Here is a 144179-nt window from a genome sequence, read left to right as displayed (position 1 = left end):
GTCCCAAAATTCCTGCCATGATTCGAGGAGATTCCCGAGTTGTCCCTCGCAACTAGGCAGGAGTCCTGACGTCGCTGAACAAACACATATGTGGAAGCGCCATCCCCGTCGTAACTCGAGAATATACCCCAGGTTCCCGCCGTAACTCGAGAAAAACCATGAGACTTCCTCCTCGCCGTGAGATGAGGCCCGATTCACCTGCACCGGGTGCACAGTAATTCCGTGTTGCACATCACACATGAAAGGAGCCTTGATTTCCTTGATGGCACTCCAGAGAAACCCCAAGAACACTGTTTCAAGGCTAGAGGGATCCTGAGGTCACTGCAGCAACACGAAAGAGTTCCGTGGACCAAAAATCAACTCGAGATGAGAGGTTAGTCCCTGGCTTCGACTCCAGAGGAATACCACCTTACCACAAGCACCTCAAGAGGAGGCTTCTCTCAGCTCTAGCTATGTGAGAGGGAACCTGAATTTGCAGCCTCACCTGGAAAGGACACCGCGATGCCCTGACTCGAAATAAGGCCGGATATCCCTGCAGTGACTTGAATGCAGGCTCGTCTTGCATCTCCCAAGACGAAAGGATGTCTGAATCCCCTGTGCAGACCACACAGGAAGACATAGTTTTCCACCTCATGGCGACCGTAGGCCTCACATCCTTTGAAAACTCCAGAGGTAAGCGGAGATCAGTGCCTTCAAAGTAGCCGATGCCTGACTCCTCGTGAAACTTGATAGGAGTCCCAGGATTCCTGTGGCAAGTGGAAAGGGACCCTTGGTCTCCCGCCTCAGCTGGAGAGGCGTCCCAATTGCCCTGCCAAGCCTCGAGGAGAATCCCGAGTTGTCCCTCGCAACTAGGCAGGAGTCTGACGTCGCTGAACAAACACGTGGGTGGAAGGGCCATCCCCGTCGTAACTCGAGAATATACCCCAGGTTCCCATCGCAACTCGAGAAAAACCATGAGACTTCCCCCTCGCCGCAAAATGAAGCCCGATACCCTGCGCTGCGTACAGAGCAATTCCGTGTTGCACATCACACATGAAAGGAGCCTTGATTTCCTTGATGGCACTCCAGAGAAACCCCAAGAACACTGTTTCAAGGCTAGAGGAATCCTGAGGTCACTGTAGCAACACGAAAGAGCTCCGTGGACCAAAAATCAACTTGAGATGAGAGGTTAGTCCCTGGCTTCGACTCCAGAGGAATACCACCTTACCACAAGCACCTCAAGAGGAGGCTTCTCTCAGCTCTAGGTATGTGAGAGGGACCCTGATTTTGCGGCCTCAAGTGGAAAGGACTGTGCGATGCCCTGACGCGAAATAAGGCCGGATATCCCTGCAGTGACTTGAATGCAGGCTCGTCTTGCATCTCCCAAGACGAAAGGTTGTCTGAATCCCCTGTGGAGACCACACAGAAAGCCCAACATCCCCACCTCATCGCGACCAGAGGCCTCACATCCTTTGAGAACTCCAGAGGTACTCTGAGATCAGTGCCTCCAAAGGAGACGATGCCTGACTCCTCGTGAAACTTGATAGGAGTCCCAGGATTACTGTGGCACGTAGAAAGGGACCCTTGGTCTCCCGCCTCAGCTGGAGAGGCGTTCCAATTTCCCTGCCAAGCCTCGAGGAGAATCCCGAGTTGTCCCTCGCAACTAGGCAGGAGTCCTGACGTCGCTGAATAAACACGTGGGTGGAAGGGCCATCCCCGTCGTAAATCGAGAATATACCCCAGGTTCCCGCCGCAACTCGAGAAAAACCATGAGACTTGCCCCTCGCCGCGAGGTGAGACCCGATTCCCCTGCAGTACATGCAGAGCAATTCCGTGTTGCACATCAAACATGAAAGGAGCCTTGATTTCCTTGATGGCACTCCAGAGAAACCCCAAGAACACTGTTTCAAGGCTAGAGGGATCCTCAGGTCACTGTAGCAACACGAAAGAGCTCCGTGGACCAAAAATCAACTCGAGATGAGGGGTTAGACCCTGGCTTCGACTCCAGAGGAATACCACCTTACCACAAGCACCTCAAGAGGAGGCTTCTCTCAGCTCTAGGTATGTGAGAGGGACCCTGAGTTTGCTGCCTCAAGTGGAATGGACACCGCGATGCCCTGATTCGGAATACGGCCGGATATCCCTGCAGTGACTTGAATGCAGGCTCGTCTTGCATCTCCCAAGACGAAAGGATGTCTGAATCCCCTGTGGAGACTACAGAGAAAGACCTAGTTCCCCACCTCATCGCGACTGGAGGCCTCAAATCCTTGAAAACACCAGAGGTACGCGGAGATCAGTGCCTCCAAAGGAGACGATGCCTGACTCCTCGTGAAAATTGATAGGAGTCCCAGGATCCTGTGAAACATGGAAAGGGACCATTGGTCTCCCGCCTCAGCTGGAGAGGCGTCCCAATTGCCCTGCCAAGCCTCGAGGAGAATCCTGAGTTGTCCCTCGCAACAGGGCAGGAGTCCTGACATCGCTGAACAAACACGTGTGTGGAAGGGCCATCCCCGTCGTAACTCGAGAATATAGCCCCGGTTCCCACCGCAACTCGAGAAAAACCATGAGACTTCCCCCTCGCAGCAAAATGTGGCCCGATACCCTGCACTGCGTGCAGAGCAATTCCGTGTTGCACATCACACATGAAAGGAGCCTTGAATTCCTGGATGGCACTCCAGAGAAACCCCAAGAACACTGTTTCAAGGCTAGAGGGAACCTGAGGTCACTGTAGCAACACGAAAGAGCTCTGTGGACCAAAAATCAACTCGAGATGAGAGGTTAGTCCCTGGCTTCGACTCCAGAGGAATACCACCTTACCACAAGCACCTCAAGAGGAGGCTTCTCTCAGCTATAGGTATGTGAGAGGGGCCCTGAGTTTGCGGCCTCAAGTGGAATGGACACCGCGATGCCCTGACTCGAAATAAGGCCGGATATCCCTGCAGTGACTTGAATGCAGGCTCGTCTTGCATTTCCCATGACGAAAGGATGTCTGAATCCCCTGTGGAGACCACAGAGAAAGACCTAGTTCCCCACCTCATCGCGACCGGAGGCCTCACATCCTTTGAAAACTCCAGAGGTACCCGGAGATCAGTGCCTCCAAAGGAGACGATGCCTGACTCCTCGTGAAACTTGATAGGAGTCCCAGGATTCCTGTGGCACGTGGAAAGGGACCCTTGGTCTCCCGCCTCAGCTGAAGAAGCGTCCCAATTGCCCTGCCGAGCCTTGAGGAGAATCCCGAGTTGTCCCTCGCAACTTGGCAGGAGTCCTGACGTCGCTGAACAAACACGTGGGTGGAAGGGCCATCCCCGTTGTAACTCGAGAATATACCCCAGGTTCCCGCCGCAACTCGAGAAAAACCATGAGACTTCCCCCTCGCCGCGAGATGAGGCCCGATTCCCCTGCACTGCATGCAGAGCAATTCCGTGTTGCACATCAAACATGAAAGGAGCCTTGATTTCCTTGATGGCACTCCAGAGAAACCCCAAGAACACTGTTTCAAGGCTAGAGGGATCCTGAAGTCACTGTAGCAACACCAAAGAGCTCCGTGGACAAAGAATCAACTCGAAATGAGAGGTTAGTCCCTGGCTTTGACTCCAGAGGAATACCACCTTACCACAAGCACTTCAAGAGGAGGCTTCTCTCAGCTCTAGGTATGTGAGAGGGACCCTGATTTTGCGGCCTCAAGTGGAATGGGCGCTGCGATGCCCTGACTCGAAATAAGGCCGGATATCCCTGCAGTGACTTGAATGCAGGCTCGTCTTGCATCTCCCAAGATGAAAGGATGTCTGAATCCCCTGTGGAGACCGCAGAGAAAGACATAGTTTTCCACCTCATGGCGACCGTAGGCCTCACATCCTTTGAAAACTCCAGAGGTAAGCGTAGATCAGTGCCTTCAAAGGAGACGATGCCTGACTCCTCGTGAAAATTGATAGGAGTCCCAGGATTCCTGTGGCACGTGGAAAGGGACCCTTGGTCACCCGCCTCAGCTGGAGAGGCGTCCCAATTGCCCTGCCAAGCCTCGAGGAGAATCCCGAGTTGTCCCTCGCAACTAGGCAGGAGTCTGACGTCGCTGAACAAACACGTGGGTGGAAGGGCCATCCACGTCGTAACTCGAGAATATACCCCAGGTTCCGGCCGCAACTCGAGAAAAACCATGAGACTTCCCCCTCGCCGCAAAATGAAGCCCGATACCCTGCGCTGCGTACAGAGCAATTCCGTGTTGCACATCACACATGAAAGGAGCCTTGATTTCCTTGATGGCACTCCAAAGAAACCCCAAGAACAGTGTTTCAAGGCTAGAGGAATCCTGAGGTCACTGTAGCAACACGAAAGAGCTCCGTGGACCAAAAATCAACTTGAGATGAGAGGTTAGTCCCTGGCTTCGACTCCAGAGGAATACCACCTTACCACAAGCACCTCAAGAGGAGGCTTCTCTCAGCTCTAGGTATGTGAGAGGGACCCTGAGTTTGCGGCCTCAAGTGGAATGGACACCGCGATGCCCTGACTCGAAATAAGGTCGGATACATATGCAGTGACTGGAATGCAGGCTCGTCTTGCATCTCCCAAGACGAAAGGATGTCTGAATCCCCTGTAGAGACCACAGAGAAAAACCTAGTTCCCCACGTCATCGCGACCGGAAGCCTCACATCCTTTGAAAACTCCAGAGGTACGCGGAGATCAGTGCCTCCAAAGGAGACGATGCCTGACTCCTCGTGAAACTTGATAGGAGTCCCAGGATTCCTGTGGCACGTGGAAAGGGACCCTTGGTCTCCCTCCTCAGCTGGAGAGGCATCCCAATTGCCCTGCCAAGCCTCAAGGAGAATCCCGAGTTGGCCCTTGCAACTAGGCAGGAGTCCTGACATCGCTGAACAAACACGTGTGAGGAAGGACCATCCCCGTCGTAACTCGAGAATATACCCCAGGTTCCCGCCGCAACTCGAGAAAAACCATGAGACTTCCCCCTCGCCGCAAAATGAGGCCCGATTCCCCTGCACTGCGTGCACAGTAATTCCGTGTTGCACATCACACATGAAAGGAGCCTTGATTTGTTTGATGGCACTCCAGAGAAACCCCAAGAACACTCTTTCAAGTCTAGAGGGATCCTGAGGTCACTGTAGCAACACGAAAGAGCTCCGTGGACCAAAAATCAACCCGAGATGAGGGGTTAGTCCCTGGCTTCGACTCCAGAGGAATACCACCTTACCACAAGCACCTCAAGAGGAGGCTTCTCTCAGCTCTAGGTATGTGAGAGGGACACTGAGTATGCAGCCTCCAGTGGAATGCGCACCGCGATGCCCTGACTCGAAATAAGGCCGGATATCCCTACAGTGACTTGAATGCAGGCTCGTTTTGCATCTCCCAAGATGAAAGGATGTCTGAATCCCCTGTGGAGACCACAGAGAAAGACCTAGTTCCCCACCTCATCGCGACCGGAGGCCTCACATCCTTTGAAAACTCCAGAGGTACGCGGAGATCAGTGCCTCCAAAGGAGACGATGCCTGACTCCTCGTGAAACTTGATAGGAGTCCCAGGATTCCTGTGGCACGTGGAAAGGGACCCTTGGTCTCCCGCCTCAGCTGGAGAGGCGTCCCAACTGCCCTGCCAATCCTCGAGGAGAATCCCGAGTTGTCCCTCACAACTAGGCAGGAGTCCTGACGTCGTTGAACAAACACGTGGGTGGAAGGGCCATTCCCATCGTAACTGGAGAATATACCCCAGGTTCCCGCCGCAACTCGCGAAAAACCATGAGACTTCCCCCTCGCCGCGAGATGAGGCCCTATTCCCCTGTACTGCGTGCAGAGCCATTCCGTGTTGCACATCACACATGAAAGGAGCCTTGATTTCCTTGATGGCACTCCAGAGAAACCCCAAGAACACTGTTTCAAGGCTAGAGGGATCCTGAGGTCACTGTAGCAACACGAAAGAGCTCCGTGGACCAAAAATCAACTCGAGATGAGAGGTTAGTCCCTGGCTTCGATTCCAGAGGAATACCACCTTACCACAAGCACCTCAAGAGAAGGCTTCTCTCAGCTCTAGGTATGTGAGAGGGGCCCTGAGTTTGCGGCCTCAAGTGGAATGGACACCGCGATGCCCTGACTCGAAATAAGGCCGGATATCCCTGCAGTGACTTGAATGCAGTCTCGTCTTGCATCTCCCAAGACGAAAGGATGTCTGAATCCCCTGTGGAGACCACAGAGAAAGACCTAGTTCCCCACCTCATCGCGACCGGAAGCCTCACATCCTTTGAAAACTCCAGAGGTACGCGGAGATCAGTGCCTCCAAAGGAGACGATGCCTGACTCCTTCTGAAACTTGATAGGAGTCCCAGGATTCCTGTGGCACGTGGAAAGGGACCCTTGGTCTCCCGCCTCAGTTGGAGAGGCGTCCCAAATGTCCTGCCATGACTCGAGGAGAATCCTGAGTTGTCCCTCGCAACAGGGCAGGAGTCCTGACATCGCTGAACAAACACGTGTGTGGAAGGGCCATCCCCGTCGTAACTCGAGAATATAGCCCAGGTTCCCACCGCAACTCGAGAAAAACCATGAGACTTCCCCCTCGCCGCAAAATGAGGCCCGATACCCTGCACTGCGTGCAGAGCAATTCCGTGTTGCACATCACACATGAAAGGAGCCTTGAATTCCATGATGGCACTCCAGAGAAAGCCCAAGAACACTGTTTCAAGGCTAGAGGGAACCTGAGGTCACTGTAGCAACACGAAAGAGCTCTGTGGACCAAAAATCAACTCGAGATTAGAGGTTAGTCCCTGGCTTCGACTCCAGAGGAATACCACCTTACCACAGGCACCTCAAGAGGAGGCTTCTCTCAGCTATAGGTATGTGAGAGGGGCCCTGAGTTTGCGGCCTCAAGTGGAATGGACACCGCGAAGCCCTGACTCGAAATAAGGCCGGATATCCCTGCAGTGACTTGAATGCAGGCTCGTCTTGCATTTCCCATGAGGAAAGGATGTCTGAATCCCCTGTGGAGACCACAGAGAAAGACCTAGTTCCCCACCTCATCGTGACCGGAGGCCTCACATCCTTTGAAAACTCCAGAGGTACCCGGAGATCAGTGCCTCCAAAGGAGACGATGCCTGACTCCTCGTGAAACTTGATAGGAGTTCCAGGATTCCTGTGGCACGTGGAAAGGGACCCTTGGTCTCCCGCCTCAGCTGGAGAAGCGTCCCAATTGCCCTGCCGAGAATTGAGGAGAATCCCGAGTTGTCCCTCGTAACTAGGCAAGAGTCCTGACGTCGCTGCACAAACACGTGGGTGGAAGGGCCATCCCCGTCGGAACTCGGGAATATACCCCAGGTTCCCGCCGCAACTCGAGAAAAACCATGAGACTTCCCCTTAGCCGCTTGATGAGGCCAGATTCCCCAGCACTGCATGCAGAGCAATTCCGTGTTGCACATCACACATGAAAGGAGCCTTGAATTCCATGATGGCACTCCAGAGAAACCCCAAGAACACTGCTTCAAGGCTAGAGGGATCCTGAGGTCACTGTAGTCACACGAAAGAGCTCCGTGGACCAAAAATCAACTCGAGATGAGGGGTTAGTCCCTGGCTTCGACTCCAGAGGAATACCACCTTACCACAAGCACCTCAAGAGGAGGCTTCTCTCAGCTCTAGGTATGTGAGAGGGACCCTGAGTTTGCTGCCTCAAGTGAAATGGACACCGGGATGCCCTGATTCGGAATACGGCCGGATATCCCTGCAGTGACTTGAATGCAGGCTCGTCTTGCATCTCCCAAGACGAAAGGATGTCTGAATCCCCTGTGGAGACCACAGAGAAAGACCTAGTTCCCCACCTCATCGCGACCGGAGGCCTCACATCCTTTGAAAACACCAGAGGTACGCGGAGATCAGTGCCTCCAAAGGAGACGATGCCTGACTCCTCGTGAAACTTGATAGGAGTCCCAGGATTCCTGTGGCACGTGGAAAGGGACCCTTGGTCTCCCGCCTCAGCGGGAGAGTCGTCCCAATTGCCCTGCCAAGCCTCGAGGAGAATCCCGAGTTGCCCCTCCCATCTAGGCAGGAGTCCTGACGTCGCTGAACAAACACGTGGGTGGAAGGGCCATCCCCGTTGTAACTCGAGAATATACCCCAGGTTCCCGCCGCAACTCGAGAAAAACCATGAGACTTCCCCCTCGCCGTGAGATGAGGCCCGATTCCCCTGCACTGCGTGCAGAGCAATTCCGTGTTGCACATCAAACATGAAAGGAGCCTTGATTTCCTTGATGGCACTCCAGAGAAACCCCAAGAACACTGTTTCAAGGCTAGAGGGATCCTGAGGTCACTGTAGCAACACGAAAGAGCTCCGTGGACCAAAAATCAACTCGAAATGAGAGGTTAGTCCCTGGCTTCGACTCCAGAGGAATACCACCTTACCACAAGCACCTCAAGAGGAGGCTTCTCTCAGCTCTAGGTATGTGAGAGGGACCCTGAGTTTGCGGCCGCAAGTGGAATGGACACTGTGATGCCCTGACGCGAAATAAGGCCGGATATCCCTGCAGTGACTTGAATGCAGGCTCGTCTTGCATCTCCCAAGATGAAAGGATGTCTGAATCCCCTGTGGAGACCACAGAAAAAGACCTAGTTCCCCACCTCATCGCGACCAGAAGCCTCACATCCTTTGAAAACTCCAGAGGTACGGGCAGATCAGTGCCTCCAAAGGAGACGATGCCTGACTCCTCGTGAAACTTGATAGGAGTCCCAGGATTCCTGTGGCACCTGGAAAGGGACCCTTGGTCTCCCGCCTCAGCTGGAGAGGCGTCCCAATTGCCCTGCCAAGCCTCGAGGAGAATCCCGAGTTGTCCCTCGCAACTAGGCAGGAGTCTGACGTCGCTGAACAAACACGTGGGTGGAAGGGCCATCCACGTCGTAACTCGAGAATATACCCCAGGTTCCGGCCGCAACTCGAGAAAAACCATGAGACTTCCCCCTCGCCGCAAAATGAAGCCCGATACCCTGCGCTGCGTACAGAGCAATTCCGTGTTGCACATCACACATGAAAGGAGCCTTGATTTCCTTGATGGCACTCCAGAGAAACCCCAAGAACAGTGTTTCAAGGCTAGAGGAATCCTGAGGTCACTGTAGCAACACGAAAGAGCTCCGTGGACCAAAAATCAACTTGAGATGAGAGGTTAGTCCCTGGCTTCGACTCCAGAGGAATACCACCTTACCACAAGCACCTCAAGAGGAGGCTTCTCTCAGCTCTAGGTATGTGAGAGGGACCCTGAGTTTGCGGCCGCAAGTGGAATGGACACCGCGATGCCCTGACTCGAAATAAGGTCGGATACATATGCAGTGACTGGAATGCAGGCTCGTCTTGCATCTCCCAAGACGAAGGATGTCTGAATCCCCTGTAGAGACCACAGAGAAAAACCTAGTTCCCCACGTCATCGCGACCGGAAGCCTCACATCCTTTGAAAACTCCAGAGGTACGCGGAGATCAGTGCCTCCAAAGGAGACGATGCCTGACTCCTCGTGAAACTTGATAGGAGTCCCAGGATTCCTGTGGCACGTGGAAAGGGACCCTTGGTCTCCCTCCTCAGCTGGAGAGGCATCCCAATTGCCCTGCCAAGCCTCAAGGAGAATCCCGAGTTGGCCCTTGCAACTAGGCAGGAGTCCTGACATCGCTGAACAAACACGTGTGAGGAAGGACCATCCCCGTCGTAACTCGAGAATATACCCCAGGTTCCCGCCGCAACTCGAGAAAAACCATGAGACTTCCCCCTCGCCGCAAAATGAGGCCCGATTCCCCTGCACTGCGTGCACAGTAATTCCGTGTTGCACATCACACATGAAAGGAGCCTTGATTTGTTTGATGGCACTCCAGAGAAACCCCAATAACACTCTTTCAAGTCTAGAGGGATCCTGAGGTCACTGTAGCAACACGAAAGAGCTCCGTGGACCAAAAATCAACCCGAGATGAGGGGTTAGTCCCTGGCTTCGACTCCAGAGGAATACCACCTTACCACAAGCACCTCAAGAGGAGGCTTCTCTCAGCTCTAGGTATGTGAGAGGGACACTGAGTATGCAGCCTCCAGTGGAATGCGCACCGCGATGCCCTGACTCGAAATAAGGCCGGATATCCCTACAGTGACTTGAATGCAGGCTCGTTTTGCATCTCCCAAGATGAAAGGATGTCTGAATCCCCTGTGGAGACCACAGAGAAAGACCTAGTTCCCCACCTCATCGCGACCGGAGGCCTCACATCCTTTGAAAACTCCAGAGGTACGCGGAGATCAGTGCCTCCAAAGGAGACGATGCCTGACTCCTCGTGAAACTTGATAGGAGTCCCAGGATTCCTGTGGCACGTGGAAAGGGACCCTTGGTCTCCCGCCTCAGCTGGAGAGGCGTCCCAACTGCCCTGCCAATCCTCGAGGAGAATCCCGAGTTGTCCCTCACAACTAGGCAGGAGTCCTGACGTCGTTGAACAAACACGTGGGTGGAAGGGCCATTCCCATCGTAACTGGAGAATATACCCCAGGTTCCCGCCGCAACTCGCGAAAAACCATGAGACTTCCCCCTCGCCGCGAGATGAGGCCCTATTCCCCTGTACTGCGTGCAGAGCCATTCCGTGTTGCACATCACACATGAAAGGAGCCTTGATTTCCTTGATGGCACTCCAGAGAAACCCCAAGAACACTGTTTCAAGGCTAGAGGGATCCTGAGGTCACTGTAGCCACACGAAAGAGCTCCGTGGACCAAAAATCAACTCGAGATGAGAGGTTAGTCCCTGGCTTCGATTCCAGAGGAATACCACCTTACCACAAGCACCTCAAGAGAAGGCTTCTCTCAGCTCTAGGTATGTGAGAGGGGCCCTGAGTTTGCGGCCTCAAGTGGAATGGACACCGCGATGCCCTGACTCGAAATAAGGCCGGATATCCCTGCAGTGACTTGAATGCAGTCTCGTCTTGCATCTCCCAAGACGAAAGGATGTCTGAATCCCCTGTGGAGACCACAGAGAAAGACCTAGTTCCCCACCTCATCGCGACCGGAATCCTCACATCCTTTGAAAACTCCAGAGGTACGCGGAGATCAGTGCCTCCAAAGGAGACGATGCCTGACTCCTTCTGAAACTTGATAGGAGTCCCAGGATTCCTGTGGCACGTGGAAAGGGACCCTTGGTCTCCCGCCTCAGTTGGAGAGGCGTCCCAAATGTCCTGCCATGACTCGAGGAGAATCCTGAGTTGTCCCTCGCAACAGGGCAGGAGTCCTGACATCGCTGAACAAACACGTGGGTGGAAGGGCCATCCCCGTCGTAACTCGAGAATATAGCCCAGGTTCCCACCGCAACTCGAGAAAAACCATGAGACTTCCCCCTCGCCGCAAAATGAGGCCCGATACCCTGCACTGCGTGCAGAGCAATTCCGTGTTGCACATCACACATGAAAGGAGCCTTGAATTCCATGATGGCACTCCAGAGAAAGCCCAAGAACACTGTTTCAAGGCTAGAGGGAACCTGAGGTCACTGTAGCAACACGAAAGAGCTCTGTGGACCAAAAATCAACTCGAGATTAGAGGTTAGTCCCTGGCTTCGACTCCAGAGGAATACCACCTTACCACAGGCACCTCAAGAGGAGGCTTCTCTCAGCTATAGGTATGTGAGAGGGGCCCTGAGTTTGCGGCCTCAAGTGGAATGGACACCGCGATGCCCTGACTCGAAATAAGGCCGGATATCCCTGCAGTGACTTGAATGCAGGCTCGTCTTGCATTTCCCATGAGGAAAGGATGTCTGAATCCCCTGTGGAGACCACAGAGAAAGACCTAGTTCCCCACCTCATCGTGACCGGAGGCCTCACATCCTTTGAAAACTCCAGAGGTACCCGGAGATCAGTGCCTCCAAAGGAGACGATGCCTGACTCCTCGTGAAACTTGATAGGAGTTCCAGGATTCCTGTGGCACGTGGAAAGGGACCCTTGGTCTCCCGCCTCAGCTGGAGAAGCGTCCCAATTGCCCTGCCGAGAATTGAGGAGAATCCCGAGTTGTCCCTCGTAACTAGGCAAGAGTCCTGACGTCGCTGCACAAACACGTGGGTGGAAGGGCCATCCCCGTCGTAACTCGGGAATATACCCCAGGTTCCCGCCGCAACTCGAGAAAAACCATGAGACTTCCCCTTAGCCGCTTGATGAGGCCAGATTCCCCAGCACTGCATGCAGAGCAATTCCGTGTTGCACATCACACATGAAAGGAGCCTTGAATTCCATGATGGCACTCCAGAGAAACCCCAAGAACACTGCTTCAAGGCTAGAGGGATCCTGAGGTCACTGTAGTCACACGAAAGAGCTCCGTGGACCAAAAATCAACTCGAGATGAGGGGTTAGTCCCTGGCTTCGACTCCAGAGGAATACCACCTTACCACAAGCACCTCAAGAGGAGGCTTCTCTCAGCTCTAGGTATGTGAGAGGGACCCTGAGTTTGCTGCCTCAAGTGAAATGGACACCGCGATGCCCTGATTCGGAATACGGCCGGATATCCCTGCAGTGACTTGAATGCAGGCTCGTCTTGCATCTCCCAAGACGAAAGGATGTCTGAATCCCCTGTGGAGACCACAGAGAAAGACCTAGTTCCCCACCTCATCGCGACCGGAGGCCTCACATCCTTTGAAAACACCAGAGGTACGCGGAGATCAGTGCCTCCAAAGGAGACGATGCCTGACTCCTCGTGAAACTTGATAGGAGTCCCAGGATTCCTGTGGCACGTGGAAAGGGACCCTTGGTCTCCCGCCTCAGCGGGAGAGTCGTCCCAATTGCCCTGCCAAGCCTCGAGGAGAATCCCGAGTTGTCCCTCCCATCTAGGCAGGAGTCCTGACGTCGCTGAACAAACACGTGGGTGGAAGGGCCATCCCCGTTGTAACTCGAGAATATACCCCAGGTTCCCGCCGCAACTCGAGAAAAACCATGAGACTTCCCCCTCGCCGTGAGATGAGGCCCGATTCCCCTGCACTGCGTGCAGAGCAATTCCGTGTTGCACATCAAACATGAAAGGAGCCTTGATTTCCTTGATGGCACTCCAGAGAAACCCCAAGAACACTGTTTCAAGGCTAGAGGGATCCTGAGGTCACTGTAGCAACACGAAAGAGCTCCGTGGACCAAAAATCAACTCGAAATGAGAGGTTAGTCCCTGGCTTCGACTCCAGAGGAATACCACCTTACCACAAGCACCTCAAGAGGAGGCTTCTCTCAGCTCTAGGTATGTGAGAGGGACCCTGAGTTTGCGGCCGCAAGTGGAATGGACACTGTGATGCCCTGACGCGAAATAAGGCCGGATATCCCTGCAGTGACTTGAATGCAGGCTCGTCTTGCATCTCCCAAGATGAAAGGATGTCTGAATCCCCTGTGGAGACCACAGAAAAAGACCTAGTTCCCCACCTCATCGCGACCAGAAGCCTCACATCCTTTGAAAACTCCAGAGGTACGGGCAGATCAGTGCCTCCAAAGGAGACGATGCCTGACTCCTCGTGAAACTTGATAGGAGTCCCAGGATTCCTGTGGCACCTGGAAAGGGACCCTTGGTCTCCCGCCTCAGCTGGAGAGGCGTCCCAATTGCCCTGCCAAGCCTCGAGGAGAATCCCGAGTTGTCCCTCGCAACTAGGCAGGAGTCCTGACGTCGCTGAATAAACACGTGGGTGGAAGGGCCATCCCCGTCGTAACTCGAGAATATACCCCAGGTTCCCGCCGTAACTCGAGAAAAACCATGAGACCTCCCCCTCGCCGCGAGATGAGGCCCGATTCCCCTGTACTGCGTGCAGAGCCATTCCGTGTTGCACATCACACATGAAAGGAGCCTTGATTTCCTTGATGGCACTCCAGAGAATCCCCAAGAACACTGTTTCAAGGCTAGAGGGATCCTGAGGTCACTGTAGCAACACGAAAGAGCTCCGTGGACCAAAAATCAACTCGAGATGAGAGGTTAGTCCCTGACTTCGATTCCAGAGGAATACCACCTTACCACAAGCACCTTAAGAGAAGGCTTCTCTCAGCTCTAAGTATGTGAGAGGGGCCCTGAGTTTGCGGCCTCAAGTGGAATGGACACCGCGATGCCCTGACTCGAAATAAGGCCGGATATCCCTGCAGTGACTTGAATGCAGTCTCGTCTTGCATCTCCCAAGACGAAAGGATGTCTGAATCCCCTGTGGAGACCACAGAGAAAGACCTAGTTCCCCACCTCATCGCGACCGGAGGCCTCACATCCTTTGAAAACTCCAGAGGTACGCGGAGATCAGTGCCTCTAAAGGAGACGATGCCTGACTCCTTCTGAAACTTGATAGGAGTCCCAGGATTCCTGTGGCACGTGGAAAGGGACCCTTGGTCTCCCGCCTCAGCTGGAGAGGCGTCCCAAATTTCCTGCCATGACTCGAGGAGATTCCCGAGTTGTCCCTCGCAACTAGGCAGGAGTCCTGACGTCGCTGAACTAACAGGTATGTGGATGCGCCATCCCCGTCGTAACTCGAGAATTTACCCCAGGTTCCCACCGTAACTCGAGAAAAACCATGAGACTTCCCCCTCGCCGTGAGATGAGGCCCGATTCACCTGCACCGCGTGCACAGTAATTCCGTGTTGCACATCACACATGAAAGGAGCCTTGATTTCCTTGATGGCACTCCAGAGAAACCCCAAGAACACTGTTTCAAGGCTAGAGGGATCCTGAGGTCACTGCAGCAACACGAAAGAGTTCCGTGGACAAAAATCAACTCGAGATGAGAGGTTAGTCCCTGGCTTCGACTCCAGAGGAATACCACCTTACCACAAGCACCTAAAGAGGAGGTTTCTCTCAGCTCTAGCTATGTGAGAGGGAACCTGAATTTGCAGCCTCACCTGGAATGGACACCGCGATGCCCTGACTCGAAATAAGGCCGGATATCCCTGCAGTGACTTGAATGCAGGCTCGTCTTGCATCTCCCAAGACGAAAGGATGTCTGAATCCCCTGTGCAGACCACAGAGAAAGACCTAGTTCCCCACCTCATCGCGACCGGAGTCCTCACATTCTTTGAAAACTCCAGAAGTACGTGGAGATCAGTGCCTCTAAAGGAGACGATGCCTGACTCCTCCTGAAACTTGATAGGAGTCCCAGAATTCCTGTGGCACGTGGAAAGGGACCCTTGGTCTCCCGCCTCAGCTGGAGAGGCGTCCCAATTGCCCTGCCAAGCCTCGAGGAGAATCCCGAGTTGTCCCTCGCAACTAGGCAGGAGTCTGACGTCGCTGAACAAACACGTGGGTGGAAGGGCCATCCCCGTCGTAACTCGAGAATATACCCCAGGTTCCGGCCGCAACTCGAGAAAAACCATGAGACTTCCCCCTCGCCGCAAAATGAAGCCCGATACCCTGCGCTGCGTACAGAGCAATTCCGTGTTGCACATCACACATGAAAGGAGCCTTGATTTCCTTGATGGCACTCCAGAGAAACCCCAAGAACAGTGTTTCAAGGCTAGAGGAATCCTGAGGTCACTGTAGCAACAAGAAAGAGCTCCGTGGACCAAAAATCAACTTGAGATGAGAGGTTAGTCCCTGGCTTCGACTCCAGAGGAATACCACCTTACCACAAGCACCTCAAGAGGAGGCTTCTCTCAGCTCTAGGTATGTGAGAGGGACCCTGAGTTTGCGGCCTCAAGTGGAATGGACTGTGCGATGCCCTGACTCGAAATAAGGTCGGATACATATGCAGTGACTGGAATGCAGGCTCGTCTTGCATCTCCCAAGACGAAAGGATGTCTGAATCCCCTGTAGAGACCACAGAGAAAAACCTAGTTCCCCACGTCATCGCGACCGGAAGCCTCACATCCTTTGAAAACTCCAGAGGTACGCGGAGATCAGTGCCTCCAAAGGAGACGATGCCTGACTCCTCGTGAATCTTGATAGGAGTCCCAGGATTCCTGTGGCACGTGGAAAGGGACCCTTGGTCTCCCTCCTCAGCTGGAGAGGCATCCCAATTGCCCTGCCAAGCCTCAAGGAGAATCCCGAGTTGGCCCTTGCAACTAGGCAGGAGTCCTGACATCGCTGAACAAACACGTGTGAGGAAGGACCATCCCCGTCGAAACTCGAGTATATACCCCAGGTTCCCGCCGCAACTTGAGAAAAACCATGAGACTTCCCCCTCGCCGCAAAATGAGGCCCGATTCCCCTGCACTGCGTGCACAGTAATTCCGTGTTGCACATCACACATGAAAGGAGCCTTGATTTGTTTGATGGCACTCCAGAGAAACCCCAAGAACACTCTTTCAAGCCTAGAGGGATCCTGAGGTCACTGTAGCAAGACGAAAGAGCTCCGTGGACCAAAAATCAACCCGAGATGAGGGGTTAGTCCCTGGCTTCGACTCCAGAGGAATACCACCTTACCACAAGCACCTCAAGAGGAGGCTTCTCTCAGCTCTAGGTATGTGAGAGGGACACTGACTATGCAGCCTCCAGTGGAATGCGCACCGCGATGCCCTGACTCGAAATAAGGCCGGATATCCCTACAGTGACTTGAATGCAGGCTCGTTTTGCATCTCCCAAGATGAAAGGATGTCTGAATCCCCTGTGGAGACCACAGAGAAAGACCTAGTTCCCCACCTCATCGCGACCGGAGGCCTCACATCCTTTGAAAACTCCAGAGGTACGCGGAGATCAGTGCCTCCAAAGGAGACGATGCCTGACTCCTCGGGAAACTTGATAGGAGTCCCAGGATTCCTGTGGCACGTGGAAAGGGACCCTTGGTCTCCCGCCTCAGCTGGAGAGGCGTCCCAACTGCCCTGCCAATCCTCGAGGAGAATCCCGAGTTGTCCCTCGCAACTAGGCAGGAGTCCTGACGTCGTTGAACAAACACGTGGGTGGAAGGGCCATTCCCATCGTAACTGGAGAATATACCCCAGGTTCCCGCCGCAACTCGCGAAAAACCATGAGACTTCCCCCTCGCCGCGAGATGAGGCCCGATTCCCCTGTACTGCGTGCAGAGCCATTCCGTGTTGCACATCACACATGAAAGGAGCCTTGATTTCCTTGATGGCACTCCAGAGAAACCCCAAGAACACTGTTTCAAGGCTAGAGGGATCCTGAGGTCACTGTAGCAACACGAAAGAGCTCCGTGGACCAAAAATCAACTCGAGATGAGAGGTTAGTCCCTGGCTTCGATTCCAGAGGAATACCACCTTACCACAAGCACCTCAAGAGAAGGCTTCTCTCAGCTCTAGGTATGTAAGAGGGGCCCTGATTTTGCGGCCTCAAGTGGAATGGACACCGCGATGCCCTGACTCGAAATAAGGCCGGATATCCCTGCAGTGACTTGAATGCAGTCTCGTCTTGCATCTCCCAAGACGAAAGGATGTCTGAATCCCCTGTGGAGACCACAGAGAAAGACCTAGTTCCCCACCTCATCGCGACCGGAAGCCTCACATCCTTTGAAAACTCCAGAGGTACGCGGAGATCAGTGCCTCCAAAGGAGACGATGCCTGACTCCTTCTGAAACTTGATAGGAGTCCCAGGATTCCTGTGGCACGTGGAAAGGGACCCTTGGTCTCCCGCCTCAGCTGGAGAGGCGTCCCAAATTTCCTGCCATGACTCGAGGAGATTCCCGAGTTGTCCCTCGCAACTAGGCAGGAGTCCTGACGTCGCTGAACTAACAGGTATGTGGATGCGCCATCCCCGTCGTAACTCGAGAATTTACCCCAGGTTCCCACCGTAACTCGAGAAAAACCATGAGACTTCCCCCTCGCCGTGAGATGAGGCCCGATTCACCTGCACCGCGTGCACAGTAATTCCGTGTTGCACATCACACATGAAAGGAGCCTTGATTTCCTTGATGGCACTCCAGAGAAACCCCAAGAACACTGTTTCAAGGCTAGAGGGATCCTGAGGTCACTGCAGCAACACGAAAGAGTTCCGTGGACAAAAATCAACTCGAGATGAGAGGTTAGTCCCTGGCTTCGACTCCAGAGGAATACCACCTTACCACAAGCACCTAAAGAGGAGGTTTCTCTCAGCTCTAGCTATGTGAGAGGGAACCTGAATTTGCAGCCTCACCTGGAATGGACACCGCGATGCCCTGACTCGAAATAAGGCCGGATATCCCTGCAGTGACTTGAATGCAGGCTCGTCTTGCATCTCCCAAGACGAAAGGATGTCTGAATCCCCTGTGCAGACCACAGAGAAAGACCTAGTTCCCCACCTCATCGCGACAGGAGTCCTCACATTCTTTGAAAACTCCAGAAGTACGTGGAGATCAGTGCCTCTAAAGGAGACGATGCCTGACTCCTCCTGAAACTTGATAGGAGTCCCAGAATTCCTGTGGCACGTGGAAAGGGACCCTTGGTCTCCCGCCTCAGCTGGAGAGGCGTCCCAATTGCCCTGCCAAGCCTCGAGGAGAATCCCGAGTTGTCCCTCGCAAATAGGCAGGAGTCTGACGTCGCTGAACAAACACGTGGGTGGAAGGGCCATCCCCGTCGTAACTCGAGAATATACCCCAGGTTCCGGCCGCAACTCGAGAAAAACCATGAGACTTCCCCCTCGCCGCAAAATGAAGCCCGATACCCTGCGCTGCGTACAGAGCAATTCCGTGTTGCACATCACACATGAAAGGAGCCTTGATTTCCTTGATGGCACTCCAGAGAAACCCCAAGAACAGTGTTTCAAGGCTAGAGGAATCCTGAGGTCACTGTAGCAACAAGAAAGAGCTCCGTGGACCAAAAATCAACTTGAGATGAGAGGTTAGTCCCTGGCTTCGACTCCAGAGGAATACCACCTTACCACAAGCACCTCAAGAGGAGGCTTCTCTCAGCTCTAGGTATGTGAGAGGGACCCTGAGTTTGCGGCCTCAAGTGGAATGGACACCGCGATGCCCTGACTCGAAATAAGGTCGGATACATATGCAGTGACTGGAATGCAGGCTCGTCTTGCATCTCCCAAGACGAAAGGATGTCTGAATCCCCTGTAGAGACCACAGAGAAAAACCTAGTTCCCCACGTCATCGCGACCGGAAGCCTCACATCCTTTGAAAACTCCAGAGGTACGCGGAGATCAGTGCCTCCAAAGGAGACGATGCCTGACTCCTCGTGAAACTTGATAGGAGTCCCAGGATTCCTGTGGCACGTGGAAAGGGACCCTTGGTCTCCCTCCTCAGCTGGAGAGGCATCCCAATTGCCCTGCCAAGCCTCAAGGAGAATCCCGAGTTGGCCCTTGCAACTAGGCAGGAGTCCTGACATCGCTGAACAAACACGTGTGAGGAAGGACCATCCCCGTCGAAACTCGAGTATATACCCCAGGTTCCCGCCGCAACTTGAGAAAAACCATGAGACTTCCCCCTCGCCGCAAAATGAGGCCCGATTCCCCTGCACTGCGTGCACAGTAATTCCGTGTTGCACATCACACATGAAAGGAGCCTTGATTTGTTTGATGGCACTCCAGAGAAACCCCAAGAACACTCTTTCAAGCCTAGAGGGATCCTGAGGTCACTGTAGCAACACGAAAGAGCTCCGTGGACCAAAAATCAACCCGAGATGAGGGGTTAGTCCCTGGCTTCGACTCCAGAGGAATACCACCTTACCACAAGCACCTCAAGAGGAGGCTTCTCTCAGCTCTAGGTATGTGAGAGGGACACTGAGTATGCAGCCTCCAGTGGAATGCGCACCGCGATGCCCTGACTCGAAATAAGGCCGGATATCCCTACAGTGACTTGAATGCAGGCTCGTTTTGCATCTCCCAAGATGAAAGGATGTCTGAATCCCCTGTGGAGACCACAGAGAAAGACCTAGTTCCCCACCTCATCGCGACCTGAGGCCTCACATCCTTTGAAAACTCCAGAGGTACGCGGAGATCAGTGCCTCCAAAGGAGACGATGCCTGACTCCTCGTGAAACTTGATAGGAGTCCCAGGATTCCTGTGGCACGTGGAAAGGGACCCTTGGTCTCCCGCCTCAGCTGGAGAGGCGTCCCAACTGCCCTGCCAATCCTCGAGGAGAATCCCGAGTTGTCCCTCGCAACTAGGCAGGAGTCCTGACGTCGTTGAACAAACACGTGGGTGGAAGGGCCATTCCCATCGTAACTGGAGAATATACCCCAGGTTCCCGCCGCAACTCGCGAAAAACCATGAGACTTCCCCCTCGCCGCGAGATGAGGCCCGATTCCCCTGTACTGCGTGCAGAGCCATTCCGTGTTGCACATCACACATGAAAGGAGCCTTGATTTCCTTGATGGCACTCCAGAGAAACCCCAAGAACACTGTTTCAAGGCTAGAGGGATCCTGAGGTCACTGTAGCAACACGAAAGAGCTCCGTGGACCAAAAATCAACTCGAGATGAGAGGTTAGTCCCTGGCTTCGATTCCAGAGGAATACCACCTTACCACAAGCACCTCAAGAGAAGGCTTCTCTCAGCTCTAGGTATGTAAGAGGGGCCCTGAGTTTGCGGCCTCAAGTGGAATGGACACCGCGATGCCCTGACTCGAAATAAGGCCGGATATCCCTGCAGTGACTTGAATGCAGTCTCGTCTTGCATCTCCCAAGACGAAAGGATGTCTGAATCCCCTGTGGAGACCACAGAGAAAGACCTAGTTCCCCACCTCATCGCGACCGGAAGCCTCACATCCTTTGAAAACTCCAGAGGTACGCGGAGATCAGTGCCTCCAAAGGAGACGATGCCTGACTCCTTCTGAAACTTGATAGGAGTCCCAGGATTCCTGTGGCACGTGGAAAGGGACCCTTGGTCTCCCGCCTCAGCTGGAGAGGCGTCCCAAATGTCCTGCCATGACTCGAGGAGATTCCCGAGTTGTCCCTCGCAACTAGGCAGGAGTCCTGACGTCGCTGAACAAACACGTATGTGGAAGCGCCATCCCCGTCGTAACTCGAGAATATACCCCAGGTTCCCGCCGTAACTCGAGGAAAACCATGAGACTTCGCCCTCGCCGTGAGATGAGGCCCGATTCACCTGCACCGCGTGCACAGTAATTCCGTGTTGCACATCACACATGAAAGGAGCCTTGATTTCCTTGATGGCACTCCAGAGAAACCCCAAGAACACTGTTTCAAGGCTAGAGGGATCCTGAGGTCACTGCAGCAACACGAAAGAGTTCCGTGGACCAAAAATTAACTCGAGATGAGAGGTTAGTCCCTGGCTTCGACTCCAGAGGAATACCACCTTACCACAAGCACCTCAAGAGGAGGCTTCTCTCAGCTCTAGCTATGTGAGAGGGAACCTGAATTTGCAGCCTCACCTGGAATGGACACCGCGATGCCCTGACTCGAAATAAGGCCGGATATCCCTGCAGTGACTTGAATGCAGGCTCGTCTTGCATCTCCCAAGACGAAAGGATGTCTGAATCCCCTGTGCAGACTTCAGAGGAAGACCTAGTTCCCCACCTCATCGCGACCGGAGGCCTCACATCCTTTGAAAACACCAGAGGTACCCGGAGATCAGTGCCTCCAAAGGAGACGATGCCTGACTCCTCGTGAAACTTGATAGGAGTCCCAGGATTCCTGTGACACATGGAAAGGGACCCTTAGTCTCCCGCCTCAGCTGGAAGGCGTCCCAATTGCCCTGCCAAGCCTCGAGGAGAATCCTGAGTTGTCCCTCGCAACAGGGCAGGAGTCCTGACATCGCTGAACAAACACGTGTGTGGAAGGGCCATCCCCGTCTTAACTCGAGAATATAGCCCAGGTTCCCACCGCAACTCGAGAAAAACCATGAGACTTCCCCCTCGCCGCAAAATGAGGCCCGATACCCTGCACTGCGTGCAGAGCAATTCCGTGTTGCACATCACACATGAAAGGAGCCTTGAATTCCATGATGGCACTCCAGAGAAAGCCCAAGAACACTGTTTCAAGGCTAGAGGGAACCTGAGGTCACTGTAGCAACACGAAAGAGCTCTGTGGACCAAAAATCAACTCGAGATTAGAGGTTAGTCCCTGGCTTTGACTCCAGAGGAATACCACCTTACCACAAGCACCTCAAGAGGAGGCTTCTCTCAGCTCTAGGTATGTGAGAGGGGCCCTGAGTTTGCGGCCTCAAGTGGAATGGACACCGCGATGCCCTGACTCGAAATAAGGCCGGATATCCCTGCAGTGACTTGAATGCAGGCTCGTCTTGCATTTCCCATGAGGAAAGGATGTCTTAATCCCCTGTGGAGACCACAGAGAAAGACCTAGTTCCCCACCTCATCGTGACCGGAGGCCTCACATCCTTTGAAAACTCCAGAGGTACCCGGAGATCAGTGCCTCCAAAGGAGACGATGCCTGACTCCTCGTGAAACTTGATAGGAGTTCCAGGATTCCTGTGGCACGTGGAAAGGGACCCTTGGTCTCCCGCCTCAGCTGGAGAAGCGTCCCAATTGCCCCGCCGAGAATTGAGGAGAATCCCGAGTTGTCCCTCGTAACTAGGCAAGAGTCCTGACGTCGCTGCACAAACACGTGGGTGGAAGGGCCATCCCCGTCGTAACTCGGGAATATACCCCAGGTTCCCGCCGCAACTCGACAAAAACCATGAGACTTCCCCTTAGCCGCTTGATGAGGCCAGATTCCCCAGCACTGCATGCAGAGCAATTCCGTGTTGCACATCACACATGAAAGGAGCCTTGAATTCCATGATGGCACTCCAGAGAAACCCCAAGAACACTGTTTCAAGGCTAGAGGGATCCTTAGGTCACTGTAGCAACACGAAAGAGTTCCGTGGACCAAAAATCAACTCGAGATGAGGGGTTAGTCCCTGGCTTCGAATCCAGAGGAATACCACCTTACCACAAGCACCTCAAGAGGAGGCTTCTCTCAGCTCTAGGTATGTGAGAGGGACCCTGAGTTTGCTGCCTCAAGTGGAATGGACACCGCGATGCCCTGATTCGAAATACGGCCGGATTTCCCTGCAGTGACTTGAATGCAGGCTCGTCTTGCATCTCCCAAGACGAAAGGATGTCTGAATCCCCTGTGGAGACCACAGAGAAAGACCTAGTTCCCCACCTCATCGCGACCGGAGGCCTCACATCCTTTGAAAACACCAGAGGTACCCGGAGATCAGTGCCTCCAAAGGAGACGATGCCTGACTCCTCGTGAAAATTGATAGGAGTCCCAGGATCCTGTGAAACATGGAAAGGGACCCTTGGTCTCCCGCCTCAGCTGGAGAGGCGTCCCAATTTCCCTGCCAAGCCTCGAAGAGAATCCTGAGTTGTTCCTCGCAACAGGGCAGGAGTCCTGACATCGCTGAACAAACACGTGTGTGGAAGGGCCATCCCCGTCGTAACTCGAGAATATAGCCCCGGTTCCCACCGCAACTCGAGAAAAACCATGAGACTTCACCCTCGCCGCAAAATGAGGCCCGATACCCTGCACTGCGTGCAGAGCAATTCCGTGTTGCACATCACACATGAAAGGAGCCTTGAATTCCTTGATGGCACTCCAGAGAAAGCCCAAGAACACTGTTTCAAGGCTAGAGGGAACCTGAGGTCACTGTAGCAACACGAAAGAGCTCTGCGGACCAAAAATCAACTCGAGATGAGAGGTTAGTCCCTGGCTTCGACTCCAGAGGAATACCACCTTACCGCAAGCACCTCAAGAGGAGGCTTCTCTCAGCTCTAGGTATGTGAGAGGGGCCCTGAGTTTGCGGCCTCAAGTGGAATGGACACCGCGATGCCCTGACTCGAAATAAGGCCGGATATCCCTGCAGTGACTTGAATGCAGGCTCGTCTTGCATTTCCCATGACGAAAGGATGTCTGAATCCCCTGTGGAGACCACAGAGAAAGACCTAGTTCCCCACCTCATCGCGACCGGAGGCCTCACATCCTTTGAAAACTCCAGAGGTACCCGGAGATCAGTGCCTCCAAAGGAGACGATGCCTGACTCCTCGTGAAACTTGATAGGAGTCCCAGGATTCCTGTGGCACGTGGAAAGGGACCCTTGGTCTCCCGCCTCAGCTGAAGAAGCGTCCCAATTGCCCTGCCGAGCCTTGAGGAGAATCCCGAGTTGTCCCTCGCAACTAGGCAGGAGTCCTGACGTCGCTGAACAAACACGTGGGTGGAAGGGCCATCCCCGTTGTAACTCGAGAATATACCCCAGGTTCCCGCCGCAACTCGAGAAAAACCATGAGACTTCCCCCTCGCCGTGAGATGAGGCCCGATTCCCCTGCACTGCATGCAGAGCAATTCCGTGTTGCACATCAAACATGAAAGGAGCCTTGATTTCCTTGATGGCACTCCAGAGAAACCCCAAGAACACTGTTTCAAGGCTAGAGGGATCCTGAGGTCACTGTAGCAACACCAAAGAGCTCCGTGGACAAAGAATCAACTCGAAATGAGAGGTTAGTCCCTGGCTTCGACTCCAGAGGAATACCACCTTACCACAAGCACCTCAAGAGGAGGCTTCTCTCAGCTCTAGGTATGTGAGAGGGACCCTGATTTTGCGGCCTCAAGTGGAATGGACGCTGCGATGCCCTGACGCGAAATAAGGCCGGATATCCCTGCAGTGACTTGAATGCAGGCTCGTCTTGCATCTCCCAAGATGAAAGGATGTCTGAATCCCCTGTGAAGACCGCAGAGAAAGACATAGTTTTCCACCTCATGGCGACCGTAGGCCTCACATCCTTTGAAAACTCCAGAGGTAAGCGTAGATCAGTGCCTTCAAAGGAGACGATGCCTGACTCCTCGTGAAACTTGATAGGAGTCCCAGGATTCCTGTGGCACGTGGAAAGGGACCCTTGGTCTCCCGCCTCAGCTGGAGAGGCGTCCCAATTGCCCTGCCAAGCCTCGAGGAGAATCCCGAGTTGTCCCTCGCAACTAGGCAGGAGTCTGACGTCGCTGAACAAACACGTGGGTGGAAGGGCCATCCCCGTCGTAACTCGAGAATATACCCCAGGTTCCCATCGCAACTCGAGAAAAACCATGAGACTTCCACCTCGCCGCAAAATGAAGCCCGATACCCTGCGCTGCGTACAGAGCAATTCCGTGTTGCACATCACACATGAAAGGAGCCTTGATTTCCTTGATGGCACTCCAGAGAAACCCCAAGAACAGTGTTTCAAGGCTAGAGGAATCCTGAGGTCACTGTAGCAACACGAAAGAGCTCCGTGGACCAAAAATCAACTTGAGATGAGAGGTTAGTCCCTGGCTTCGACTCCAGAGGAATACCACCTTACCACAAGCACCTCAAGAGGAGGCTTCTCTCAGCTCTAGGTATGTGAGAGGGACCCTGAGTTTGCGGCCTCAAGTGGAATGGACACCGCGATGCCCTGACTCGAAATAAGGTCGGATACATATGCAGTGACTGGAATGCAGGCTCGTCTTGCATCTCCCAAGACGAAAGGATGTCTGAATCCCCTGTAGAGACCACAGAGAAAGACCTAGTGCCCCACGTCATCGCGACCGGAAGCCTCACATCCTTTGAAAACTCCAGAGGTACCCGGAGATCAGTGCCTCCAAAGGAGACGATGCCTGACTCCTCGTGAAACTTGATAGGAGTCCCAGGATTCCTGTGGCACGTGGAAATGGACACTTGGTCTCCCCCCTCAGCTGGAGAGGCATCCCAATTGCCCTGCCAAGCCTCAAGGAGAATCCCGAGTTGGCCCTTGCAACTAGGCAGGAGTCCTGACATCGCTGAACAAACACGTGTGAGGAAGGACCATCCCCGTCGTAACTCGAGAATATACCCCAGGTTCCCATCGCAATTCGAGAAAAACCATGAGACTTCCCCTTCGCCGCAAAATGAGGCCCGATACCCTGCACTGCGTGCATAGCAATTCCGTGTTGCACATCACACATGAAAGGAGCCTTGATTTGTTTGATGGCACTCCAGAGAAACCCCAAGAACACTGTTTCAAGGCTAGAGGGATCCTGAGGTCACTGTAGCAACACGAAAGAGCTCCGTGGACCAAAAATCAACTCGAGATGAGAGGTTAGTCCCTGGCTTCGACTCCAGAGGTATACCACCTTACCACAAGCACCTCAAGAGGAGGCTTCTCTGAGCTCTAGGTATGAGAGAGGGACACTGAGTATGCAGCCTCCAGTGGAATGCGCACCGCGATGCCCTGACTCGAAATAAGGCCGGATATCCCTACAGTGACTTGAATGCAGGCTCGTTTTGCATCTCCCAAGATGAAAGGATGTCTGAATCCCCTGTGGAGACCACAGAGAAAGACCTAGTTCCCCACCTCATCGCGACCGGAGGCCTCACATCCTTTGAAAACTCCAGAGGTACGCGGAGATCAGTGCCTCCAAAGGAGACGATGCCTGACTCCTCGTGAAACTTGATAGGAGTCCCAGGATTCCTGTGGCACGTGGAAAGGGACCCTTGGTCTCCCGCCTCAGCTGGAGAGGCGTCCCAACTGCCCTGCCAATCCTCGAGGAGAATCCCGAGTTGTCCCTCGCAACTAGGCAGGAGTCCTGACGTCGTTGAACAAACACGTGGGTGGAAGGGCCATTCCCATCGTAACTGGAGAATATACCCCAGGTTCCCGCCGCAACTCGCGAAAAACCATGAGACTTCCCCCTCGCCGCGAGATGAGGCCCGATTCCCCTGTACTGCGTGCAGAGCCATTCCGTGTTGCACATCACACATGAAAGGAGCCTTGATTTCCTTGATGGCACTCCAGAGAAACCCCAAGAACACTGTTTCAAGGCTAGAGGGATCCTGAGGTCACTGTAGCAACACGAAAGAGCTCCGTGGACCAAAAATCAACTCGAGATGAGAGGTTAGTCCCTGGCTTCGATTCCAGAGGAATACCACCTTACCACAAGCACCTCAAGAGAAGGCTTCTCTCAGCTCTAGGTATGTGAGAGGGGCCCTGAGTTTGCGGCCTCAAGTGGAATGGACACCGCGATGCCCTGACTCGAAATAAGGCCGGATATCCCTGCAGTGACTTGAATGCAGTCTCGTCTTGCATCTCCCAAGACGAAAGGATGTCTGAATCCCCTGTGGAGACCACAGAGAAAGACCTAGTTCCCCACCTCATCGCGACCGGAAGCCTCACATCCTTTGAAAACTCCAGAGGTACGCGGAGATCAGTGCCTCCAAAGGAGACGATGCCTGACTCCTTCTGAAACTTGATAGGAGTCCCAGGATTCCTGTGGCACGTGGAAAGGGACCCTTGGTCTCCCGCCTCAGCTGCAGAGGCGTCCCAAATGTCCTGCCATGACTCGAGGAGATTCCCGAGTTGTCCCTCGCAACTAGGCAGGAGTCCTGACGTCGCTGAACAAACACGTATGTGGAAGCGCCATCCCCGTCGTAACTCGAGAATATACCCCAGGTTCCCGCCGTAACTCGAGAAAAACCATGAGACTTCCCCCTCGCCGTGAGATGAGGCCCGATTCACCTGCACCGCGTGCACAGTAATTCCGTGTTGCACATCACACATGAAAGGAGCCTTGATTTCCTTGATGGCACTCCAGAGAAACCCCAAGAACACTGTTTCAAGGCTAGAGGGATCCTGAGGTCACTGCAGCAACACGAAAGAGTTCCGTGGACCAAAAATCAACTCGAGATGAGAGGTTAGTCCCTGGCTTCGACTCCAGAGGAATACCACCTTACCACAAGCACCTCAAGAGGAGGCTTCTCTCAGCTCTAGCTATGTGAGCGGGAACCTGAATTTGCAGCCTCACCTGGAATGGACACCGCGATGCCCTGACTCGAAATAAGGCCGGATATCCCTGCAGTGACTTGAATGCAGGCTCGTCTTGCATCTCCCAAGACGAAAGGATGTCTGAATCCCCTGTGCAGACCACAGAGGAAGACCTAGTTCCCCACCTCATCGCGACCGGAGGCCTCACATCCTTTGAAAACACCAGAGGTACCCGGAGATCAGTGCCTCCAAAGGAGACGATGCCTGACTCCTCGTGAAACTTGATAGGAGTCCCAGGATTCCTGTGACACATGGAAAGGGACCCTTGGTCTCCCGCCTCAGCTGGAAGGCGTCCCAATTGCCCTGCCAAGCCTCGAGGAGAATCCTGAGTTGTCCCTCGCAACAGGGCAGGAGTCCTGACATCGCTGAACAAACACGTGTGTGGAAGGGCCATCCCCGTCGTAACTCGAGAATATAGCCCCGGTTCCCACCGCAACTCGAGAAAAACCATGAGACTTCCCCCTCGCCGCAAAATGAGGCCCGATACCCTGCACTGCGTGCAGAGCAATTCCGTGTTGCACATCACACATGAAAGGAGCCTTGAATTCCATGATGGCACTCCAGAGAAAGCCCAAGAACACTGTTTCAAGGCTAGAGGGAACCTGAGGTCACTGTAGCAACACGAAAGAGCTCTGTGGACCAAAAATCAACTCGAGATTAGAGGTTAGTCCCTGGCTTCGACTGCAGAGGAATACCACCTTACCACAAGCACCTCAAGAGGAGGCTTCTCTCAGCTCTAGGTATGTGAGAGGGGCCCTGAGTTTGCGGCCTCAAGTGGAATGGACACCGCGATGCCCTGACTCGAAATAAGGCCGGATATCCCTGCAGTGACTTGAATGCAGGCTCGTCTTGCATTTCCCATGAGGAAAGGATGTCTGAATCCCCTGTGGAGACCACAGAGAAAGACCTAGTTCCCCACCTCATCGTGACCGGAGGCCTCACATCCTTTGAAAACTCCAGAGGTACCCGGAGATCAGTGCCTCCAAAGGAGACGATGCCTGACTCCTCGTGAAACTTGATAGGAGTTCCAGGATTCCTGTGGCACGTGGAAAGGGACCCTTGGTCTCCCGCCTCAGCTGGAGAAGCGTCCCAATTGCCCTGCCGAGAATTGAGGAGAATCCCGAGTTGTCCCTCGTAACTAGGCAAGAGTCCTGACGTCGCTGCACAAACACGTGGGTGGAAGGGCCATCCCCGTCGTAACTCGGGAATATACCCCAGGTTCCCGCCGCAACTCGAGAAAAACCATGAGACTTCCCCTTAGCCGCTTGATGAGGCCAGATTCCCCAGCACTGCATGCAGAGCAATTCCGTGTTGCACATCACACATGAAAGGAGCCTTGAATTCCATGATGGCACTCCAGAGAAACCCCAAGAACACTGCTTCAAGGCTAGAGGGATCCTGAGGTCACTGTAGTCACACGAAAGAGCTCCGTGGACCAAAAATCAACTCGAGATGAGGGGTTAGTCCCTGGCTTCGACTCCAGAGGAATACCACCTTACCACAAGCACCTCAAGAGGAGGCTTCTCTCAGCTCTAGGTATGTGAGAGGGACCCTGAGTTTGCTGCCTCAAGTGAAATGGACACCGCGATGCCCTGATTCGGAATACGGCCGGATATCCCTGCAGTGACTTGAATGCAGGCTCGTTTTTCATCTCCCAAGACGAAAGGATGTCTGAATCCCCTGTGGAGACCACAGAGAAAGACCTAGTTCCCCACCTCATCGCGACCGGAGGCCTCACATCCTTTGAAAACTCCAGAGGTACGCGGAGATCAGTGCCTCCAAAGGAGACGATGCCTGACTCCTCGTGAAACTTGATAGGAGTCCCAGGATTCCTGTGGCACGTGGAAAGGGACCCTTGGTCTCCCGCCTCAGCGGGAGAGTCGTCCCAATTGCCCTGCCAAGCCTCGAGGAGAATCCCGAGTTGTCCCTCCCATCTAGGCAGGAGTCCTGACGTCGCTGAACAAACACGTGGGTGGAAGGGCCATCCCCGTTGTAACTCGAGAATATACCCCAGGTTCCCGCCGCAACTCGAGAAAAACCATGAGACTTCCCCCTCGCCGTGAGATGAGGCCCGATTCCCCTGCACTGCGTGCAGAGCAATTCCGTGTTGCACATCAAACATGAAAGGAGCCTTGATTTCCTTGATGGCACTCCAGAGAAACCCCAAGAACACTGTTTCAAGGCTAGAGGGATCCTGAGGTCACTGTAGCAACACGAAAGAGCTCCGTGGACCAAAAATCCACTCGAAATGAGAGGTTAGTCCCTGGCTTCGACTCCAGAGGAATACCACCTTACCACAAGCACCTCAAGAGGAGGCTTCTCTCAGCTCTAGGTATGTGAGAGGGACCCTGAGTTTGCGGCCGCAAGTGGAATGGACACTGTGATGCCCTGACGCGAAATAAGGCCGGATATCCCTGCAGTGACTTGAATGCAGGCTCGTCTTGCATCTCCCAAGATGAAAGGATGTCTAAATCCCCTGTGGAGACCGCAGAGAAAGACATAGTTTTCCACCTCATGGCGACCGTAGGCCTCACATCCTTTGAAAACTCCAGAGGTACGCGGAGATCAATGCCTTCAAAGTAGACGATGCCTGACTCCTCGTGAAACTTGATAGGAGTCCCAGGATTCCTGTGGCACGTGGAAAGGGACCCTTGTTCTCCCGCCTCAGCTGGAGAGGCGTCCCAATTGCCCTGCCAAGCCTCGAGGAGAATCCCGAGTTGTACCTCGCAACTAGGCAGGAGTCTGACGTCGCTGAACAAAAACGTGGGTGGAAGGGCCATCCCCGTCGTAACTCGAGAATATACCCCAGGTTCCCATCGCAACTCGAGAAAAACCATGAGACTTCCCCCTCGCCGCAAAATGAAGCCCGATACCCTGCGCTGCGTACAGAGCAATTCCGTGTTGCACATCACACATGAAAGGAGCCTTGATTTCCTTGATGGCACTCCAGAGAAACCCCAAGAACACTGTTTCAAGGCTAGAGGAATCCTGAGGTCACTGTAGCAACATGAAAGAGCTCCGTGGACCAAAAATCAACTTGAGATGAGAGGTTAGTCCCTGGCTTCGACTCCAGAGGAATACCACCTTACCACAAGCACCTCAAGAGGAGGCTTCTCTCAGCTCTAGGTATGTGAGAGGGACCCTGATTTTGCGGCCTCAAGTAGAATGGACTGTGCGATGCCCTGACGCGAAATAAGGCCGGATATCCCTGCAGTGACTTGAATGCAGGCTCGTCTTGCATCTCCCAAGACGAAAGTTTGTCTGAATCCCCTGTGGAGACCACACAGAAAGCCCAACATCCCCACCTCATCGCGACCGGAGGCCTCACATCCTTTGAGAACTCCAGAGGTACTCTGAGATCATTGCCTCCAAAGGAGACGATGCCTGACTCCTCGTGAAACTTGATAGGAGTCCCAGGATTACTGTGGCACGTGGAAAGGGACCCTTGGTCTCCCGCCTCAGCTGGAGAGGCGTTCCAATTTCCCTGCCAAGCCTCGAGGAGAATCCCGAGTTGTCCCTCGCAACTAGGCAGGAGTCCTGACGTCGCTGAATAAACACGTGGGTGGAAGGGCCATCACCATCGTAAATCGAGAATATACCCCAGGTTCCCGCCGCAACTCGAGAAAAACCATGAGACTTGCCCCTCGCCGCGAGGTGAGACCCGATTCCCCTGCAGTACATGCAGAGCAATTCCGTGTTGCACATCAAACATGAAAGGAGCCTTGATTTCCTCGATGGCACTCCAGAGAAACCCCAAGAACACTGTTTCAAGGCTAGAGGGATCCTTAGGTCACTGTAGCAACACGAAAGAGCTCCGTGGACCAAAAATCAACTCGAGATGAGGGGTTAGTCCCTGGCTTCGAATCCAGAGGAATACCACCTTACCACAAGCACCTCAAGAGGAGGCTTCTCTCAGCTCTAGGTATGTGAGAGGGACCCTGAGTTTGCTGCCTCAAGTGGAATGGACACCGCGATGCCCTGATTCGAAATACGGCCGGATTTCCCTGCAGTGACTTGAATGCAGGCTCGTCTTGCATCTCCCAAGACGAAAGGATGTCTGAATCCCCTGTGGAGACCACAGAGAAAGACCTAGTTCCCCACCTCATCGCGACCGGAGGCCTCACATCCTTTGAAAACACCAGAGGTACCCGGAGATCAGTGCCTCCAAAGGAGATGATATCTGACTCCTCGTGAAAATTGATAGGAGTCCCAGGATCCTGTGAAACATGGAAAGGGACCCTTGGTCTCCCGCCTCAGCTGGAGAGGCGTCCCAATTTCCCTGCCAAGCCTCGAGGAGAATCCTGAGTTGTTCCTCGCAACAGGGCAGGAGTCCTGACATCGCTGAACAAACACGTGTGTGGAAGGGCCATCCCCGTCGTAACTCGAGAATATAGCCCCGGTTCCCACCGCAACTCGAGAAAAACCATGAGACTTCACCCTCGCCGCAAAATGAGGCCCGATACCCTGCACTGCGTGCAGAGTAATTCCGTGTTGCACATCACACATGAAAGGAGCCTTGAATTCCTTGATGGCACTCCAGAGAAAGCCCAAGAACTCTGTTTCAAGGCTAGAGGGAACCTGAGGTCACTGTAGCAACACGAAAGAGGTCTGTGGACCAAAAATCAACTCGAGATGAGAGGTTAGTCCCTGGCTTCGACTCCAGAGGAATACCACCTTACCACAAGCACCTCAAGAGGAGGCTTCTCTCAGCTCTAGGTATGTGAGAGGGGCCCTGAGTTTGCGGCCTCAAGTGGAATGGACACCGCGATGCCCTGACTCGAAATAAGGCCGGATATCCCTGCAGTGACTTGAATGCAGGCTCGTCTTGCATTTCCCATGACGAAAGGATGTCTGAATCCCCTGTGGAGACCACAGAGAAAGACCTAGTTCCCCACCTCATCGCGACCGGAGGCCTCACATCCTTTGAAAACTCCAGAGGTACCCGGAGATCAGTGCCTCCAAAGGAGACGATGCCTGACTCCTCGTGAAACTTGATAGGAGTCCCAGGATTCCTGTGGCACGTGGAAAGGGACCCTTGGTCTCCCGCCTCAGCTGAAGAAGCGTCCCAATTGCCCTGCCGAGCCTTGAGGAGAATCCCGAGTTGTCCCTCGCAACTAGGCAGGAGTCCTGACGTCGCTGAACAAACACGTGGGTGGAAGGGCCATCCCCGTTGTAACTCGAGAATATACCACAGGTTCCCGCCGCAACTCGAGAAAAACCATGAGACTTCCCCCTCGCCGTGAGATGAGGCCCGATTCCCCTGCACTGCATGCAGAGCAATTCCGTGTTGCACATCAAACATGAAAGGAGCCTTGATTTCCTTGATGGCACTCCAGAGAAACCCCAAGAACACTGTTTCAAGGCTAGAGGGATTCTGAGGTCACTGTAGCAACACCAAAGAGCTCCGTGGACAAAGAATCAACTCGAAATGAGAGGTTAGTCCCTGGCTTCGACTCCAGAGGAATACCACCTTACCACAAGCACCTCAAGAGGAGGCTTCTCTCAGCTCTAGGTATGTGAGAGTGACCCTGATTTTGCGGCCTCAAGTGGAATGGACGCTGCGATGCCCTGACGCGAAATAAGGCCGGATATCCCTGCAGTGACTTGAATGCAGGCTCGTCTTGCATCTCCCAAGATGAAAGGATGTCTGAATCCCCTGTGAAGACCGCAGAGAAAGACATAGTTTTCCACCTCATGGCGACCGTAGGCCTCACATCCTTTGAAAACTCCAGAGGTAAGCGTAGATCAGTGCCTTCAAAGGAGACGATGCCTGACTCCTCGTGAAACTTGATAGGAGTCCCAGGATTCCTGTGGCACGTGGAAAGGGACCCTTGGTCTCCCGCCTCAGCTGGAGAGGCGTCCCAATTGCCCTGCCAAGCCTCGAGGAGAATCCCGAGTTGTCCCTCGCATCTAGGCAGGAGTCTGACGTCGCTGAACAAACACGTGGGTGGAAGGGCCATCCCCGTCGTAACTCGAGAATATACCCCAGGTTCCAATCGCAACTCGAGAAAAACCATGAGACTTCCACCTCGCCGCAAAATGAAGCCCGATACCCTGCGCTGCGTACAGAGCAATTCCGTGTTGCACATCACACATGAAAGGAGCCTTGATTTCCTTGATGGCACTCCAGAGAAACCCCAAGAACAGTGTTTCAAGGCTAGAGGAATCCTGAGGTCACTGTAGCAACACGAAAGAGCTCCGTGGACCAAAAATCAACTTGAGATGAGAGGTTAGTCCCTGGCTTCGACTCCAGAGGAATACCACCTTACCACAAGCACCTCAAGAGGAGGCTTCTCTCAGCTCTAGGTATGTGAGAGGGACCCTGAGTTTGCGGCCTCAAGTGGAATGGACACCGCGATGCCCTGACTCGAAATAAGGTCGGATACATATGCAGTGACTGGAATGCAGGCTCGTCTTGCATCTCCCAAGACGAAAGGATGTCTGAATCCCCTGTAGAGACCACAGAGAAAGACCTAGTGCCCCACGTCATCGCGACCGGAAGCCTCACATCCTTTGAAAACTCCAGAGGTACGCGGAGATCAGTGCCTCCAAAGGAGACGATGCCTGACTCCTCGTGAAACTTGATAGGAGTCCCAGGATTCCTGTGGCACGTGGAAATGGACACTTGGTCTCCCCCCTCAGCTGGAGAGGCATCCCAATTGCCCTGCCAAGCCTCAAGGAGAATCCCGAGTTGGCCCTTGCAACTAGGCAGGAGTCCTGACATCGCTGAACAAACACGTGTGAGGAAGGACCATCCCCGTCGTAACTCGAAAATATACCCCAGGTTCCCATCGCAACTCGAGAAAAACCATGAGACTTCCCCTTCGCCGCAAAATGAGGCCCGATACCCTGCACTGCGTGCATAGCAATTCCGTGTTGCACATCACACATGAAAGGAGCCTTGAATTCCATGATTGCACTCCAGAGAAAGCACAAGAACACTGTTTCAAGGCTAGAGGGAACCTGAGGTCACTGTAGCAACACGAAAGAGCTCTGTGGACCAAAAATCAACTCGAGATGAGAGGTTAGTCCCTGCTTCGACTCCAGAGGAATACCACCTTACCACAAGCACCTCAAGAGGAGGCTTCTCTCAGCTCTAGGTATGTGAGAGGGGCCCTGAGTTTGCGACCTCAAGTGGAATGGACACCGCGATGCCCTGACTCGAAATAAGGCCGGATATCCCTGCAGTGACTTGAATGCAGGCTCGTCTTGCATTTCCCATGACGAAAGGATGTCTGAATCCCCTGTGGAGACCACAGAGAAAGACCTAGTTCCCCACGTCATCGCGACCGGAAGCCTCACATCCTTTGAAAACTCCAGAGGTACGCGGAGATCAGTGCCTCCAAAGGAGACGATGCCTGACTCCTCGTGAAACTTGATAGGAGTCCCAGGATTCCTGTGGCACGTGGAAAGGGACCCTTGGTCTCCCCCCTCAGCTGGAGAGGCATCCCAATTGCCCTACCAAGCCTCAAGGAGAATCCCGAGTTGGCCCTCGCAACTAGGCAGGAGTCCTGACATCGCTGAACAAACACGTGTGAGGAAGGACCATCCCCGTCGTAACTCGAGAATATACCCCAGGTTCCCGCCGCAACTCGAGAAAAACCATGAGACTTCCCCCTCGCCGCAAAATGAGGCCCGATTCCCCTGCACTGCGTGCACAGTAATTCCGTGTTGCACATCACACATGAAAGGAGCCTTGATTTGTTTGATGGCACTCCAGAGAAACCCCAAGAACACTCTTTCAAGCCTAGAGGGATCCTGAGGTCACTGTAGCAACACGAAAGAGCTCCGTGGACCAAAAATCAACTCGAGATGAGAGGTTAGTCCCTGGCTTCGACTCCAGAGGTATACCACCTTACCACAAGCACCTCAAGAGGAGGCTTCTCTGAGCTCTAGGTATGTGAGAGGGACACTGAGTATGCAGCCTCCAGTGGAATGCGCACCGCGATGCCCTGACTCGAAATAAGGCCGCATATCCCTACAGTGACTTGAATGCAGGCTTGTTTTGCATCTCCCAAGATGAAAGGATGTCTGAATCCCCTGTGGAGACCACAGAGAAAGACCTAATTCCTCACCTCATCGCGACCGGAGGCCTCACATCCTTTGAAATCTCCAGAGGTACGCGGAGATCAGTGCCTCCAAAGGAGACGATGCCTGACTCCTCGTGAAACTTGATAGGAGTCCCAGGATTCCTGTGGCACGTGGAAAGGGACCCTTGGTCTCCCGCCTCAGCTGGAGAGGCGTCCCAACTGCCCTGCCAATCCTCGAGGAGAATCCCGAGTTGTCCCTCGCAACTAGGCAGGAGTCCTGACGTCGCTGAACAAACACGTGGGTGGAAGGGCCATTCCCATCGTAACTCGAGAATATACCCCAGGTTCCCGCCGCAACTCGCGAAAAACCATGAGACTTCCCCCTCGCCGCGAGATGAGGCCCGATTCCCCTGCACTGCGTGCAGAGCCATTCCGTGTTGCACATCACACATGAAAGGAGCCTTGATTTCCTTGATGGCACTCCAGAGAAACCCCAAGAACACTGTTTCAAGGCTAGAGGGATCCTGAGGTCACTGAAGCAACACGAAAGAGCTCCGTGGACCAAAAATCAACTCGAGATGAGAGGTTAGTCCCTGACTTCGATTCCAGAGGAATACCACCTTACCACAAGCACCTCAAGAGGAGGCTTCTCTTAGCTCTAGGTATGTGAGCGGGACCCTGAGTGTGTGGCCTCAAGTGGAATGGACACCGCGATGCCCTGACTCGAAATAAGGCCGGATATCCCTGCAGTGACTTGAATGCAGGCTCGTCTTGCATCTCCCAAGACGAAAGGATGTCTGAATCCCCTGTGGAGACCACAGAGAAAGACCTAGTTCCCCACCTCATCGCGACCGGAGGCCTCACATCCTTTGAAAACTCCAGAGGTACGCGGAGATCAGTGCCTCCAAAGGAGACGATGCCTGACTCCTCCTGAAACTTGATAGGAGTCCCAAGATTCCTGTGGCACGTGGAAAGGGACCCTTGGTCTCCCGCCTCATCTGGAGAGGCGTCCCAAAATTCCTGCCATGACTCGAGGAGATTCCCGAGTTGTCCCTCGCAACTAGGCAGGAGTCCTGACGTCGCTGAACAAACACGTATGTGGAAGCGCCATCTCCGTCGTAACTCGAGAATATACCCCAGGTTCCCGCCGTAACTCGAGAAAAACCATGAGACTTCCTCCTCGCCGTGAGATGAGGCCCGATTCACCTGCACTGCGTGCACAGTAATTCCGTGTTGCACATCACACATGAAAGGAGCCTTGATTTCCTTGATGGCACTCCAGAGAAATCCCAAGAACACTGTTTCAAGGCTAGAGGGATCCTGAGGTCACTGCAGCAACACGAAAGAGTTCCGTGGACCAAAAATCAACTCGAGATGAGAGGTTAGTCCCTGGCTTCGACTCCAGAGGAATACCACCTTACCACAAGCACCTCAAGAGGAGGCTTCTCTCAGCTCTAGGTATGTGAGAGGGGTCCTGAGTTTGGGCCTCAAGTGGAATGGACACCGCGATGCCCTGACTCGAAATAAGGCCGGATATCCCTGCAGTGACTTGAATGCAGGCTCGTCTTGCATCTCCCATGACGAAAGGATGTCTGAATCCCCTGTGGAGACCACAGAGAAAGACCTAGTTCCCCACCTCATCGCGACCGGAGGCCTCACATCCTTTGAAAACTCCAGAGGTACCCGGAGATCAGTGCCTCCAAAGGAGACGATGCCTGACTCCTCGTGAAACTTGATAGGAGTCCCAGGATTCCTGTGGCACGTGGAAAGGGACCCTTGGTCTCCCGCCTCAGCTGGAGAGGCGTCCCAATTGCCCTGCCGAGCCTTGAGGAGAATCCCGAGTTGTCCCTCGCAACTAGGCAGGAGTCCTGACGTCGCTGCACAAACACGTGTGTGGAAGGGCCATCCCCGTCGTAACTCGGGAATATACCCCAGGTTCCCGCCGCAACTCGAGAAAAACCATGAGACTTCCCCCTAGCCGCTTGATGAGGCCAGATTTCCCAGCACTGCATGCAGAGCAATTCCGTGTTGCACATCAAACATGAAAGGAGCCTTGATTTCCTCGATGGCACTCCAGAGAAACCCCAAGAACACTGTTTCAAGGCTAGAGGGATCCTCAGGTCACTGTAGCAACACGAAAGAGCTCCGTGGACCAAAAATCAACTCGAGATGAGGGGTTAGTCCCTGGCTTCGACTCCAGAGGAATACCACCTTACCACAAGCACCTCAAGAGGAGGCTTCTCTCAGCTCTAGGTATGTGAGAGGGACCCTGAGTTTGCTGCCTCAAGTGGAATGGACACCGCGATGCCCTGATTCGGAATACGGCCGGATATCCCTGCAGTGACTTGAATGCAGGCTCGTCTTGCATCTCCCAAGACGAAAGGATGTCTGAATCCCGTGTGGAGACCACTGAGAAAGACCTAGTTCCCCACCTCATCGCGACCGGAGGCCTCACATCCTTTGAAAACACCAGAGGTACCCGGAGATCAGTGCCTCCAAAGGAGACGATGCCTGACTCCTCGTGAAAATTGATAGGAGTCCCAGGATCCTGTGAAACATGGAAAGGGACCCTTGGTCTCCCGCCTCAGCTGGAGAGGCGTCCCAATTGCCCTGCCAAGCCTCGAGGAGAATCCTGAGTTGTCCCTCGCAACAGGGCAGGAGTCCTGACATCGCTGAACAAACACGTGTGTGGAAGGGCCATCCCCGTCGTAACTCGAGAATACAGCCCCGGTTCCCACCGCAACTCGAGAAAAACCATGAGACTTCACCCTCGCCGCAAAATGAGGCCCGATACCCTGCACTGCGTGCAGAGCAATTCCGTGTTGCACATCACACATGAAAGGAGCCTTGAATTCCTTGATGGCACTCCAGAGAAAGCCCAAGAACACTGTTTCAAGGCTAGAGGGAACCTGAGGTCACTGTAGCAACACGAAAGAGCTCTGTGGACCAAAAATCAACTCGAGATGAGAGGTTAGTCCCTGGCTTCGACTGCAGAGGAATACCACCTTACCACAAGCACCTCAAGAGGAGGCTTCTCTCAGCTCTAGGTATGTGAGAGGGGCCCTGAGTTTGCGGCCTCAAGTGGAATGGACACCGCGATGCCCTGACTCGAAATAAGGCCGGATATCCCTGCAGTGACTTGAATGCAGGCTCGTCTTGCATTTCCCATGACGAAAGGATGTCTGAATCCCCTGTGGAGACCACAGAGAAAGACCTAGTTCCCCACCTCATCGCGACCGGAGGCCTCACATCCTTTGAAAACTCCAGAGGTACCCGGAGATCAGTGCCTCCAAAGGAGACGATGCCTGACTCCTCGTGAAACTTGATAGGAGTCCCAGGATTCCTGTGGCACGTGGAAAGGGACCCTTGGTCTCCCGCCTCAGCTGAAGAAGCGTCCCAATTGCCCTGCCGAGCCTTGAGGAGAATCCCGAGTTGTCCCTCGCAACTAGGCAGGAGTCCTGACGTCGCTGAACAAACACGTGGGTGGAAGGGCCATCCCCGTTGTAACTCGAGAATATACCACAGGTTCCCGCCGCAACTCGAGAAAAACCATGAGACTTCCCCCTCGCCGTGAGATGAGGCCCGATTCCCCTGCACTGCATGCAGAGCAATTCCGTGTTGCACATCAAACATGAAAGGAGCCTTGATTTCCTTGATGGCACTCCAGAGAAACCCCAAGAACACTGTTTCAAGGCTAGAGGGATCCTCAGGTCACTGTGGCAACACTAAAGAGCTCCGTGGACCAAAAATCAACTCGAAATGAGAGGTTAGTCCCTGGCGTCGACTCCAGAGGAATACCACCTTACCACAAGCACCTCAAGAGGAGGCTTCTCTCAGCTCTAGGTATGTGAGAGGGACCCTGATTTTGCGGCCTCAAGTAGAATGGACGCTGCGATGCCCTGACGCGAAATAAGGCCGGATATCCCTGCAGTGACTTGAATGCAGGCTCGTCTTGCATCTCCCAAGATGAAAGGATGTCTGAATCCCCTGTGGAGACCACAGAGAAAGACATAGTTTTCCACCTCATGGCGACCGTAGGCCTCACATCCTTTGAAAACTCCAGAGGTAAGCGTAGATCAGTGCCTTCAAAGGAGACGATGCCTGACTCCTCGTGAAAATTGATAGGAGTCCCAGGATTCCTGTGGCACGTGGAAAGGGACACTTGGTCTCGCGCCTCAGCTGGAGAGGCGTCCCAATTGCCCTGCCAAGCCTCGAGGAGAATCCCGAGTTGTCCCTCGCAACAAGGCAGGAGTCTGACGTCGCTGAACAAACACGTGGGTGGAAGGGCCATCCCAGTCGTAACTCGAGAATATACCCCAGGTTCCCATAGCAACTCGAGAAAAACCATGAGACTTCCCCCTCGCCGCAAAATGAAGCCCGATACCCTGCGCTGCGTACAGAGCAATTCCGTGTTGCACATCACACATGAAAGGAGCCTTGATTTCCTTGATGGCACTCCAGAGAAACCCCAAGAACAGTGTTTCAAGGCTAGAGGAATCCTGAGGTCACTGTAGCAACTCGAAAGAGCTCCGTGGACCAAAAATCAACTTGAGATGAGAGGTTAGTCCCTGGCTTCGACTCCAGAGGAATACCACCTTACCACAAGCACCTCAAGAGGAGGCTTCTCTCAGCTCTAGGTATGTGAGAGGGACCCTGACTTTGCGGCCTCAAGTGGAATGGACACCGCGATGCCCTGACTCGAAATAAGGCCGGATATCCCTGCAGTGACTTGAATGCAGGCTCGTCTTGCATCTCCCAAGACGAAAGGATGTCTGAATCCCCTGTGGAGACCACAGAGAAAGACCTAGTTCCCCACCTCATCGCGACCGGAGGGCTCACATCCTTTGAAAACTCCAGAGGTACGCGGAGATCAGTGCCTCCAAAGGAGACGATGCCTGACTCCTCCTGAAACTTGATAGGAGTCCCAGGATTCCTGTGGCACGTGGAAAGGGACCCTTGGTCTCCCGCCTCAGCTGCAGAGGCGTCCCAAATGTCCTGCCATGACTCGAGGAGATTCCCGAGTTGTCCCTCGCAACTAGGCAGGAGTCCTGACGTCGCTGAACAAACACGTATGTGGAAGCGCCATCCCCGTCGTAACTCGAGAATATACCCCAGGTTCCCGCCGTAACTCGAGAAAAACCATGAGACTTCCTCCTCGCCGTGAGATGAGGCCCGATTCCCCTGCACTGCGTGCACAGTAATTCCGTGTTGCACATCACACATGAAAGGAGCCTTGATTTCCTTGATGGCACTCCAGAGAAACCCCAAGAACACTGTTTCAAGGCTAGAGGGATCCTGAGGTCACTGCAGCAACACGAAAGAGTTCCGTGGACCAAAAATCAACTCGAGATGAGAGGTTAGTCCCTGGCTTCGACTCCAGAGGAATACAACCTTACCACAAGCACCTAAAGAGGAGGCTTCTCTCAGCTCTAGCTATGTGAGAGGGAACCTGAATGTGCAGCCTCACCTGGAATGGACACCGCGATGCCCTGACTCGAAATAAGGCCGGATATCCCTGCAGTGACTTGAATGCAGGCTCGTCTTGCATCTCCCAAGACGAAAGGAAGTCTGAATCCCCTGTGCAGACCACAGAGAAAGACCTAGTTCCCCACCTCATCGCGACCGGAGGCCTCACATCTTTTGAAAACACCAGAGGTACCCGGAGATCAGTGCCTCCAAAGGAGACGATGCCTGACTCCTTGTGAAAGTTGATAGGAGTCCCAGGATTCCTGTGGCACGTGGAAAGGGACCCGTGGTCTCCCGCCTCAGCTGGAGAGGCGTCCCAATTGCCCTGCGAAGCCTCGAGGAGAATCCTGAGTTGTCCCTCGCAACAGGGCAGGAGTCCTGACATCGCTGAACAAACACGTGTGTGGAAGGGCCATCCCCGTCGTAACTCGAGAATATAGCCCAGGTTCCCACCGCAACTCGAGAAAAACCATGAGACTTCCCCCTCGCCGCAAAATGAGGCACGATACCCTGCACTGCGTGCAGAGCAATTCCGTGTTGCACATCACACATGAAAGGAGCCTTGAATTCCATGATGGCACTCCAGAGAAAGCCCAAGAACACTGTTTCAAGGCTAGAGGGAACCTGAGGTCACTGTAGCAACACGAAAGAGCTCTGTGGACCAAAAATCAACTCGAGATGAGAGGTTAGTCCCTGGCTTCGACTCCAGAGGAATACCACCATACCACAAGCACCTCAAGAGGAGGCTTCTCGCAGCTCTAGGTATGTGAGAGGGGCCCTGAGTTTGCGGCCTCAAGTGGAATGGACACCGCGATGCCCTGACTCGAAATAAGGCCGGATATCCCTGCAGTGACTTGAATGCAGGCTCGTCTTGCATTTCCCATGACGAAAGGATGTCTGAATCCCCTGTGGAGACCACAGAGAAAGACCTAGTTCCCCACCTCATCGCGACCGGAGGCCTCACATCCTTTGAAAACTCCAGAGGTACCCGGAGATCAGTGCCTCCAAAGGAGACGATGCCTGAGTCCTCGTGAAACTTGATAGGAGTCCCAGGATTCCTGTGGCACGTGGAAAGGGACCCTTGGTCTCCCGCCTCAGCTGGAGAAGCGTCCCAATTGCCCTGCCGAGCCTTGAGGAGAATCCCGAGTTGTCCCTCGCAACTAGGCAGGAGTCCTGACGTCGCTGCACAAACACGTGGGTGGAAGGGCCATCCCCGTCGTAACTCGGGAATATACCCCAGGTTCCCGCCAAAACTCGAGAAAAACCATGAGACTTCCCCCTCGCCGCTTGATGAGGCCAGATTCCCCACACTGCATGCAGAGCAATTCCGTGTTGCACATCACAAATGAATGGAGCCTTGATTTCCTTGATGGCACTCCAGAGAAACCCCAAGAACACTGTTTCAAGGCTAGAGGGATCCTGAGGTCACTGTAGCCACACGAAAGAGCTCCGTGGACCAAAAATCAACTCGAGATGAGGGGTTAGTCCCTGGCTTCGACTCCAGAGGAATACCACCTTACCACAAGTACCTCAAGAGGAGGCTTCTCTCAGCTCTAGGTATGTGAGAGGGACCCTGAGTTTGCGGCCTCAAGTGGAATGGACGCTGCGATGCCCTGACGCGAAATAAGGCCGGATATCCCTGCAGTGACTTGAATGCAGGCTCGTCTTGCATCTCCCAAGATGAAAAGATGTCTGAATCCCCTGTGGAGACCGCAGAGAAAAACATAGTTTTCCACCTCATGGCGACCGTAGGCCTCACATCCTTTGAAAACTCCAGAGGTACGCGGAGATCAGTGCCTTCAAAGGAGACGATGCCTGACTCCTCGTGAAACTTGATAGGAGTCCCAGGATTCCTGTGGCACGTTGGAAGGGACAATTGGTCTCCCGCCTCAGCTGGAGAGGCGTCCCAATTGCCCTGCCAAGCCTCGAGGAGAATCCCGAGTTGTCCCTCGCAACTAGGCAGGAGTCTGAGGTCGCTGAACAAACACGTGGGTGGAAGGGCCATCCCCGTCGTAACTCGATAATATACCCCAGGTTCCCATCGCAACTCGAGAAAAACCATGAGACTTCCCCCTCGCCGCAAAATGAGGCCCGATACCCTGCGGTGCGTACAGAGCAATTCCGTGTTGCACATCACACATGAAAGGAGCCTTGATTTCCTTGATGGCACTCCAGAGAAACCCCAAGAACACTGTTTCAAGGCTAGAGGAATCCTGAGGTCACTGTAGCAACACGAAAGAGCTCCGTGGACCAAAAATAAACTCGAGATGAGAGGTTAGTCCCTGGCTTCGACTCCAGAGGAATACCACCTTACCACAAGCACCTCAAGAGGAGGCTTCTCTCAGCTCTAGGTATGTGAGAGGGACCCTGATTTTGCGGCCTCAAGTGGAATGGACTGTGCGATGCCCTGACGCGAAATAAGGACGGATATCCCCGCAGTGACTTGAATGCAGGCTCGTCTTGCATCTCCCAAGATGAAAGGATGTCTGAATCCCCTGTGGAGACCACAGAGAAAGACCTAGTTCCCCACCTCATCGCGACCGGAGGCCTCACATCCTTTGAAAACTCCAGAGGTATGCGGAGATCAGTGCCTCCAAAGGAGAAGATGCCTGACTCCTCGTGAAACTTGATAGGAGTCCCAGGATTCCTGTGGCACGTGGAAAGGGACAACTGGTCTCCCGCCTCAGCTGGAGAGGCGTCCCAATTGCCCTGCCAAGCCTCGAGGAGAATCCCGAGTTGGCCCTCGCAACTAGGCAGGAGTCCTGACGTCACTGAACAAACACGTGGGTGGAAGGGCATCCCCGTCGTAACTCGAGAATATACCCCAGGTTCCCGCCGCAACTCGAGAAAAACCATGAGACTTCCCCCTTGCCGCGAGATGAGGCCCGATTCCCCTGCACGACATGCAGAGCAATTCCGTGTTGCACATCAAACAGGAAAGGAGCCTTGATTTCCATGATGGCACTCCAGAGAAACCCCAAGAACACTGTTTCAAGGCTAGAGGCATCCTGAGGTCACTGTAGCAACACGAAAGAGCTTCGTGGACCAAAAATCAACTCGAGATGAGAGGTTAGTCCCTGGCTTCGACTCCAGAGGAATACCACCTTACCACAAGCACCTCTAGAGGAGGCTTCTCTCAGCTCTAGGTATGTGAGAGGGACCCTGAGTTTGCGGCCTCAAGTGGAATGGACTGTGCGATGCCCTGACGCGAAATAAGGCCGGATATCCCTGCAGTGACTTGAATGCAGGCTCGTCTTGCATCTCCCAAGATGAAAGGATGTCTGAATCCCCTGTGGAGACCGCAGAGAAAAACATAGTTTTCCACCTCATGGCGACCGTAGGCCTCACATCCTTTGAAAACTCCAGAGGTAAGCGGAGATCAGTGCCTTCAAAGGAGACGATGCCTGACTCCTCGTGAAACTTGATAGGAGTCCCAGGATTCCTGTGGCACGTGGAAAGGGACCCTTGGTCTCCCGCCTCAGCTGGAGAGGCGTCCCAATTGCCCTGCCAAGCCTCGAGGAGAATCCCGAGTTGTCCCTCGCAACTAGGCAGGAGTCTGACGTCGCTGAACAAACACGTGGGTGGAAGGGACATCCCCGTCGTAACTCGAGAATATACCCCACGTTCCCACGGCAACTCGAGAAAAACCATGAGACTTCCCCCTCGCCGCAAAATGAGGCCCAATACCCTGCGGTGCGTACAGAGCAATTCCGTGTTGCACATCACACATGAAAGGAGCCTTGATTTCCTTGATGGCACTCCAGAGAAACCCCAAGAACACTGTTTCAAGGCTAGAGGGATCCTGAGGTCACTGTAGCAACACGAAAGAGATCCGTGGACCAAAAATCAACTCGAGATGAGAGGTTAGTCCCTGGCTTCGACTCCAGAGGAATACCACCTTACCACAAGCACCTCAAGAGGAGGCTTCTCTCAGCTCTAGGTATGTGAGAGGGACCCTGAGTTTGCGGCCTCAAGTGGAATGGACACCGCGATGCCCTGACTCGAAATAAGGCCGGATATCCCTGCAGTGACTTGAATGCAGGCTCGTCTTGCATCTCCCAAGATGAAAGGATGTCTGAATCCCATGTGGAGACCGCAGAGAAAAACATAGTTTTCCACCTCATGGCGACCGTAGGCCTCACATCCTTTGAAAACTCCAGAGGTAAGCGGAGATCAGTGCCTTCAAAGGAGACGATGCCTGACTCCTCGTGAAACTTGATAGGAGTCCCAGGATTCCTGTGGCACCTGGAAAGGGACCCTTGGTCTCCCACCTCAGCTGGAGAGGCGTCCCAATTGCCCTGCCAAGCCTCGAGGAGAATCCCGAGTTGTCCCTCGCAACTAGGAAGGAGTCTGAGGTCGCTGCACAAACACGTGGGTGGAAGGGCCATCCCCGTCGTAACTCGAGAATATACCCCAGGTTCCCATCGCAACTCGAGAAAAACCATGAGACTTCCCCCTCGCCGCAAAATGAAGCCCGATACCCTGCGGTGCGTAAAGAGCAATTCCGTGTTGCACATCACACATGAAAGGAGCCTTGATTTCCTTGATGGCACTCCAGAGAAACCCCAAGAACACTGTTTCAAGGCTAGAGGAATCCTGAGGTCACTGTAGCAACACGAAAGAGCTCCGTGGACCAAAAATCAACTTGAGATGAGAGGTTAGTCCCTGGCTTCGACTCCAGAGAAATACCACCTTACCACAAGCACCTCAAGAGGAGGCTTCTCTCAGCTCTAGGTATGTGAGCGGGACCCTGATTTTGTGGCCTCAAGTGGAATGGACTGTGCGATGCCCTGACGCGAAATAAGGCCGGATATCCCTGCAGTGACTTGAATGCAGGCTCGTCTTGCATCTCCCAAGATGAAAGGATGTCTGAATCCCCTGTGGAGACCACAGAGAAAGACCTAGTTCCCTACCTCATCGCGACCGGAGGCCTCACATCCTTTGAAAACTCCAGAGGTATGCGGAGATCAGTGCCTCCAAAGGAGAAGATGCCTGACTCCTCCTGAAACTTGATAGGAGTCCCAGGATTCCTGTGGCACGTGGAAAGGGACAATTGGTCTCCCGCCTCAGCTGGAGAGGCGTTCCAATTGCCCTGCCAAGCCTCGAGGAGAATCCCGAGTTGGCCCTCGCAACTAGGCAGGAGTCCTGACGTCACTGAACAAACACGTGGGTGGAAGGGCATCCCCGTCGTAACTCGAGAATATACCCCAGGTTCCCACCGCAACTCGAGAAAAACCATGAGACTTCCCCCTCGCCGCGAGATGAGGCCAGATTCCCCTGCAGTGCGTGCAGAGCAATTCCGTGTTGCACATCAAACATGAAAGGAGCCTTTATTTCCTTGATGGCACTCCAGAGAAACCCCAAGAACACTGTTTCAAGGCTAGAGGGATCCTCAGGTCACTGTAGCAACACGAAAGAGCTCCGTGGACCAAAAATCAACTCGAGATGAGGGGTTAGTTCCTGGCTTCGATTCCAGAGGAATACCACCTTACCACAAGCACCTCAAGAGGAGGCTTCTCTCAGCTCTAGGTATGTGAGAGGGACCCTGAGTTTGCGGCCTTAAGTGGAATGGACACCGCGATGCCCTGATTCGAAATACGGCGCAATATCCCTACAGTGACTTAAATGCAGGCTCGTCTTGCATCTCCCAAGACGAAAGGATGTCTGAATCCCCTGTGGAGACCACAGAGAAAGACCTAGTTCCCCACCTCATCGCGACCAGAAGCCTCACATCCTTTGAAAACTCCAGAGGGACGCGCAGATCAGTGCCTTCAAAGGAGACGATGCCTGACTCCTCGTGAAACTTGATAGGAGTCCCAGGATTCCTGTGGCACCTGGAAAGGGACCCTTTGTCTCCCGCCTCAGCTGGAGAGGCGTCCCAATTGCCCTGCCAAGCCTCGAGGATAATCCCGAGTTGTCCCTCGCAACTAGGCAGGAGTCCTGACGTCGCTGAATAAACACGTGGGTGGAAGGGCCATCCCCGTCGTAACTCGAGAATATACCCCAGGTTCCCGCCGTAACTCGAGAAAAACCATGAGACTTCCCCCTCGCCGCGAGATGAGGCCCGATTCCCCTGCACGACATGCAGAGCAATTCCGTGTTGCACATCAAACAGGAAAGGAGCCTTGATTTCCTTGATGGCACTCCAGAGAAACCCCAAGAACACTGTTTCAAGGCTAGAGGCATCCTGAGGTCACTGTAGCAACACGAAAGAGCTCCGTTGACCAAAAATCAACTCGAGATGAGAGGTTAGTCCCTGGCTTCGACTCCAGAGGAATACCACCTTACCACAAGCACCTCAAGAGGAGGCTTCTCTCAGCTCTAGGTATGTGAGAGGGACCCTGAGTTTGCGGCCTCAAGTGGAATGGACTGTGCGATGCCCTGACGCGAAATAAGGCCGGATATCCCTGCAGTGACTTGAATGCAGGCTCGTCTTGCATCTCCCAAGATGAAAGGATGTCTGAATCCCCTGTGGAGACCGCAGAGAAAGACATAGTTTTCCACCTCCTGGCGACCGTAGGCCTCACATCCTTTGAAAACTCCAGAGGTAAGCGGAGATCAGTGCCTTCAAAGGAGACAATGCCTGACTCCTCGTGAAACTTGATAGGAGTCCCAGGATTCCTGTGACACGTGGAAAGGGACCCTTGGTCTCCCGCCTCAGCTGGAGAGGCGTCCCAATTGCCCTGCCAAGCCTCGAGGAGAATCCCGAGTTGTCCCTCGCAACTAGGCAGGAGTCTGAGGTCGCAGAACAAACATGTGGGTGGAAGGGCCATCCCCGTCGAAACTCGAGAATATACCCCAGGTTCCCATCGCAACTCGAGAAAAACCATGAGACTTCCCCCTCGCCGCAAAATGAAGCCCGATACCCTGCGGTGCGTAAAGAGCAATTCCGTGTTGCACATCACACATGAAAGGAGCCTTGATTTCCTTGATGGCACTCCAGAGAAACCCCAAGAACACTGTTTCAAGGCTAGAGGAATCCTGAGGTCACTGTAGCAACACGAAAGAGCTCCGTGGACCAAAAATCAACTTGAGATGAGAGGTTAGTCCCTGGCTTCGACTCCAGAGGAATACCACCTTACCACAAGCACCTCAAGAGGAGGCTTCTCTCAGCTCTAGGTATGTGAGCGGGACCCTGATTTTGCGGCCTCAAGTGGAATGGACTGTGCGATGCCCTGACGCGAAATAAGGACGGATATCCCTGCAGTGACTTGAATGCAGGCTCGTCTTGCATCTCCCAAGATGAAAGGATGTCTGAATCCCCTGTGGAGACCACAGAGAAAGACCTAGTTCCCCACCTCATCGCGACCGGAGGCCTCACATCCTTTGAAAACTCCAGAGGGACGCGCAGATCAGTGCCTTCAAAGGAGACGATGCCTGACTCCTCCTGAAACTTGATAGGAGTCCCAGGATTCCTGTGGCACCTGGAAAGGGACCCTTGGTCTCCCGCCTCAGCTGGAGAGGCGTCCCAATTGCCCTGCCAAGCCTCGAGGAGAATCCCGAGTTGTCCCTCGCAACTAGGCAGGAGTCCTGACGTCACTGAACAAACACGTGGGTGGAAGGGCCATCCCCGTCGTAACTCGAGAATATACCCCAGGTTCCCGCCGTAACTCGAGAAAAACCATGAGACTTCCCCCTCGCCGCGAGATGAGGCCCGATTCCCCTGCACGACATGCAGAGCAATTCCGTGTTGCACATCAAACATTAAAGGAGCCTTGATTTCCTTGATGGCACTCCAGAGAAACCCCAAGAACACTGTTTCAAGGCTAGAGGCATCCTGAGGTCACTGTAGCAACACGAAAGAGCTCCGTTGACCAAAAATCAACTCGAGATGAGAGGTTAGTCCCTGGCTTCGACTCCAGAGGAATACCACCTTACCACAAGCACCTCAAGAGGAGGCTTCTCTCAGCTCTAGGTATGTGAGAGGGACCCTGAGTTTGCGGCCTCAAGTGGAATGGACGCTGCGATGCCCTGACGCGAAATAAGGCCGGATATCCCTGCAGTGACTTGAATGCAGGCTCGTCTTGCATCTCCCAAGATGAAAGGATGTCTGAATCCCCTGTGGAGACCGCAGAGAAAGACATAGTTTTCCACCTCATGGCGACCGTAGGCCTCACATCCTTTGAAAACTCCAGAGGTAAGCGGAGATCAGTGCCTTCAAAGGAGACGATGCCTGACTCCTCGTGAAACTTGATAGGAGTCCCAGGATTCCTGTGGCACGTGGAAAGGGACCCTTGGTCTCCCGCCTCAGCTGGAGAGGCGTCCCAATTGCCCTGCCAAGCCTCGAGGAGAATCCCGAGTTGTCCCTCGCAACTAGGCAGGAGTCTGACGTCGCTGAACAAACACGGGTGTGGAAGGGCCATCCCCGTCGTAACTCGAGAATATACCCCAGGTTCCCATCGCAACTCGAGAAAAACCATGAGACTTCCCCCTCGCCGCAAAATGAAGCCCGATACCCTGCGCTGCGTACAGAGCAATTCCGTGTTGCACATCACACATGAAAGGAGCCTTGATTTCCTTGATGGCACTCCAGAGAAACCCCAAGAACACTGTTTCAAGGCTAGAGGAATCCTGAGGTCACTGTAGCAACACGAAAGAGCTCCGTGGACCAAAAATCAACTTGAGATGAGAGGTTAGTCCCCGGATTCGACTCCAGAGGAATACCACCTTACCACAAGCACCTCAAGAGGAGGCTTCTCTCAGCTCTAGGTATGTGAGAGGGACCCTGATTTTGCGGCCTCAAGTGGAATGGACTGTGCGATGCCCTGACGCGAAATAAGGCCGGATATCCCTGCAGTGACTTGAATGCAGGCTCGTCTTGCATCTCCCAAGACGAAAGGTTGTCTGAATCCCCTGTGGAGACCACACAGAAAGCCCAACTTCCCCACCTCATCGCGACCGGAGGCATCACATCCTTTGAGAACTCCAGAGGTACGCTGAGATCAGTTCCTCCAAAGGAGACGATGCCTGACTCCTCGTGAAACTTGATAGGAGTCCCAGGATTCCTGTGGCACCTGGAAAGGGACCCTTGGTCTCCGGCCTCAGCTGGAGAGGCGTCCCAATTGCCCTGCCAAGCCTCGAGGATAATCCCGAGTTGTCCCTCGCAACTAGGCAGGAGTCCTGACGTCGCTGAACAAACACGTGTGTGGAAGGGCCATCCCCGTCGTAACTCGAGAATATACCCCAGGTTCCCGCCGTAACTCGAGAAAAACCATGAGACTTTCCCCTTGCCGCGAGATGAGGCCCGATTCCCCTTCACGACATGCAGAGCAATTCCGTGTTGCACATCAAACAGGAAAGGAGCCTTGATTTCCTTGATGGCACTCCAGAGAAACCCCAAGAACACTGTTTCAAGGCTAGAGGCATCCTGAGGTCACTGTAGCAACACGAAAGAGCTCCGTGGACCAAAAATCAACTCGAAATGAGAGGTTAGTCCCTGGCGTCGACTCCAGAGGAATACCACCTTACCACAAGCACCTCAAGAGGAGGCTTCTCTCAGCTCTAGGTATGTGAGAGGGACCCTGATTTTGCGGCCTCAAGTGGAATGGACGCTGCGATGCCCTGACGCGAAATAAGGCCGTATATCCCTTCAGTGACTTGAATGCAGGCTCGTCTTGCATCTCCCAAGATGAAAGGATGTCTGAATCCCCTGTGGAGACCGCAGAGAAAGACATAGTTTTCCACCTCATGGCGACCGTAGGCCTCACATCCTTTGAAAACTCCAGAGGTAAGCGGAGATCAGTGCCTTCAAAGTAGACGATGCCTGACTCCTCGTGAAACTTGATAGGAGTCCCAGGATTCCTGTGGCACGTGGAAAGGGACCCTTGGTCTCCCGCCTCAGCTGGAGAGGCGTCCCAATTGCCCTGCCAAGCCTCGAGGAGAATCCTGAGTTGTCCCTCGCAACTAGGCAGGAGTCTGACGTCGCTGAACAAACACGTGTGTGGAAGGGCCATCCCCGTCGTAACTCGAGAATATACCCCAGGTTCCCATCGCAACTCGAGAAAAACCATGAGACTTCCCCCTCGCCGCAAAATGAAGCCCGATACCCTGCGCTGCGTACAGAGCAATTCCGTGTTGCACATCACACATGAAAGGAGCCTTGATTTCCTTGATGGCACTCCAGAGAAACCCCAAGAAAACTGTTTCAAGGCTAGAGGAATCCTGAGGTCACTGTAGCAACACGAAAGAGCTCCGTGGACCAAAAATCAACTTGAGATGAGAGGTTAGTCCCTGGCTTCGACTCCAGAGGAATACTACCTTACCACAAGCACCTCAAGAGGAGGCTTCTCTCAGCTCTAGGTATGTGAGAGGGACCCTGACTTTGCGGCCTCAAGTGGAATGGACTGTGCGATGCCCTGACGCGAAATAAGGCCGGATATCCCTGCAGTGACTTGAATGCAGGCTTGTCTTGCATCTCCCAAGACGAAAGGTTGTCTGAATCCCCTGTGGAGACCACACAGAAAGCCCAACTTCCCCACCTCATCGCGACCGGAGGCATCACATCCTTTGAGAACTCCAGAGGTACGCTGAGATCAGTGCCTCCAAAGGAGACGATGCCTGACTCCTCGTGAAACTTGATAGGAGTCCCAGGATTCCTGTGGCACCTGGAAAGGGACCCTTGGTCTCCGGCCTCAGCTGGAGAGGCGTCCCAATTGCCCTGCCAAGCCTCGAGGATAATCCCGAGTTGTCCCTCGCAACTAGGCAGGAGTCCTGACGTCGCTGAACAAACACGTGTGTGGAAGGGCCATCCCCGTCGTAACTCGAGAATATACCCCAGGTTCCCGCCGTAACTCGAGAAAAACCATGAGACTTCCCCCTTGCCGCGAGATGAGGCCCGATTCCCCTTCACGACATGCAGAGCAATTCCGTGTTGCACATCAAACAGGAAAGGAGCCTTGATTTCCTTGATGGCACTCCAGAGAAACCCCAAGAACACTGTTTCAAGGCTAGAGGCATCCTGAGGTCACTGTAGCAACACGAAAGAGCTCCGTGGACCAAACATCAACTCGAAATGAGAGGTTAGTCCCTGGCGTCGACTCCAGAGGAATACCACCTTACCACAAGCACCTCAAGAGGAGGCTTCTCTCAGCTCTAGGTATGTGAGAGGGACCCTGATTTTGCGGCCTCAAGTGGAATGGACACCGCGATGCCCTGATTCGGAATACGGCCGGATATCCCTGCAGTGACTTGAATGCAGGCTCGTCTTGCATCTCCCAAGACGAAAAGATGTCTGAATCCCCTGTGGAGACCACAGAGAAAGACCTAGTTCCCCACCTCATCGCGACCGGAGGCCTCACATTCTTTGAAAACTCCAGAGGTACGCGGAGATCAGTGCCTCCAAAGGAGACGATGCCTGACTCCTCGTGAAACTTGATAGGAGTCCCAGGATTCCTGTGGCACGTGGAAAGGGACCCTTGGTCTCCCGCCTCAGCTGGAGAGTCGTCCCAATTGCCCTGCCAAGCCTCGAGGAGAATCCCGAGTTGGCCCTCGCAACTAGGCAGGAGTCTGACGTCGCTGAACAAACACGTGGGTGGAAGGGCCATCCCCGTCGTAACTCGAGAATATACCCCAGGTTCCCATCGCAACTCGAGAAAAACCATGAGACTTCCCCCTCGCCGCAAAATGAAGCCCGATACCCTGCGGTGCGTACAGAGCAATTCCGTGTTGCACATCACACATGAAAGGAGCCTTGATTTCCTTCATGGCACTCCAGAGAAACCCCAAGAACACTGTTTCAAGGCTAGAGGAATCCTGAGGTCACTGTAGCAACACGAAAGAGCTCCGTGGACCAAAAATCAACTTGAGATGAGAGGTTAGTCCCTGGCTTCGACTCCAGAGGAATACCACCTTACCACAAGCACCTCAAGAGGAGGCTTCTCTCAGCTCTAGGTATGTGAGAGGGACCCTGAGTTTGCGGCCTCAAGTGGAATGGACACCGCGATGCCCTGACTCGAAATAAGGTCGGATACATATGCAGTGACTGGAATGCAGGCTCGTCTTGCATCTCCCAAGACGAAAGGATGTCTGAATCCCCTGTGGAGACCACAGAGAAAGACCTAGTTCCCCACGTCATCGCGACCGGAGGCCTCACATCCTTTGAAAACTCCAGAGGTACGCGGAGATCAGTGCCTCCAAAGGAGACGATGCCTGACTCCTCGTGAAACTTGATAGGAGTCCCAGGATTCCTGTGGCACGTGGAAAGGGACCCTTGGTCTCCCCCCTCAGCTGGAGAGGCATCCCAATTGCCCTGCCAAGCCTCAAGGAGAATCCCGAGTTGGCCCTTGCAACTAGGCAGGAGTCCTGACATCGCTGAACAAACACGTGTGTGGAAGGACCATCCCCGTCGTAACTCGAGAATATACCCCAGGTTCCCGCCGCAACTCGAGAAAAACCATGAGACTTCCTCCTCGCCGCAAAATGAGGCCCGATTTCCCTGCACTGCATGCACAGTAATTCCGTATTGCACATCACACATGAAAGGAGCCTTGATTTGTTTGATGGCACTCCAGAGAAACCCCAAGAACACTCTTTCAAGCCTAGAGGGATCCTGAGGTCACTGTAGCAACACGAAAGAGCTCCGTGGACTAAAAATCAACTCGAGATGAGAGGTTAGTCCCTGGCTTCGACTCCAGAGGTATACCACCTTACCACAAGCACCTCAAGAGGAGGCTTCTCTTAGCTCTAGGTATGTGAGAGGGACACTGAGTATGCAGCCTCCAGTGGAATGCGCACCGCGATGCCCTGACTCGAAATAAGGCCGGATATCCCTACAGTGTCTTGAATGCAGGCTCGTCTTTCATCTCCCAAGATGAAAGGATGTCTGAATCCCCTGTGGAGTCCACAGAGAAAGACCTAGTTCCCCACCTCATCGCGACCGGAGGCCTCACATCCTTTGAAAACTCCAGAGGTACCCGGAGATCAGTGCCTCCAAAGGAGACGATGCCTGACTCCTGGTGAAAATTGATAGGAGTCCCAGGATTCCTGTGAAACGTGGAAAGGGACCCTTGGTCTCCCGCCTCAGCTGGAGAGGCGTCCCAATTGCCCTGCCGAGCCTTGAGGAGAATCCCGAGTTGTCCCTCGCAACTAGGCAGAAGTCCTGACGTCGCTGCACAAACACGTGGGTGGAAGGGCCATCCCCGTCGTAACTCGGGAATATACCCCAGGTTCCCGCCGCAACTCGAGAAAAACCATGAGACTTCCCCCTCGCCGCGAGATGAGGCCAGATTCCCCAGCACTGCATGCAGAGCAATTCCGTGTTGCACATCACAAATGAATGGAGCCTTGATTTCCTTGATGGCACTCCAGAGAAACCCCAAGAACACTGTTTCAAGGCTAGAGGGATCCTGAGGTCACTGTAGCCACACGAAAGAGCTCCGTGGACCAAAAATCAACTCGAGATGAGGGGTTAGTCCCTGGCTTCGACTCCAGAAGAATACCACCTTACCACAAGCACCTCAAGAGGAGGCTTCTCTCAGCTCTAGGTATGTGAGAGGGACCCTGAGTTTGCGGCCTCAAGTGGAATGGACACCGCGATGCCCTGATTCGAAATACGGCCGGATATCCCTGCAGTGACTTGAATGCAGGCTCGTCTTGCATCTCCCAAGACGAAAGGATGTCTGAATCCCCTGTGCACACCACAGAGAAAGACCTAGTTCCCCACCTCATCACGACCGGAGGCCTCACATCCTTTGAAAACTCCAGAGGGACGCGGAGATCAGTGCCTCCAAAGGAGACGATGCCTGACTCCTCGTGAAACTTGATAGGAGTCCCAGGATTCCTGTGGCACGTGGAAAGGGACCCTTGGTCTCCCGCCTCAGCGGGAGAGTCGTCCCAATTGACCTGCCACGCCTCGAGGAGAATCCCGAGTTCGCCCTTGCAACTAGGCAGGAGTCCTGACATCGCTGAACAAACACGTGTGTGGAAGGACCATCCCCGTCATAACTCGAGAATATACCCCAGGTTCCCGCCGCAACTCGAGAAAAACCATGAGACTTCCCCCTCGCCGCAAAATGAGGCCCGATTCCCCTGCACTGCGTGCACAGTAATTCCGTGTTGCACATCACACATGAAAGGAGCCTTGATTTGTTTGATGGCACTCCAGAGAAACCCCAAGAACACTCTTTCAAGCCTAGAGGGATCCTGAGGTCACTGTAGCAACACGAAAGAGCTCCGTGGACTAAAAATCAACTCGAGATGAGAGGTTAGTCCCTGGCTTCGACTCCAGAGGTATACCACCTTACCACAAGCACCTCAAGAGGAGGCTTCTCTCAGCTCTAGGTATGTGAGAGGGACACTGAGTATGCAGCCTCCAGTGGAATGCGCACCGCGATGCCCTGACTCGAAATAAGGCCGGATATCCCTACAGTGACTTGAATGCAGGCTCGTCTTGCATCTCCCAAGATGAAAGGATGTCTGAATCCCCTGTGGAGACCACAGAGAAAGACCTAGTTCCCCACCTCATGGCGACTGGAGGCCTCACATCCTTTGAAAATTCCAGAGGTACGCGGAGATCAGTGCCTCCAAAGGAGACGATGCCTGACTCCTCTTGAAACTTGATAGGAGTCCCAGGATTCCTGTGGCATGTGGAAAGGGACCCTTGGTCTCCCGCCTCAGCTGGAGAGGCGTCCCAACTGTCCTGCCAATCCTCGAGGATAATCCCGAGTTGTCCCTCGCAACTAGGCAGGAGTCCTGACGTCGCTGAACGAACACGTGGGTGGAAGGGCTATTCCCATCGTAACTCGAGAATATACCCCAGGTTCCCGCCGCAACTCGCGAAAAACCATGAGACTTCCCCCTCGCCGCGAGATGAGGCCCGATTCCCCTGCACTGCGTGCAGAGCCATTCCGTTTTGCACATCACACATGAAAGGAGCCTTGATTTCCTTGATGGCACTCCAGAGAAAGCCCAAGAACACTGTTTCAAGGCTAGAGGGATCCTGAGGTTACTGTAGTAACACGAAAGATCTCCGTGGACCAAAAATCAACTCGAGATGAGAGGTTAGTCCCTGGCTTCGATTCCAGAGGAATACCACCTTACCACAAGCACCTCAAGAGGAGGCTTCTCTCAGCTCTAGGTATGTGAGCGGGACCCTGAGTTTGCGGCCTCAAGTGGAATGGACACCACGATGCCCTGACTCGAAATAAGGCCGGATATCCCTGCAGTGACTTGAATGCAGGCTCGTCTTGCATCTCCCAAGACGAAAGGATGTCTGAATCCCCTGTGGAAAGCACAGAGAAAGACCTAGTTCCCCACCTCATCGCGACCGGAGGCCTCACATCCTTTGAAAACTCCAGAGGTACGCGGAGATCAGTGCCTCCAAAGGAGACGATGCCTGACTCCTCCTGAAACTTGATAGGAGTCCCAGGATTCCTGTGGCACGTGGAAAGGGACCCTTGGTCTCCCGCCTCAGCTGGAGAGGCGTCCCAATTGTCCTGCCATGACTCGAGGAGATTCCCGAGTTTTCCCTCGCAACTAGGCAGGAGTCCTAACGTCGCTGAACAAACACGTATGTGGAAGCGCCATCCCCGTCGTTATAGAGAATATACCCCAGGTTCCCGCCGTAACTCGAGAAAAACCATGAGACTTCCCCCTCGCCGTGAGATGAGGCCCGATTCCCCCGCACTGCGTGCACAGTAATTTCGTGTTGCACATCACACATGAAAGGAGCCTTGATTTCCTTGATGGCACTCCAGAGAAACCCCAAGAACACTGTTTCAAGGCTAGAGGGATCCTGAGGTCACTGCAGCAACACAAAAGAGCTCCGTGGACCAAAAATCAACTCGAGATGAGAGGTTAGTCCCTGGCTTCGACTCCAGAGGAATACCACCTTACCACAAGCACCTCAAGAGGAGGCTTCTCTCAGCTCTAGCTATGTGAGAGGTAACCTGAATTTGCAGCCTCACCTGGAATGGACACCGCGATGCCCTGACTCGAAATAAGGCCGGAGATCCCTGCAGTGACTTGAATGCAGGCTCGTCTTGCATCTCCCAAGACGAAAGGATGTCTGAATCCCCTGTGCAGACCACAGAGAAAGACCTAGTTCCCCACCTCATCGCGACCGGAGGCCTCACATCCTTTGAAAACACCAGAGGTACCCGGATATCAGTGCCTCCAAAGGAGACGATGCCTGACTCCTCGTGAAACTTGATAGGAGTCCCAGGATTCCTGTGACACATGGAAAGGGACCCTTGGTTTCCCGCCTCAGCTGGAGAGGCGTCCCAATTGCCCTGCCAAGCCTCGAGGAGAATCCTGAGTTGTCCCTCGCAACAGGGCAGGAGTCCTGACATCGCTGAACAAACACGTGTGTGGAAGGGCCATCCCCGTCGTAACTCGAGAATATAGCCCAGGTTCCCACCGCAACTCGAGAAAAACCATGAGACTTCCCCCTCGCCGCAAAATGAGGCCCGATACCCTGCACTGCGTGCAGAGCAATTCCGTGTTGCTCATCACACATGAAAGGAGCCTTGAATTCCTTGATGGCACTCCAGAGAAAGCCTAAGAACACTGTTTCAAGGCTAGAGGGAACCTGAGGTCACTGTAGCAACACGAAAGAGCTCTGTGGACCAAAAATCAACTCGAGATGAGAGGTTAGTCCCTGGCTTCGACTCCAGAGGAATACCACCTTACCACAAGCACCTCAAGAGGAGGCTTCTCTCAGCTCTAGGTATGTGAGAGGGGCCCTGAGTTTGCGGCCTCAAGTGGAATGGACACCGCGATGCCCTGACTCGAAATAAGGCCGGATATCCCTGCAGTGACTTGAATGCAGGCTCGTCTTGCATTTCCCATGACGAAAGGATGTCTGAATCCCCTGTGGAGACCACAGAGAAAGACCTAGTTCCCCACCTCATCGCGACCGGAGGCCTCACATCCTTTGAAAACTCCAGAGGTACCCGGAGATCAGTGCCTCCAAAGGAGACGATGCCTGACTCCTCGTGAAACTTGATAGGAGTCCCAGGATTCCTGTGGCACGTGGAAAGGGACCCTTGGTCTCCCGCCTCAGCTGGAGAAGCGTCCCAATTGCCCTGCCGAGCCTTGAGGAGAATCCCGAGTTGTCCCTCGCAACTAGGCAGGAGTCCTGACGTCGCTGCACAAACACGTGGGTGGAAGGGCCATCCCCGTCGTAACTCGGGAATATACCCCAGGTTCCCGCCGCAACTCGAGAAAAACCATGAGACTTCCCCCTCGCCGCGAGATGAGGCCAGATTCCCCAGCACTGCATGCAGAGCAATTCCGTGTTGCACATCACACATGAATGGAGCCTTGATTTCCTTGATGGCACTCCAGAGAAACCCCAAGAACACTGTTTCAAGGCTAGAGGGATCCTGAGGTCACTGTAGCCACACGAAAGAGCTCCGTGGACCAAAAATCAACTCGAGATGAGAGGTTAGTCCCTGGCTTCGACTTCAGAGGAATACCACCTTACCACAAGCACCTCAAGAGAAGGCTTTTCTCAGCTCTAGGTATGTGAGAGGGAGCCTGAGTTTGCGGCCTCAAGATGAATGGACACCGCGATGCCCTGACTCGAAATAAGGCCGGATATCCCTGCAGTGACTTGAATGCAGGCTCGTCTTGCATCTCCCAAGACGAAAGGATGAGTGAATCCCCTGTGGAGACCACACAGAAATACCTACTTCCCCACCTCTTCGTGACCGGAGGCCTCATATCCTTTGAGAACTCCAGTGGTACGCGGAGATCAGTGCCTCCAAAGGAGACGATGCCTGACTCCCCGTGAAACTTGATAGGAGTCCCAGGATTCCTGTGGCACGTGGAAAGGGACCCTTGGTCTCCCACCTCAGCTGGAGAGGCGTCCCAATTGCCCTGCCAAGCCTCGAGGAGAATCCCGAGTTGTCCCTCGCAACTAGGCAGGAGTCCTGACGTCGCTGAACAAACACGTGGGTGGAAGGGCCATCCCCGTTGTAACTCGAGAATATACCCCAGGTTCCCGCCGCAACTCGAGAAAAACCATGAGACTTCCCCCTCGCCGCAAAATGAAGCCCGATACCCTGCGGTGCGTACAGAGCAATTCCGTGTTGCACATCACACATGAAAGGAGCCTTGATTTCCTTGATGGCACTCCAGAGAAACCCCAAGAACACTGTTTCAAGGCTAGAGGAATCCTGAGGTCACTGTAGCAACACGAAAGAGCTCCGTGGACCAAAAATCAACTTGAGATGAGAGGTTAGTCCCTGGCTTCGACTCCAGAGGAATACCACCTTACCACAAGCACCTCAAGAGGAGGCTTCTCTCAGCTCTAGGTATGTGAGAGGGACCCTGAGTTTGCGGCCTCAAGTGGAATGGACACCGCGATGCCCTGACTCGAAATAAGGTCGGATACATATGCAGTGACTGGAATGCAGGCTCGTCTTGCATCTCCCAAGACGAAAGGATGTCTGAATCCCCTGTGGAGACCACAGAGAAAGACCTAGTTCCCCACGTCATCGCGACCGGAGGCCTCACATCCTTTGAAAACTCCAGAGGTACGCGGAGATCAGTGCCTCCAAAGGAGACGATGCCTGACTCCTCGTGAAACTTGATAGGAGTCCCAGGATTCCTGTGGCACGTGGAAAGGGACCCTTGGTCTCCCGCCTCAGCTGGAGAGGCATCCCAATTGCCCTGCCAAGCCTCAAGGAGAATCCCGAGTTGGCCCTTGGAACTAGGCAGGAGTCCTGACATCGCTGAACAAACACGTGTGTGGAAGGACCATCCCCGTCGTAACTCGAGAATATACCCCAGGTTCCCGCCGCAACTCGAGAAAAACCATGAGACTTCCTCCTCGCCGCAAAATGAGGCCCGATTCCCCTGCACTGCATGCACAGTAATTCCGTGTTGCACATCACACATGAAAGGAGCCTTGATTTGTTTGATGGCACTCCAGAGAAACCCCAAGAACACTCTTTCAAGCCTAGAGGGATCCTGAGGTCACTGTAGCAACACGAAAGATCTCCGTGGACTAAAAATCAACTCGAGATGAGAGGTTAGTCCCTGGCTTCGACTCCAGAGGTATACCACCTTACCACAAGCACCTCAAGAGGAGGCTTCTCTCAGCTCTAGGTATGTGAGAGGGACACTGAGTATGCAGCCTCCAGTGGAATGCGCACCGCGATGCCCTGACTCGAAATAAGGCCGGATATCCCTACAGTGACTTGAATGCAGGCTCGTCTTTCATCTCCCAAGATGAAAGGATGTCTGAATCCCCTGTGGAGTCCACAGAGAAAGACCTAGTTCCCCACCTCATCGCGACCGGAGGCCTCACATCCTTTGAAAACTCCAGAGGTACCCGGAGATCAGTGCCTCCAAAGGAGACGATGCCTGACTCCTCGTGAAAATTGATAGGAGTCCCAGGATTCCTGTGAAACGTGGAAAGGGACCCTTGGTCTCCCGCCTCAGCTGGAGAGGCGTCCCAATTGCCCTGCCGAGCCTTGAGGAGAATCCCGAGTTGTCCCTCGCAACTAGGCTGAAGTCCTGACGTCGCTGCACAAACACGTGGGTGGAAGGGCCATCCCCGTCGTAACTCGGGAATATACCCCAGGTTCCCGCCGCAACTCGAGAAAAACCATGAGACTTCCCCCTCGCCGCGAGATGAGGCCAGATTCCCCAGCACTGCATGCAGAGCAATTCCGTGTTGCACATCTCAAATGAATGGAGCCTTGATTTCCTTGATGGCACTCCAGAGAAACCCCAAGAACACTGTTTCAAGGCTAGAGGGATCCTGAGGTCACTGTAGCCACAGGAAAGAGCTCCGTGGACCAAAAATCAACTCGAGATGAGGGGTTAGTCCCTGGCTTTGACTCCAGAGGAATACCACCTTACCACAAGCACCTCAAGAGGAGGCTTCTCTCAGCTCTAGGTATGTGAGAGGGACCCTGAGTTTGCGGCCTCAAGTGGAATGGACACCGCGATGCCCTGATTCGAAATACGGCCGGATATCCCTGCAGTGACTTGAATGCAGGCTCGTCTTGCATCTCCTAAGACGAAAGGATGACTGAATTCCCTGTGGAGACCACACAGAAAGACCTAGTTCCCCAGCTCATCGCGACCGGAGGCCTCATATCCTTTGAGAACTCCAGTGGTACGCGGAGATCAGTGCCTCCAAAGGAGACGATGCCTGACTCCCCGAGAAACTTGATAGGAGTCCCAGGATTCCTGTGGCACGTGGAAAGGGACCCTTGGTCTCCCACCTCAGCTGGAGAGGCGTCCCAATTGCCCTGCCAAGCCTCGAGGAGAATCCCGAGTTGTCCCTCGCAACTAGGCAGGAGTCCTGCCGTCGCTGAACAAACACGTGTGTTGAAGGGCCATCCCCGTCGTAACTCGAGAATATACCCCATGTTCCCGCCGCAACTCGAGAAAAACCATGAGACTTCCCCCTCGCCGCGAGATGAGGCCCGATTCCCCTGCACTGCGTGCAGAGCCATTCCGTGTTGCACATCACACATGAAAGGAGCCTTGATTTCTTTGATGGCACTCCAGAGAAACCCCAAGAACACTGTTTCAAGGCTAGAGGGATCCTGAGGTCACTGTAGCAACACAAAAGAGCTCCGTGGACCAAAAATCAACTCGAGATGTGAGGTTAGTCCCTGGCTTCAACTCCAGAGGAATAGCACCTTACCACAAGCACCTCAAGAGGAGGCTTCTCTCAGCTCTAGGTATGTGAGAGGGACCCTGAGTTTGCAGCCTCAAGTGGAATGGACACCGCGATGCCCTGACTCGAAATAAGGCCGGATATCCCTGCAGTGAGTTGAATGCAGGCTCGTCTTGCATCTCCCAAGATGAAAGGATGTCTGAATCCCCTGTGGAGACCACACAGAAAGACCTAGTTCCCAACCTCATCGCGACCGGAGGCCTCACATCCTTTGAAAACCCCAGAGGTACGCGGAGATCAGTGCCTCCAAAGGAGACGATGTCTGACTCCTCGTGAAACTTGATAGGAGTCCCAGGATTCCTGTGGCACGTGGAAAGGGACAATTGGTCTCCCGCCTCAGCTGGAGAGGCGTCCCATCTGCCCTTTTAAGCCTCGAGGAGAATCCAGAGTTGTCCCTCGCAACTAGGCAGGAGTCCTGACGTCACTGAACAAACACGTGGGTGGAAGGGCCATCCCCGTCATAACTCGAGAATATACCCCAGGTTCCCGCCGCAACTCGAGAAATACCATGAGACTTCCCCCTCGCCGCGAGATGAGGCCAGATTCCCCTGCAGTGCGTGCAGAGCAATTCCGTGTTGCACATCACACATGAAAGGAGCCTTGATTTCCTTGATGGCACTCCAGAGAAACCCCAAGAACACTGTTTCAAGGATAGAGGGATCCTGAGGTCACTTTAGCAACATGAAACAGCTCCGTGGGCCAAAAATCAACTCGAGATGAGAGGTTAGTCCCTGGCGTCGACTCCAGAGGAATACCACCTTACCACAAGCACCTCAAGAGGAGGCTTCTCTCAGCTCTAGCTATGTGAGAGGGACCTTGAGTGTGCGGCCTCAAGTGGAATGGACACCGCGATGCCCTGACTCGAAATAAGGCCGGATATTCCTGCAGTAACTTGAATGCAGGCTCGTCTTGCATCTCCCAAGACGAAATGATGTCTGAATCCCCTGTGGAGACCACAGAGAAAGACCTAGTTCCTCACCTCATGGCGACTGGAGGCCTCACATCCTTTCAAAACTCCAGAGGTACGCAGAGATCAGTGCCTCCAAAGGAGACGATGCCTGACTCCTCGTGAAATTTTATAGGAGTCCCAGGATTCCTGTGGCACGTGGAAAGGGACCCTTTGTCTCCTGCCTCAGCTGGAGGGGCGTCCCAATTGCCCTGCCAAGCCTCGAGGAGAATCCCGAGTTGTCCCTCGCAACTAGGCAGGAGTCCTGCCGTCGCTGAACAAACACGTGTGTGGAAGGGCCATCCCCGTCGTAACTCGAGAATATACCCCAGGTTCCCGCCGCAACTCGAGAAAAACCATGAGACTTTCCCCTCGCCGCGAGATGAGGCCCGATTCCCCTTCACTGCGTGCAGAGCAATTCCGTGTTGCACATCACACATGAAAGGAGCCTTGATTTCCTTGATGGCACTCCAGAGAAACCCCAAGAACACTGTTTCAAGGCTAGAGGGATCCTGAGGTCACTGTAGCAACACGAAAGAGCTCCGTGGACCAAAAATCAACTCGAGATGAGAGGTTAGTCCCTGGCTTCGACTCCAGAGGAATACCACCTTACCACAAGCACCACAAGAGGAGGCTTCTCTCAGCTCTAGGTATGTGAGAGGGACCCTGAGTTTGCGGCCTCAAGTGGAATGGACACCGTGATGCCCTGACTCGAAATAAGGCCGGATATCCCTGCAGTGACTTGAATGCAGGCTCGTCTTGCATCTCCCAAGACGAAAGGATGTCTGAATCCCCTGTGGAGACCACAGAGAAAGACCTAGTTCCCCACCTCATGGCGACTGGAGGCCTCACATTCTTTCAAAACTCCAGAGGTACGCAGAGATCAGTGCCTCCAAAGGAGACGATGCCTGACTCCTCGTGAAAATTGATAGGAGTCCCAGAATTCCTGTGGCACGTGGAAAGGGACCCTTGGTCTCCCACCTCAGCTGGAGAGGCGTCCCAATTGCCCTGCCAAGCCTCGAGGAGAATCCCGAGTTGTCCCTCGCAACTAGGCAGGAGTCCTGTCATTGCTGAACAAACACGTGTGTGGAAGGGCAATCCCCGTCTTAACTCGAGAATATACCCCAGGTTCCTGCCGCAATTCGAGAAAAACCATGAGACTTCCCCCTCGCCGCGAGATGAGGCCTGATTTCCCTGCACTGCGTGCAGAGCAATTCCGTGTTGCACATCACACATGAAAGGAGCCTTGATTTCCTTGATGACACTCCAGAGAAACCCCAAGAACACTGTTTCAAGGCTAGAGGGATCCTGAGGTCACTGTAGCAACACGAAAGAGCTCCGTGGACCAAAAATCAACTCGAGATGAGAGGTTAGTCCATGGCTTCGACTCCAGAGGAATAACACCTTACCACAAGCACCTCAAGAGGAGGCTTCTCTCAGCTCTAGGTATGTGAGAGGGACCCTGAGTTTGTGGCCTCAAGTTGAATGGACACCGCGATGCCCTGACTCGAAATAAGGCCGGATATCCCTGCAGTGACTTGAATGCAGGCTCGTCTTGCATCTCCCAAGACGAAAGGATGTCTGAATCCCCTGATGTGACCACAGAGAAAAACCTAGTTCACCACCTCATCGCGACCGGAGGCCTCACATCCTTTCAAAACTCCAGAGGTAGGCGGAGATCAGTGCTTCCAAAGGAGACGATGCCTGAATCCTCGTGAAACTTGATAGGAGTCCCAGGATTCCTGTGGCACGTGGAAAGGGACCCTTGGTCTCCCGCCTCAGCTGGAGAGGCGTCTCAATTGCCCTGCCAATCCTCGAGGAGAATCCCGAGTTGTCCCTCGCAACTAGGCAGGAGTCCTGACGTCACTGAACAAACACATGGGTGGAAGGGCCATCCCCGTCGTAACTCGAGAATATACCCCAGGTTCCCGCCGCAACTCGAGAAAAACCATGAGACTTCGCCCTCGCCGCGAGATGAGGCCCGATTCCCCTTCACTACATGCAGAGCAATTCCGTGTTGCACATCAAACATGAAAGGAGCCTTGATTTCCTTGATGGCACTCCAGAGAAACCCCAAGAACACTGTTTCAAGGCTAGAGGGATCCTGAGGTCACTGTAGCAACACGAAAGAGCTCCGTGGACCAAAAATCAACTCGAGATGAGAGGTTAGTCCCTGGCCTCGACTCCAGAGGAATACCACCTTACCACAAGCACCTCAAGAGGAGGCTTCTCTCAGCTCTAGGTATGTGAGAGGGACCCTGTTTTTGCGGCCTCAAGTGGAATGAACACGGCGATGCCCTGAAGCGAAATACGGCCGGATATCCCTGCAGTGACTTGAATGCAGGCTCGTCTTACATCTCCCAAGATGAAAGGGTGTCTGAATCCCCTGTGGAGACCACAGAGAAAGACCTAGTTCCCCACCTCATCGCGACCGGATGCCTCACATCCTTTGAAAATTCCAGAGGTACGCGGAGATCAGTGCCTCCAAAGGAGACGATGCCTGACTCCTCGTGAAACTTGATAGGAGTCCCAGGATTCCTGTGGCAAGTGGAAAGGGACCCTTGTTCTCCCGCCTCAGCTGGAGGGGCGTCCCAATTGCCCTGCCAAGCCTCGAGGAGAATCCCGAGTTGGCCCTCGCAACTAGGCAGGAGTCCTGACGTAGCTGAACAAACACGTATGTGGAAGCGCCATCCCCGTCGTAACTCGAGAATATACCCCAGGTTCCCGCCGTAACTCGAGAAAAACCATGAGACTTCATCCTCGCCGTGAGATGAGGCCCGATTCCCCTTCACTGCGTGCACAGTAATTCCGTGTTGCACATCACACATTAAAGGAGCCTTGATTTCCTTGATGGCACTCCAGAGAAACCCCAAGAACACTGTTTCAAGGCTAGAGGGATCCTGAGGTCACTGCAGCAACACGAAAGAGTTCCGTGGACCAAAAATCAACTCGAGATGAGAGGTTAGTCCCTGGCTTCGACTCCAGAGGAATACCACCTTACCACAAGCACCTCAAGAGGAGGCTTCTCTCAGCTCTAGCTATGTGAGAGGGAACCTGAGTTTGCAGCCTCACCTGGAATGGACACCGCGATGCCCTGACTCGAAATAAGGCCGGATATCCCTGCAGTGACTTGAATGCAGGCTCGTCTTGCATCTCCCAAGACGAAAGGATGTCTGAATCCCCTGTGGAGACCACAGAGAAAGACCTAGTTCCCCACCTCATCGCGACCGGAGGCCTCACATCCTTTGAAAACACCAGAGGTACCCGGAGATCAGTGCCTCCAAAGGAGACGATGCCTGACTCCTCGTGAAAATTGATAGAAGTCCCAGGATTCCTGTGAAACATGGAAAGGGACCCTTGGTCTCCCGCCTCAGCTGGAGAGGCGTCCCAATTGCCCTGCCAAGCCTCGAGGAGAATCCTGAGTTGTCCCTCGCAACAGGGCAGGAGTCCTCACATCGCTGAACAAACACGTGTGTGGAAGGGCCATCCCCGTCGTAACTCGAGAATATAGCCCCGGTTCCCACCGCAACTCGAGAAAAACCATGAGACTTCACCCTCGCCGCAAAATGAGGCCCGATACCCTGCACTGCGTGCAGAGCAATTCCGTGTTGCACATCACACATGAAAGGAGCCTTGAATTCCTTGATGGCATTCCAGAGAAAGCCCAAGAACACTGTTTCAGGGCTAGAGGGAACCTGAGGTCACTGTAGCAACACGAAAGAGCTCTGTGGACCAAAAATCAACTCGAGATGAGAGGTTAGTCCCTGGCTTCGACTCCAGAGGAATACCACCTTACCACAAGCACCTCAAGAGGAGGCTTCTCTCAGCTCTAGGTATGTGAGAGGGGCCCTGAGTTTGCGGCCTCAAGTGGAATGGACACCGCGATGCCCTGACTCGAAATAAGGCCGGATATCCCTGCAGTGACTTGAATGCAGGCTCGTCTTGCATTTCCCATGACGAAAGGATGTCTGAATCCCCTGTGGAGACCACAGAGAAAGACCTAGTTCCCCACCTCATCGCGACCGGAGGCCTCACATCCTTTGAAAACTCCAGAGGTACACGGAGATCAGTGCCTCCAAAGGAGACAATGCCTGACTCCTCGTGAAACTTGATAGGAGTCCCAGGATTCCTGTGGCACGTGGAAAGGGACCCTTGGTCTCCCGCCTCAGCTGAAGAAGCGTCCCAATTGCCTTGCCGAGCCTTGAGGAGAATCCCGAGTTGTCCCTCGCAACTAGGCAGGAGTCCTGACGTAGCTGAACAAACACGTGGGTGGAAGGGCCATCCCCGTTGTAACTCGAGAATATACCCCAGGTTCCCGCCGCAACTCGAGAAAAACCATGAGACTTCCCCCTCGCCGTGAGATGAGGTCCGATTCCCCTGCACTGCATGCAGAGCAATTCCGTGTTGCACATCACACATGAAAGGAGCCTTGATTTCCTTGATGGCACTCCGGAGAAACACCAAGAACACTGTTTCAAGGCTAGAGGGATCCTGAGGTCACTGTAGCAACACGAAAGAGCTCCGTGGACCAAAAATCAACTTGAGATGAGAGGTTAGTCCCTGGCTTCGACTCCAGAGGAATACCACCTTACCACAAGCACCTCAAGAGGAGGCTTCTCTCAGCTCTAAGTATGTGAGAGGGACCCTGAGTTTGCGGCCTCAAGTGGAATGGACACCGCGATGCCCTGACTCGAAATAAGGTCGGATACATATGCAGTGACTTGAATGCAGGCTCGTCTTGCATCTCCCAAGACGAAAGGATGTCTGAATCCCCTGTAGAGACCACAGAGAAAGACCTAGTTCCCCACGTCATTGCGACCGGAGGCCTCACATCCTTTGAAAACTCCAGAGGTACGCGGAGATCAGTGCCTCCAAAGGAGACGATGCCTGACTCCTCGTGAAACTTGATAGGAGTCCCAGGATTCCTGTGGCACGTGGAAAGGGACCCTTGGTCTCCCCCCTCAGCTGGAGAGGCATCCCAATTGCCCTGCCAAGCCTCAAGGAGAATCCCGAGTTGGCCCTTGCAACTAGGCAGGAGTTCTGACATCGCTGAACAAACACGTGTGTGGAAGGACCATCCCCGTCGTAACTCGAGAATATACCCCAGGTTCCCGGCGCAACTCGAGAAAAACCATGAGACTTCCCCCTCGCCGCAAAATGAGGCCCGATTCCCCTGCACTGCGTGCACAGTAATTCCGTGTTGCACATCACACATGAAAGGAGCCTTGATTTCTTTGATGGCGCTCCAGAGAAACCCCAAGAACACTCTTTCAAGCCTAGAGGGATCCTGAGGTCACTGTAGCGACACGAAAGAGCTCCGTGGACCAAAAATCAACTCGAGATGAGAGGTTAGTCCCTGGCTTCGACTCCAGAGGTATACCACCTTACCACAAGCACCTCAAGAGGAGGCTTCTCTCAGCTCTAGGTATGTGAGAGAGACACTGAGTATGCAGCCTCCAGTGGAATGCGCACTGCGATGCCCTGACTCAAAATAAGGCCGGATATCCCTACAGTGACTTGAATGCAGGCTCGTCTTGCATCTCCCAAGATGAAAGGATGTCTGAATCCCCTGTGGAGACCACAGAGAAAGACCTAGTTCCCCACCTCATCGCGACCGGAGGCCTCACATCCTTTGAAAACTCCAGAGGGACGCGGAGATCAGTGCCTCCAAAGGAGACGATGCCTGACTCCTCGTGAAACTTGATAGGAGTCCCAGGATTCCTGTGGCACGTGGAAAGGGACCCTTGGTCTCCCGCGTCAGCTGGAGAGGCGTCCCAACTGCCCTGCCAATCCTCGAGGAGAATCCCGAGTTGTCCCTCGCAACTATGCAGGAGTCCTGACGTCGCTGAACAAACACGTATGTGGAAGCGCCATCCCCGTCGTAACTCGAGAATATACCCCAGGTTCCCGCCGTAACTCGAGAAAAACCATGAGACTTCCCCCTCGCCGTGAGATGAGGCCCGATTCCCCTGCAATGCGTGCACAGTAATTCCGTGTTGCACATCACACATGAAAGGAGCCTTGATTTCCTTGATGGCACTCCAGAGAAACCCCAAGAACACTGTTTCAAGGCTAGAAGGATCCTGAGGTCACTGCAGCAACACGAAAGAGTTCTGTGGACCAAAAATCAACTCAAGATGAGAGGTTAGTCCCTGGCTTCGACTCCAGAGGAATACCACCTTACCACAAGCACCTCAAGAGGAGGCTTCTCTCAGCTCTAGCTATGTGAGAGGGAACCTGAATTTGCAGCCTCACCTGGATGGACACCGCGATGCCCTGACTCGAAATAAGGCCGGATATCCCTGCAGTGACTTGAATGCAGGCTCGTCTTGCATCTCCCAAGACGAAAGGATGTCTGAATCCCCTGTGGAGACCACAGAGAAAGACCTAGTTCCCCACCTCATCGCGACCGGAGGCCTCACATCCTTTGAAAACACCAGAGGTACCCGGAGATCAGTGCCTCCAAAGGAGACGATGCCTGACTCCTCGTGAAACTTGATAGGAGTCCCAGGATTCCTGTGACACATGGAAAGTGACCCTTGGTCTCCCGCCTCAGCTGAAGAAGCGTCCCAATTGCCCTGCCAAGCCTCGAGGAGAATCCTGAGTTGTCCCTCGCAACAGGGCAGGAGTCCTGACATCGCTGAACAAACACGTGTGTGGAAGGGCCATCCCCGTCGTAACTCGAGAATATAGCCCAGGTTCCCACCGCAACTCGAGAAAAACCATGAGACTTCCCCCTCGCCGCAAAATGAGGCCCGATACCCTGCACAGCGTGCAGAGCAATTCCGTGTTGCACATCACACATGAAAGGAGCCTTGAATTCCTTGATGGCACTCCAGAGAAAGCCCAAGAACACTGTTTCAAGGCTAGAGGGATCCTGAGGTCACTGTAGCAACACGAAAGAGCTCTGTGGACCAAAAATCAACTCGAGATGAGAGGTAAGTCCCTGGCTTCGACTCCAGAGGAATACCACCTTACCACAAGCACCTCAAGAGGAGGCTTCTCTCAGCTCTAGGTATGTGAGAGGGGCCCTGAGTTTGCGGCCTCAAGTGGAATGGACACCGCGATGCCCTGACTCGAAATAAGGCCGGATATCCCTGCAGTGACTTGAATGCAGGCTCGTCTTGCATTTCCCATGACGAAAGGATGTCTGAATCCCCTGTGGAGACCACAGAGAAAGACCTAGTTCCCCACCTCATCGCGACCGGAGGCCTCACATCCTTTGAAAACTCCAGAGGTACCCGGAGATCAGTGCCTCCAAAGGAGACGATGCCTGACTCCTCGTGAAACTTGTTAAGCGTCCCAGGATTCCTGTGGCACGTGGAAAGGGACCCTTGGTCTTCCGCCTCAGCTGGAGAAGCGTCCCAATTGCCCTGCCGAGCCTTGAGGAGAATCCCGAGTTGTCCCTCGCAACTAGGCAGGAGTCCTGACGTCGCTGCACAAACACGTGGGTGGAAGGGCCATCCCCGTCGTAACTCGGGAATATACCCCAGGTTCCCGCCGCAACTCGAGAAAAACCATGAGACTTCCCCCTCGCCGCGAGATGAGGCCAGATTCCCCAGCACTGCATGCAGAGCAATTCCGTGTTGCACATCACACATGAATGGAGCCTTTATTTCCTTGATGGCACTCCACAGAAACCCCAAGAACACAGTTTCAAGGCTAGAGGGATCCTGAGGTCACTGTAGTAACACGAAAGAGCTCCGTGGACCAAAAATCAACTCGAGATGAGGGGTTAGTTCCTGGCTTCGACTCCAGAGGAATACCACCTTACCACAAGCACCTCAAGAGGAGGCTTCTCTCAGCTCTAGGTATGTGAAAGGGACCCTGAGTTTGCGGCCTCAAGTGGAATGGACACCGCGATGCCCTGATTCGAAATACGGCCGGATATCCCTGCAGTGACTTGAATGCAGGCTCGTCTTGCATCTCCCAAGACGAAAGGATGTCTGAATCCCCTGTGGAGACTACAGAGAAAGACCTAGTTCCCCACCTCATCACGACCGGAGGCCTCACATCCTTTGAAAACTCCAGAGGTATGCGGAGATCAGTGCCTCCAAAGGAGACGATGCCTGACTCCTCGTGAAACTTGATAGGAGTCCCAGGATTCCTGTGGCACGTGGAAAGGGACCCTTGGTCTCCCGCCTCAGCGGGAGAGTCGTCCCAATTGCCCTGCCACGCCTCGAGGAGAATCCCGAGTTGTCCCTCGCATCTAGGCAGGAGTCCTGACGTCGCTGAACAAACACGTGGGTGGAAGGGCCATCCCCGTTGTAACTCGAGAATATACCCCAGGTTCCCGCCGCAACTCGAGAAAAACCATGAGACTTCCCCCTCGCCGTGAGATGAGGCCCGATTCCCCTGCACTGTGTACAGAGCAATTCCGTGTTGCACATCACACATGAAAGGAGCCTCTATTTCCTTGATGGCACTCCAGAGAAACCCCAGGAACACTATTTCAAGGCTAGAGGCATCCTTAGGTCACTGTAGCAACACGAAAGAGCTTCGTGGACCAAAAATCAATTCGAGATGAGAGGTTAGTCCCTGGCTTCGACTCCAGAGGAATACCACCTTTCCACAAGCACCTCAAGAGGAGGCTTCTCTCAGCTCTAGGTATGTGAGAGGGACCCTGATTTTGCGGCCTCAAGTGGAATGGACGCTGCGATGCCCTGACGCGAAATAAGGCCGGATATCCCTGCAGTGACTTGAATGCAGGCTCGTCTTGCATCTCCCAAGATGAAAGGATGTCTGAATCCCCTGTGGAGACCGCAGAGAAAGACATAGTTTTCCACCTCATGGCGACCGTAGGCCTCACATCCTTTGAAAACTCCAGAGGTAAGCGGAGATGAGTGCCTTCAAAGGAGACGATGCCTGACTCCTCGTGAAACTTGATAGGAGTCCCAGGATTCCTGTGGCACGTGGAAAGGGACCCTTGGTCTCCCGCCTCAGCTGGAGAGGCGTCCCAATTGCCCTGCCAAGCCTCGAGGAGAATCCCGAGTTGTCCCTCGCAACTAGGCAGGAGTCTGAGGTCGCTGAACAAACACGTGGGTGGAAGGGCCATCCCCGTCGTAACTCGAGAATATACCCCAGGTTCCCATCGCAACTCGAGAAAACCATGAGACTTCCTCCTCGCCGCAAAATGAAGCCCGATACCCTGCGCTGCGTACAGAGCAATTCCGTGTTGCACATCACACATGAAAGGAGCCTTGATTTCCTTGATGGCACTCCAGAGAAACCCCAAGAACACTGTTTCAAGGCTAGAGGGATCCTGAGGTCACTGTAGCAACACGAAAGAGCTCCGTGGACCATAAATCAACTCGAGATGAGAGGTTAGTCCCTGGCTTCGACTCCAGAGGAATACCACCTTACCACAAGCACCTCAAGAGGAGGCTTCTCTCAGCTCTAGGTATGTGAGCGGGACCCTGAGTTTGCGGCCTCAAGTGGAATGGACACCGCGATGCCCTGACTCGAAATAAGGCCGGATATCCCTGCAGTGACTTGAATGCAGGCTCGTCTTGCATCTCCCAAGATGAAAGGATGTCTGAATCCCCTGTGGAGACCGCAGAGAAAGACATAGTTTTCCACCTCAAGGCGACCGTAGGCCTCACATCCTTTGAAAACTCCAGAGGTAAGCGGAGATCAGTGCCTTCAAAAGAGACGATGCCTGACTCCTCGTGAAACTTGATAGGAGTCCCAGGATTCCTGTGGAACGTGGAAAGGGACCCTTGGTCTCCCGCCTCAGCTGGAGAGGCGTCCCAATTGCCCTGGCAAGCCTCGAGGAGAATCCCGAGTTGTCCCTCGCAACTAGGCAGGAGTCCTGACGTCGCTGAACAAACACGTGGGTGGAAGGGCCATCCCCGTCGTAACTCGAGAATATACCCCAGGTTCCCGCCGCAACTCGAGAAAAACCATGAGACTTCCCCCTCGCCGCGAGATGAGGCCAGATTCCCCTGCAGTGCGTGCAGAGCAATTCCGTGTTGCACATCAAACATGAAAGGAGCCTTGATTTCCTTGATGGCACTCCAGAGAAACCCCAAGAACACTGTTTCAAGGCTAGAGGGATCCTCAGGTCACTGTAGCAACGCGAAAGAGCTCCGTGGACCAAAAATCAACTCGAGATGAGGGGTTAGTTCCTGGCTTCGACTCCAGAGGAATACCACCTTACCACAAGCACCTCAAGAGGAGGCTTCTCTCAGCTCTAGGTATGTGAGAGGGACCCTGAGTTTGCGGCCGCAAGTGGAATGGACACTGTGATGCCCTGACGCGAAATAAGGCCGGATATCCCTGCAGTGACTTGAATGCAGGCTCGTCTTGCATCTCCCAAAATGAAAGGATGTCTGAATCCCCTTTGGAGACCACAGAAAAAGACCTAGTTCCCCACCTCATCGCGACCAGAAGCCTCACATCCTTTGAAAACTCCAGAGGTACGCGCAGATCAGTGCCTTCAAAGGAGACGATGCCTGACTCCTCGTGAAACTTGATAGGAGTCCCAGGATTCCTGTGGCACCTGGAAAGGGACCCTTGGTCTCCCGCCTCAGCTGGAGAGGCGTCCCAATTGCCCTGCCAAGCCTCGAGGATAATCCCGAGTTGTCCCTCGCAACTAGGCAGGAGTCCTGACGTCGCTGAATAAACACGTGGGTGGAAGGGCCATCCCCGTCGTAACTCGAGAATATACCCCAGGTTCCCGGGGCAACTCGAGAAAAACCAAGAGACTTCCCCCTTGCCGCGAGATGAGGCCCGATTCCCGTGCACGACATGCAGAGCAATTCCGTGTTGCACATCAAACAGGAAAGGAGCCTTGATTTCCTTGATGGCACTCCAGAGAAACCCCAAGAACACTGTTTCAAGGCTAGAGGCATCCTGAGGTCACTGTAGCAACACGAAAGAGCTTCGTGGACCAAAAATCAATTCGAGATGAGAGGTTAGTCCCTGGCTTCGACTCCAGAGGAATACCACCTTACCACAAGCACCTCAAGAGGAGGCTTCTCTCAGCTCTAGGTATGTGAGAGGGACCCTGATTTTGCGGCCTCAAGTGGAATGGACGCTGCGATGCCCTGACGCGAAATAAGGCCGGATATCCCTGCAGTGACTTGAATGCAGGCTCGTCTTGCATCTCCCAAGATGAAAGGATGTCTGAATCCCCTGTGGAGACCGCAGAGAAAGACATAATTTTCCACCTCATGGCGACCGTAGGCCTCACATCCTTTGAAAACTCCAGAGGTAAGCGGAGATCAGTGCCTTCAAAGGAAACGATGCCTGACTCCTCGTGAAACTTGATAGGAGTCCCAGGATTCCTGTGGCACGTGGAAAGGGACCCTTCGTCTCCCGCCTCAGCTGGAGAGGCGTCCCAATTGCCCTGCCAAGCCTCGAGGAGAATCCCGAGTTGTCCCTCGCAACTAGGCAGGAGTCTGACGTCGCTGAACAAACACGTGGGTGGAAGGGCCATCCCCGTCGTAACTCGAGAATATACCCCAGGTTCCCATCGCAACTCGAGAAAAACCATGAGACTTCCCCCTCGCCGCAAAATGAAGCCCGATACCCTGCGCTGCGTACAGAGCAATTCCGTGTTGCACATCACACATGAAAGGAGCCTTGATTTCCTTGATGGCACTCCAGAGAAACCCCAAGAACACTGTTTCAAGGCTAGAGGGATCCTGAGGTCACTGTAGCAACACGAAAGAGCTCCGTGGACCAAAAATCAACTCAAGATGAGAGGTTAGTCCCTGGCTTCGACTCCAGAGGAATACCACCTTACCACAAGCACCTCAAGAGGAGGCTTCTCTCAGCTCTAGGTATGTGAGAGGGTCCCTGAGTTTGCGGCCGCAAGTGGAATGGACACTGTGATGCCCTGACGCGAAATAAGGCCGGATATCCCTGCAGTGACTTGAATGCAGGCTCGTCTTGCATCTCCCAAGATGAAAGGATGTCTGAATTCCCTGTGGAGACCACAGAAAAAGACCTAGTTCCCCACTTCATCGCGACCAGAAGCCTCACATCCTTTGAAAACTCCAGAGGTACGGGCAGTTCAGTGCCTTCAAAGGAGACGATGCCTGACTCCTCGTGAAACTTGATAGGAGTCCCAGGATTCCTGTGGCACGTGGAAAGGGACCCTTGGTCTCCCGCCTCAGCTGGAGAGGCGTCCCAATTGCCCTGCCAAGCCTCGAGGAGAATCCCGAGTTGTCCCTCGCAACTAGGCAGGAGTCTGACGTCGCTGAACAAACACGTGGGTGGAAGGGCCATCCCCGTCGTAACTCGAGAATATACCCCAGGTTCCCATCGCAACTCGAGAAAAACCATGAGACTTCCCCCTCGCCGCAAAATGAAGCCCGATACCCTGCGCTGCGTACAGAGCAATTCCGTGTTGCACATCACACATGAAAGGAGCCTTGATTTCCTTGATGGCACTCCAGAGAAACCCCAAGAACAGTGTTTCAAGGCTAGTGGAATCCTGAGGTCACTGTAGCAACACGAAAGAGCTCCGTGGACCAAAAATCAACTTGAAATGAGAGGTTAGTCCCTGGCTTCGACTCCAGAGGAATACCACCTTACCACAAGCACCTCAAGAGGAGGCTTCTCTCAGCTCTAGGTATGTGAGAGGGGCCCTGAGTTTGCGGCCTCAAGTGGAATGGACACCGCGATGCCCTGACTCGAAATAAGGTCGGATACATATGCAGTGACTTGAATGCAGGCTCATCTTGCATCTCCCAAGACGAAAGGATGTCTGAATCCCCTGTAGAGACCACAGAGAAAGACCTAGTTCCCCACCTCATCGCGACCGGATGCCTCACATCCTTTGAAAACTCCAGAGGTACGCGGAGATCAGTGCCTCCAAAGGAGACGATGCCTGACTCCTCGTGAAACTTGATAGGAGTCCCAGGATTCCTGTGGCACGTGGAAAGGGACCCTTGGTCTCCCCCCTCAGCTGGAGAGGCATCCCAATTGCCCTGCCAAGCCTCAAGGAGAATCCCGAGTTGGCCCTTGCAACTAGGCAGGAGTCCTGACATCGCTGAACAAACACGTGTGAGGAAGGACCATCCCCGTCGTAACTCGAGAATATACCCCAGGTTCCCGCCGCAACTCGAGAAAAACCATGAGACTTCCCCCTCGCCACAAAATGAGGCTCGATTCCCCTGCACTGCGTGCACAGTAATTCCGTGTTGCACATCACACATGAAAGGAGCCTTGATTTGTTTGTTGGCACTCCAGAGAAACCCCAAGAACACTCTTTCAAGCCTAGAGGGATCCTGAGGTCACTGTAGCAACACGAAAGAGCTCCGTGGACCAAAAATCAACTCGATATGAGATGTTATTCCTGGGCTTCGATTCCAGAGGAATACCACCTTACCACAAGCACCTCAAGAGGAGGCTTCTCTCAGCTCTAGGTATGTGAGCGGGACCCTGAGTTTGTGGCCTCAAGTGAAATGGACACCGCGATGCCCTGACTCGAAATAAGGCCGGATATCCCTGCAGTGACTTGAATGCAGGCTCGTCTTGCATCTCCCAAGACGAAAGGATGTCTGAATCCCCTGTGGAGACCACAGAGAAAGACCTAGTTCCCCACCTCATCGCGACCGGAGGCCTCACATCCTTTGAAAACTCCAGAGGTACGTGGAGATCAGTGCCTCCAAAGGAGACGATGCCTGACTCCTCCTGAAACTTGATAGGAGTCCCAGGATTCCTGTGGCACGTGGAAAGGGACCCTTGGTCTCCCGCCTCAGCTGCAGAGGCGTCCCAAATGTCCTGCCATGACTCGAGGAGATTCCCGAGTTGTCCCTCGCAACTAGGCAGGAGTCCTGACGTCGCTGAACAAACACGTATGTGGAAGCGCCATCCCCGTCGTAACTCGAGAATATACCCCAGGTTCCCGCCGTAACTCGAGAAAAACCATGAGACTTCCCCCTCGCCGTGAGATGAGGCCCGATTCCCCTGCACTGTGTGCACAGTAATTCCGTGTTGCACATCACACATGAAAGGAGCCTTGATTTCCTTGATGGCACTCCAGAGAAACCCCAAGAACACTGTTTCAAGGCTAGAGGGATCCTGAGGTCACTGCAGCAACACGAAAGAGTTCCGTGGACCAAAAATCAACTCGAGATGAGAGGTTAGTCCCTGGCTTCGACTCCAGAGGCATACCACCTTACCACAAGCACCTCAAGAGGAGGCTTCTCTCAGCTCTAGCTATGTGAGAGGGAACCTGAATTTGCAGCCTCACCTGGAATGGACACCGCGATGCCCTGACTCGAAATAAGGCCGGATATCCCTGCAGTGACTTGAATGCAGGCTCGTCTTGCATCTCCCAAGACGAAAGGATGTCTGAATCCCCTGTGGAGACCACAGAAAAAGACCTAGTTCCCCACCTCATCGCGACCGGAGGCCTCACATCCTTCGAAAACACCAGAGGTACCCGGAGATCAGTGCCTCCAAAGGAGACGATGCCTGACTCCTCGTGAAACTTGATAGGAGTCCCAGGATTCCTGTGACATGTGGAAAGGGACACTTGTTCTCCCGCCTCAGCTGGAGAGGCGTCCCAATTGCCCTGCCAAGCCTCGAGGAGAATCCTGAGTTGTCCCTCGCAACAGGGCAGGAGTCCTGACATCGCTGAACAAACACGTGTGTTAAAGGGCCATCCCCGTCGTAACTCGAGAATATACCCCAGGTTCCCACCGTAACTCGAGAAAAACCATGAGACTTCCCCCTCGCCGTGAGATGAGGCCCGATTCCCCTGCAATGCGTGCACAGTAATTCCGTGTTGCACATCACACATGAAAGAAGCCTTGATTTCCTTGATGGCACTCCAGAGAAACCCCAAGAACACTGTTTCAAGGCTAGAGGGATCCTGAGGTCACTGCAGCAACACGAAAGAGTTCTGTGGACCAAAAATCAACTCGAGATGAGAGGTTAGTCCCTGGCTTCGACTCCAGAGGAATACCACCTTACCACAAGCACCTCAAGAGGAGGCTTCTCTCAGCTCTAGCTATGTGAGAGGGAACCTGAATTTGCAGCCTCACCTGGATGGACACCGCGATGCCCTGACTCGAAATAACGCCGGATATCCCTGCAGTGACTTGAATGCAGGCTCGTCTTGCATCTCCCAAGACGAAAGGATGTCTGAATCCCCTGTGGAGACCACAGAGAAAGACCTAGTTCCCCACCTCATCGCGACCGGAGGCCTCACATCCTTTGAAAACACCAGAGGTACCCGGAGATCAGTGCCTCCAAAGGAGACGATGCCTGACTCCTCGTGAAACTTGATAGGAGTCCCAGGATTCCTGTGACACATGGAAAGGGACCCTTGGTCTCCCGCCTCAGCTGGAGAGGCGTCCCAATTGCCCTGCCAAGCCTCGAGGAGAATCCTGAGTTGTCCCTCGCAACAGGGCAGGAGTCCTGACATCGCTGAACAAACACGTGTGTGGAAGGGCCATCCCCGTCGTAACTCGAGAATATACCCCAGGTTCCCACCGCAACTCGAGAAAAACCATGAGACTTCCCCCTCGCCGCAAAATGAGGCCCGATACCCTGCACTGCGTGCAGAGCAATTCCGTGTTGCACATCACACATGAAAGGAGCCTTGAATTCCTTGATGGCACTCCAGAGAAAGCCCAAGAACACTGTTTCAAGGCTAGGGGAACCTGAGGTCACTGTAGCAACACGAAAGTGCTCTGTGGACCAAAAATCAACTCGAGATGAGAGGTTAGTCCCTGGCTTCGACTCCAGAGGAATACCACCTTACCACAAGCACCTCAAGAGGAGGCTTCTCTCAGCTCTAGGTATGTGAGAGGGGCCCTGAGTTTGCGGCCTCAAGTGGAATGGACACCGCGATGCCCTGACTCGAAATAAGGCCGGATATCCCTGCAGTGACTAGAATGCAGGCTCGTCTTGCATTTCCCATGACGAAAGGATGTCTGAATCCCCTGTGGAGACCACAGAGAAAGACCTAGTTCCCCACCTCATCGCGACCGGAGGCCTCACATCCTTTGAAAACTCCAGAGGTACCCGGAGATCAGTGCCTCCAAAGGAGACGATGCCTGACTCCTCGTGAAACTTGATAAGAGTCCCAGGATTCCTGTGGCACGTGGAAAGGGACCCTTGGTCTCCCGCCTCAGCTGGAGAAGCGTCCCAATTGCCCTGCCGAGCCTTGAGGAGAATCCCGAGTTGTCCCTCGCAACTAGGCAGGAGTCCTGACGTCGCTGCACAAACACGTGGGTGGAAGGGCCATCCCCGTCGTAACTCGGGAATATACCCCAGGTTCCCGCCGCAACTCGAGAAAAACCATGAGACTTCCCCCTCGCCGCGAGATGAGGCCAGATTCCCCAGCACTGCATGCAGAGCAATTCCGTGTTGCACATCACACTTGAATGGAGCCTTGATTTCCTTGATGGCACTCCAGAGAAACCCCAAGAACACTGTTTCAAGGCTAGAGGGATCCTGAGGTCACTGTAGCAACACGAAAGAGCTCCGTGGACCAAAAATCAACTCGAGATGAGGGGTTAGTTCCTGGCTTCGACTCCAGAGGAATACCACCTTACCACAAGCACCTCAAGAGGAGGCTTCTCTCAGCTCTAGGTATGTGAAAGGGACCCTGAGTTTGCGGCCTCAAGTGGAATGGACACCGCGATGCCCTGATTCGAAATACGGCCGGATATCCCTGCAGTGACTTGAATGCAGGCTCGTCTTGCATCTCCCAAGACGAAAGGATGTCTGAATCCCCTGTGGAGACCACAGAGAAAGACCTAGTTCCCCACCTCATCACGACCGGAGGCCTCACATCCTTTGAAAACTCCAGAGGTATGCGGAGATCAGTGCCTCCAAAGGAGACGATGCCTGACTCCTCGTGAAACTTGATAGGAGTCCCAGGATTCCTGTGGCACATGGAAAGGGACCCTTGGTCTCCCGCCTCAGCGGGAGAGTCGTCCCAATTGCCCTGCCACGCCTCGAGGAGAATCCCGAGTTGTCCCTCGTATCTAGGCAGGAGTCCTGACGTCGCTGAACAAACACGTGGGTAGAAGGGCCATCCCCGTTGTAACTCGAGAATATACCCCAGGTTCCCACCGCAACTCGAGAAAAACCATGAGACTTCCCCCTCGCCGTGAGATGAGGCCCGATTCCCCTGCACTGTGTGCAGAGCAATTCCTTGTTGCACATCACACATGAAAGGAGCCTCTATTTCCTTGATGGCACTCCAGAGAAACCCCAAGAACACTGTTTCAAGGCTAGAGGGATCCTGAGGTCACTGTAGCAACACGAAAGAGCTCCGTGGACAAAGAATCAACTCGAAATGAGAGGTTAGTCCCTGGCTTCGACTCCAGAGGAATACCACCTTACCACAAGCACCTCAAGAGGAGGCTTCTCTCAGCTCTAGGTATGTGAGAGGGACCCTGAGTTTGCGGCCGCAAGTGGAATGGACACTGTGATGCCCTGACGCGAAATAAGGCCGGATATCCCTGCAGTGACTTGAATGCAGGCTCGTCTTGCATCTCCCAAAATGAAAGGATGTCTGAATCCCCTGTGGAGACCACAGAAAAAGACCTAGTTCCCCACCTCATTGCGACCAGAAGCCTCACATCCTTTGAAAACTCCAGAGGTACGCGCAGATCAGTGCCTTCAAAGGAGACGATGCCTGACTCCTCGTGAAACTTGATAGGAGTCCCAGGATTCCTGTGGCACGTGGAAAGGGACCCTTGGTCTCCCGCCTCAGCTGGAGAGGCGTCCCAATTGCCCTGCCAAGCCTCGAGGATAATCCCGAGTTGTCCCTCGCAACTAGGCTGGAGTCCTGACGTCGCTGAATAAACACGTGGGTGGAAGGGCCATCCCCGTCGTAACTCGAGAATATACCCCAGGTTCCCGGCGCAACTCGAGAAAAACCATGAGACTTCCCCCTTGCCGCGAGATGAGGCCCGATTCCCGTGCACGACATGCAGAGCAATTCCGTGTTGCACATCAAACATGAAAGGAGCCTTGATTTCCTTGATGGCACTCCAGAGAAACCCCAAGAACACTGTTTCAAGGCTAGAGGCATCCTGAGGTCACTGTAGCAACACGAAAGAGCTTCGTGGACCAAAAATCAATTCGAGATGAGAGGTTAGTCCCTGGCTTCGACTCCAGAGGAATACCACCTTACCACAAGCACCTCAAGAGGAGGCTTCTCTCAGCTCTAGGTATGTGAGAGGGACCCTGAGTTTGCGGCCTCAAGTGGAATGGACGCTGCGATGCCCTGACGCGAAATAAGGCCGGATATCCCTGCAGTGACTTGAATGCAGGCTCGTCTTGCATCTCCCAAGATGAAAGGATGTCTGAATCCCCTGTGTAGACCGCAGAGAAAGACATAGTTTTCCACCTCATGGCGACCGTAGGCCTCACATCCTTTGAAAACTCCAGAGGTAAGCGGAGATGAGTGCCTTCAAAGGAGACGATGCCTGACTCCTCGTGAAACTTGATAGGAGTCCCAGGATTCCTGTGGCACGTGGAAAGGGACCCTTGGTCTCCCGCCTCAGCTGGAGAGGCGTCCCAATTGCCCTGCCAAGCCTCGAGGAGAATCCCGAGTTGTCCCTCGCAACTAGGCAGGAGTCTGAGGTCGCTGAACAAACACGTGGCTGGAAGGGCCATCCCCGTCGTAACTCGAGAATATACCCCAGGTTCCCATCGCAAATCGAGAAAACCATGAGACTTCCCCCTCGCCGCAAAATGAAGCCCGATACCCTGCGCTGCGTACAGAGCAATTCCGTGTTGCACATCACACATGAAAGGAGCCTTGATTTCCTTGATGGCACTCCAGAGAAACCCCAAGAACACTGTTTCAAGGCTAGAGGGATCCTGAGGTCACTGTAGCAACACGAAAGAGCTCCGTGGACCAAAAATCAACTCAAGATGAGAGGTTAGTCCCTGGCTTCGACTCCAGAGGAATACCACCTTACCACAAGCACCTCAAGAGGAGGCTTCTCTCAGCTCTAGGTATGTGAGCGGGACCCTGAGTTTGCGGCCTCAAGTGGAATGGACACCGCGATGCCCTGACTCGAAATAAGGCCGGATATCCCTGCAGTGACTTGAATGCAGGCTCGTCTTGCATCTCCCAAGATGAAAGGATGTCTGAATCCCCTGTGGAGACCACAGAGAAAGACCTAGTTCCCCACCTCATTGCGACCGGAGGCCTCACATCCTTTGAAAACTCCAGAGGTATGCGGAGATCAGTGCCTCCAAAGGAGAAGATGCCTGACTCCTCGTGAAACTTGATAGGAGTCCCAGGATTCCTGTTGCACGTGGAAAGGGACAATTGGTCTCCCGCCTCAGCTGGAGAGGCGTCCCAATTGCCCTGCCAAGCCTCGAGGAGAATCCCGAGTTGGCCCTCGCAACTAGGCAGGAGTCCTGAGGTCACTGAACAACCACGTGTGTGGAAGGGCATCCCCGTCGTAACTCGAGAATATACCCCAGGTTCCCGCCGCAACTCGAGAAAAACCATGAGACTTCCCCCTCGCCGCGAGATGAGGCCAGATTCCCCTGCAGTGCGTGCAGAGCAATTCCGTGTTGCACATCAAACATGAAAGGAGCCTTGATTTCCTTGATGGCACTCCAGAGAAACCCCAAGAACACTGTTTCAAGGCTAGAGGGATCCTCAGGTCACTGTAGCAACACGAAAGAGCTCCGTGGACCAAAAATCAACTCGAGATGAGGGGTTAGTTCCTGGCTTCGACTCCAGAGGAATACCACCTTACCACAAGCACCTCAAGAGGAGGCTTCTCTCAGCTCTAGGTATGTGAGAGGGACCCTGAGTTTGCGGCCGCAAGTGGAATGGACACTGTGATGCCCTGACGCGAAATACGGCTGGATATCCCTGCAGTGACTTGAATGCAGGCTCGTCTTGCATCTCCCAAAATGAAAGGATGTCTGAATCCCCTTTGGAGACCACAGAAAAAGACCTAGTTCCCCACCTCATCGCGACCAGAAGCCTCACATCCTTTGAAAACTCCAGAGGTACGCGCAGATCAGTGCCTTCAAAGGAGACGATGCCTGACTCCTCGTGAAACTTGATAGGAGTCCCAGGATTCCTGTGGCACCTGGAAAGGGACCCTTGGTCTCCCGCCTCAGCTGGAGAGGCGTCCCAATTGCCCTGCCAAGCCTCGAGGATAATCCCGAGTTGTCCCTCGCAACAAGGCAGGAGTCCTGACGTCGCTGAATAAACACGTGGGTGGAAGGGCCATCCCCGTCGTAACTCGAGAATATACCCCAGGTTCCCGGCGCAACTCGAGAAAAACCATGAGACTTCCCCCTTGCCGCGAGATGAGGCCCGATTCCCGTGCACGACATGCAGAGCAATTCCGTGTTGCACATCAAACAGGAAAGGAGCCTTGATTTCCTTGATGGCACTCCAGAGAAACCCCAAGAACACTGTTTCAAGGCTAGAGGCATCCTGAGGTCACTGTAGCAACACGAAAGAGCTTCGTGGACCAAAAATCAATTCGAGATGAGAGGTTAGTCCCTGGCTTCGACTCCAGAGGAATACCACCTTACCACAAGCACCTCAAGAGGAGGCTTCTCTCAGCTCTAGGTATGTGAGAGGGACCCTGATTTTGCGGCCTCAAGTGGAATGGACGCTGCGATGCCCTGACGCGAAATAAGGCCGGATATCCCTGCAGTGACTTGAATGCAGGCTCGTCTTGCATCTCCCAAGATGAAAGGATGTCTGAATCCCCTGTGGAGATCGCAGAGAAAGACATAGTTTTCCACCTCATGGCGACCGTAGGCCTCACATCCTTTGAAAACTCCAGAGGTAAGCGGAGATCAGTGCCTTCAAAGGAGACGATGCCTGACTCCTCGTGAAACTTGATAGGAGTCCCAGGATTCCTGTGGCACGTGGAAAGGGACCCTTGGTCTCCCGCCTCAGCTGGAGAGGCGTCCCAATTGCCCTGCCAAGCCTCGAGGAGAATCCCGAGTTGTCCCTCGCAACTAGGCAGGAGTCTGAGGTCGCTGAACAAACACGTGGCTGGAAGGGCCATCCACGTCGTAACTCGAGAATATACCCCAGGTTCCCATCGCAACTCGAGAAAAACCATGAGACTTCCCCCTCGTCGCAAAATGAAGCCCGATACCCTGCGCTGCGTACAGAGCAATTCCGTGTTGCACATCACACATGAAAGGAGCCTTGATTTCCTTGATGGCACTCCAGAGAAACCCCAAGAACACTGTTTCAAGGCTAGAGGGATCCTGAGGTCACTGTAGCAAGACGAAAGAGCTCCGTGGACCAAAAATCAACTCGAGATGAGAGGTTAGTCCCTGGCTTCGACTCCAGAGGAATACCACCTTACCACAAGCACCTCAAGAGGAGGCTTCTCTCAGCTCTAGGTATGTGAGAGGGGCCCTGAGTTTGCGGCCTCAAGTGGAATGGACACCGCGATGCCCTGACTCGAAATAAGGCCGGATATCCCTGCAGTGACTTGAATGCAGGCTCGTCTTGCATTTCCCATGACGAAAGGTTGTCTGAATCCCCTGTGGAGACCACACAGAAAGCCCAACTTCCCCACCTCATCGCGACCGGAGGCCTCTCATCCTTTGAGAACTCCAGAGGTACGCTGAGATCAGTGCCTCCAAAGAAGACGATGCCTGACTCCTCGTGAAACTTGATAGGAGTTCCTGGATTCCTATGGCACGTGGAAAGGGACAATTGGTCTCCCGCCTCAGCTGGAGAGGCGTCCCAATTGCCCTGCCAAGCCTCGAGGAAAATCTCGAGTTGGCCCTCGCAACTAGGCAGGAGTCCTGACGTCGCTGAACAAACACGTGTGTGGAAGGGCCATCCCCGTCGTAACTCGAGAATATACCCCAGGTTCCCACCGCAACTCGAGAAAAACCATGAGACTTCTCCCTCGCCGCGAGGTGAGGCCCGATTCCCCTGCAGTGCGTGCAGAGCAATTCCGTGTTGCACATCAAACATGAAAGGAGCCTTGATTTCCTTGATGGCACTCCAGAGAAACCCCAAGAACACTGTTTCAAGGCTAGAGGGATCCTCAGGTCACTGTAGCAACACGAAAGAGGTCCGTGGACCAAAAATCAACTCGAGATGAGGGGTTAGTCCCTGGCTTCGACTCCAGAGGAATACCACCTTACCACAAGCACCTCAAGAGGAGGCTTCTCTCAGCTCTAGGTATGTGAGAGGGACCCTGAGTTTGCTGCCTCAAGTGGAATGGACACCGCGATGCCCTGATTAGAAATACGGCCGGATATCCCTGCAGTGACTTGAATGCAGGCTCGTCTTGCATCTCCCAAGACGAAAGGATGTTTGAATCCCCTGTGGAGACCACAGAGAAAGACCTAGTTCCCCACCTCATCGCGACCGGAGGCCTCACATCCTTTGAAAACTCCAGAGGTACGCGGAGATCAGTGCCTCCAAAGGAGACGATGCCTGACTCGTCGTGAAAATTGATAGGAGTCCCAGGATTCCTGTGGCACGTGGAAAGGGACCCTTCGTCTCCCGCCTCAGCGGGAGAGTCGTCCCAATTGCCCTGCCAAGCCTCGAGGAGAATCCCTAGTTGTCCTTCGCATCTAGGCAGGAGTCTTGACGTCGCTGAACAAACACGTGGGTGGAAGGGCCATCCCCGTTGTAACTCGAGAATATACCCCAGGTTCCCGCCGCAACTCGAGAAAAACCATGAGACTTCCCCCTCGCCGCGAGATGAGGCCCGATTCCCCTGCACTGCGTGCAGAGCAATTCCGTGTTGCACATCAAACATGAAAGGAGCCTTGATTTCCTTGATGGCACTCCAGAGAAACCCCAAGAACACTGCTTCAAGGCTAGAGGGATCCTGAGGTCACTGTAGCAAGACGAAAGAGCTCCGTGGACCAAGAATCAACTCGAGATGACAGGTTAGTCCCTGGCTTCGACTCCAGAGGAATACCACCTTACCACAAGCACCTCAAGAGGAGGCTTCTCTCAGCTCTAGGTATGTGAGAGGGACCCTGAGTTTGCGGCCGCAAGTGGAATGGACACTGTGATGCCCTGACGCGAAATAAGGCCGGATATCCCTGCAGTGACTTGAATGCAGGCTCGTCTTGCATCTCCCAAGATGAAAGGATGTCTGAATCCCCTGTGGAGACCACAGAAAAAGACCTAGTTCCCCACTTCATCGCGACCAGAAGCCTCACATCCTTTGAAAACTCCAGAGGTACGGGCAGTTCAGTGCCTTCAAAGGAGACGATGCCTGACTCCTCGTGAAACTTGATAGGAGTCCCAGGATTCCTGTGGCACCTGGAAAGGGACCCTTGGTCTCCCGCCTCAGCTGAAGAAGCGTCCCAATTGCCCTGCCAAGCCTCGAGGGGAATCCCGAGTTGTCCCTCGCAACTAGGCAGGAGTCCTGACGTCGCTGAACAAACACGTGGGTGGAAGGGCCATCCCCGTCGTAACTCGAGAATATACCCCAGGTTCCCGCCGCAACTCGAGAAAAACCATGAGACTTCCCCCTCGCCGTGAGATGAGGCCCGATTCCCCTGCACTGCATGCAGAGCAATTCCGTGTTGCACATCAAACATGAAAGGAGCCTTGATTTCCTTGATGGCACTCCAGAGAAACCCCAAGAACACTGTTTCAAGGCTTGAGGGATCCTGAGGTCACTGTAGCAACACCAAAGAACTCCGTGAACAAAGAATCAACTCGAAATGAGAGGTTAGTCCCTGGCTTCGACTCCAGAGGAATACCACCTTACCACAAGCACCTCAAGAGGAGGCTTCTCTCAGCTCTAGGTATGTGAGAGGGACCCTGATTTTGCGGCCTCAAGTGGAATGGACGCTGCGATGCCCTGACGCGAAATAAGGCTGGATATCCCTGCAGTGACTTGAATGCAGGCTCGTCTTGCATCTCCCAAGATGAAAGGATGTCTGAATCCCCTGTGGAAACTGCAGAGAAAGACATAGTTTTCCACCTCATGGCGACCGTAGGCCTCACATCCTTTGAAAACTCCAGAGGTAAGCGGAGATCAGTGCCTTCAAAGGAGACGATGCCTGACTCCTCGTGAAACTTGATAGGAGTCCCAGGATTCCTGTGGCACGTGGAAAGGGACCCTTGGTCTCCCGCCTCAGCTGGAGAGGCGTCCCAATTGCCCAGCCAAGCCTCGTGGAGAATCCCGAGTTGTCCCTCGCAACTAGGCAGGAGCCTGACGTCGCTGAACAAACACGTGGGTGGAAGGGCCATCCCCGTCGTAACTCGAGAATATACCCCAGGTTCCCATCGCAACTCGAGAAAAACCATGAGACTTCCCCCTCGCCGCAAAATGAAGCCCGATACCCTGCGCTGCGTGCAGAGCAATGCCGTGTTGCACATCACACATGAAAGGAGCCTTGATTTCCTTGATGGCACTCCAGAGAAACCCCAAGAACAGTGTTTCAAGGCTAGCGGAATCCTGAGGTCACTGTAGCAACACGAAAGAGCTCCGTGGACCAAAAATCAACTTGAAATGAGAGGTTAGTCCCTGGCTTCGACTCCAGAGGAATACCACCTTACCACAAGCACCTCAAGAGGAGGCTTCTCTCAGCTCTAGGTATGTGAGAGGGACCCTGAGTTTGCGGCCTCAAGTGGAATGGACACCGCGATGCCCTGACTCGAAATAAGGTCGGATACATATGCAGTGACTTGAATGCAGGCTCATCTTGCATCTCCCAAGATGAACGGATGTCTGAATCCCCTGTAGAGACCACAGAGAAAGACCTAGTTCCCCACCTCATCGCGACCGGAGGCCTCACATCCTTTGAAAACTCCAGAGGTACGCGGAGATCAGAGCCTCCAAAGGAGACGATGCCTGACTCCTCCTGAAACTTGATAGGAGTCCCAGGATTCCTGTGGCACGTGGAAAGGGACCCTTGGTCTCCCGCCTCAGCTGGAGAGGCGTCCCAATTGTCCTGCCATGACTCGAGGAGATTCCCGAGTTGTCCCTCGCAACTAGGCAGGAGTCCTGACGTCGCTGAACAAACACGTATGTGGAAGCGCCATCCCCGTCGTAACTCGAGAATATACCCCAGGTTCCCGCCGTAACTCGAGAAAAACCATGAGACTTCCCCCTCGCCGTGAGATGAGGCCCGATTCCCTTGCACTGCGTGCACAGTTATTCCGTGTTGCACATCACACATGAAAGGAGCCTTGATTTCCTTGATGGCACTCCAGAGAAACCCCAAGAACACTGTTTCAAGGCTAGAGGGATCCTGAGGTCACTGCAGCAACACGAAAGAGTTCCGTGGACCAAAAATCAACTCGAGATGAGAGGTTAGTCCCTGGCTTCGACTCCAGAGGAATACCACCTTACCACAAGCACCTCAAGAGGAGGCTTCTCTTAGCTCTAGCTATGTGAGAGGTAACCTGAATTTGCAGCCTCACCTGGAATGGACACCGCGATGCCCTGACTCGAAATAAGGCCGGATATCCCTGCAGTGACTTGAATGCAGGCTCGTCTTGCATCTCCCAAGACGAAAGGATGTCTGAATCCCCTGTGCAGACCACAGAGAAAGACCTAGTTCCCCACCTCATCGCGACCGGAGGCCTCACATCCTTTGAAAACACCAGAGGTACCCGGAGATCAGTGCTTCCAAAGGAGACGATGCCTGACTCCTCGTGAAACTTGATAGGAGTCCCAGGATTCCTGTGACACATGGAAAGGGACCCTTGGTCTCCCGCCTCAGCTGGAGAAGCGTCCCAATTGCCCTGCCGAGCCTTGAGGAGAATCCCGAGTTGTCCCTCGCAACTAGGCAGGAGTCCTGACGTCGCTGAACAAACACGTGGGTGGAAGGGCCATCCCCGTTGTAACTCGAGAATATACCCCAGGTTCTCGCCGCAACTCGAGAAAAACCATGAGACTTCCCCCTCGCCGTGAGATGAGGCCCGATTCCCCTGCACTGCATGCAGAGCAATTCCGTGTTGCACATCAAACATGAAAGGAGCCTTGATTTCCTTGATGGCACTCCAGAGAAAGGCCAAGAACACTGTTTCAAGGCTAGAGGGATCCTGAGGTCACTGTAGCAACACGAAAGAGCTCCGTGGACCAAGAATCAACTCGAAATGAGAGGTTAGTCCCTGGCTTCGACTCCAGAGGAATACCACCTTACCACAAGCACCTCAAGAGGAGGCTTCTCTCAGCTCTAGGTATGTGAGAGGGACCCTGAGTTTGCGGCCTCAAGTGGAATGGACACTGTGATGCCCTGACGCGAAATAAGGCCGGATATCCCTGCAGTGACTTGAATGCAGGCTCGTCTTGCATCTCCCAAGATGAAAGGATGTCTGAATCCCCTGTGGAGACCACAGAAAAAGACCTAGTTCCCCACCTCATCGCGACCAGAAGCCTCACATCCTTTGAAAACTCCAGAGGTACGCGCAGATCAGGGCCTTCAAAGGAGACGATGGCTGACTCCTCGTGAAACTTGATAGGAGTCCCAGGATTCCTGTGGCACCTGGAAAGGGACCCTTGGTTTCCCGCCTCAGATGGAGAGGCGTCCCAATTGCCCTGCCAAGCCTCGAGGAGAATCCCGAGTTGTCCCTCGCAACTAGGCAGGAGTCCTGACGTCGCTGAATAAACACGTGGGTGGAAGGGCCATCCCCGTCGTAACTCGAGAATATACCCCATGTTCCCGCCGCAACTCGAGAAAAACCATGAGACTGACCCCTTGCTGCGAGATGAGGCCCGATTCCCGTGCACGACATGCAGAGCAATTCCGTGTTGCACATCAAACAGGAAAGGAGCCTTGATTTCCTTGATGGCACTCCAGAGAAACCCCAGGAACACTGTTTCAAGGCTAGAGGCATCCTGAGGTCACTGTAGCAATACGAAAGAGCTTCGTGGACCAAAAATCAACTCGAGATGAGAGCTTAGTTCCTGGCTTCGACTCCAGAGGAATACCACCTTACCACAAGCACCTCAAGAGGAGGCTTCTCTCAGCTCTAGGTATGTGAGAGGGACCCTGATTTTGCGGCCTCAAGTGAAATGGACGCTGCGATGCCCTGACGCGAAATAAGGCCGGATATCCCTGCAGTGACTTGAATGCAGGCTCGTCTTGCATCTCCCAAGATGAAAGGATGTCTGAATCCCCTGTGGAGACCGCAGAGAAAGACATAGTTTTCCACCTCACGGCGACCGTAGGTCTCACATCCTTTGAAAACTCCAGAGGTAAGCGGAGATCAGTGCCTTCAAAGGAGACGATGCCTGACTCCTCGTGAAACTTGATAGGAGTCCCAGGATTCCTGTGGCACGTGGAAAGGGACCCTTGGTCTCCCGCCTCAGCTGGAGAGGCGTCCCAATTGCCATGCCAAGCCTCGAGGAGAATCCCGAGTTGTCCCTCGCAACTAGGCAGGAGTCTGACGTCGCAGAACGAACACGTGGGTGGAAGGGCCATCCCCGTCGTAACTCGAGAATATACCCCAGGTTCCCATCGCAACTCAGGAAAAACCATGAGACTTCCCCCTCGCCGCAAAATGAAGCCCGATACCCTGCGGTTCGTACAGAGCAATTCCGTGTTGCACATCACACATGAAAGGAGCCTTGATTTCCTTGATGGCACTCCAGAGAAACCCCAAGAACACTGTTTCAAGGCTAGAGGAATCCTGAGGTCACTGTAGCAACACGAAAGAGCTCCGTGGACCAAAAATCAACTCGAGATGAGAGGTTAGTCCCTGGCTTCGACTCCAGAGGAATACCACCTTACCACAAGCACCTCAAGAGGAGGCTTCTCTCAGCTCTAGGTATGTGAGAGGGACCCTGAGTTTGCGGCCTCAAGTTGAATGGACACCGCGATGCCCTGACTCGAAATAAGGCCGGATATCCCTGCAGTGACTTGAATGCAGGCTCGTCTTGCATCTCCCAAGATGAAAGGATGTCTGAATCCCCTGTGGAGACCGCAGAGAAAGATATAGTTTTCCACCTCATGGCGACCGTAGGCCTCACATCCTTTGAAAACTCCACAGGTAAGCGGAGATCAGTGCCTTCAAAGGAGACGATGCCTGACTCCTCGTGAAACTTGATAGGAGTCCCTGGATTCCTGTGGCACGTGGAAAGGGACCCTTGGTCTCCCGCCTCAGCTGGAGAGGCGTCCCAATTGCCCTGCCAAGCCTCGAGGAGAATCCCGAGTTGTCCCTCGCAACTAGGCAGGAGTCTGACGTCGCTGAACAAACACGTGGGTGGAAGGGCCATCCCCGTCGTAACTCGAGAATATACCCCAGGTTCCCATCGCAACTCGAGAAAAACCATGAGACTTCCCCCTCGACGCAAAATGAAGCCCGATACCCTGCGGTGCGTACAGAGCAATTCCGTGTTGCACATCACACATGAAAGGAGCCTTGATTTCCTTGATGGCACTCCAGAGAAACCCCAAGAACACTGTTTCAAGGCTAGAGGAATCCTGAGGTCACTGTAGCAACACGAAAGAGCTCCGTGGACCAAAAATCAACTCGAGATGAGAGGTTAGTTCCTGGCTTCGACTCCAGAGGAATACCACCTTACCACAAGCACCTCAAGAGGAGGCTTCTCTCAGCTCTAGGTATGTGAGAGGGACCCTGATTTTGCGGCCTCAAGTGGAATGGACTCTGCGATGCCCTGACGCGAAATAAGGCCGGATATCCCTGCAGTGACTTGAATGCAGGCTCGTCTTGCATCTCCCAAGAAGAAAGGATGTCTGAATCCCCTGTGGAGACCACAGAGAAAGACCTAGTTCCCCACCTCATTGCGACCGGAGGCCTCACATCCTTTGAAAACTCCAGAGGTATGCGGAGATCAGTGCCTCCAAAGGAGAAGATGCCTGACTCCTCGTGAAACTTGATAGGAGTCCCAGGATTCCTGTGGCACGTGGAAAGGGACAATTGGTCTCCCGACTCAGCTGGAGAGGCGTCCCAATTGCCCTGCCAAGCCTCGAGGAGAATCCCGAGTTGGCCCTCGCAACTAGGCAGGAGTCCTGACGTCGCAGAACAACCACGTGTGTGAAAGGGCATCCCCGTCGTAACTCGAGAATATACCCCAGGTTCCCGCCGCAACTCGAGAAAAACCATGAGACTTCCCCCTCGCCGCGAGATGAGGCCAGATTCCCCTGCAGTGCGTGCAGAGCAATTCCGTGTTGCACATCAAACATGAAAGGAGCCTTGATTTCCTTGATGACACTCCAGAGAAACCCCAAGAACACTGTTTCAAGGCTAGAGAGATCCTCAGGTCACTGTAGCAACACGAAAGAGCTCCGTGGACCAAAAATCAACTCGAGATGAGGGGTTAGTTCCTGGCTTCGACTCCAGAGGAATACCACCGTACCACAAGCACCTCAAGAGGAGGCTTCTCTCAGCTCTAGGTATGTGAGAGGGACCCTGAGTTTGCGGCCTCAAGTGGAATGGACACCGCGATGCCCTGATTCGAAATACTGCCGGATATCCCTGCAGTGACTTGAATGCAGGCTCGTCTTGCATCTCCCAAGACGAAAGGATGTCTCAATCCCCTGTGGAGACCACAGAGAAAGACCTAGTTCCCCACCTCATCGCGACCAGAAGCCTCACATCCTTTGAAAACTCCAGTGGGATGCGCAGATCAGTGTCTTCAAAGGAGACGATGGCTGACTCCTCGTGAAACTTGATAGGAGTCCCAGGATTCCTGTGGCACCTGGAAAGGGACCCTTGGTCTCCCGCCTCAGCTGGAGAGGCGTCCCAATTGCCCTGCCAAGCCTCGAGGATAATCCCGAGTTGTCCCTCACAACTAGGAAGGAGTCCTGACGTCGCTGAACAAACACGTGGGTGGAAGGGCCATCCCCGTCGTATCTCGAGAATATACCCTAGGTTCCCGCCGTAACTCGAGAAAAACCATGAGACTTCCCCCTCACCGCCAGATGAGGCCCGATTCCCCTGCACGACATGCAGAGCAATTCCGTGTTGCACATCAAACAGGAAAGGAGCCTTGATTTCCTTAATGGCACTCCAGAGAAACACCAAGAACACTGTTTCAAGGCTAGAGGCATCCTGAGGTCACTGTAGCAACACGAAAGAGCTCCGTGGATCAAAAATCAACTCGAGATGAGAGGTTAGTCCCTGGCTTGGACCCCAGAGGAATACCACCTTACCACAAGCACCTCAAGAGGAGGCTTCTCTCAGCTCTAAGTATGTGAGAGGGAGCCTAAGTTTGCGGCCTCAAGTGGAATGGAAGCTGCGATGCCCTGACGTGAAATAAGGCCGGATATCCCTGCAGAGACTTGAATGCAGGCTCGTCTTGCATCTCCCAAGATGAAAGGATGTCTGAATCCCCTGTGGAGACCGCAGAGAAAGACATAGTTTTCCACCTCATGGCGACCGTAGGCCTCACATCCTTTGAAAACTCCAGAGGTAAGCGGAGATCAGTGCCTTCAAAGAAGACGATGCCTGCCTCGTCGTGAAACTTGATAGGAGTCCCAGGATTCCTGTGGCACGTGGAAAGGGACCCTTGGTCTCCCACCTCAGCTGGAGAGGCGTCCCAATTGCCATGCCAAGCCTCGAGGAGAATCCCGAGTTGTCCCTCGCAACTAGGCAGGAGTCTGACGTCGCTGAACAAACACGTGGGTGGAAGGGCCATCCCCGTCGTAACTCGAGAATATACCCCAGGTTCCCATCGCAACTCGAGAAAAACCATGAGACTTCCCCCTCGCCGCAAAATGAAGCCCGATACCCTGCGCTGCGTACAGAGCAATTCCGTGTTGCACATCACACATGAAAGGAGCCTTGATTTCCTTGATGGCACTCCAGAAAAACCCCAAGAACACTGTTTCAAGGCTAGAGGAATCCTGAGGTCACTGTAGCAACACGAAAGAGCTCCGTGGACCAAAAATCAACTCGAGATGAGAGGTTAGTCCCTGGCTTCGACTCCAGAGGAATACCACCTTACCACAAGCACCTCAAGAGGAGGCTTCTCTCAGCTCTAGGTATGTGAGAGGGACCCTGATTTTGCGGCCTCAAGTGGAATGGACTGTGCGATGCCCTGACTCGAAATAAGGCCGGATATCCCTGCAGTGACTTGAATGCAGGCTCGTCTTGCATCTCCCAAGACGAAAGGTTGTCTGAATCCCCTGTGGAGACCACACAGAAAGCCCAACTTCCCCACCTCATCGCGACCGGAGGCCTCACATCCTTTGAGAACTTCAGAGGTACGCTGAGATCAGTGCCTCCAAAGGAGACGATGCCTGACTCCTCGTGAAACTTGATAGGAGTCCCTGGATTCCTTTGGCACGTGGAAAGGGACCCTTGGTCTCCCGCCTCAGCTGGAGAGGCGTCCCAATTTCCCTGCCAAGCCTCGAGGAGAATCCCGAGTTGGCCCTCGCAACTAGGCAGGAGTCCTGACGTCGCTGAACAAACACGTGTGTTGAAGGGCCATTCCCGTTGTAACTCGAGAATATACCCCAGGTTCCCGCCGCAACTCGAGAAAAACCATGAGACTTCCCCCTCGCCGCGAGGTGAGGCCCGATTCCCCTGCAGTGCGTGCAGAGCAATTCCGTGTTGCACATCAAACATGAAAGGAGCCTTGATTTCCTTGATGGCACTCCAGAGAAACCCCAAGAACACTGTTTCAAGGCTAGAGGGATCCTCAGGTCACTGTAGCAACACGAAAGAGTTCCGTGGACCAAAAATCAACTCGAGATGAGGGGTTAGTCCCTGGCTTCGACTCCAGAGGAATACCACCTTACCACAAGCACCTCAAGAGGAGGCTTCTCTCAGCTCTAGGTATGTGAGAGGGACCCTGAGTTTGCTGCCTCAAGTGGAATGGACACCGCGATGCCCTGATTCGAAATAAGGCCGGATATCCCTGCAGTGACTTGAATGCAGGCTCGGCTTGCATCTCCCAAGATGAAAGGATGTCTGAATCCCCTGTGGAGACCACAGAGAAAGACCTAGTTCCCCACCTCATCGCGACCGGAGGCCTCACATCCTTTGAAAACTCCAGAGGTACGCGGAGATCAGTGCCTCCAAAGGAGACGATGCCTGACTCGTCGTGAAAATTGATAGGAGTCCCAGGATTTTTGTGGCACGTGGAAAGGGACCCTTGGTCTCCCGCCTGAGCGGGAGAGTCGTCCCAATTGCCCTGCCAAGCCTCGAGGAGAATCCCGAGTTGTCCCTCGCATCTAGGCAGGAGTCCTGACGTCGCTGAACAAACACGTGGGTGGAAGGGCCATCCCCGTTGTAACTCGAGAATATACCCCAGGTTCCCGCCGCAACTCGAGAAAAACCATGAGACTTCCCCCTCGCCGCGAGATGAGGCCCGATTCCCCTGCACTGCGTGCAGAGCAATTCCGTGTTGCACATCAAACATGAAAGGAGCCTTGATTTCCTTGATGGCACTCCAGAGAAACCCCAAGAACACTGTTTCAAGGCTAGAGGGATCCTGAGGTCACTGTAGCAAGACGAAAGAGCTCCGTGGACCAAGAATCAACTCGAAATGAGAGGTTAGTCCCTGGCTTCGACTCCAGAGGAATACCACCTTACCACAAGCACCTCAAGAGGAGGCTTCTCTCAGCTCTAGGTATGTGAGAGGGACCCTGAGTTTGCGGCCTCAAGTGGAATGGACACCGCGATGCCCTGATTCGAAATACTGCCGGATATCCCTGCATTGACTTGAATGCAGGCTCGTCTTGCATATCCCAAGACGAAAGGATGTCTGAATCCCCTGTGGAGACCACAGAGAAAGACCTAGTTCCCCACCTCATCGCGACCAGAAGCCTCACATCCTTTGAAAACTCCAGAGGGACGCGCAGATCAGTGCCTTCAAAGGAGACGATGCCTGACTCCTCGTGAAACTTGATAGGAGTCCCAGGATTCCTGTGGCGCCTGGAAAGGGACCCTTGGTCTCCCGCCTCAGCTGGAGAGGCGTCCCAATTGCCCTGCCAAGCCTCGAGGATAATCCCGAGTTGTCCCTCGCAACTAGGCAGGAGTCCTGACGTCGCTGAATAAACACGTGGGTGGAAGGGCCATCCCCGTCGTAACTCGAGAATATACCCCAGGTTCCCGCCGTAACTCGAGAGAAACCATGAGACTTCCCCCTCGCCGCCAGATGAGGCCCGATTCCCCTGCACGACATGCAGAGCAATTTCGTGTTGCACATCAAACAGGAAAGGAGCCTTGATTTCCTTGATGGCACTCCAGAGAAACCCCAAGAACACTGTTTCAAGGCTAGAGGCATCCTGAGGTCACTATAGCAACACGAAAGAGCTCCGTGGACCAAAAATCAACTCGAGATGAGAGGTTAGTCCCTGGCTTCGACTCCAGAGGAATACCACCTTACCACAAGCACCTCAAGAGGAGGCTTCTCTCAGCTCTAGGTATGTGAGAGGGACCCTGATTTTGCGGCCTCAAGTGGAATGGACGCTGCGATGCCCTGACGTGAAATAAGGCCGGATATCCCTGCAGTGACTTGAATGCAGGCTCGTCTTGCATCTCCCAAGATGAAAGGATGTCTGAATCCCCTGTGGAGACCGCAGAGAAAGACATAGTTTTCCACCTCATGGCGACCGTAGGCCTCACATCCTTTGAAAACTCCAGAGGTAAGCGGAGATCAGTGCCTTCAAAGGAGACGATGCCTGACTCCTCGTGAAACTTGATAGGAGTCCCAGGATTCCTGTGGCACGTGGAAAGGGACCCTTGGTCTCCCGCCTCAGCTGGAGAGGCGTCCCAATTGCCCAGCCAAGCCTCGTGGAGAATCCCGAGTTGTCCCTCGCAACTAGGCAGGAGCCTGACGTCGCTGAACAAACACGTGGGTGGAAGGGCCATCCCCGTCGTAACTCGAGAATATACCCCAGGTTCCCATCGCAACTCGAGAAAAACCATGAGACTTCCCCCTCGCCGCAAAATGAAGCCCGATACCCTGCGCTGCGTGCAGAGCAATGCCGTGTTGCACATCACACATGAAAGGAGCCTTGATTTCCTTGATGGCACTCCAGAGAAACCCCAAGAACAGTGTTTCAAGGCTAGCGGAATCCTGAGGTCACTGTAGCAACACGAAAGAGCTCCGTGGACCAAAAATCAACTTGAAATGAGAGGTTAGTCCCTGGCTTCGACTCCAGAGGAATACCACCTTACCACAAGCACCTCAAGAGGAGGCTTCTCTCAGCTCTAGGTATGTGAGAGGGACCCTGAGTTTGCGGCCTCAAGTGGAATGGACACCGCGATGCCCTGACTCGAAATAAGGTCGGATACATATGCAGTGACTTGAATGCAGGCTCATCTTGCATCTCCCAAGATGAACGGATGTCTGAATCCCCTGTAGAGACCACAGAGAAAGACCTAGTTCCCCACCTCATCGCGACCGGAGGCCTCACATCCTTTGAAAACTCCAGAGGTACGCGGAGATCAGAGCCTCCAAAGGAGACGATGCCTGACTCCTCCTGAAACTTGATAGGAGTCCCAGGATTCCTGTGGCACGTGGAAAGGGACCCTTGGTCCCCCGCCTCAGCTGCAGAGGCGTCCCAATTGTCCTGCCATGACTCGAGGAGATTCCCGAGTTGTCCCACGCAACTAGGCAGGAGTCCTGACGTCGCTGAACAAACACGTATGTGGAAGCGCCATCCCCGTCGTAACTCGAGAATATACCCTAGGTTCCCGCCGTAACTCGAGAGAAACCATGAGACTTCCCCCTCGCCGTGAGATGAGGCCCGATTCCCTTGCACTGCGTGCACAGTTATTCCGTGTTGCACATCACACATGAAAGGAGCCTTGATTTCCTTGATGGCACTCCAGAGAAACCCCAAGAACACTGTTTCAAGGCTAGAGGGATCCTGAGGTCACTGCAGCAACACGAAAGAGTTCCGTGGACCAAAAATCAACTCGAGATGAGAGGTTAGTCCCTGGCTTCGACTCCAGAGGAATACCACTTTACCACAAGCACCTCAAGAGGAGGCTTCTCTTAGCTCTAGCTATGTGAGAGGTAACCTGAATTTGCAGCCTCACCTGGAATGGACACCGCGATGCCCTGACTCGAAATAAGGCCGGATATCCCTGCAGTGACTTGAATGCAGGCTCGTCTTGCATCTCCCAAGACGAAAGGATGTCTGAATCCCCTGTGCAGACCACAGAGAAAGACCTAGTTCCCCACCTCATCGCGACCGGAGGCCTCACATCCTTTGAAAACACCAGAGGTACCCGGAGATCAGTGCTTCCAAAGGAGACGATGCCTGACTCCTCGTGAAACTTGATAGGAGTCCCAGGATTCCTGTGACACATGGAAAGGGACCCTTGGTCTCCCGCCTCAGCTGGAGAAGCGTCCCAATTGCCCTGCCGAGCCTTGAGGAGAATCCCGAGTTGTCCCTCGAAACTAGGCAGGAGTCCTGACGTCGCTGAACAAACACGTGGGTGGAAGGGCCATCCCCGTTGTAACTCGAGAACATACCCCAGGTTCCCGCCGCAACTCGAGAAAAACCATGAGACTTCCCCCTCGCCGTGAGATGAGGCCCGATTCCCCTGCACTGCATGCAGAGCAATTCCGTGTTGCACATCAAACATGAAAGGAGCCTTGATTTCCTTGATGGCACTCCAGAGAAAGGCCAAGAACACTGTTTCAAGGCTAGAGGGATCCTGAGGTCACTGTAGCAACACGAAAGAGCTCCGTGGACCAAGAATCAACTCGAAATGAGAGGTTAGTCCCTGGCTTCGACTCCAGAGGAATACCACCTTACCACAAGCACCTCAAGAGGAGGCTTCTCTCAGCTCTAGGTATGTGAGAGGGACCCTGAGTTTGCGGCCTCAAGTGGAATGGACACTGTGATGCCCTGACGCGAAATAAGGCCGGATATCCCTGCAGTGACTTGAATGCAGGCTCGTCTTTCATCTCCCAAGATGAAAGGATGTCTGAATCCCCTGTGGAGACCACAGAAAAAGACCTAGTTCCCCACCTCATCGCGACCAGAAGCCTCACATCCTTTGAAAACTCCAGAGGTACGCGCAGATCAGGGCCTTCAAAGGAGACGATGGCTGACTCCTCGTGAAACTTGATAGGAGTCCCAGGATTCCTGTGGCACCTGGAAAGGGACCCTTGGTCTCCCGCCTCAGATGGAGAGGCGTCCCAATTGCCCTGCCAAGCCTCGAGGATAATCCCGAGTTGTCCCTCGCAACTAGGCAGGAGTCCTGACGTCGCTGAATAAACACGTGGGTGGAAGGGCCATCCCCGTCGTAACTCGAGAATATACCCCATGTTCCCGCCGCAACTCGAGAAAAACCATGAGACTGACCCCTTGCTGCGAGATGAGGCCCGATTCCCGTGCACGACATGCAGAGCAATTCCGTGTTGCACATCAAACAGGAAAGGAGCCTTGATTTCCTTGATGGCACTCCAGAGAAACCCCAGGAACACTGTTTCAAGGCTAGAGGCATCCTGAGGTCACTGTAGCAACACGAAAGAGCTTCGTGGACCAAAAATCAACTCGAGATGAGAGCTTAGTTCCTGGCTTCGACTCCAGAGGAATACCACCTTACCACAAGCACCTCAAGAGGAGGCTTCTCTCAGCTCTAGGTATGTGAGAGGGACCCTGATTTTGCGGCCTCAAGTGAAATGGACGCTGCGATGCTCTGACGCGAAATAAGGCCGGATATCCCTGCAGTGACTTGAATGCAGGCTCGTCTTGCATCTCCCAAGATGAAAGGATGTCTGAATCCCCTGTGGAGACCGCAGAGAAAGACATAGTTTTCCACCTCATGGCGACCGTAGGTCTCACATCCTTTGAAAACTCCAGAGGTAAGCGGAGATCAGTGCCTTCAAAGGAGACGATGCCTGACTCCTCGTGAAACTTGATAGGAGTCCCAGGATTCCTGTGGCACGTGGAAAGGGACCCTTGGTCTCCCGCCTCAGCTGGAGAGGCGTCCCAATTGCCATGCCAAGCCTCGAGGAGAATCCCGAGTTGTCCCTCGCAACTAGGCAGGAGTCTGACGTCGCTGAACGAACACGTGGGTGGAAGGGCCATCCCCGTCGTAACTCGAGAATATACCCCAGGTTCCCATCGCAACTCAGGAAAAACCATGAGACTTCCCCCTCGCCGCAAAATGAAGCCCGATACCCTGCGGTGCGTACAGAGCAATTCCGTGTTGTACATCACACATGAAAGGAGCCTTGATTTCCTTGATGGCACTCCAGAGAAACCCCAAGAACACTGTTTCAAGGCTAGAGGAATCCTGAGGTCACTGTAGCAACACGAAAGAGCTCCGTGGACCAAAAATCAACTCGAGATGAGAGGTTAGTCCCTGGCTTCGACTCCAGAGGAATACCACCTTACCACAAGCACCTCAAGAGGAGGCTTCTCTCAGCTCTAGGTATGTGAGAGGGACCCTGAGTTTGCGGCCTCAAGTTGAATGGACACCGCGATGCCCTGACTCGAAATAAGGCCGGATATCCCTGCAGTGACTTGAATGCAGGCTCGTCTTGCATCTCCCAAGATGAAAGGATGTCTGAATCCCCTGTGGAGACCGCAGAGAAAGATATAGTTTTCCACCTCATGGCGACCGTAGGCCTCACATCCTTTGAAAACTCCACAGGTAAGCGGAGATCAGTGCCTTCAAAGGAGACGATGCCTGACTCCTCGTGAAACTTGATAGGAGTCCCTGGATTCCTGTGGCACGTGGAAAGGGACCCTTGGTCTCCCGCCTCAGCTGGAGAGGCGTCCCAATTGCCCTGCCAAGCCTCGAGGAGAATCCCGAGTTGTCCCTCGCAACTAGGCAGGAGTCTGACGTCGCTGAACAAACACGTGGGTGGAAGGGCCATCCCCGTCGTAACTCGAGAATATACCCCAGGTTCCCATCGCAACTCGAGAAAAACCATGAGACTTCCCCCTCGACGCAAAATGAAGCCCGATACCCTGCGGTGCGTACAGAGCAATTCCGTGTTGCACATCACACATGAAAGGAGCCTTGATTTCCTTGATGGCACTCCAGAGAAACCCCAAGAACACTGTTTCAAGGCTAGAGGAATCCTGAGGTCACTGTAGCAACACGAAAGAGCTCCGTGGACCAAAAATCAACTCGAGATGAGAGGTTAGTCCCTGGCTTCGACTCCAGAGGAATACCACCTTACCACAAGCACCTCAAGAGGAGGCTTCTCTCAGCTCTAGGTATGTGAGAGGGACCCTGAGTTTGCGGCCTCAAGTGGAATGGACACCGCGATGCCCTGACTCGAAATAAGGCCGGATATCCCTGCAGTGACTTGAATGCAGGCTCGTCTTGCATCTCCCAAGATGAAAGGATGTCTGAATCCCCTGTGGAGACCGCAGAGAAAGATATAGTTTTCCACCTCATGGCGACCGTAGGCCTCACATCCTTTGAAAACTCCACAGGTAAGCGGAGATCAGTGCCTTCAAAGGAGACGATGCCTGACTCCTCGTGAAACTTGATAGGAGTCCCTGGATTCCTGTGGCACGTGGAAAGGGACCCTTGGTCTCCCGCCTCAGCTGGAGAGGCGTCCCAATTGCCCTGCCAAGCCTCGAGGAGAATCCCGAGTTGTCCCTCGCAACTAGGCAGGAGTCTGACGTCGCTGAACAAACACGTGGGTGGAAGGGCCATCCCCGTCGTAACTCGAGAATATACCCCAGGTTCCCATCGCAACTCGAGAAAAACCATGAGACTTCCCCCTCGACGCAAAATGAAGCCCGATACCCTGCGGTGCGTACAGAGCAATTCCGTGTTGCACATCACACATGAAAGGAGCCTTGATTTCCTTGATGGCACTCCAGAGAAACCCCAAGAACACTGTTTCAAGGCTAGAGGAATCCTGAGGTCACTGTAGCAACACGAAAGAGCTCCGTGGACCAAAAATCAACTCGAGATGAGAGGTTAGTTCCTGGCTTCGACTCCAGAGGAATACCACCTTACCACAAGCACCTCAAGAGGAGGCTTCTCTCAGCTCTAGGTATGTGAGAGGGACCCTGATTTTGCGGCCTCAAGTGGAATGGACTCTGCGATGCCCTGACGCGAAATAAGGCCGGATAGCCCTGCAGTGACTTGAATGCAGGCTCGTCTTGCATCTCCCAAGAAGAAAGGATGTCTGAATCCCCTGTGGAGACCACAGAGAAAGACCTAGTTCCCCACCTCATTGCGACCGGAGGCCTCACATCCTTTGAAAACTCCAGAGGTATGCGGAGATCAGTGCCTCCAAAGGAGACGATGCCTGACTCGTCGTGAAAATTGATAGGAGTCCCAGGATTTTTGTGGCACGTGGAAAGGGACCCTTGGTCTCCCGCCTGAGCGGGAGAGTCGTCCCAATTGCCCTGCCAAGCCTCGAGGAGAATCCCGAGTTGTCCCTCGCATCTAGGCAGGAGTCCTGACGTCGCTGAACAAACACGTGGGTGGAAGGGCCATCCCCGTTGTAACTCGAGAATATACCCCAGGTTCCCGCCGCAACTCGAGAAAAACCATGAGACTTCCCCCTCGCCGCGAGATGAGGCCCGATTCCCCTGCACTGCGTGCAGAGCAATTCCGTGTTGCACATCAAACATGAAAGGAGCCTTGATTTCCTTGATGGCACTCCAGAGAAACCCCAAGAACACTGTTTCAAGGCTAGAGGGATCCTGAGGTCACTGTAGCAAGACGAAAGAGCTCCGTGGACCAAGAATCAACTCGAAATGAGAGGTTAGTCCCTGGCTTCGACTCCAGAGGAATACCACCTTACCACAAGCACCTCAAGAGGAGGCTTCTCTCAGCTCTAGGTATGTGAGAGGGACCCTGAGTTTGCGGCCTCAAGTGGAATGGACACCGCGATGCCCTGATTCGAAATACTGCCGGATATCCCTGCAGTGACTTGAATGCAGGCTCGTCTTGCATATCCCAAGACGAAAGGATGTCTGAATCCCCTGTGGAGACCACAGAGAAAGACCTAGTTCCCCACCTCATCGCGACCAGAAGCCTCACATCCTTTGAAAACTCCAGAGGGACGCGCAGATCAGTGCCTTCAAAGGAGACGATGCCTGACTCCTCGTGAAACTTGATAGGAGTCCCAGGATTCCTGTGGCGCCTGGAAAGGGACCCTTGGTCTCCCGCCTCAGCTGGAGAGGCGTCCCAATTGCCCTGCCAAGCCTCGAGGATAATCCCGAGTTTTCCCTCGCAACTAGGCAGGAGTCCTGACGTCGCTGAATAAACACGTGGGTGGAAGGGCCATCCCCGTCGTAACTCGAGAATATACCCCAGGTTCCCGCCGTAACTCGAGAGAAACCATGAGACTTCCCCCTCGCCGCCAGATGAGGCCCGATTCCCCTGCACGACATGCAGAGCAATTTCGTGTTGCACATCAAACAGGAAAGGAGCCTTGATTTCCTTGATGGCACTCCAGAGAAACCCCAAGAACACTGTTTCAAGGCTAGAGGCATCCTGAGGTCACTATAGCAACACGAAAGAGCTCCGTGGACCAAAAATCAACTCGAGATGAGAGGTTAGTCCCTGGCTTCGACTCCAGAGGAATACCACCTTACCACAAGCACCTCAAGAGGAGGCTTCTCTCAGCTCTAGGTATGTGAGAGGGACCCTGATTTTGCGGCCTCAAGTGGAATGGACGCTGCGATGCCCTGACGTGAAATAAGGCCGGATATCCCTGCAGTGACTTGAATGCAGGCTCGTCTTGCATCTCCCAAGATGAAAGGATGTCTGAATCCCCTGTGGAGACTGCAGAGAAAGACATAGTTTTCCACCTCATGGCGACCGTAGGCCTCACATCCTTTGAAAACTCCAGAGGTAAGCGGAGATCAGTGCCTTCAAAGGAGACGATGCCTGACTCCTCGTGAAACTTGATAGGAGTCCCAGGATTCCTGTGGCACGTGGAAAGGGACCCTTGGTCTCCCGCCTCAGCTGGAGAGGCGTCCCAATTGCCCAGCCAAGCCTCGTGGAGAATCCCGAGTTGTCCCTCGCAACTAGGCAGGAGCCTGACGTCGCTGAACAAACACGTGGGTGGAAGGGCCATCCCCGTCGTAACTCGAGAATATACCCCAGGTTCCCATCGCAACTCGAGAAAAACCATGAGACTTCCCCCTCGCCGCAAAATGAAGCCCGATACCCTGCGCTGCGTGCAGAGCAATGCCGTGTTGCACATCACACATGAAAGGAGCCTTGATTTCCTTGATGGCACTCCAGAGAAACCCCAAGAACAGTGTTTCAAGGCTAGCGGAATCCTGAGGTCACTGTAGCAACACGAAAGAGCTCCGTGGACCAAAAATCAACTTGAAATGAGAGGTTAGTCCCTGGCTTCGACTCCAGAGGAATACCACCTTACCACAAGCACCTCAAGAGGAGGCTTCTCTCAACTCTAGGTATGTGAGAGGGACCCTGAGTTTGCGGCCTCAAGTGGAATGGACACCGCGATGCCCTGACTCGAAATAAGGTCGGATACATATGCAGTGACTTGAATGCAGGCTCATCTTGCATCTCCCAAGATGAACGGATGTCTGAATCCCCTGTAGAGACCACAGAGAAAGACCTAGTTCCCCACCTCATCGCGACCGGAGGCCTCACATCCTTTGAAAACTCCAGAGGTACGCGGAGATCAGAGCCTCCAAAGGAGACGATGCCTGACTCCTCCTGAAACTTGATAGGAGTCCCAGGATTCCTGTGGCACGTGGAAAGGGACCCTTGGTCTCCCGCCTCAGCTGGAGAGGCGTCCCAATTGTCCTGCCATGACTCGAGGAGATTCCCGAGTTGTCCCTCGCAACTAGGCAGGAGTCCTGACGTCGCTGAACAAACACGTATGTGGAAGCGCCATCCCCGTCGTAACTCGAGAATATACCCCAGGTTCCCGCCGTAACTCGAGAAAAACCATGAGACTTCCCCCTCGCCGTGAGATGAGGCCCGATTCCCTTGCACTGCGTGCACAGTTATTCCGTGTTGCACATCACACATGAAAGGAGCCTTGATTTCCTTGATGGCACTCCAGAGAAACCCCAAGAACACTGTTTCAAGGCTAGAGGGATCCTGAGGTCACTGCAGCAACACGAAAGAGTTCCGTGGACCAAAAATCAACTCGAGATGAGAGGTTAGTCCCTGGCTTCGACTCCAGAGGAATACCACCTTACCACAAGCACCTCAAGAGGAGGCTTCTCTTAGCTCTAGCTATGTGAGAGGTAACCTGAATTTGCAGCCTCACCTGGAATGGACACCGCGATGCCCTGACTCGAAATAAGGCCGGATATCCCTGCAGTGACTTGAATGCAGGCTCGTCTTGCATCTCCCAAGACGAAAGGATGTCTGAATCCCCTGTGCAGACCACAGAGAAAGACCTAGTTCCCCACCTCATCGCGACCGGAGGCCTCACATCCTTTGAAAACACCAGAGGTACCCGGAGATCAGTGCTTCCAAAGGAGACGATGCCTGACTCCTCGTGAAACTTGATAGGAGTCCCAGGATTCCTGTGACACATGGAAAGGGACCCTTGGTCTCCCGCCTCAGCTGGAGAAGCGTCCCAATTGCCCTGCCGAGCCTTGAGGAGAATCCCGAGTTGTCCCTCGAAACTAGGCAGGAGTCCTGACGTCGCTGAACAAACACGTGGGTGGAAGGGCCATCCCCGTTGTAACTCGAGAATATACCCCAGGTTCCCGCCGCAACTCGAGAAAAACCATGAGACTTCCCCCTCGCCGTGAAATGAGGCCCGATTCCCCTGCACTGCATGCAGAGCAATTCCGTGTTGCACATCAAACATGAAAGGAGCCTTGATTTCCTTGATGGCACTGCAGAGAAAGGCCAAGAACACTGTTTCAAGGCTAGAGGGATCCTGAGGTCACTGTAGCAACACGAAAGAGCTCCGTGGACCAAGAATCAACTCGAAATGAGAGGTTAGTCCCTGGCTTCGACTCCAGAGGAATACCACCTTACCACAAGCACCTCAAGAGGAGGCTTCTCTCAGCTCTAGGTATGTGAGAGGGACCCTGAGTTTGCGGCCTCAAGTGGAATGGACACTGTGATGCCCTGACGCGAAATAAGGCCGGATATCCCTGCAGTGACTTGAATGCAGGCTCGTCTTGCATCTCCCAAGATGAAAGGATGTCTGAATCCCCTGTGGAGACCACAGAAAAAGACCTAGTTCCCCACCTCATCGCGACCAGAAGCCTCACATCCTTTGAAAACTCCAGAGGTACGCGCAGATCAGGGGCTTCAAAGGAGACGATGGCTGACTCCTCGTGAAACTTGATAGGAGTCCCAGGATTCCTGTGGCACCTGGAAAGGGACCCTTGGTCTCCCGCCTCAGATGGAGAGGCGTCCCAATTGCCCTGCCAAGCCTCGAGGATAATCCCGAGTTGTCCCTCGCAACTAGGCAGGAGTCCTGACGTCGCTGAATAAACACGTGGGTGGAAGGGCCATCCCCGTCGTAACTCGAGAATATACCCCATGTTCCCGCCGCAACTCGAGAAAAACCATGAGACTGACCCCTTGCTGCGAGATGAGGCCCGATTCCCGTGCACGACATGCAGAGCAATTCCGTGTTGCACATCAAACAGGAAAGGAGCCTTGATTTTCTTGATGGCACTCCAGAGAAACCCCAGGAACACTGTTTCAAGGCTAGAGGCATCCTGAGGTCACTGTAGCAACACGAAAGAGCTTCGTGGACCAAAAATCAACTCGAGATGAGAGCTTAGTTCCTGGCTTCGACTCCAGAGGAATACCACCTTACCACAAGCACCTCAAGAGGAGGCTTCTCTCAGCTCTAGGTATGTGAGATGGACCCTGATTTTGCGGCCTCAAGTGAAATGGACGCTGCGATGCTCTGACTCGAAATAAGGCCGGATATCCCTGCAGTGACTTGAATGCAGGCTCGTCTTGCATCTCCCAAGATGAAAGGATGTCTGAATCCCCTGTGGAGACCGCAGAGAAAGACATAGTTTTCCACCTCACGGCGACCGTAGGTCTCACATCCTTTGAAAACTCCAGAGGTAAGCGGAGATCAGTGCCTTCAAAGGAGACGATGCCTGACTCCTCGTGAAACTTGATAGGAGTCCCAGGATTCCTGTGGCACGTGGAAAGGGACCCTTGGTCTCCCGCCTCAGCTGGAGAGGCGTCCCAATTGCCATGCCAAGCCTCGAGGAGAATCCCGAGTTGTCCCTCGCAACTAGGCAGGAGTCTGACGTCGCTGAACGAACACGTGGGTGGAAGGGCCATCCCCGTCGTAACTCGAGAATATACCCCAGGTTCCCATCGCAACTCAGGAGAAACCATGAGACTTCCCCCTCGCCGCAAAATGAAGCCCGATACCCTGCGGTGCGTACAGAGCAATTCCGTGTTGCACATCACACATGAAAGGAGCCTTGATTTCCTTGATGGCACTCCAGAGAAACCCCAAGAACACTGTTTCAAGGCTAGAGGAATCCTGAGGTCACTGTAGCAACACGAAAGAGCTCCGTGGACCAAAAATCAACTCGAGATGAGAGGTTAGTCCCTGGCTTCGACTCCAGAGGAATACCACCTTACCACAAGCACCTCAAGAGGAGGCTTCTCTCAGCTCTAGGTATGTGAGAGGGACCCTGAGTTTGCGGCCTCAAGTTGAATGGACACCGCGATGCCCTGACTCGAAATAAGGCCGGATATCCCTGCAGTGACTTGAATGCAGGCTCGTCTTGCATCTCCCAAGATGAAAGGATGTCTGAATCCCCTGTGGAGACCGCAGAGAAAGATATAGTTTTCCACCTCATGGCGACCGTAGGCCTCACATCCTTTGAAAACTCCACAGGTAAGCGGAGATCAGTGCCTTCAAAGGAGACGATGCCTGACTCCTCGTGAAACTTGATAGGAGTCCCTGGATTCCTGTGGCACGTGGAAAGGGACCCTTGGTCTCCCGCCTCAGCTGGAGAGGCGTTCCAATTGCCCTGCCAAGCCTCGAGGAGAATCCCGAGTTGTCCCTCGCAACTAGGCAGGAGTCTGACGTCGCTGAACAAACACGTGGGTGGAAGGGCCATCCCCGTCGTAACTCGAGAATATACCCCAGGTTCCCATCGCAACTCGAGAAAAACCATGAGACTTCCCCCTCGACGCAAAATGAAGCCCGATACCCTGCGGTGCGTACAGAGCAATTCCGTGTTGCACATCACACATGAAAGGAGCCTTGATTTCCTTGATGGCACTCCAGAGAAACCCCAAGAACACTGTTTCAAGGCTAGAGGAATCCTGAGGTCACTGTAGCAACACGAAAGAGCTCCGTGGACCAAAAATCAACTCGAGATGAGAGGTTAGTTCCTGGCTTCGACTCCAGAGGAATACCACCTTACCACAAGCACCTCAAGAGGAGGCTTCTCTCAGCTCTAGGTATGTGAGAGGGACCCTGATTTTGCGGCCTCAAGTGGAATGGACTCTGCGATGCCCTGACGCGAAATAAGGCCGGATATCCCTGCAGTGACTTGAATGCAGGCTCGTCTTGCATCTCCCAAGAAGAAAGGATGTCTGAATCCCCTGTGGAGACCACAGAGAAAGACCTAGTTCCCCACCTCATTGCGACCGGAGGCCTCACATCCTTTGAAAACTCCAGAGGTATGCGGAGATCAGTGCCTCCAAAGGAGAAGATGCCTGACTCCTCGTGAAACTTGATAGGAGTCCCAGGATTCCTGTGGCACGTGGAAAGGGACAATTGGTCTCCCGACTCAGCTGGAGAGGCGTCCCAATTGCCCTGCCAAGCCTCGAGGAGAATCCCGAGTTGGCCCTCGCAACTAGGCAGGAGTCCTGACGTCGCAGAACAACCACGTGTGTGAAAGGGCATCCCCGTCGTAACTCGAGAATATACCCCAGGTTCCCGCCGCAACTCGAGAAAAACCATGAGACTTCCCCCTCGCCGCGAGATGAGGCCAGATTCCCCTGCAGTGCGTGCAGAGCAATTCCGTGTTGCACATCAAACATGAAAGGAGCCTTGATTTCCTTGATGACACTCCAGAGAAACCCCAAGAACACTGTTTCAAGGCTAGAGAGATCCTCAGGTCACTGTAGCAACACGAAAGAGCTCCGTGGACCAAAAATCAACTCGAGATGAGGGGTTAGTTCCTGGCTTCGACTCCAGAGGAATACCACCTTACCACAAGCACCTCAAGAGGAGGCTTCTCTCAGCTCTAGGTATGTGAGAGGGACCCTGAGTTTGCGGCCTCAAGTGGAATGGACACCGCGATGCCCTGATTCGAAATACGGCCGGATATCCCTGCAGTGACTTGAATGCAGGCTCGTCTTGCATCTCCCAAGACGAAAGGATGTCTCAATCCCCTGTGGAGACCACAGAGAAAGACCTAGTTCCCCACCTCATCGCGACCAGAAGCCTCACATCCTTTGAAAACTCCAGTGGGATGCGCAGATCAGTGCCTTCAAAGGAGACGATGGCTGACTCCTCGTGAAACTTGATAGGAGTCCCAGGATTCCTGTGGCACCTGGAAAGGGACCCTTGGTCTCCCGCCTCAGCTGGAGAGGCGTCCCAATTGCCCTGCCAAGCCTCGAGGATAATCCCGAGTTGTCCCTCACAACTAGGAAGGAGTCCTGACGTCGCTGAACAAACACGTGGGTGGAAGGGCCATCCCCGTCGTATCTCGAGAATATACCCTAGGTTCCCGCCGTAACTCGAGAAAAACCATGAGACTTCCCCCTCGCCGCCAGATGAGGCCCGATTCCCCTGCACGACATGCAGAGCAATTCCGTGTTGCACATCAAACAGGAAAGGAGCCTTGATTTCCTTAATGGCACTCCAGAGAAACACCAAGAACACTGTTTCAAGGCTAGAGGCATCCTGAGGTCACTGTAGCAACACGAAAGAGCTCCGTGGATCAAAAATCAACTCGAGATGAGAGGTTAGTCCCTGGCTTCGACTCCAGAGGAATACCACCTTACCACAAGCACCTCAAGAGGAGGCTTCTCTCAGCTCTAAGTATGTGAGAGGGAGCCTAAGTTTGCGGCCTCAAGTGGAATGGACGCTGCGATGCCCTGACGTGAAATAAGGCCGGATATCCCTGCAGAGACTTGAATGCAGGCTCGTCTTGCATCTCCCAAGATGAAAGGATGTCTGAATCCCCTGTGGAGACCGCAGAGAAAGACATAGTTTTCCACCTCATGGCGACCGTAGGCCTCACATCCTTTGAAAACTCCAGAGGTAAGCGGAGATCAGTGCCTTCAAAGAAGACGATGCCTGCCTCCTCGTGAAACTTGATAGGAGTCCCAGGATTCCTGTGGCACGTGGAAAGGGACCCTTGGTCTCCCACCTCAGCTGGAGAGGCGTCCCAATTGCCATGCCAAGCCTCGAGGAGAATCCCGAGTTGTCCCTCGCAACTAGGCAGGAGTCTGACGTCGCTGAACAAACACGTGGGTGGAAAGGCCATCCCCGTCGTAACTCGAGAATATACCCCAGGTTCCCATCGCAACTCGAGAAAGACCATGAGACTTCCCCCTCGCCGCAAAATGAAGCCCGATACCCTGCGCTGCGTACAGAGCAATTCCGTGTTGCACATCACACATGAAAGGAGCCTTGATTTCCTTGATGGCACTCCAGAAAAACCCCAAGAACACTGTTTCAAGGCTAGAGGAATCCTGAGGTCACTGTAGCAACACGAAAGAGCTCCGTGGACCAAAAATCAACTCGAGATGAGAGGTTAGTCCCTGGCTTCGACTCCAGAGGAATACCACCTTACCACAAGCACCTCAAGAGGAGGCTTCTCTCAGCTCTAGGTATGTGAGAGGGACCCTGATTTTGCGGCCTCAAGTGGAATGGACTGTGCGATGCCCTGACTCGAAATAAGGCCGGATATCCCTGCAGTGACTTGAATGCAGGCTCGTCTTGCATCTCCCAAGATGAAAGGATGTCTGAATCCCCTGTGGAGACCACAGAGAAAGACCTAGTTCCCCACCTCATCGCGACCGGAGGCCTCACATCCTTTGAAAACTCCAGAGGTACGCGGAGATCAGTGCCTCCAAAGGAGACGATGCCTGACTCGTCGTGAAAATTGATAGGAGTCCCAGGATTTTTGTGGCACGTGGAAAGGGACCCTTGGTCTCCCGCCTGAGCGGGAGAGTCGTCCCAATTGCCCTGCCAAGCCTCGAGGAGAATCCCGAGTTGTCCCTCGCATCTAGGCAGGAGTCCTGACGTCGCTGAACAAACACGTGGGTGGAAGGGCCATCCCCGTTGTAACTCGAGAATATACCCCAGGTTCCCGCCGCAACTCGAGAAAAACCATGAGACTTCCCCCTCGCCGCGAGATGAGGCCCGATTCCCCTGCACTGCGTGCAGAGCAATTCCGTGTTGCACATCAAACATGAAAGGAGCCTTGATTTCCTTGATGGCACTCCAGAGAAACCCCAAGAACACTGTTTCAAGGCTAGAGGGATCCTGAGGTCACTGTAGCAAGACGAAAGAGCTCCGTGGACCAAGAATCAACTCGAAATGAGAGGTTAGTCCCTGGCTTCGACTCCAGAGGAATACCACCTTACCACAAGCACCTCAAGAGGAGGCTTCTCTCAGCTCTAGGTATGTGAGAGGGACCCTGAGTTTGCGGCCTCAAGTGGAATGGACACCGCGATGCCCTGATTCGAAATACTGCCGGATATCCCTGCAGTGACTTGAATGCAGGCTCGTCTTGCATATCCCAAGACGAAAGGATGTCTGAATCCCCTGTGGAGACCACAGAAAAAGACCTAGTTCCCCACCTCATCGCGACCAGAAGCCTCACATCCTTTGAAAACTCCAGAGGGACGCGCAGATCAGTGCCTTCAAAGGAGACGATGCCTGACTCCTCGTGAAACTTGATAGGAGTCCCAGGATTCCTGTGGCGCCTGGAAAGGGACCCTTGGTCTCCCGCCTCAGCTGGAGAGGCGTCCCAATTGCCCTGCCAAGCCTCGAGGATAATCCCGAGTTGTCCCTCGCAACTAGGCAGGAGTCCTGACGTCGCTGAATAAACACGTGGGTGGAAGGGCCATCCCCGTCGTAACTCGAGAATATACCCCAGGTTCCCGCCGTAACTCGAGAGAAACCATGAGACTTCCCCCTCGCCGCCAGATGAGGCCCGATTCCCCTGCACGACATGCAGAGCAATTTCGTGTTGCACATCAAACAGGAAAGGAGCCTTGATTTCCTTGATGGCACTCCAGAGAAACCCCAAGAACACTGTTTCAAGGCTAGAGGCATCCTGAGGTCACTATAGCAACACGAAAGAGCTCCGTGGACCAAAAATCAACTCGAGATGAGAGGTTAGTCCCTGGCTTCGACTCCAGAGGAATACCACCTTACCACAAGCACCTCAAGAGGAGGCTTCTCTCAGCTCTAGGTATGTGAGAGGGACCCTGATTTTGCGGCCTCAAGTGGAATGGACGCTGCGATGCCCTGACGTGAAATAAGGCCGGATATCCCTGCAGTGACTTGAATGCAGGCTCGTCTTGCATCTCCCAAGATGAAAGGATGTCTGAATCCCCTGTGGAGACCGCAGAGAAAGACATAGTTTTCCACCTCATGGCGACCGTAGGCCTCACATCCTTTGAAAACTCCAGAGGTAAGCGGAGATCAGTGCCTTCAAAGGAGACGATGCCTGACTCCTCGTGAAACTTGATAGGAGTCCCAGGATTCCTGTGGCACGTGGAAAGGGACCCTTGGTCTCCCGCCTCAGCTGGAGAGGCGTCCCAATTGCCCTGCCAAGCCTCGAGGAGAATCCCGAGTTGTCCCTCGCAACTAGGCAGGAGTCTGACGTCGCTGAACAAACACGTGTGTGGAAGGTCCATCCCCGTCGTAACTCGAGAATATACCCCAGGTTCCCGCCGCAACTCGAGAAAAACCATGAGACTTCCCCCTCGCCGCGAGATGAGGCCCGATACCCTGCGCTGCGTACAGAGCAATTCCGTGTTGCACATCAAACATGAAAGGAGCCTTGGTTTCCTTGATGGCACTCCAGAGAAACCCCAAGAACACTGTTTCAAGGCTAGAGGGATCCTGAGGTCACTGTAGCAAGAAGAAAGAGCTCCGTGGACCAAGAATCAACTCGAAATGAGAGGTTAGTCCCTGACTTCGACTCCAGAGGAATACCACCTTACCACAAGCACCTCAAGAGGAGGCTTCTCTCAGCTCTAGGTATGTGAGAGGGACCCTGAGTTTGCGGCCTCAAGTGGAATGGACACTGTGATGCCCTGACGCGAAATAAGGCCGGATATCCCTGCAGTGACTTGAATGCAGGCTCGTCTTGCATCTCCCAAGATGAAAGGATGTCTGAATCCCCTGTGGAGACCACAGAAAAAGACCTAGTTCCCCACCTCAGCGCGACCAGAAGCCTCACATCCTTTAAAAACTCCAGAGGTACGGGCAGATCAGTGCCTTCAAAGGACACGATGCCTGACTCCTCGTGAAACTTGATAGGAGTCCCAGGATTCCTGTGGCACCTGGAAAGGGACCCTTGGTCTCCCGCCTCAGCTGGAGAGGCGTCCCAATTGCCCTGCCAAGCCTCGAGGAGAATCCCGAGTTGTCCCTCGCAACTAGGCAGGAGTCCTGACGTAGCTGAACAAACACGTGGGTGGAAGGGCCATCCCCGTCGTAACTCGAGAATATACCCCAGGTTCCCGCCGCAACTCGAGAAAAACCATGAGACTTCCCCCTCGCCGCGAGATGAGGCCCGATTCCCCTGCACTGCGTGCAGAGCAATGCCGTGTTGCACATCACACATGAAAGGAGCCTTGATTTCCTTGATGGCACTCCAGAGAAACCCCAAGAACACTGTTTCAAGGCTAGAGGCATTCTGAGGTCACTGTAGCCACACGAAAGAGCTCCGTGGACCAAAAATCAACTCGAGATGAGAGGTTAGTCCCTGGCTTCGACTCCAGAGGAATACCACCTTACCACAAGCACCTCAAGAGGAGGCTTCTCTCAGCTCTAGGTATGTGAGAGGGACCTTGAGTTTGCGGCCTCAAGTGGAATGGACTGTGCGATGCCCTGACTCGAAATAAGGCCGGATATCCCTGCAGTGATTTGAATGCAGGCTCGTCTTGCATCTCCCAAGACGAAAGGATGTCTGAATCCCCTGTGGAGACCACAGAGAAAGACCTAGTTCCCCACCTCATCGCCACCGGAGGCCTCACATCCTTTGAAAACTCCAGAGGTACACGGAGATCAGTGCCTCCAAAGGAGACGATGCCTGACTCCTCGTGAAACTTGATAGGAGTCCCAGGATTCCTGTGGCACGTGGAAAGGGACCCTTGGTCTCCCGCCTCAGCTGGCGAGGCGTCCCAATTGCCCTGCCAAGCCTCGAGGAGAATCCCGAGTTGTCCCTCGCAACTAGGCAGGAGTCCTGACGTCGCTGAACAAACACGTGGGTAGAAGGGCCATCCCCGTCGTAAATCGAGAATATACCCCAGGTTCCCTCCGAAACTCGAGAAAAACCATGAGACTTCCCCCTCGCCGCGAGATGAGGCCCGATTCCCCTGCACTGCATGCAGAGCAATTCCGTGTTGCACATCAAACATGAAAGGAGCCTTAATTTCCTTGATGGCACTCCAGAGAAACGCCAAGAACACTGTTTCAAGGCTAGAGGGATCCTGAGGTCACTGTAGCAAAACGAACGAGCACCGTGGACCAAAAATCAACTCGAGATGAGAGGTTAGTCCCTGGCTTCAACTCCAGAGGAATACCACCTTACCACAAGCACCTCAAGAGGAGGCTTCTCTCAGCTCTACCTATGTGAGAGGGACCCTGATTTTGCGGCCTCAAGTGGAATGGAGACTGTGATGCCTTGACGGGAAATAAGGCCGGATATCCCTGCAGTGACTTGAATGCTGGCTCGTTTTGCATCTCCCAAGATGAAAGGATGTCTGAATCCCCTGTGGAAACCGCAGAGAAAGACCTAGTTCCCGACCTCATGGCGACCGGAGGCCTCACATCCTTTCAAAACTCCAGAGGTACGCAGAGATCAGTGCCTCCTAAGCAGACGATGCCTGACTACTCGTGAAACTTTATAGGAGTCCCAGGATTCCTGTGGCATGTGGAAAGGGACCCTTGGTCTCCTGCCTCAGCTGGAGAGGCGTCCCAATTGCCCTGCCAAGCCTCGAGGAGAATCCCGAGTTGTCCCTCGCAACTAGGCAGGAGTCCTGCCGTCGCTGAACAAACACGTGTGTGGAAGGGCCATCCCCGTCGTAACTAGAGAATATACCCCATGTTCCCGCCGCAACTCGAGAAAAACCATGAGACTTCCCCCTCGCCGCGAGATGAGGCCCGATTTCCCTGCACTGCGTGCAGAGCAATTCAGTGTTGCACATCACACATGAAAGGAGCCTTGATTTCCTTGATGGCACTCCAGAGAATGCCCAAGAACACTGTTTCAAGGCTAGAGGGATCCTGAGGTCACTGTAGCAACACGAAAGAGCTCCGTGGACCAAAAATCAACTCGAGATGAGAGGTTAGTCCCTGGCTTCGACTCCAGAGGAATACCACCTTACCACAAGCACCTCAAGAGGAGGCTTCTCTCAGCTCTAGGTATGTGAGAGGGACCCTGAGTTTGCGGCCTCAAGTGGAATGGACACCGCGATGCCCTGACTCGAAATAAGGCCGGATATCCCTGCAGTGAGTTGAATGCAGGCTCGTCTTGCATCTCCCAAGACGAAAGGATGTCTGAATCCCCTGTGGAGACCACACAGAAAGACCTACTTCCCCACCTCATCGCGACCGGAGGCCTCACATCCTTTGAAAACTCCAGAGGTACACGGAGATCAGTGCCTCCAAAGGAGACCATGCCTGACTCCTCGTGAAACTTGATAGGAGTCCCAGGATTCCTGTGGCACGTGGAAAGGGACAATTGGTCTCCCGCCTCAGCTGGAGAGGTGTCCCATCTGCCCTTCCAAGCCTCGAGGAGAATCCAGAGTTGTCCCTCGCAACTAGGCAGGAGTCCTGACGTCACTGAACAAACACGTGGGTGGAAGGGCCATCCCCGTCATAACTCGAGAATATACCCCAGGTTCCCGCCGCAACTCGAGAAAAACCATGAGACTTCCCCCTCGCCGCGAGATGAGGCCAGATTCCCCTGCAGTGCGTGCAGAGCAATTCCGTGTTGCACATCACACATGAAAGGAGCCTTGATTTCCTTGATGGCACTCCAGAGAAAGCCCAAGATCACTGTTTCAAGGATAGAGGGATCCTGAGGTCACTTTAGCAACATGAAACAGCTCCGTGGGCCAAAAATCAACTCGAAATGAGAGGTTAGTCCCTGGCGTCGACTCCAGAGGAATACCACCTTACCACAAGCACCACAAGAGGAGGCTTCTCTCAGCTCTAGGTATGTGAGAGGGACCCTGATTTTGCGGCCTCAAGTGGAATGGACACCGTGATGCCCTGACTCGAAATAAGGCCGGATATCCCTGCAGTGACTTGAATGCAGGCTCGTCTTGCATCTCCCAAGCCGAAATGATGTCTGAATCCCCTGTGGAGACCACAGAGAAAGACCTAGTTCCTCACCTCATGGCGACTGGAGGCCTCACATCCTTTCAAAATTCCAGAGGTACGCAGAGATCAGTGCCTCCAAAGGAGACGATGCCTGACTCCTCGTTAAATTTTATAGGAGTCCCAGGATTCCTGTGGCACGTGGAAAGGGACCCTTTGTCTCCCACCTCAGCTGGAGAGGAGTCCCAATTGCCCTGCCAAGCCTCGAGGAGAATCCCGAGTTGTCCCTCGCAACTAGGCAGGAGTCCTGACGTCGCTGAACAAACACGTGTGTGGAAGGGCCATCCCCGTCGTAACTCGAGAATATACCCCAGGTTCCCTCCGCAATTCGAGAAAAACCATGAGACTTCCCCCTGGCCGCGAGATGAGGCCCGATTTCCCTGCACCGTGTGCAGAGCAATTCCGAGTTGCACATCACACATGAAAGGAGCCTTGATTTCCTTGATGGCACTCCAGAGAAACCCCAAGAACACTGTTTCAAGGCTAGAGGGATCCTGAGGTCACTGTAGCAACAGGAAAAAGCACCGTGGACCAAAAATCAACTCGAGATGAGAGGTTAGTCCCTGGCTTCGACTCCAGAGGAATACCACCTTACCACAAGCACCTCAAGAGGAGGCTTCTCTCAGCTCTAGGTATGTGAGAGGGACCCTGAGTTTGCGGCCTCAAGTGGAATGGACACCGCGATGCCCTGACTCGAAATAAGGCCGGATATCCCTGCAGTGACTTGAATGCAGGCTCGTCTTGCATCTCCCAAGACGAAAGGATGACTGAATCCCCTGTGGAGACCACAGAGAAAGACCTACTTCCCCACCTCATCGCGAACGGAGGCCTCACATCCTTTGAAAACTCCAGAGGTACGCGGAGATCAGTGCCTCCAAAGGAGACAATGCCTGACTCCTCGTGAAACTTGATAGGAGTCCCAGGATTCCTGTGGCACATGAAAGGGACCCTTGGTTTCCAGCCTCAGCTGGAGAGGCGTCCCAATTGCCCTGCCAAGCCTCGAGGAGAATCCCGAGTTGTCCCTCGCAACTAGGCAGGAGTCCTGACGTCACTGAACAAACACGTGTGTGGAAGGGCCATCCCCGTCGTAACTCGAGAATATACCCCAGGTTCCCGCCGCAACTCGAGAAAAACCATGAGACTTCCCCCTCGCCGCGAGATGAGGCCCGATTCCCCTTCACTGCGTGCAGAGCAATTCCGTGTTGCACATCACACATGAAAGGAGCCTTGATTTCCGTGATGGCACTCCAGAGAAACCCCAAGAACACTGTTTCAAGGCTAGAGGGATCCTGAGGTCACTGTAGCAACACGAAAGAGCTCCGTGGACCAAAAATCAACTCGAGATGAGAGGTTAGTCCCTGGCTTCGACTCCAGAGGAATACCACCTTACCACAAGCACCACAAGAGGAGGCTTCTCTCAGCTCTAGGTATGTGAGAGGGACCCTGAGTTTGCGGCCTCAAGTGGAATGGACACCGTGATGCCCTGACTCGAAATAAGTCCGGATATCCCTGCAGTGACTTGAATGCAGGCTCGTCTTGCATCTCCCAAGACGAAAGGATGTCTGAATCCCCTGTGGAGACCACAGAGAAAGACCTAGTTCCCCACCTCATCGCGACCAGAGGCCTCACATCCTTTGAAAACTCCAGAGGTATGCGGAGATCAGTGCCTCCAAAGGAGACGATGCCTGACTCGTCGTGAAACTTGATAGGAGTCCCAGGATTCCTGTGGCACGTGGAAAGGACCCTTGGTCTCCCGCCTCAGCTGGAGAGGCGTCTCAATTGCCCTGCCAAGCCTCGATGAGAATCGCGAATTGTCCCTCGCAGGTAGCCAGGAGTCCTGCCGTCGCTGAACAAACACGTGTGTGGAAGGGCCATCCCCGTCGTAACTCGAGAATATACCCCAGGTTCCCGCCGCAACTCGAGAAAAACCATGAGACTTCCCCCTCGCCGCGAGATGAGGCCCGATTCTCCTGCACTGCGTGCAGAGCAATTCCGTGTTGCACATCACACATGAAAGGAGCCTTGATTTCCTCATGGTACTCCAGAGAAACCCCAAGAACACTGTTTCAAGGCTAGAGGGTTCCTGAGGTCACTGTAGCGACACGAAAGAGCACCGTGGACCAAAAATCAACTCGAGATGAGAGGTTAGTCCCTGGCTTCGACTCCAGAGGAATACCACCTTACCACAAGCACCTCAAGAGGAGGCTTCTCTCAGCTCTAGGTATGTGAGAGGGACCCTGAGTTTGCGGCCTCAAGTGGAATGGACACTGCGATGCCCTGACTCGAAATAAGGCCGGATATCCCTGCAGTGACTTGAATGCAGGCTCGTCTTGCATCTCCCAAGACGAAAGGATGTCTGAATCCCCTGTGGAGACCACAGAGAAAGACCTAGTTCCCCACCTCATCGCGACCAGAGGCCTCACATCTTTGAAAATTCCAGAGGTACGCGGAGATTAGTTCCTCCAAAGGAGACGATGCCTGACTCCTCGTGAAACTTGATAGGAGTCCCAGGATTCCTGTGGCACGTGGAAAGGGACCTTTGGTCTCCCGCCTCAGCTGGAGAGGCGTCCCAATTGCCCTGCCAATCCTCGAGGAGAATCCCGAGTTGTCCCTCGCAACTAGGCAGGAGTCCTGACGTAGCTGAACAAACACGTGGGTGGAAGGGCCATCCCCGTCGTAACTCGAGAATATACCCCAGGTTCCCGCCGCAACTCGAGAAAAACCATGAGACTTCCCCCTCGCCGCGAGATGAGGCCCGATTCCCCTGCACTGCGTGCAGAGCAATTCCGTGTTGCACATCACACATGAAAGGAGCCTTGATTTCCTTGATGGCACTCCAGAGAAACCCCAAGAACACTGTTTCAAGGCTAGAGGGATCCTGAGGTCACTGTAGCAACACGAAAGAGCTCCGTGGACCAAAAATCAACTCGAGATGAGAGGTTAGTCCCTGGCTTCGACTCCAGAGGAATACCACCTTACCACAAGCACCTCAAGAGGAGGCTTCTCTCAGCTCTAGGTATGTGAGAGGGACCCTGAGTTTGCGGCCTCAAGTGGAATGGACACCGCGATGCCCTGACGCGAAATAAGGCCGGATATCCCTGCAGTGACTTAAATGCAGGCTCGTCTTGCATCTCCCAAGACGAAAGGATGTCTGAATCCCCTCTGGAGACCACAGAGAAAGACCTAGTTCCCCACCTCATCGCGACCGGAGGCCTCACATCCTTTGAAAACTCCAGAGGTACGCGGAGATTAGTTCCTCCAAAGGAGACGATGCCTGACTCCTCCTGAAACTTGATAGGAGTCCCAGGATTCCTGTGGCACGTGGAAAGGGACCTTTGGTCTCCCGCCTCAGCTGGAGAGGCGTCCCAATTGCCCTGCCAAGCCTCGAGGAGAATCCCGAGTTGTCCCTCGCAACTAGGCAGGAGTCCTGACGTAGCTGAACAAAAACGTGGGTGGAAGGGCCATCCCCGTCATAACTCGAGAATATACCCCAGGTTCCCGCCGCAACTCGAGAAAAACCATGAGACTTCCCCCTCGCCGCGAGATGAGGCCCGATTCCCCTGCACTGCGTGCAGAGAAATTCCGTGTTGCACATCACACATGAAAGGAGCCTTGATTTCCTTGATGGCACTCCAGAGAAACCCCACGAACACTGTTTCAAGGCTAGAGGGATCCTGAGGTCACTGTAGCAACACGAAAGAGCTCCGTGGACCAAAAATCAACTCGAGATGAGAGGTTAGTCCCTGGCTTCGACTCCAGAGGAATACCACCTTACCACAAGCACCTCAAGAGGAGGCTTCTCTCAGCTCTAGGTATGTGAGAGGGACCTTGAGTTTGCGGCCTCAAGTGGAATGGACTGTGCGATGCCCTGACTCGAAATAAGGCCGGATATCCCTGCAGTGATTTGAATGCAGGCTCGTCTTGCATCTCCCAAGACGAAAGGATGTCTGAATCCCCTGTGGAGACCACAGAGAAAGACCTAGTTCCCCACCTCATCGCCACCGGAGGCCTCACATCCTTTGAAAACTCCAGAGGTACACGGAGATCAGTGCCTCCAAAGGAGACGATGCCTGACTCCTCGTGAAACTTGATAGGAGTCCCAGGATTCCTGTGGAACGTGGAAAGGGACCGTTGGTCTCCCGCCTCAGCTGGCGAGGCGTCCCAATTGCCCTGCCAAGCCTCGAGGAGAATCCCGAGTTGTCCTTCGCAACTAGGCAGGAGTCCTGACGTCGCTGAACAAACACGTGGGTGGAAGGGCCATCCCCGTCGTAAATCGAGAATATACCCCAGGTTCCCTCCGAAACTCGAGAAAAACCATGAGACTTCCCCCTCGCCGCGAGATGAGGCCCGATTCCCCTGCACTGCGTGCAGAGCAATTCCGTGTTGCACATCACACATGAAAGGAGCCTTGATTTCCTTGATGGCACTCCAGAGAAACACCAAGAACACTGTTTCAAGGCTAGAGGGATCCTGAGGTCACTGTAGCAACACGAAAGAGCTCCGTGGACCAAAAATCAACTCGAGATGAGAGGTTAGTCCCTAGCTTCGACTCCAGAGGAATACCACCTTACCACAAGCACCTCAAGAGGAGGCTTCTCTCAGCTCTAGGTATGTGAGAGGGACCCTGAGTTTGCGGCCTCAAGTGAAATGGACACCGCAATGCCCTGACTCGAAATAAGGCCGGATATCCCTGCAGTGACTTGAATGCAGGCTGGTCTTGCATCTCCCAAGACGAAAGGATGTCTGAATCCCCTGTGGAGACCACAGAGAAAGACCTAGTTCCCCACCTCATCGCGACCAGAGGCCTCACATGTTTGAAAACTCCAGAGGTACGCGGAGATTAGTTCCTCCAAAGGAGACGATGCCTGACTCCTCCTGAAACTTGATAGGAGTCCCAGGATTCCTGTGGCACCTGGAAAGGGACCTTTGGTCTCCCGCCTCAGCTGGAGAGGCGTCCCAATTGCCCTGCCAAGCCTCGAGGAGAATCCCGAGTTGTCCCTCGCAACTAGGCAGGAGTCCTGACGTAGCTGAACAAACACGTGGGTGGAAGGGCCATCCCCGTCGTAACTCGAGAATATACACCAGGTTCCCATCGCAACTCGAGAAAAACCATGAGACTTCCCCCTCGCCGCGAGATGAGGCCCGATTCCCCTGCACTGCGTGCAGAGCAATTCCGTGTTGCACATCACACATGAAAGGAGCCTTGATTTCCGTGATGGCACTCCAGAGAAACCCCAAGAACACTGTTTCAAGGCTAGAGGCATTCTGAGGTCACTGTAGCCACACGAAAGAGCTCCGTGGACCAAAAATCAACTCGAGATGAGAGGTTAGTCCCTGGCTTTGACTCCAGAGGAATACCACCTTACCACAAGCACCTCAAGAGGAGGCTTCTCTCAGCTCTAGGTATGTGAGAGGGACCTTGAGTTTGCGGCCTCAAGTGGAATGGACTGTGAGATGCCCTGACTCGAAATAAGGCCGGATATCTCTGCAGTGATTTGAATGCAGGCTCGTCTTGCATCTCCCAAGACGAAAGGATGTCTGAATCCCCTGTGGAGACCACAGAGAAAGACCTAGTTCCCCACCTCATCGCCACCGGAGGCCTCACATCCTTTGAAAACTCCAGAGGTACACGGAGATCAGTGCCTCCAAAGGAGACGATGCCTGACTCCTCGTGAAACTTGATAGGAGTCCCAGGATTCCTGTGGAACGTGGAAAGGGACCGTTGGTCTCCCGCCTCAGCTGGCGAGGCGTCCCAATTGCCCTGCCAAGCCTCGAGGAGAATCCCGAGTTGTCCCTCGCAACTAGGCAGGAGTCCTGACGTCGCTGAACAAACACGTGGGTGGAAGGGCCATCCCCGTCGTAAATCGAGAATATACCCCAGGTTCCCTCCGAAACTCGAGAAAAACCATGAGACTTCCCCCTCGCCGCGAGATGAGGCCCGATTCCCCTGCACTGCATGCAGAGCAATTCCGTGTTGCACATCAAACATGAAAGGAGCCTTAATTTCCTTGATGGCACTCCAGAGAAACCCCAAGAACACTGTTTCAAGGCTAGAGGGATCCTGAGGTCACTGTAGCAAAACGAACGAGCACCGTGGACCAAAAATCAACTCGAGATGAGAGGTTAGTCCCTGGCTTCAACTCCAGAGGAATACCACCTTACCACAAGCACCTCAAGAGGAGGCTTCTCTCAGCTCTACCTATGTGAGAGGGACCCTGATTTTGCGGCCTCAAGTGGAATGGAGACTGCGATGCCTTGACGGGAAATAAGGCCGGATATCCCTGCAGTGACTTGAATGCTGGCTCGTCTTGCATCTCCCAAGATGAAAGGATGTCTGAATCCCCTGTGGAGACCGCAGAGAAAGACCTAGTTCCCCACCTCATGGCGACTGGAGGCCTCACATCCTTTCAAAACTCCAGAGGTACGCAGAGATCAGTGCCTCCTAAGCAGACGATGCCTGACTACTCGTGAAACTTTATAGGAGTCCCAGGATTCCTGTGGCATGTGGAAAGGGACCCTTGGTCTCCTGCCTCAGCTGGAGAGGCGTCCCAATTGCCCTGCCAAGCCTCGAGGAGAATCCCGAGTTGTCCCTCGCAACTAGGCAGGAGTCCTGCCGTCGCTGAACAAACACGTGTGTGGAAGGGCCATCCCCGTCGTAACTAGAGAATATACCCCATGTTCCCGCCGCAACTCGAGAAAAACCATGAGACTTCCCCCTCGCCGCGAGATGAGGCCCGATTTCCCTGCACTGCGTGCAGAGCAATTCCGTGTTGCACATCACACATGAAAGGAGCCTTGATTTCCTTGATGGCACTCCAGAGAATGCCCAAGAACACTGTTTCAAGGCTAGAGGGATCCTGAGGTCACTGTAGCAACACGAAAGAGCTCCGTGGACCAAAAATCAACTCGAGATGAGAGGTTAGTCCCTGGCTTCGACTCCAGAGGAATACCACCTTACCACAAGCACCTCAAGAGGAGGCTTCTCTCAGCTCTAGGTATGTGAGAGGGACCCTGAGTTTGCAGCCTCAAGTGGAATGGACACCGCGATGCCCTGACTCGAAATAAGGCCGGATATCCCTGCAGTGAGTTGAATGCAGGCTCGTCTTGCATCTCCCAAGATGAAAGGATGTCTGAATCCCCTTGGAGACCACACAGAAAGACCTACTTCCCCACCTCATCGCGACCGGAGGCCTCACATCCTTTGAAAACTCCAGAGGTACACGGAGATCAGTGCCTCCAAAGGAGACGATGCCTGACTCCTCGTGAAACTTGATAGGAGTCCCAGGATTCCTGTGGCACGTGGAAAGGGACAATTGGTCTCCCGCCTCAGCTGGAGAGGCGTCCCATCTGCCCTTCCAAGCCTCGAGGAGAATCCAGAGTTGTCCCTCGCAACTAGGCAGGAGTCCTGACGTCACTGAACAAACACGTGGGTGGAAGGGCCATCCCCGTCATAACTCGAGAATATACCCCAGGTTCCCGCCGCAACTCGAGAAAAACCATGAGACTTCCCCCTCGCCGCGAGATGAGGCCAGATTCCCCTGCAGTGCGTGCAGAGCAATTCCGTGTTGCACATCACACATGAAAGGAGCCTTGATTTCCTTGATGGCACTCCAGAGAAACCCCAAGAACACTGTTTCAAGGATAGAGGGATCCTGAGGTCACTTTAGCAACATGAAACAGCTCCGTGGGCCAAAAATCAACTCGAAATGAGAGGTTAGTCCCTGGCGTCGACTCCAGAGGAATACCACCTTACCACAAGCACCACAAGAGGAGGCTTCTCTCAGCTCTAGGTATGTGAGAGGGACCCTGAGTTTGCGGCCTCAAGTGGAATGGACACCGTGATGCCCTGACTCGAAATAAGGCCGGATATCCCTGCAGTGACTTGAATGCAGGCTCGTCTTGCATCTCCCAAGACGAAATGATGTCTGAATCCCCTGTGGAGACCACAGAGAAAGACCTAGTTCCTCACCTCATGGCGACTGGAGGCCTCACATCCTTTCAAAATTCCAGAGGTACGCAGAGATCAGTGCCTCCAAAGGAGACGATGCCTGACTCCTCGTTAAATTTTATAGGAGTCCCAGGATTCCTGTGGCACGTGGAAAGGGACCCTTTGTCTCCCACCTCAGCTGGAGAGGCGTCCCAATTGCCCTGCCAAGCCTCGAGGAGAATCCCGAGTTGTCCCTCGCAACTAGGCAGGAGTCCTGACGTCGCTGAACAAACACGTGTGTGGAAGGGCCATCCCCGTCGTAACTCGAGAATATACCCCAGGTTCCCTCCGCAATTCGAGAAAAACCATGAGACTTCCCCCTGGCCGCGAGATGAGGCCCGATTTCCCTGCACCGTGTGCAGAGCAATTCCGAGTTGCACATCACACATGAAAGGAGCCTTGATTTCCTTGATGGCACTCCAGAGAAACCCCAAGAACACTGTTTCAAGTCTAGAGGGATCCTGAGGTCACTGTAGCAACACGAAAGAGCACCGTGGACCAAAAATCAACTCGAGATGAGAGGTTAGTCCCTGGCTTCGACTCCAGAGGAATACCACCTTACCACAAGCACCTCAAGAGGAGGCTTCTCTCAGCTCTAGGTATGTGAGAGGGACCCTGAGTTTGCGGCCTCAAGTGGAATGGACACCGCGATGCCCTGACTCGAAATAAGGCCGGATATCCCTGCAGTGACTTGAATGCAGGCTCGTCTTGCATCTCCCAAGACGAAAGGATGACTGAATCCCCTGTGGAGACCACAGAGAAAGACCTACTTCCCCACCTCATCGCGAACGGAGGCCTCACATCCTTTGAAAACTCCAGAGGTACGCGGAGATCAGTGCCTCCAAAGGAGACAATGCCTGACTCCTCGTGAAACTTGATAGGAGTCCCAGGATTCCTGTGGCACATGAAAGGGACCCTTGGTTTCCAGCCTCAGCTGGAGAGGCGTCCCAATTGCCCTGCCAAGCCTCGAGGAGAATCCCGAGTTGTCCCTCGCAACTAGGCAGGAGTCCTGACGTCGCTGAACAAACACGTGGGTGGAAGGGCCATCCCCGTCGTAAATCGAGAATATACCCCAGGTTCCCTCCGAAACTCGAGAAAAACCATGAGACTTCCCCCTCGCCGCGAGATGAGGCCCGATTCCCCTGCACTGCGTGCAGAGCAATTCCGTGTTGCACATCACACATGAAAGGAGCCTTGATTTCCTTGATGGCACTCCAGAGAAACACCAAGAACACTGTTTCAAGGCTAGAGGGATCCTGAGGTCACTGTAGCAACACGAAAGAGCTCCGTGGACCAAAAATCAACTCGAGATGAGAGGTTAGTCCCTGGCTTCGACTCCAGAGGAATACCACCTTACCACAAGCACCTCAAGAGGAGGCTTCTCTCAGCTCTAGGTATGTGAGAGGGACCCTGAGTTTGCGGCCTCAAGTGGAATGGACACCGCAATGCCCTGACTCGAAATAAGGCCGGATATCCCTGCAGTGACTTGAATGCAGGCTGGTCTTGCATCTCCCAAGACGAAAGGATGTCTGAATCCCCTGTGGAGACCACAGAGAAAGACCTAGTTCCCCACCTCATCGCGACCAGAGGCCTCACATGTTTGAAAACTCCAGAGGTACGCGGAGATTAGTTCCTCCAAAGGAGACGATGCCTGACTCCTCCTGAAACTTGATAGGAGTCCCAGGATTCCTGTGGCACCTGGAAAGGGACCTTTGGTCTCCCGCCTCAGCTGGAGAGGCGTCCCAATTGCCCTGCCAAGCCTCGAGGAGAATCCCGAGTTGTCCCTCGCAACTAGGCAGGAGTCCTGACGTAGCTGAACAAACACGTGGGTGGAAGGGCCATCCCCGTCGTAACTCGAGAATATACACCAGGTTCCCATCGCAACTCGAGAAAAACCATGAGACTTCCCCCTCGCCGCGAGATGAGGCCCGATTCCCCTGCACTGCGTGCAGAGCAATTCCGTGTTGCACATCACACATGAAAGGAGCCTTGATTTCCGTGATGGCACTCCAGAGAAACCCCAAGAACACTGTTTCAAGGCTAGAGGCATTCTGAGGTCACTGTAGCCACACGAAAGAGCTCCGTGGACCAAAAATCAACTCGAGATGAGAGGTTAGTCCCTGGCTTCGACTCCAGAGGAATACCACCTTACCACAAGCACCTCAAGAGGAGGCTTCTCTCAGCTCTAGGTATGTGAGAGGGACCTTGAGTTTGCGGCCTCAAGTGGAATGGACACCGCGATGCCCTGACTCGAAATAAGGCCGGATATCTCTGCAGTGATTTGAATGCAGGCTCGTCTTGCATCTCCCAAGACGAAAGGATGTCTGAATCCCCTGTGGAGACCACAGAGAAAGACCTAGTTCCCCACCTCATCGCCACCGGAGGCCTCACATCCTTTGAAAACTCCAGAGGTACACGGAGATCAGTGCCTCCAAAGGAGACGATGCCTGACTCCTCGTGAAACTTGATAGGAGTCCCAGGATTCCTGTGGAACGTGGAAAGGGACCGTTGGTCTCCCGCCTCAGCTGGCGAGGCGTCCCAATTGCCCTGCCAAGCCTCGAGGAGAATCCCGAGTTGTCCCTCGCAACTAGGCAGGAGTCCTGACGTCGCTGAACAAACACGTGGGTGGAAGGGCCATCCCCGTCGTAAATCGAGAATATACCCCAGGTTCCCTCCGAAACTCGAGAAAAACCATGAGACTTCCCCGTCGCCGCGAGATGAGGCCCGATTCCCCTGCACTGCATGCAGAGCAATTCCGTGTTGCACATCAAACATGAAAGGAGCGTTAATTTCCTTGATGGCACTCCAGAGAAACCCCAAGAACACTGTTTCAAGGCTAGAGGGATCCTGAGGTCACTGTAGCAAAACGAACGAGCACCGTGGACCAAAAATCAACTCGAGATGAGAGGTTAGTCCCTGGCTTCAACTCCAGAGGAATACCACCTTACCACAAGCACCTCAAGAGGAGGCTTCTCTCAGCTCTACCTATGTGAGAGGGACCCTGATTTTGCGGCCTCAAGTGGAATGGAGACTGCGATGCCTTGACGGGAAATAAGGCCGGATATCCCTGCAGTGACTTGAATGCTGGCTCGTCTTGCATCTCCCAAGATGAAAGGATGTCTGAATCCCCTGTGGAGACCGCAGAGAAAGACCTAGTTCCCCACCTCATGGCGACTGGAGGCCTCACATCCTTTCAAAACTCCAGAGGTACGCAGAGATCAGTGCCTCCTAAGCAGACGATGCCTGACTACTCGTGAAACTTGATAGGAGTCCCAGGATTCCTGTGGCACGTGGAAAGGGACCCTTGGTCTCCCGCCTCAGCTGGAGAGGCGTCCCAATTGCCCTGCCAAGCCTCGAGGAGAATCCCGAGTTGGCCCTCGCAAATAGGCAGGAGTCCTGACGTCGCTGAACAAATACGTGTGTGGAAGGGCATCCCCGTCGTAACTCCAGAATATACCCCAGGTTCCCGCCGCAACTCGAGCAAAACCATGAGACTTCCCCCTCGCCGCGAGATGAGGCCAGATTCCCCTGCACTGCGTGCAGAGCCATTCCGTGTTGCACATCACACATGAAAGGAGCCTTGATTTCCTTGATGGCACTCCAGAGAAACCCCAAGAACACTGTTTCAAGGCTAGAGGGATCCTGAGGTCACTGTAGCCACACGAAAGAGCTCTGTGGACCAAAAATCAACTGGAGATGAGAGGTTAGTCCCTGGCTTCGACTCCAGAGGAATACCACCTTACCACAAGCATCTCAAGAGGAGGCTTTTCTCAGCTCTAGGTATGTGAGAGGGAGCCTGAGTTTGTGGCCTCAAGTTGAATGGACACCGCGATACCCTGACTCGAAATAAGGCCGGATATCCCTGCAGTGACTTGAATGCAGGCTCGTCTTGCATCTCCCAAGACGAAAGGATGACTGAATCCCCTGTGGAGACCACAGAGAAAGACCTACTTCCCCACCTCATCGCGACCGGAGGCCTCATATCCTTTGAGAACTCCAGTGGTACGCGGAGATCAGTGCCTCCAAAGGAGACGATGCCTGACTCCCCGTGAAACTTGATAGGAGTACCAGGATTCCTGTGGCACGTGGAAAGGGACCCTTGGTCTCCCACCTCAGCTGGAGAGGCGTCCCAATTGCCCTGCCAAGCCTCGAGGAGAATCCCGAGTTGTCCCTCGCAACTAGGCAGGAGTCCTGACGTCGCTGAATAAACACGTGGGTGGAAGGGCCATCCCCGTCGTAATTCGAGAATATACCCCAGGTTCTCGCCGCAACTCGAGAAAAACCATGAGACTTCCAACTCGCCACGAGATCTGACCCGATTACCCTGCACTGCGTGCAGAGGAATTCCGTGTTGCACATCACACATGAAAGGAGCCTTGATTTCCTTGATGGCACTCCAGAGAAACCCCAAGAACACTGTTTCAAGGCTAGAGGGATCCTGAGATCACTGTAGAAACACGAAAGAGCTCCGTGGACCAAAAATCAACTCGAGATGAGAGGTTAGTCCCTGGCTTCGACTCCAGAGGAATACCACCTTACCACAAGCACCTCAAGAGGAGGCTTCTCTCAGCTCTAGGTATGTGAGAGGGACCCTGATTTTGCGGCCTCAAGTTGAATGGACACTGCGATGCTTTGACGCGAAATAAGGCCGGATATCCCTGCAGTGACTTGAATGCAGGCTCGTCTTGCATTTCCCAAGACGAAAGGTTGTCTGAATCCCCTGTTGAGACCACACAGAAAGCCCAACTTCTCCACCTCATCGCGACCGGAGGCCTCACATCCTTTGAAAACTCCAGAGGTACCCGGAGATCAGTGCCTCCAAAGGAGACGATGCCTGACTCCTCGTGAAACTTGATAGGAGTCCCAGGATTCCTGTGGCACGTGGAAAGGGACCCTTGGTCTCCCGCCTCAGCTGGAGAGGCGTTCCAATTGCCCTGCCAAGCCTCGAGGAGAATCCCGAGTTGTCCCTCACAACTAGGCAGGAGTCCTGACGTCACTGAATAAACACGTGGGTGGAAGGGCCATCCCCGTCGTAACTCGAGAATATACCCCAGGTTCCCGCCGCAACTCGAGAAAAACCATGAGACTTGCCCCTCGCCGCAAAATGAAGCCCGATTCCCCTGCAGTACATGCAGAGCAATTCCGTGTTGCACATCAAACATGAAAGGAGCCTTGATTTCCTTGATGGCACTCCAGAGAAACCCCAAGAACACTCTTTCAAGGCTAGAGGGATCCTGAGGTCACTGTAGCAACACGAAAGAGCACCGTGGACCAAAAATCAACTCGAGATGAGAGGTTAGTCCGTGGCTTTGACTCCAGAGGAATACCACCTTACCACAAGCACCTCAAGAGGAGGCTTCTCTCAGCTCTAGGTATGTGAGAGGGACCCTGAGTTTGCGGCCTCAAGTGGAATGGACACCGCGATGCCCTGACGCGAAATAAGGCCGGATATCCCTGCAGTGACTTGAATGCAGGCTCGTCTTGCATCTCCCAAGATGAAAGGATGTCTGAATCCCCTGTGGAGACCACAGAAAAAGACCTAGTTCCCCACCTCATGGCGACCGGAGGCCTCACATCCTTTGAAAATTCCAGAGGTACGCGGAGATCAGTGCCTCCAAAGGAGACAATGCCTGACTCCTCGTGAAACTTGATAGGAGTCCCAGGATTCCTGTGGCACGTGGAAAGGGACCCTTGGTCTTCCGCCTCAGCTGGAGGGGCGTCCCAATTGCCCTGCCAAGCCTCGAGGAGAATCCCGAGTTGTCCCTCGCAACTAGGCAGGAGTCCTGACGTCGCTGAACAAACACGTGTGTGGAAGGGCCATCCCCGTCGTAACTTGAGAATATACCCCAGGTTCCCGCCGCAACTCGAGAAAAACCATGAGACTTCCCCCTCGCCGCGAGATGAGGCCAGATTCCCCTGCAAAGCGTGCAGAGCAATTCCGTTTTGCACATCACACATTAAAGGAGCCTTGATTTCCTTGATGGCACTCCAGAGAAACCCCAAGAACACTGGTTCAAGGCTCGAGGGATCCTGAGGTCACTGTAGCAACACAAAAGCGCTCCGTGGACCAAAAATCAACTCGAGATGAGAGGTTAGTCCCTGGCTTCGACTTCAGAGGAATACCACCTTACCACAAGCACCTCAAGAGGAGGCTTCTCTCAGCTCTAGCTATGTGACAGGGACCCTGAGTTTGCGGCCTCAAGTGGAATGGACACCGCGATGCCCTGACGCGAAATAAGGCCGGATATCATTGCAGTGACTTGAATGCAGGCTCGTCTTACATCTCCCAAGACGAAAGGATGTCTGAATCCCCTGTGGAGACCGCAGAGAAAGACCTAGTTCCCCACCTCATCGCGACCGGAGGCCTCACATCCTTTGAAAACTGCAGAGGTACGTGGAGATCAGTGCTTCCAAAGAGACGATGCCTGACTCCTCGTGAAACTTGATAGGAGTCCCAGGATTCCTGTGGCACGTGGAAAGGGACCCTTGGTCTCCCGCCTCAGCTGGAGAGGCGTCCCAATTGCCCTGCCAAGCCTCGAGGAGAATCCCGCGTTGTCCCTCGCAACTAGGCAGGAGTCCTAACGTCGCTGAACAAACACGTGGGTGGAAGGGCCATCCCTGTCGTAACTCGAGAATATACCCCAGGTTCCCTCCGCAACTCGAGAGAAACCATGAGACTTCCCCCTCGCCGCGAGATGAGGCCCGATTCCTCTGCACTGCGTGCAGAGCAATTCCGTGTTGCACATCAAACATGAAAGGAGCCTTGATTTCCTTAATGGCACTCCAGAGAAACCCCAAGAACACTGTTTCAAGGCTCGAGGGATCCTGAGGTCACTGTAGCAACACGAAAGAGCTCCGTGGACCAAAATCAACTCGAGATGAGAGGTTAGTCACTGGCTTCGACTCCAGAGGAATACCACCTTACCACAAGCACCTCAAAAGGAGGCTTCTCTCAGCTCTAGGTATGTGAGAAGGACCCTGAGTTTGCGGCCTCAAGTGGAATGGACACCGCGATGCCCTGACTCGAAATAAGGCCGGATATCCCTGCAGTGACTTGAATGCAGGCTCGTCTTGCATCTCCCAAGAAGAAAGGATGTCTGAATCCCCTCTGGAGACCACAGAGAAAGACCTAGTTCCCCACCTCATCGCGACCGGAGGCCTCACATCCTTTGAAAACTCCAGAGGTACGCGGAGATCAGTGCCTCCAAAGGAGACGATGCCTGACTCCTCGTGAAACTTCTTAGGAGTCCCAGGATTCCTGTGGCACGTGGAAAGGGACCCTTGGTCTCCCGCCTCAGCTGGAGAGGCGTCCCAATTGCCTTGGCAAGCCTCGAGGAGAATCCAGAGTTGTCCCTCACAACTAGGCAGGAGTCCTGACATCGCTGAACAAACACGTGGGTGGAAGGGCCATCCCCTTAGTAACTCGAGAATATACCCCAGGTACCCGCCGCAACTCGAGAAAAACCATGAGACTTCCCCCTCGCCGCGAGATGAGGCCAGATTCCCCTGCACTGCGTGCAGATCTATTCCGTGTTGCACATCACACATGAAAGGAGCCTTGATTTCCTTGATGGCACTCCAGAGAAACCCCAAGAACACTGTTTCAAGGCTAGAGGGATCCTGAGGTCACTGTAGCAACACTAAAGAGCTCCGTGGACCAAAAATCAACTCGAGATGAGAGGTTAGTCCCTGGCTTCAACTCCAGAGGAATACCACCTTACCACAAGCACCTCAAGAGGAGGCTTCTCTCAGCTCTAGGTATGTGAGAGGGACCCTGAGTTTGCGGCCTCAAGTGGAATGGACACCGCGATGCCCTGACTCGAAATAAGGCTGGATATCCCTGCCGTGACTTGAATGCAGGCTCGTCTTGCATCTCGCAAGACGAAAGGATGACTGAATCCCCTGTGGAGACCACAGAGAAAGACCTACTTCCCCACCTCATCGCGACCGGAGGCCTCACATCCTTTGAAAACTCCAGAGGTACGCGGAGATCAGTGCCTTCAAAGGAAACGATGCCTGACTCCTCGTGAAACTTGATAGGAGTCCCAGGATTCCTGTGAAACGTGGAAAGGGACCCTTGGTCTCCCGCCTCAGCTGCAGAGGCGTCCCAATTGCCCTGCCAAGCCTCGAGGAGAATCCCGAGTTGTCCCTCGCAACTAGGCAGGAGTCCTGACGTCGCTGAACAAAAACGTGTGTGGAAGGGCCATTCCCGTCGTAACTCGAGAATTTACCCCAGGTTCCCGCCGCAACTCGAGAAAAACCATGAGACTTCCCCCTCGCTGCCAGATGAGGCCTAATTCCCCTGCACTGCGTGCAGAGCAATTCCGTGTTGCACATCACACATGAAAGGAGCCTTGATTTCCTTGATGGCACTCCAGAGAAACCCCAAGAACACTGTTTCAAGGCTAGAGGGATCCTGAGGTCACTGTAGCAACACGAAAGAGCACCGTGGACCAAAAATCAACTCGAGATGAGAGGTTAGTCCCTGGCTTCGACTCCAGAGGAATACCACCTTACCACAAGCACCTCAAGAGGAGGCTTCTCTCAGCTCTAGGTATGTGAGAGGGACCCTGATTTTGCGGCCTCAAGTGGAATGGACTGTGCGATGCCCTGACGCGAAATAAGGCCGGATATCCCTGCATTGAGTTGAATGCAGGCTTGTCTTGCATCTCCCAAGACGAAAGGTTGTCTGAATCCCCTGTGGAGACCACACAGAAAGCCCAACTTCCCCACCTCATCGCGACCGGAGGCCTCACATCCTTTGAAAACTCCAGAGGTACGCTGAGATCAGTGCCTCCAAAGGAGACGATGCCTGACTCCTCGTGAAACTTGATAGGAGTCCCAGGATTCCTGTGGCACGTGGAAAGGGACCCTTGGTCTCCCGCCTCAGCTGGAGAGGCGTTCCAATTGCCCTGCCAAGCCTCGAGGAGAATCCCGAGTTGTCCCTCGCAACTAGGCAGGAGTCCTGACGTCGCTGAATAAACACGTGGGTGGAAGGGCCATCCCCGTTGTAACTCGAGAATATACCCCAGGTTCCCGCCGCAACTCGAGAAAAACCATGAGACTTCCCCCTCGCCGCGAGGTGAGGCCCGATTCCCCTGCAATACATGCAGAGCAATTCCGTGTTGCACATCAAACATGAAAGGAGCCTTGATTTCCTTGATGGCACTCCAGAGAAACCCCAAGAACACTGTTTCAAGGCTAGAGGGATCCTGAGGTCACTGTAGCCACACGAAAGAGCTCCGTGGACCAAGAATCAACTCGAAATGAGAGGTTAGTCCCTGGCTTCGACTCCAGAGGAATACCACCTTACCACAAGCACCTCAAGAGGAGGCTTCTCTCAGCTCTAGGTATGTGAGAGGGACCCTGAGTTTGCGGCCGCAAGTGGAATGGACACTGTGATGCCCTGACGCGAAATAAGGCCGGATATCCCTGCAGTGACTTGAATGCAGGCTCGTCTTGCATCTCCCAAGATGAAAGGATGTCTGAATCCCCTGTGGAGACCACAGAAAAAGACCTAGTTCCCCACCTCATTGCGACCAGAAGCCTCACATCCTTTGAAAACTCTAGAGTTACGGGCAGATCAGTGCCTTCAAAGGAGACGATGCTTGACTCCTCGTGAAACTTGATAGGAGTCCCAGGATTTCTGTGGCACCTGGAAAGGGACCCTTGGTCTCCCGCCTCAGCTGGAGAGGCGTCCCAATTGCCCTGCCAAGCCTCGAGGATAATCCCGAGTTGTCCCTCGCAACTAGGCAGGAGTCCTGACGTCGCTGAATAAACACGTGGGTGGAAGGGCCATCCCCGTCGTAACTCGAGAATATACCGCAGGTTCCCGCCGTAACCCGAGAAAAACCATGAGACCTCCGCCTTGCCGCGAGATGAGGCCCGATTCCCCTGCAGTACATGCAGAGCAATTCCGTGTTGCACATCAAACAGGAAAGGAGCCTTGATTTCCTTGATGGCACTCCAGAGAAACCCCAAGAACACTGTTTCAAGGCTAGAGGGATCCTGAGGTCACTGTAGCAACACGAAAGAGCTCCGTGGACCAAGAATCAACTCGAAATGAGAGGTTAGTCCCTGGCTTCGACTCCAGAGGAATACCACCTTACCACAAGCACCTCAAGAGGAGGCTTCTCTCAGCTCTAGGTATGTGAGAGGGACCCTGATTTTGTGGCCTCAAGTGGAATGGACGCTGCGATGCCCTGACGGGAAATAAGGCCGGATATCCCTGCAGTGACTTGAATGCAGGCTCGTCTTGCATCTCCCAAGATGAAAGGATGTCTGAATCCCCTGTGGAGACCGCAGAGAAAGACATAGTTTTCCACCTCATGGCGACCGTAGGCCTCACATCCTTTGAAAACTTCAGAGGTAAGCGGAGATCAGTGCCTTCAAAGGAGACAATGCCTGACTCCTCGTGAAACTTGATAGGAGTCCCAGGATTCCTGTGGCACGTGGAAAGGGACCCTTGGTCTCCCGCCTCAGCTGGAGAGGCGTCCCAATTGCCATGCCAAGCCTCGAGGAGAATCCCGAGTTGTCCCTCGCAACTAGGCAGGAGTCTGACGTCGCTGAACAAACACGTGGGTGGAAGGGCCATCCCCGTCGTAACTCGAGAATATACCCCAGGTTCCCATCGCAACTCGAGAAAAACCATGAGACTTCCCCCTCGCCGCAAAATGAAGCCCGATACCCTGCACTGCGTACAGAGCAATTCCGTGTTGCACATCACACATGAAAGGAGCCTTGATTTCCTTGATGGCACTCCAGAGAAACCCCAAGAACACTGTTTCAAGGCTAGCGGAATCCTGAGGTCACTGTAGCAACACGAAAGAGCTCCGTGGACCAAAAATCAACTCGAAATGAGAGGTTAGTCCCTGGCTTCGACTCCAGAGGAATACCACCTTACCACAAGCACCTCAAGAGGAGGCTTCTCTCAGCTCTAGGTATGTGAGAGGGACCCTGATTTTGCGGCCTCAAGTGGAATGGACTGTGCGATGCCCTGACGCGAAATAAGGCCGGATATCCCTGCAGTGACTTGAATGCAGGCTCGTCTTGCATCTCCCAAGATGAAAGGATGTCTGAATCCCCTGTGGAGAACACAGAGAAAGACCTAGTTCCCCACCTCATCGCGACCGGAGGCCTCACATCCTTTGAAAACTCCAGAGGTATGCGGAGATCAGTGCCTCCAAAGGAGAAGATGCCTGACTCCTCGTGAAACTTGATAGGAGTCCCAGGATTCCTGTGGCACGTGGAAAGGGACAATTGGTCTCCCGCCTCAGCTGGAGAGGCGTCCCAATTGCCCTGCCAAGCCTCGAGGAGAATCCCGAGTTGGCCCTCGCAAATAGGCAGGAGTCCTGACGTCGCTGAACAAATACGTGTGTGGAAGGGCATCCCCGTCGTAACTCCAGAATATACCACAGGTTCCCGCCGCGACTCGAGAAAAACCATGAGACTTCCCCCTCGCCGCGAGATGAGGCCAGATTCCCCTGCACTGCGTGCAGAGCCATTCCGTGTTGCACATCACACATGAAAGGAGCCTTGATTTCCTTGATGGCACTCCAGAGAAACCCCAAGAACACTGTTTCAAGGCTAGAGGGATCCTGAGGTCACTGTAGCCACACGAAAGAGCTCTGTGGACCAAAAATCAACTCGAGATGAGAGGTTAGTCCCTGGCTTCGACTCCAGAGGAATACCACCTTACCACAAGCATCTCAAGAGGAGGCTTTTCTCAGCTCTAGGTATGTGAGAGGGAGCCTGAGTTTGTGGCCTCAAGTTGAATGGACACCGCGATACCCTGACTCGAAATAAGGCCGGATATCCCTGCAGTGACTTGAATGCAGGCTCGTCTTGCATCTCGCAAGACGAAAGGATGACTGAATCCCCTGTGGAGACCACAGAGAAAGACCTACTTCCCCACCTCATCGCGACCGGAGGCCTCATATCCTTTGAGAACTCCAGTGGTACGCGGAGATCAGTGCCTCCAAAGGAGACGATGCCTGACTCCCCGTGAAACTTGATAGGAGTACCAGGATTTCTGTGGCACGTGGAAAGGGACCCTTGGTCTCCCACCTCAGCTGGAGAGGCGTCCCAATTGCCCTGCCAAGCCTCGAGGAGAATCCCGAGTTGTCCCTCGCAACTAGGCAGGAGTCCTGACGTCGCTGAATAAACACGTGGGTGGAAGGGCCATTACCGTTGTAACTCGAGAATATACCCCAGGTTCCCGCCGCAACTCGAGAAAAACCATGAGACTTCCAACTCGCCACGAGATCTGACCCGATTACCCTGCACTGCGTGCAGAGGAATTCCGTGTTGCACATCACACATGAAAGGAGCCTTGATTTCCTTGATGGCACTCCAGAGAAACCCCAAGAACACTGTTTCAAGGCTAGAGGGATCCTGAGATCACTGTAGAAACACGAAAGAGCTCCGTGGACCAAAAATCAACTCGAGATGAGAGGTTAGTCCCTGGCTTCGACTCCAGAGGAATACCACCTTACCACAAGCACCTCAAGAGGAGGCTTCTCTCAGCTCTAGGTATGTGAGAGGGACCCTGATTTTGCGGCCTCAAGTTGAATGGACACTGCGATGCTTTGACGCGAAATAAGGCCGGATATCCCTGCAGTGACTTGAATGCAGGCTCGTCTTGCATCTCCCAAGACGAAAGGTTGCCTGAATCCCCTTTGGAGACCACACAGAAAGCCCAACTTCTCCACCTCATCGCGACCGGAGGCCTCACATCCTTTGAAAACTCCAGAGGTACCCGGAGATCAGTGCCTCCAAAGGAGACGATGCCTGACTCCTCGTGAAACTTGATAGGAGTCCCAGGATTCCTGTGGCACGTGGAAAGGGACCCTTGGTCTCCCGCCTCAGCTGGAGAGGCGTTCCAATTGCCCTGCCAAGCCTCGAGGAGATTCCCGAGTTGTCCCTCACAACTAGGCAGGAGTCCTGACGTCACTGAATAAACACGTGGGTGGAAGGGCCATCCCCGTCGTAACTCGAGAATATACCCCAGGTTCCCGCCGCAACTCGAGAAAAACCATGAGACTTGCCCCTCGCCGCAAAATGAAGCCCGATTCCCCTGCAGTACATGCAGAGCAATTCCGTGTTGCACATCAAACATGAAAGGAGCCTTGATTTCCTTGATGGCACTCCAGAGAAACCCCAAGAACACTGTTTCAAGGCTAGAGGGATCCTGAGGTCACTGTAGCCACACGAAAGAGCTCCGTGGACCAAGAATCAACTCGAAATGAGAGGTTAGTCCCTGGCTTCGACTCCAGAGGAATACCACCTTACCACAAGCACCTCAAGAGGAGGCTTCTCTCAGCTCTAGGTATGTGAGAGGGACCCTGAGTTTGCGGCCGCAAGTGGAATGGACACTGTGATGCCCTGACGCGAAATAAGGCCGGATATCCCTGCAGTGACTTGAATGCAGGCTCGTCTTGCATCTCCCAAGATGAAAGGATGTCTGAATCCCCTGTGGAGACCACAGAAAAAGACCTAGTTCCCCACCTCATTGCGACCAGAAGCCTCACATCCTTTGAAAACTCCAGAGGTACGGGCAGATCAGTGCCTTCAAAGGAGACGATGCTTGACTCCTCGTGAAACTTGATAGGAGTCCCAGGATTTCTGTGGCACCTGGAAAGGGACCCTTGGTCTCCCGCCTCAGCTGGAGAGGCGTCCCAATTGCCCTGCCAAGCCTCGAGGATAATCCCGAGTTGTCCCTCGCAACTAGGCAGGAGTCCTGACGTCGCTGAATAAACACGTGGGTGGAAGGGCCATCCCTGTCGTAACTCGAGAATATACCGCAGGTTCCCGCCGTAACCCGAGAAAAACCATGAGACCTCCGCCTTGCCGCGAGATGAGGCCCGATTCCCCTGCAGTACATGCAGAGCAATTCCGTGTTGCACATCAAACAGGAAAGGAGCCTTGATTTCCTTGATGGCACTCCAGAGAAACCCCAAGAACACTGTTTCAAGGCTAGAGGGATCCTGAGGTCACTGTAGCCACACGAAAGAGCTCCGTGGACCAAGAATCAACTCGAAATGAGAGGTTAGTCCCTGGCTTCGACTCCAGAGGAATACCACCTTACCACAAGCACCTCAAGAGGAGGCTTCTCTCAGCTCTAGGTATGTGAGAGGGACCCTGATTTTGCGGCCTCAAGTGGAATGGACGCTGCGATGCCCTGACTCGAAATAAGGCCGGATATCCCTGCAGTGACTTGAATGCAGGCTCGTCTTGCATCTCCCAAGACGAAAGGTTGTCTGAATCCCCTGTGGAGACCACACAGAAAGCCCAACTTCTCCACCTCATCGCGACCGGAGGCCTCACATCCTTTGAAAACTCCAGAGGTACCCGGAGATCAGTGCCTCCAAAGGAGACGATGCCTGACTCCTCGTGAAACTTGATAGGAGTCCCAGGATTCCTGTGGCACGTGGAAAGGGACCCTTGGTCTCCCGCCTCAGCTGGAGAGGCGTTCCAATTGCCCTGCCAAGCCTCGAGGAGAATCCCGAGTTGTCCCTCACAACTAGGCAGGAGTCCTGACGTCACTGAATAAACACGTGGGTGGAAGGGCCATCCCCGTCGTAACTCGAGAATATACCCCAGGTTCCCGCCGCAACTCGAGAAAAACCATGAGACTTGCCCCTCGCCGCAAAATGAAGCCCGATTCCCCTGCAGTACATGCAGAGCAATTCCGTGTTGCACATCAAACATGAAAGGAGCCTTGATTTCCTTGATGGCACTCCAGAGAAACCCCAAGAACACTGTTTCAAGGCTAGAGGGATCCTGAGGTCACTGTAGCAACACGAAAGAGCACCGTGGACCAAAAATCAACTCGAGATGAGAGGTTAGTCCGTGGCTTTGACTCCAGAGGAATACCACCTTACCACAAGCACCTCAAGAGGAGGCTTCTCTCAGCTCTAGGTATGTGAGAGGGACCCTGATTTTGCGGCCTCAAGTGGAATGGACTGTGCGATGCCCTGACGCGAAATAAGGCCGGATATCCCTGCAGTGACTTGAATGCAGGCTCGTCTTGCATCTCCCAAGATGAAAGGATGTCTGAATCCCCTGTGGAGACCACAGAGAAAGACCTAGTTCCCCACCTCATCGCGACCAGAGGCCTCACATCCTTTGAAAACTCCAGAGGTACGCGGAGATCAGTGCCTTCAAAGGAAACGATGCCTGACACCTCGTGAAACTGGATAGGAGTCCCAGGATTCCTGTGGCACGTGGAAAGGGACCCTTGGTCTCCCGCCTCAGCTGGAGAGTCGTCTCAATTGCCCTGCTAATCCTCGAGGAGAATCCCGAATTGTTCCTTGCAACGAGGCAAGAGCCCTGACGTCGCTGAATAAACACGTGGGTGGAAGGGCCATCCCCGTCGTAACTCGAGAATATACCCCAGGTTCCCGCCGCAACTCGAGAAAAACCATGAGACTTCCCCCTCGCCGCGAGATGAGGCCCGATTCCCCAGCAATGCGTGCAGAGCAATTCCGTGTTGCACATCACACATGAAAGGAGCCTTGATTTCCTTGATGGCACTCCAGAGAAACCCCAAGAACACTGTTTCCAGGCTAGAGGGATCCTGAGGTCACTGTAGTAACACGAAAGAGCTCCGTGGACCAAAAATCAACTCGAGATGAGAGGTTAGTCCCTGGCTTCGACTCCAGAGGAATACCACCTTACCACAAGCACCTCAAGAGGAGGCTTCTCTCAGCTCTAGGTTTGTGAAAGGTACCCTGGGTTTGCGGCCTCAAGTGGAATGGACACCGTGATGCCCTGACTCGAAATAAGGCCGGATATCCCTGCAGTGCCTTGAATGCAGGCGCGTTTTGCATCTGCCAAGACGAAAGGATGTCTGAATCCCCTTTGGAGACCACAGAGATCCACCTAGTTCCCCACCTAATGGTGACCGGAGGCCTCACATCCTTTGAAAACTCCAGAGGTACGCGGATATAAGTGCCTCCAAAGGAAACGATGCCTGACTCCTCGTGAAACTTGATAGGAGTCCCAGGATTCCTGTGGCACGTGGAAAGGGACCCTTGGTCTCCCGCCTCAGCTGGAGAGGCGTCCCAATTGCCCTGCCAAGCCTCGAGGAGAATCCCGAGTTGGCCCTCGCAAATAGGCAGGAGTCCTGACGTCGCTGAACAAATACGTGTGTGGAAGGGCATCCCCGTCGTAACTCCAGAATATACCCCAGGTTCCCTCCGAAACTCGAGAAAAACCATGAGACTTCCCCCTCGCCGCGAGATGAGGCCAGATTCCCCTGCACTGCGTGCAGAGCCATTCCGTGTTGCACATCACACATGAAAGGAGCCTTGATTTCCTTGATGGCACTCCAGAGAAACCCCAAGAACACTGTTTCAAGGCTAGAGGGATCCTGAGGTCACTGTAGCCACACGAAAGAGCTCTGTGGACCAAAAATCAACTCGAGATGAGAGGTTAGTCCCTGGCTTCGACTCCAGAGGAATACCACCTTACCACAAGTATCTCAAGAGGAGGCTTTTCTCAGCTCTAGGTATGTGAGAGGGAGCCTGAGTTTGTGGCCTCAAGTTGAATGGACACCGCGATACCCTGACTCGAAATAAGGCCGGATATCCCTGCAGTGACTTGAATGCAGGCTCGTCTTGCATCTCCCAAGACGAAAGGATGACTGAATCCCCTGTGGAGACCACAGAGAAAGACCTACTTCCCCACCTCATCGCGACCGGAGGCCTCATATCCTTTGAGAATTCCAGTGGTACGCGGAGATCAGTGCCTCCAAAGGAGACGATGCCTGACTCCCCGTGAAACTTGATAGGAGTACCAGGATTCCTGTGGCACGTGGAAAGGGACCCTTGGTCTCCCACCTCAGCTGGAGAGGCGTCCCAATTGCCCTGCCAAGCCTCGAGGAGAATCCCGAGTTGTCCCTCGCAACTAGGCAGGAGTCCTGACGTCGCTGAATAAACACGTGGGTGGAAGGGCCATTACCGTTGTAACTCGAGAATATACCCCAGGTTCCCGCCGCAACTCGAGAAAAACCATGAGACTTCCAACTCGCCACGAGATCTGACCCGATTACCCTGCACTGCGTGCAGAGGAATTCCGTGTTGCACATCACACATGAAAGGAGCCTTGATTTCCTTGATGGCACTCCTGAGAAACCCCAAGAACACTGTTTCAAGGCTAGAGGGATCCTGAGATCACTGTAGAAAAACGAAAGAGCTCCGTGGACCAAAAATCAACTCGAGATGAGAGGTTAGTCCCTGGCTTCGACTCCAGAGGAATACCACCTTACCACAAGCACCTCAAGAGGAGGCTTCTCTCAGCTCTAGGTATGTGAGAGGGACCCTGAGTTTGCGGCCTCAAGTGGAATGGACACTGCAATGCCCTGACTCGAAATAAGGCCGGATAGGCCTGCAGTGACTTGAATGCAGGCTCGTCTTGCATCTCCCAAGACGAAAGGTTGTCTGAATCCCCTGTGGAGACCACACAGAAAGCCCAACTTCCCCACCTCATCGCGACCGGAGGCCTCACATCCTTTGAAAACTCCAGAGGTACCCGGAGATCAGTGCCTCCAAAGGAGACGATGCCTGACTCCTCGTGAAACTTGATAGGAGTCCCAGGATTCCTGTGGCACGTGGAAAGGGACCCTTGGTCTCCCGCCTCAGCTGGAGAGGCGTTCCAATTGCCCTGCCAAGCCTCGAGGAGAATCCCGAGTTGTCCCTCACAACTAGGCAGGAGTCCTGACGTCACTGAATAAACACGTGGGTGGAAGGGCCATCCCCGTCGTAACTCGAGAATATACCCCAGGTTCCCGCCGCAACTCGAGAAAAACCATGAGACTTGCCCCTCGCCGCAAAATGAAGCCCGATTCCCCTGCAGTACATGCAGAGCAATTCCGTGTTGCACATCAAACATGAAAGGAGCCTTGATTTCCTTGATGGCACTCCAGAGAAACCCCAGGAACACTGTATCAAGGCTAGAGGGATCCTGAGGCCACTGTAGCAACACAAAAGAGCTCCGTGGACCAAAAATCAACTCGAGATGAGAGGTTAGTCCCTGGCTTCGACTCCAGAGGAATACCACCTTACCACAAGCACCTCAAGAGGAGGCTTCTCTCAGCTCTACCTATGTGAGAGGGACCCTGATTTTGCGGCCTCAAGCGGAATGGACACTGCGATGCCCTGACTCGAAATAAGGCCGGATATCCCTGCAGTGACTTGAATGCAGGCTCGTCTTGCATCTCCCAAGATGAAAGGATGTCTGAATCCCCTGTGGAGACCACAGAGAAAGAACTAGTTCCCCACCTCATCGCGACCGGAGGCCTCACATCCTTTGAAAACTCCAGAGGTACGTGGAGATCAGTGCCTCCAAAGGAGACGATACCTGACTCCTCGTGAAACTTGATAGGAGTCCCAGGATTCCTGTGGCACATGGAAAGGGACCCTTGGTCTCCCGCCTCAGCTGGAGAGGCGTCCCAATTGCCCTGCCAAGCCTCGAGGAGAATCCCGAGTTGTCCCTCGCAACTAGGCAGGAGTCCTGACGTCGCTGAACAAAAACGTGTGTGGAAGGGCCATTCCCGTCGTAACTCGAGAATTTACCCCAGGTTCCCACCGCAACTCGAGAAAAACCATGAGACTTCCCCCTCGCTGCGAGATGAGGCCTGATTCCCCTGCGCTGCGTGCAGAGCAATGCCGTGTTGCACATCACACATGAAAGGAGCCTTGATTTCCTTGATGGCACTCCAGAGAAACCCCAAGAACACTGTTTCAAGGCTAGAGGGATCCTGAGGTCACTGTAGCAACACGAAAGAGCACCGTGGACCAAAAATCAACTCGAGATGAGAGGTTAGTCCCTGGCTTTGACTCCAGAGGAATACCACCTTACCACAAGCACCTCAAGAGGAGGCTTCTCTCAGCTCTAGGTATGTGAGAGGGACCCTAATTTTGCGGCCTCAAGTGGAATGGACACCGCGATGCCCTGACGCGAAATAAGGCCGGATATCCCTGCAGTGACTTGAATGCAGGCTCGTCTTGCATCTCCCAAGATGAAAGGATGTCTGAATCCCCTGTGGAGACCACAGAGAAAGACCTAGTTCCCCACCTCATGGCGACCGGAGGCCTCACATCCTTTGAAAACTCCAGAGGTACGCGGAGATCAGTGCCTCCAAAGGAGACAATGCCAGACTCCTCGTGAAACTTGATAGGAGTCCCAGGATTCCTGTGGCACGTGGAAAGGGACCCTTGGTCTCCCGCCTCAGCTGGAGGGGCGTCCCAAATGCCCTGCCAAGCCTCGAGGAGAATCCCGAGTTGTCCCTCGCAACTAGGCAGGAGTCCTGACGTCGCTGAACAAACACGTGTGTGGAAGGGCCATCCCCGTCGTAACTTGAGAATATACCCCAGGTTCCCACCGCAACTCGAGAAAAACCATGAGACTTCCCCCTCGCCGCGAGATGAGGCCAGATTCCCCTGCAAAGCGTGCAGAGCAATTCCGTTTTGCACATCACACATTAAAGGAGCCTTGATTTCCTTGATGGCACTCCAGAGAAACCCCAAGAACACTGGTTCAAGGCTCGAGGGATCCTGAGGTCACTGTAGAAACACGAAAGAGCTCCGTGGACCAAAAATCAACTCGAGATGAGAAGTTAGTCCCTGGCTTCGACTTCAGAGGAATACCACCTTACCACAAGCACCTCAAGAGGAGGCTTCTCTAAGCTCTAGCTATGTGACAGGGACCCTGAGTTTGCGGCCTCAAGTGGAATGGACACCGCGATGCCCTGACGCGAAATAAGGCCGGATATCATTGCAGTGACTTGAATGCAGGCTCGTCTTACATCTCCCAAGACGAAAGGATGTCTGAATCCCCTGTGAAGACCGCAGAGAAAGACCTAGTTCCCCACCTCATCGCGACCGGAGGCCTCACATCCTTTGAAAACTGCAGAGGTACGTGGAGATCAGTGCCTCCAAAGAGACGATGCCTGACTCCTCGTGAAACTTTATAGGAGTCCCAGGATTCCTGTGGCACGTGGAAAGGGACCCTTGGTCTCCCGCCTCAGCTGGAGAGGCGTCCCAATTGCCCTGCCAAGCCTCGAGGAGAATCACGCGTTGTCCCTCGCAACTAGGCAGGAGTCCTAACGTCGCTGAACAAACACGTGGGTGGAAGGGCCATCCCTGTCGTAACTCGAGAATATACCCCAGGTTCCCGCCGCAACTCGAGAAAAACCATGAGACTTCCCCCTCGCCGCGAGATGAGGCCCGATTCCTCTGCACTGCGTGCAGAGTAATTCCGTGTT

The sequence above is a fragment of the Cervus elaphus genome, chromosome 13, assembly GCF_910594005.1.
Source record: "Cervus elaphus chromosome 13, mCerEla1.1, whole genome shotgun sequence".
Lineage (NCBI taxonomy): Eukaryota > Metazoa > Chordata > Mammalia > Artiodactyla > Cervidae > Cervus > Cervus elaphus.
Note: the sequence above shows the minus strand (reverse complement) of the source record.